Raw genomic sequence first — 144179 nt, 5'->3', positions numbered from 1 at the left:
CCGGCAACTTCCACTAACATTTATTGTTAACTACTGTTATGATTCACATGGACTATTACAAGGATGTTTCCTCTTTGCAACTTCCCCCTCTTCCCTTGCCAGTTTCAACACCATTGTCTGCATCGGTGCACAAGGCCAATGCAAGATCTACTCCCCTAAGTGGCCCCCTGCAGTCATCTGGGCGGTGGGTCAAAGGGGACCATTGGCCCAAAGCCAGAAACACTGCACTTTTTCTTCAAGGGAAGTGGACCAATTATTCCCCAGAAAAATTGTCTTCAAGCCACTCCAGGGGGCTTGCAATTTGTGTGTAAAAAAACCAAAAACGTTTTACTACTCATGTACTCAGAACAAACTTCACAGTTATAGGAACAAATATACTGTCTTTACCACGTTCTAGTATGGTTGTGCTGTCACTACTTTGCACTACTCCCGCTGACAGTTGCTTCTCAGTTTATATGTAAAGCAGCACTGAGGTAATACTGTTGGAAGCACAGGTTAGTTTTCTTTTTGGCGCATTCTAATATGTTGATTACCCTATGCAATTGCTGTTTTTATAAGTACAGAGCTTGTAGATCTATTTAATTTTTCTTTATAATTAACTTATGTGTTGCTCTTTAATCATGTTCAGGGTCTTTGCTGCACGCTACAACAATGTAAGACAACCCCTGAGCTTTTGGGCACTGTGTGTGCTCCCTGAGGTCCACGAACAGTTGCACAGTCCGCGGACCCTGTGGTTATCAGCATGGAACAGGGGGTTTAGTATGATGTATGTTACATCTATACAAATTTAGGGTATCCTGGTAAAAACCTATGAAATTCAGTGAAAACACTTTGTTAAAGGGACATTATGGTTAAGTTATGCTAATAAAAACCTATCAAATTCAGTGAAACAACTTTATTAAAGGGACGTTATGGTTCATTTGCGCTAATTAAAATCTATCAAATTCAGTGCAAAAACTTTGTTAAAGGGACATTATAGTTACTTTTCACTAATAAAATCTATCCATATTATGGTTACAAGTAAAATCGAAAACCCCCAGAAATTTGCCAGTTATGGTAAGCTAAGCAACCTTAACTCGCACCACCACCGTGCACCTCTAAAACTAACACCCATGACATCAAAGATGACATCACAAGTGTCATTGATGACATCACTGATGACATCACATGTCTGGTGCCTTCTTTGTTGTTCATTGACTTATCTAGGCCAGGTGGTTTTCATCACAGACAGTCAAAAACAGAAAATTCAAAAGGTACTGTACTTGCAGAACTTCCCTTCTCATATGTTCTTACAGTACTTTCCCTAGGGTTCAGTCACATCGTGTGATGCATATACATAGGGGAAGAAGCAGGCCTGAAAACACTATAATTTCTCTACATCAAGATAACCATTTAGGTTATGAACATTCTCTGATGATACTGCTTCTCTCTGGGTTATATTCCCTCTATAGCCACAAATGTGCATGCATTTTGATTTCTAAGTGTTAATATCTCATTGGCTCCCCCTTGTCTGTAAGACACGCCCTGAGCTACTTCTACATACGTAGTATACTGCTTATAGCCAAGAATATGGCAGCGGATTGGTCACTGAAACAGTGTATGTAAATGTTGAGGCTTTATCACTGGTTGGCAACCCCATCCAACCTTAGACTTTCAGCTTGTTTAGCAGCACAATGGGGAAAATGAAACCTTGGTGCTCAAGATGCATCAAATCATTCCTTGTTTTCACACCTAGTTCACTGTTTCACTGTATGTCATCAACCTGATCCTTAGCCAAGACCTTCTGTTTGTCATTGACCTCATAGTCTGCTCACTGTTCTGGAACATTTCAGGGACTATGAACAGACCACTATCTATATCTGAATAGCCCTTGTTTTCGACTTCTGTGTCACATTTTAAGAGAAAACAATTTTGTTGATTTAAGCTTCTTATTTAAGACTATTTGATTTTATTGAACAGGGTGCCATTATCCTTGATGGCCTCTTGAGATTTGCTCACTCCACCTCACATAGGCTTTTGCCCTCGTAATTGTTCTACACTTATCACTTGCAAATGTCCTTGTCTTTCGAAATCTTGGCAGAAATGTGTCTTATGCACATGGATGGTCATTCCACTCCCTTTGTGCCTGGCACCCATCTCTCGAAATAGCCTCCTTGATCCCAGACCAAGGTACTCCCTTATTCTGCACACAAAAACAGCTTCTTCACCAGTACTCCCATTTGCAATCCTAGGCTCGTCTATTGAGGTAAGAGGGCTGATTCTTAATGCAGGCCATCATCCATTTTCTTCCAATGGCCATCCTAAATGTTGTATATTAACCTCTTTTCAGCAAGCTTCTATGTACTTTTTCTGCCTTGACATTACTACATATTTACAGTTATTTGTCAGCACCTTATTTCAGCTTCTTATATTCACGATTACTTTGTCTTTAGGTACGTGTTTCTCATAGTGCTTTAGTTACATTGTCAGTTTTAAGTATTTTCATATTGTTTCAACATAGGTTCATACATCTTCTTTATGACATCATTCTGTCATCACCAGACTTTACTTAGAGTTCATCCTTATTACACATAACTGCATTGTTACATCTTTGTAGTGGGCATCTTTCCTGGTAGCATCCTTCTTCTGCCTCTATGTGAGGATATATTCTGAATGGCTACCTGAGAGTATATCATCTTTCATACACTTGAAGTGGTATAGGAATGTTGCATGGATTCATGCATGGGTTTCCAATTGTAGCTCTTACTGGCCGATACATGGAATTAATGTGCGCCAAAAATCTCTGCGCAAGCGTGCGAAAGCGTGCGAATCACAGCGCAAGTACGAAAATCGCAGCGCAAGCGTGCGAAAGCCGCGCACATCGATTCATGGAAGTCCGTGCGCGTATAAATCTTGGGATGTGCGCTAAAATCCTGCGTGGCACACGCGGGTGCACAAGTAATCAAACGGCATGTGCTACGCGTACAGCGAAAGCGCATAGTGCAGCGCACACAACAAAAGTGGGCATAACACGGGGCGTAACACGCAGAATGGGGAACAACGCGTCAAAATGTGGGAGTTACGGGGAAGTACAGGAGTTAAATGCACGGAACGCCCACACGGGTGCCTACAACACGTATTCATGGAATCGAAAAGGGGAAACGCGTGCGCCATGAAAGACGCGCTAATCCGGAAACACGTACGCAAGCAGAAAGCAGGTGTTTGCGGGCATGCGCAGCATAAAAGTGCGCGCAAACAACAAACAAGCTCAGATGCTATGATGAACATACCGTTCCTCGCAGCAGTGGTCGTGGGACACCACAGGAGGAGGAGGAGGATAGTCAGGCCCAGAATGTTTACACCCAGGACCAGCCTTTTGGGATGCCTGGTGACCAGGTGTATGGTAGGTACAGGTTTCCACCTCACATAATACTCGACCTGGTGAGTGAGTGGGAGGATGACCTCACATCACCCACCCTGTGCTCCCAAGCACTGAGCCCCTTGGAAAAGGTGCTCAATGTACTGCATTTCTTGGCCACTGGTTAATTTCAGCGGACAAGTGCCATAGTGGGGGGGGGTGTCACAGGCCACACAGTCACGCTGCCTACACCAGGTGTTGGCCATCATGACTGCACGCTCTTCAGTCAGCAGGCACATATACCTGCCCAGAACACTTGCAGAAAGGCAGGCTGCCGTCCAGGATTTTTACGGGGTGGCACACTTCCCTAAATTGCTAGGTGCCATTGATTGCACCCATGTGGCTCTACGTCCTCCCAGGGCAACTGAGCACATCTATAGAAAATGCAAGCACTGGCATTCCATCAACGTGAGGTAGTATGTGATGCCAAGGGAATCATCACCTCAGTATATGCCAACTATCCAGGGTCCACCCATGACAGTTTCATTTACAGAATGTCACCCCTAAACCGGGACCTAGAAGCTGTGCGGCTTGGCGATAAATGGCTGCTTGGTGAGCATGAATGCCTCTGCACATGCATGCATGTCAGATACTGAGTAATGTCACAACCCCACTAATGATACCCATCATCACCTCCCCAGGGGACAGTGCCTACCCTCTGAGCACCCACATGATGATGCCAATTCGGAACCCCACCACACCACCCAAGGTAAAATACAACACAGCCCATATTGCAACTCGGGGCATAGTGGAGCACACATTCGGAGTGCTCAAGTCACGCTTTCGCTCCCTTGACCGCTCTGGTGGGCAGCTGCTATACGCGCCCCCAGTAGTGTGCAGGATCATAGTGGCAGCATGTGTCCTGCACAACGTTGCAACCCGCCGGGGCCTGCCGGTGGACATGGTGGTGCCCCCAAATCCCCAACCACATGCACGGTCGCTGCGCATGGGAGGGGAAAGGGCATGTGGTGAGGCAGCCCATACGCAGCTGGTGGCTAATTTCTTCACCTAAAATCACACCCCTGTGGAGGGCACACAGCCCTGGCACATACCAGCTGACAATCAATGATGATGACATAAGGGACAGTCAACTGTCACAACCATACCAGCCTGAGATTGGTCACCTGGAAGTGTTACATTGTGTGCATCCCTACCTACCGAAAGACAACCAATACTGTGTCACAAAAAGACACACATTTATGCTGCATGAAGACTACCCCCTTGCAAAATACAACATGAAAACAGCGCCATGTCACCCAACCCCTCCCCATCTCCGCTACCCAACACACCATGGCATGTCATGCAATGTGAAAGCAAACAAAGGAATACACAACACATGACACAAGTGTCACAAAGTGCACTGTCCCAAATGGAAACAAGCCACAGACAATATGCTCCCAGTAATCAATAACAAACAGCGCACATGACCAAATACGTACCAGCAACACAATATAGCAACACAGGATGAAACATTGCCAAAAAATGACAGTACCAAATCAAAGTAGTGCAAGTCTTACAACCTGAATAAGCCAGCACATTGACCCCTTCCAACTGCAGAGTGTTGCTGTCGGGCAAATGTGTCATTGTACTGCATACAACATGAACTGCATCTGCAAAGGAGATGGCCTTGTGAAGACATGACTAAGGTACCCGTGAATAAGGAGGAAGACATGGATGCACAAGCACATATCAATACACCATGCAGTGTTCAATACAACAACAATCCCCAATAGGGATGTACACACAGTTTTGACTACAGACTGCCCACACAGCTCATGGGAGCCCAATGTCACTGTGTAAGTCACTGTCACTTGGTCACACCCTTTGCAAGCCCATGGAAAGGGAAGCAGGAGGGGTGTGTGTGTGTCAGGAACCCAAGCATCTAACCCAAAGACAGGACAAGCCTGCATGTGCCCAGCTGGAATACACAGTGGATGCCCACGGGAGCCACACAAGGCAACACACTGTAAAGAAATAAATAAAAATAAAATGGCCATGTGGGGGCCATGGGGGGAGGCCACCTAGGAGGTTCGAGGACAGGGTGCACACCAACACCCACCTGCGTGGATGTTGCAAAAAAAAAACCTCCATGGGCTCATGGTCTGCACGGCTATGCTATTGTGGGAGAACTGCTGCTGTTGCTCTCTTAACCCTCTGCTGCTGCATCAGTAGGTGGTGGTGCTATGGGAGGCAGCCCACGCAAAGCCCTAGTATGGTCCTCCATGGCAGCAAGCTTGCAGGTGTTGAAGGTCTGATTCTGGAGGATGATAGTGCGGATATCCCCATGAAGTACCTCACGGGTTGCCTGCATTTCTGCACGCATGGCCTTGCGTGATGCCGGATCTCCGCCTGAGTTGCCTGCAGCTCAGCTGAAAGCGAACGTGTGAGCTGCTCCAGCTGCTGTTCTGTCCTAAAATTTCGGGAAGCCTCAAGTTCACTTAGAGTCTGCCTGAGGAATTGGAGTTCTAACCTCAGGGCTTCCCTGTGGCCCTGTGACTCTACAGAAATGGCTTCCCGCAGAGTCTCCAGTGCCGCCCGTCGGTCCCTGTTGGACGCCAACATGTCTTCCCTGTGTGATTGGCAAATGGAGTCTGTTGCCTGCTGTTGTTGCTCCATCTGCCTTTCAGGGGGGAGAATGGAAGTGGCCACCCTCTCCATTGCCTGAGCCATCATTTCAACCGATGCTCCCTGTTGTGCTGCTATACTGTACTTGGAGTTTTCCCATACAGTATTGCCTGGTGGCGTACGGCCACCGCGCCGGCAGTCACCACACCTGTTTGGGGCAAGGCGATCTGCACCTTGCTGTGCCGGCACTGCCTGAGGCTGCAGGACTGCATTCCCCCTCTGATCTGCTGGCCCAGGATCAGTTGTTGTGGAGTGTGACCCTTCATCCGTAACCGCCAAAGGCGGACTTACCAACACTGACTTCCCCAAAGAGGGTTCTACCCCTGGTGCAGGTGGGTTGGACAGAACAGAATCCCTGCCAGATACACTCACCTGCGACAACACAAAAGTCTCATCATCCGATTCAGCACCTGAATTATAGAGGTCTGTGGAGGTGCAACCAGAGACACCCCTGGACAGTATTGTCTGCAGTAAGATTGGGTTTTCACCCACCACAGCACCACGTCCTCCACTGGTGCCCGGTCCTGCCTGAGATTCCTCCTGGGTCTGCACCATCTCCTCCACCTCAACAGCATCAAGTGCGCCATCATCTGCAAAAACATGAAAGACAACAAATGGAAACAGGCATGAGCACCATAGCACACACATAGGCCTGACAAGCCAGAGATCCAGTACATGAATTACACATGTCCCACATGACTATAACCCTGGCATGCATGCACTGTCAATGAGTTGGAAGGGGAGGCAAAAAGCAGACACTGAGGACACCAAGATGGAAAAGAAACACATTTGCAGCATGCTGGGTAGCACTGGCATCACACATTAGCCTCTGAGTGGCATGACCAATACACATACATGACACATGCCAGCACATAGATGCCATGTAGCAGAGCCATGGTACATTTCACAAGTACAGCCATATGTCAGTGAACGAGTACTGTCACCCATCCATGTGAGATGGACATGATGAGATGAAAAATGCAATGTCAAAATATGCATGTGCCACACACTGCAACACATCCAGTCTACAATTATAAAGTGATGGCATGCAGATGGATACATCAATGGTTGGTCACTTCAACATGACACGAAAAGACTATCATGTTCCACATACAAACAGGCCCCAAACATTTTCGTGAGCAGGCACTTACTCAATCAGCCTGAATGGTCTAATCATTCCCATAACACAGTAATAAATGTGGCCTAATGTGGGGTGTAATCAATGACAGAAGCATGTCACATATGTGGCATTAGGGCTGAAAAATGTATTTAAAAAGTGGGAGAATTGAAACAATCAGGCTGAATGAACACAGAAAAATTCAGAACAATGTTGTTGCAAGATGACAGTTCAAGGGCAACTGCAGTAATGTTGCGCTAATTGGCTACTGGGGTCAGAAGGGATACTGTCATACCCAAATCCAAGGCCGCTGAATGTTTTAGAGGAGGCACATGGATGACCCATACCACTCAGGACTACACACCCTCACCTGGCACTCAATCTGAACACGTCACCCATGTAACATACACATGGATAACACACACATGCATGGGCACTCACCGGACAATCCTTTGTAATCAGGTAGGTCTCCCACACCTTGGATCTGTTCCTCTGTGACGAAGGTTCCAGCAACAGAATCATGTTCAGTGAGTTGGTTGTCCTCTGGTGGAGACCCACCACCAGTCACCAGAGTAGAGGCATGATTGGAAGCCAGCTTGTTCTTTGCTCTGCGTTTCAGGTCATTCCACCACTTGTAGCAATCATCAGCTGTGCGCCTCACAAATCCAAGGGCACTAATGTGGTCCGCGATGGTCTGCCAGTGGGCCCTACGTTGACCAGGTGTGGTCTTGCACCCTGCAGTCACCAACATTTCGCGGCTATGTGCCGCCACATAGGCCACAAGTGCATCAAGTTCGGCGTCATTAAAGCTAGGCTTCCTTGATGTGCTGGAGTGTGTAGCCGTGTCTGGGGTCTCAGCCTGTAATGCCACAGCCCCCTTCTTCTTCTTCTTTAAAGGTGGTGCGGATCCTGAGTGTCTTACGCCGCTCTGGTCAGTAGGGGCAGAAGCGCAGGTGGACTGGGTAACAGAAGCCTGCAAAGGCACAATGACCATAGGTCTTGGTGCAGGCATTGGCTGCAGGGTGATGTGGCAGGGCCAACGTCGGTTTGATGACCTGGACCGACACTATCCCTGCTGGGAGACTCGGAGCTGGGGTGGATTGAGCTACAGCTGCCCCTGCAGCCTCCTCACCCTGGCTACTTGGGGCAGCAGATGACATTGCTGCCCCAGAACCACGTGGCCTGGTGACAGTAACTTTCACCGCCACACGTGGCTTAGACTTGCTGACCTGGAAGTCAGCCTGGGAGTCATCCTGTGCCTGTTCAGGTGCCAAAATGGGCCGGTCCAACAAGGGCTGAGCTGGGATGGTGTCAGCTACGTTTCCCACAAACATTGGGGGGGGCATGGGTGTCCCCGATTGGTCCTCCACACACAGGGCTCTAGGGGCACCCTGCAAATCCTGGCCACGCCCCCTACCGCGCCCACCATGCCCATCTTTTGGAGGTCGGCCACCTTTGCCTCCCTTACTGCTTGGTTGCCTTCCAACCATGGCACTGATGTTGTGCGTATGGGAGTTGTAGTAGACAATTGGTCTGGACAATTGGGGTGAAAGGGGTAGGGTACTAGATGGAATTCTTACCCTAGTGCTCTGGCAAGGCTGTATATGTCCCCTGGGGGAATATGACGGGTCACGCAAACACACAGGCACCCCAAAAACAAAAGCACATGTGCACGCAACCCCTGGTAGACTACGTGCGTGGGAAAATAAACCTGCACTACGCTGTGGCACCCAGAGACACAAAAATAAGCGAATGCGTGTTACACACAGCCTACAATGACCTCTGAAGGGGTACGCGACACACGGGGCAACCACAGTTGGGAAATACGTGCGCGACTCACCGTCTGCCTTGAAAAAGAACGTGAAAAAGATTTGCTTGTGCGCGTTGGCAACACCCCTGCCAAAAGAAGAAAAGAACGCAGTCTGAGGAAACAGAGAGTACGAACTGGAAACGTTGTGAAGTAATCGCTTTTGAACCGACAAGAAGTACAAGATACACCCGCTCGCTCTCCACAAAAAGCATGTACAAGGAAATAGCGTGATACTCGTACCTTTTAAGCCAGCCCACACATGAAACGTCACTTACGCGCTTACGTGCTAAGGCCCTTTCCTCCAATAGCACAGTGACGTGCAGTTTTCTCACGTGCTGATTCACTATACACCCGTGTTGTGGGCAACGCCTGCATGCGTAACGTCACTGACGCACTTACGTGCTAAGGGCCTTTCCTCGAATTACATGCTGACATGCAATTTGTTCACTTGCCAAATCACTCCGTATCAAGCTGGCCACGCGAATACACACGGAATACCACGCTACTGCCCAAAAGGCCATTTTCCTGCCCCCCAGAGCCCCAAGCACGCTCCCACCTGCCATCTGCTGCTGCCTGACTGCCTGCTGCCCACGTGCACTGCTATTTGCTGCCTGCACGTCAGCTATCTGCAGGGGTCCAGTTGCTGTGACCACCCCTGCTGGAACTGAAGACTCCCGACTGGGATACCATCGCTCCACAGCCCAGCCCCAGGACCCAGTTTCACACCCACACCTGCCTCTGGGGTTGCCATGTCGGGCACAACACCATCTGACACCACTGGCAACCCCCAGCCAGAGAGGCAGAGGGCCATCAGCTTCAGTGTCAGGGAAGTTGGTGTTCTGGTGGAGCAAGTCCTGGGGCAGTATGATGCCCTCTTTGAAAGTTTGCGCGCCGACAATGAAGGACGGACCAGGATCTGGATGGACATCATGACTGCCATCAACGAGGAGGGGGTGGCAGTCTGCAACATCAAACATGTCCGGAAGCGCTGGGAGGACTTCAGGTCCAGGACCCTCGACAAGGACCAGCACCTCTTGAAGGCAGGGATGCCAAGGGGCGCTGGGGCCACATGTCGGACCACCAAATGAGGGTCCTGGAACGCACATGCCCAGCGCTCCACGTCCAGGTCCTTGAGAGGCAGACCCGTCTGGAGTCGAGCGGTAAGTGTACATGCATACTGATTGGACTCTGTGCGTTTTGTGGTGTGCCTGTAGTGTGCAGGTTGCACATGTGTTTTTGTAGGGCCATGTATGGATGTGTATGTACAGGGGCATGAGGCTGACACATGTGAGTCCTCTTATTTGTTATACACATGGACTGTGTATGTGTTGGTAAGCATGCAGGCCAAGTGGTTCCAGCTGCATGTATCTGCACTGTGTACATGTGCATGTGTGTGTATTTGTCAAGTGTGCAACTGTGATGCAACATGGAAGCATGTGACACTGACATGTAGAAGGCTGAATGGCAGATGTGACATGGATGGCGATCTCATCTCTGCGACAGTTGGTGGTGATGTACACATGCATGTAAGTGTGGTGGCCTGTGTGCATGTGTTGTGCACTCCCCGTGTTTCATGTGACATCAGGCTCACCTTCGGCTGCTCGTGCTGTTGTTTGTGTATGGATGGTGCTGCCTGGTGCAATATTGCTGTTGAATTGCTCATGTGTGTGAGTTGAAATTACATGTGTGTTGGGGAGTGTGATGCCATGTCTGAGGTTTGACATTGACACTCATGTACAACTGTCATGTGTGTATCAGTCCATTGTCCAGTGCCCTGATGCCTGTGTTCTATCTCTCCCTGTCTGCAGCGTCAACTGATGAAGATGGCAGAGAGGGTGCTGTGGAGCAAAGCGGCAGGGATCGCAGCACCAGCCGGAGACGCAAGGCCCGGCTCCCCTCCCAGGTTGCCATCTTGTCGGGGAGTGAGGAGTCTGGTGCTGCGTCCTAGGCCGCAGCTGCCGAGGGTAGGTCCAAGAGGCGGAGGTTGGAGGTGGACTCCTCGGCAGCAGAAGGGGCAGCTGAGACCCCACAGGATCCGACGGAGGAAGATGGCACAGAGTCATCCAGGTTGGTGAGGGTTTGGTGGAGGAGGAGGCCGTGGAAGGGACACACATGGGGTCCGGAGGAGGGGATTCCACTGGTGCTAGTGGTGCAGTGCAGGGGCAGGGACAGGAGGCAGCACAGGCCACTGCGGAGGTGCCTGTGTGTAATCCTGTCCCCGATCCTGTGACTGCATCATCCCGCACCAGCAGGAATGCCTACGTCCAGACCTGTTTTCAGGGAGGGGATCCGCTTACAACTGGCCTTCCTCTCCCTGCAGCCGTGGCTATCCGGGACCGGGTTGAGCCTGTCCTGAGTGGGAGGGTGTTGCGTCAACGGGGCATGCGAGGTGACCTGCAGTGTTTTCGTGAAGACACTGCACGTCATCTCGAATGCCTCATTGACCGCATTGACCTACTGGGACTGGTCACCAGGGTTGCATTCCTCCGTATGCTGGACCTTGTTCCGACCCCTCCTCACCTGAACACCCTACGCGCCTTTCATCCTCCATGCCATCTTCCCACCCATGTATCACTTGGGTACCCTGTGGAGCTGCCTCTGACCCAGCGGCCAGGCTGGTGGGGGACACATCCCTGCCACAGTCGTGAGTCGGACGTCCAGCAGGGGTGGCCACCACAACAACTGCACCCCAGCCAGAGGAGGACGTACAGGCTGCAAGAGCAGGGGCACAGGCACAGGCACAGCAGCAGTAAACACAAGGTGAGAGCCATGATGGCTCGGGGCCATCAACATCGGAGGGGCAGGCATCTGCCAGAGGGCAGGAGGACCCAGGATTACAAGTGTCTTCCATGTGGCAGCGGTTGGGCCACGCCATAGATGCGGAGCGGCAGCGGGCGGAAGAGGCACGCGCTTACAATGGTCAGGGCGGAGAACTCCATGCGGAGGGCACTGAGGCGGGCTGAGTGCCTCGAGGCAATTTGCAGGGAGTTGGAGGTCAACATGTCATCGTCCCTGCGAACCCTCGGGAACCATGGAAGAGGACCGCCTCCAGGACATTGAGCAAGATTTTGATGATGCCCTTGCCCAGGAAATCGGGAAGTGAGACGTTGGACTAGCCCGCCGCCATTGTATATAGTTTGTAGTTTTAGGTTTCCTTTATCTTTTTCATTAATTTGTTGCGCTTGGACTATGCCACGCCTTTTTGTATATAGTTCTTTATTAGGTCGTTTTTTTGCTAAGTTTCATTTCATTCATTGGGCACATGGACCCTGGATTACTTCTTTGTACATAGTTGAACAGTGGATTTATCTAATATTATGGATCAATGGATTTTACTGTTTCAGTTTCCTTTGGATTTGATTTGTTGGCCGGAGACTTTGGACACATTTTCATTTCGATTAATTTGGATTCAGACTTCATGATTTTCTGTTTGTGTTTTGGACATGCTGCATTTCATCTTTTTTGATACATTTTTTTCATGTTTTCATTTCATTACATTATTTTTCTGTACAATACATTTTGTTTTATTACTTTGATGTGTGGTATTCTCTCATTGGTTTCATGCATGTCACGGTGTAGGTTTTCACAATCACCAGCATCCATTGTGGGTTTGTGACAGACATGTGTTGATGTACTTTCTTGCCATTTGGGTTGTATCATGTAATGGCCATTTCAATGTGGGGTGGATGGGATACTTGGTTGGGTCTTTGCACAGGGGTGGCGTGCGGTGGGATTTGGGAGGCCATGAGGCCCATGATTGTGGATCATGATGACGTGTTTGGGGGACATGAGTCGGGGCCTGCTGGCAGGTGCCCGTCAATGCTGGGTGGGTGTGCTGGGGGACATGAGTCGGGGCCTGCTGGCAGGTGCCCATCACTGCTGGGTGGGTGGGTTTGCTGGGGGACATGAGTCGGGGCCTGGCAGGTGCCGTCAATGCTGGGTGGGTGGGGGTGCTGGGGACATGAGTCGGGGCATGAGCCTCACTACTGGGTGGGTGGTGGTGCTGGGGGACATGAGTCAGGGCCTGCTGACAGGTGCCCTTCAATGCTGGGTGGGTGCGGGTGATGTGGGACATGAGTCGGGGCCTGGTGGCAGGTGCCCATCACTGCTGGATGGGTGGGGGTGCTGGGGGACATGAGTTGGGGCCTGAGCCTCACTGCTGGGTGGGTGGAAGTCCAGGGGGACATGAGTCGGGGCCTGCTGGCAGGTGCCCATCAATGCTGGGTGGGTGGTGGTGCTGGGGGACATGAGTCAGGGCCTGCGGGCAGGTGCCCGTCAATGCGGGTGGTTGGGGGTGCTGGGGGACATGAGTCCGGGCCTGAGCCTCACTGCTGGGTGGGTGGGGGTCCAGGGGGACATGAGTCAGGGCCTGCTGGCAGGTGCCCGTCAATGCTGGGTGGGTGTGGGTGCTGGAGACATGAGTCCGGGCCTGAGCCTCACTGCTGGGTGGGTGGGGGTGCTGGGGGACATGAGTCTGGGCCTGCTGGCAGGTGCCCATCACTGCTGGGTGGGTGGGGGTGCTGGGGGACATGAGCCGGGGCCTGCTGGCAGGTGCCCATCACTGCTGGGTGGGTGGGGATGCTGGGGGACATGAGTCTGGGCCTGAGCCTCACTGCTGGGTTGGTGGGGATCCAGGGGGACATGAGTCAGGGCCTGCTGGCAGGTGCCCATCAATACTGGGTGGGTGGGGGTGCTGGGGTACGAGTCGGGGCCTGCTGGCAGGTGCCCGTCAATGCTGGGTAGGTGGGGGTGCTGGGGGACATGAGTCTGGGCCTGAGCCTCACTGCTGGGTTGGTGGGGATCCAGGGGGACATGAGTCAGGGCCTGCTGGCAGGTGCCCATCAATGCTGGGTTGGTGGGGGTGCTGGGGTACATGAGTCGGGGCCTGAGCCTCACTGCTGGGTGGGTGGGGGTCCAGGGGGACATGAGTCAGGGCCTGCTGGCAGTTGCCCGTCAATTCTGGGTGGGTGGTGGTGCTGGGGGACATGAGTCGGGGCCTGCTGGCAGGTGCCGATCACTGCTGGGTGGGTGGTGGTGCTGTGGGACATGAGTCGGGGCCTGCTGGCAGGTGCCCGTCAATGTTGGGTGGGTGGGGGTCCAGGGGGACATGAGTCGGGGCCTGCTGGCAGGTGCCCATCACTGCTGGGTGGGTGGGGGGGCTGGGGGACATGAGTTGGTGATCACCAATGCAAGGTGACATGTGGGCTGGCTGGGGGGCATGCCCATGGTGGATGGGCTGCATGTGGAACATGATCAGGGGTGCAGGGTAGTCCCATGTGGTGTGGGCTGCCTGCAGGGACCGTGGAGGGGGTAGAGGGCACAACAGAATAAGGAAGTTTGCATATTAAAAAACTAAATGGAAGACTCAGGGACTTAAGATTTTTGATAGTGGTATCTCGATTTTGGAATTCTCTACCTGGTAAAATTAGTGATCTCACCTACTCTGCCCTGTTCTACAAACACTAAACACTTTTATTTTCCGCTGAAGAATCTGGTTAGTTGTTTCAGTTCTCACACACACACACACACACACACAAACACACACACATATCACCCCATTTAAAATCTCATGCCGAATACCGTTAATTCTGCATTTGTGTTTTCAGTTATTATTATTTAAAGCACAGACCTAGCTCATGAGCAGCAGAGCCCTGTATGGAGTGTCGGTAGCCAGGATTTGGATTGGCATCTTTTAACAGTAGGTCAGTAGTGTGAGTTGCGGTATGTGCCTATGTATGTGTGTCAATTTAAATTAATCCTTGGTCAGGTGCTGTTGAAAAAGCCATGTTTGGAGGGATATGCAATATTGGAGAACTGTGTGGGCATTCCAAGATGACAACAGGATCGAAATCCAGAGTGTGGTATGACAAGAGAAGGATTGTCTGTGGGCCCTATCTTTGTGGATGAGTTGCGATTCAAGCCGGTTGGTCTTTTTGTTGTGTGGGCAGTATGTGCTACCAGATATGTAGAGCTTAGCCACGAGGTACGCTGGTGTGATAATTGTGACTGCTCTGTAGATGATACATGCGGTCTTGAACAATATCCTGTCCTAGAGAGGAAGCCAATGTAGCTTGCATAGGACGGGGTGGTTTTATAACATTTCTGTGAACCCATAATAAGATGTGCTGCAGTGCGGTGGACTGTTTTTGGGGGATCCAAGTGAGCAGCTGGGAGCCCTGTCAGGAGAGCATTTCCCGCATCAATGTGCAAGACCATATGGGCATACACTACTTTCAAGGAATCCTGCGGCGGGATCAAGCGTTTGATTTGTCAAAGGGTGGAGATTCAGAGACAGGCGGTTTGGGCCTTCTTGGCTATGTGTTTCTATAAGGACAGGCTGCTGTCAATCGTGAAGCCTAAGGATTTTGGTGAGTTGTGGATCGAATCCTTCTAGGCGCATATCATTGAGCCATTTCTGAATAAGATGTTTTTTAGCAGGTGGGTCAATGAGTACAAATTCAGTCTTGGATGGGTTTAGTTTGAGTTAGGCAGTTGATATCCCTTTCTGGATGATGGCTAGGTAATCATGGCGAACAGTGATATCCAGTGACATATTTACTCTCATGTTCAGCTGACTATCGTTTGCATATTGGTGGATGTCTGTTTTGGCCTTTTTGAGGCAAGTGCCCAATGGGTCCATGTAAAGGTTAAGCAGGATTGGTGAGTGTATGGAACCTTGGGAAACTAAGCAGGACACCAGAAGTAATTTAGAATGCAACAAGTTAATCTGGATGGTGTGGTGTCTGCCTGAGAGTTAGGAGTTAAACCAAGTCAGAACAGTGCCAGAGAACCCTCTACTGTCGGTAGGAGGGTGAGAAGGATGCAGTGGTTGACGGTGTTGAATGCAGCCGAGAATCAAGGAGGGCAAGGAGGAATGAGTCACCCTTATTTATGATTGGGAGGGCTGCATAAACCACCTGGACGGTGGCTGACTTGATGCTTCACTTGTGGCAGAACTCTGACTAATAGTCATTGACAGGTTGAGTTGTTTGATTCTGGCAAGTAGTTTTGTAGCAACTTCCTTTCCAAGAATTGTACCAATAAACAGGAGGTTTGTAATGGACCAGTAAATGTCTATTTTTACGATAAAAATTGTGTTGATTCCATCACATTTTTCCTGAGTTGCTGGTACCTCAGTGTCGGGTGAGGGTTTGGTAAAATGTTTTACTACTTCAAAGATGGTTTTATTCCAGTTGGAGGCTGCCACAATTGTGGTGGAGTAGTAAGCATCTTTGGCCTCAGTAATCAGAATCCTATGGTTAGAGCGGAGAAATTGTAGGTTGGTTATGTGTTCTGGGTTACAGTATTTGCGCCACCATTTCCCCAGGCTCTGATTGAACTTTTGCCAGAGGCAAGCTTGGGGTTGTACCATGGGGCAGATGGTTTGGTCTTAACCTGGCTAGTTTTTAAGGGGGCATGAGTGTCGACCAGTTTCATGGCAGAGTTATTGAATAATTCTAGGAGGCCAAAGGCATTCCCTGTGGTGGGGAATTTTGCAAAGTTTGCTTCTAATTCATTGAGCAGGAAGGTTTTGAATCAGCAGCTTTGAGTGAGGGGGCATTTAGCCTGGTCTTTGTGGGCTGTAGTTGAGAGATAGACAATAGTGGGATATCAGCATGGTCAGATCAGTCGGGTGGAATAGAGTCTGCACAGGTGACGAGGGGGGGTGATTTGAAGATTAAGTTTAGGGTGTGAACTTGGATGTGCATGGAAGAAAGCACAATTTGCATAAGGTCCATGGAACTGGTCAGTGCAAAAGGCATGCTTTTAGTGTCGTTGTCAGCCTTTGACTTAGGAATTTAAAAATTGCAGATAAAGACATTATTAGAGTGTGCTAATTTGACAAAGGAGTGTACATTGGAAATATTGGCAATGAAAGAGTCACTCCTATTAGTTGGATTGGTAGATGAAGTTGAAGGTGATGGATTCCTTTATGCGATAAAGGGTTCTGGCGGGCATGTTATTCAAATGAGATTGCTTTGAGAGATGGGATGGTGGAGTAGAGCCAGCCACTCCTGTGGTTGAATGTCACTCCACCTCCTGCCCTTTCTGGCCAGTCAGGATGTTGGATGCAGTAATCTTAGCATAAGAGGAGGTTGGGGGAGTATGGGGAAAACCATGTTTCAGTGATGAAGAAGTCATTAAGATTTTTGTACAAGATGAGGTCAGCGATTTCTGCAGTGTGCGAGACTGCTGAGTGAGCATTGATCAATATGAGAGGTGTGTGCATGTGTTCTGTGGTTGTTTGATTGGGGAAAGGGTGATATTGATGAGGTTTGCTGGCATATCTTGCTAAGACTGCCCTGGGCACTTGGCCATTCGAACCCTAGTATGAGTGGGAATGGGCTGTGGAAGGAGGAGACACATGGTGGTGTCCTTTGGTGAGATGCAGTAGTAGCAACTGGTTTGTAGGTGAAATGCAGGATAGCAGAAATGCAAACAGTGCAATTTTGGATTGTGGGGAGTGAACATGTTTTCGTTGTTGCATCATATTCACTATGCAGAGACATTTTGCTGTTTCCAAATTAATGGGTCGACTTTAATATTTATGTTACATATCCAGTTGAAGCTGTTAATTGTGAGAGGTGTTTCAGTAAATAACATTAAGTCTTTTCTGGTAGAGTATTTGATATCTCCTTATGCTTTTACTTCAGAGCATAATTATCAAAAAAAGATTAAATAGCAGTAAGAGATGCTTTTGTCAATCAAAATCACTTTCTTTTTATAAAATCATGAGCATATTGATCATGTAAGTTAGTTCCATTGTAATATGTTTGCTTAATTCAAAAAAGGCTGGTAGAGCATTTTTGTCCATTTCACTAAAAACTGATATGTAGAAACTTGATAATTTGTTCATGCAGGTCAATTTTTGTGGTTCACTCTAAATACTGTATGAAGGACATGCATGGTTTAATTGAAGTATCAGTATCAGTCTTCTGCAGATAGGTACAGGTGGAGGAAGTTATACTACTATTAAAGAAGCAGGCTTTAGATGAGGGAAACCTTAAAAAGTACTTTGTTGAACAAGAGTTAGAAAATCAACCAGCATTTACTTAACAGTTAGAACATGAAGGTAGGATTTCGTTTAGGGAGAGTTTTTAATTAAGACTTAGTTGAGGGAGTGATAGAAACCTGGGAAACATGAGGGCATGTTTTTGTGATAACCACTTTCCATGTAGATATTAAGCACATATGCCATTTGTTCACAGACTGAGGAGAGAAAGATCACAAAAATGTTTGTAGGCAGATACACACAAGACATTACAAGTGCTAGCTATTATTCAGTGCAACATTTTATGTGACCAGACCAAATACTTATGAGCTCATGTTCCATAGGGGCGGAATGTTAATGGAAGGCATAAAACCCTTGAGTAAGGCTTTAACTCATTCGATTAATATCACACTAATTTTCCATCATTTGTATGACGGAAAGGGGGGCAGAACGCAACTTGCATGTCGGCAACCGTCACTTCTCAGCTATACAAATGCGCCAACATTTGTGCTGCCATGGATTTTCATGCCCGTGCAAATGCAGAAGATCCCTATGTGCAGGGCAAAAGGCAACGTACATACATGCATTGAGCATTCTGCCCTGCGCATTTGCACTTTGCCATGTAAATGATGAACATTTAAATCGAGGACCTGGCTATGCGCAAGTGAAAATGTTCCAGGACCCCGCCGTCAAATTACGAATAGGAGCATAATGAGTTTACGAAATGGTGAGTACAAAGTGTTGGAAATTTTTCTGTAAATGAAAAGGCTTAGAATATTTTTTACGCATAAACATGTTTGGGAAATATTTTATGCAAGAGGTTAATTCAGTGGATGTACATCAGTTTGTCATTTTTTTTGCTCAGCTCAAAGACTTTTTGTTTGTGTAGAAAAAACATTTGAAACAGTAGGAGAACAATGTAGCATCTGTAACTCAGCGTGACATATGTTTGTGGACATAAACTATATTTGTTGCTACTGAAGTTGTGAGTAAAAAGACTTAGAATTACATTTGTGAATTAAAAGACTTACAGTTATTTATGTGAATACAAAGTCTTTGATTTTCTTTTTAAAGCACAAGTCTCAAAAACTGTTTAGGCAAACTCGTGTATTCAGTATTTGTTAATGAGTTTTTTGTCATTTTGTGACCCTGCCAAATATTAATTTCTTGTGAAGTTGTGCATAGTCTTTCGAAATCTTTTTCACATGTAAAGTCTCAGTTTAAGTTTCTATATGAAACCATCTTTTTAAGTAAAAGAGTACAATCAGAGGCTTTAACTGAGTATGTCCTCTTTTTCACCAGTCCAAAAACCTTTTGGTTCATAGATAATTCCTAGACTTACTGCTAAGTGACAAATAGTGTGAGGTAATGTTCACGAAAAAGAAAGAAGTGTTCACAAAATATAAGTCAGGATGTTCAGCTCATTGGCCTGCCTTCCCCATGTTCTTAACATGGGACAAGGTGGTTCGTTCGAGCATAGCCCACTCTTGGGCTTCTTCAGCACGAGGGCACAGTTCCTTTTACAGGCATCAGGGCCTTTTGTGCCCAAGTCTCTTACATTCAAAGTCTCTTGATTCAGAGGGCCTTATGTACCAAATAAAATGAAAAAAGGTTCCTTTCCAAATATTCAAGTCAGGCGATTCACTCTTCACCATGGATCCCCCTCAGCTGGGCTCACATCCTTTTTTATACAATAGCCTCCCTCAGCCGGGCTCAGACCAATTTTAGTTTGCAAGCATCCATCAGTCGGGTTCACATTTGCCACATCAGTATCTTCTTGGCTGGCTAACGGTTCACCCCTGATCCCCCTCTTCTGGGCTCAGAACCCCTTTTATAGACTTAGTCTCCCTCAGCAGGCTCAGACAATGTCAGTTCATAGGGTATTGAATAATTTCGAATGTTCACAGGATTTAGCTTGACCCACTGCAGGACTACCTCAATTTCACAGTTCAATAATTATCACAAACTCAGTTGGATACCACACAGAGGGCCTCATTCTGAGGTGGGCCGTAAGGGGTTAACGCTATGGGTAAGGGTGCCAGTGCCGTTAACCTCTTACTGCCGCATTATGAGGTCCTTTAGCGGGTCCCACTAAGGGCGGCTGGTTTTACCAGCCGCCCTTAGTGGGAGCCGCTGAAGGACCAGCATGCTAACAACGGGGCCGTTATTAACGGGCCCGTTGTTAACATGGTCCACATTCCAATTGAGCCCTATGGGGGCTCGAATGGGAATGAGAATGGGTTCCCTGAATGGGGATATACCGGGTCCTCCAAGGTTGGAATGGTCCGGTAATTCCCCATTCAGTGATCCCGGACCCAGTATGCGGTAAGGGGGTAGCCATGGTGCTAATAGCTCCATGGCTACCTCCAACCTCGGAATGAGGGCCAGAGACCTTCAACGGAGCAGCCACGTGGCACTGGACCACTCTTTATCAGGTACCTATTTCGGTTTCATAAAGTTCAATCACATACGAGTCATCTTTCATCATACAATGTTGCCACTTGCAAACTTGACCGTAACACAGTCCATTCTGGTTTCCATCTCTAACTCACAGGCTTTGATGAATTCACTGGCGTTGCTTTGTTTTCGGAGCCAAGGACAGTACCACATCGGCAATTGCTTCTCCTCGCCTTGGCTATAAATGCAGGAGGGACCTGTGTACCCTCAACACACAGTGCACCATTCCTCATCTGCAATTCCTGGTCTTATGTTTCTTTTCCTCAAGGCCTCATGAAAGTTGCAGTTCTTCCCCAAAAAGATCAAGGTTATTTCCCTCCTTGCAGCCCTCTCTGGTCTCGCCGACTTGCTCCTCGGTTTAAACTGCCATCTCGGAATTGCAGCCTCCATGTGCGTTTTGCCTTGCTCAGAGTGTGCTTTCTTGCTCCGCCTTTTATCCCTGTGGGGAAGTGAGAAGGAAGTCAGTTATGTATAATTATCAGTAATTGCTTGACTCTGCCTGACCCTTGTGTTGGGACATGTCAGGTATACAGATCTGGTGTTAGTCTGTTGTCGCTCATGATAAACTGTCTATGAGAAAGTGTTTGTGTCGGTAAAGGGGGGTGGGTGGGCTTATTTGAGCTTCTAGGTATCCTACCTGGTAGTTTGGGGAAAAGGTGTTACTGGGAAGGGGATACTGCGTCTCACCCTTTGGTGTCCCACTTTCACTCCCTGAAGATATCAATCTAAGATCAAATCATTTAATTATTTGAATTTAATAGAACAAAACAATAATCAATACACTAATTTGTCAAATAGCAGCATTTATTTACACCAAGACAGTATAAACAATACCAACCACAACACAGTTTCAAAATATAATTAACAATTATTGTGTTCAAAAACAATACTGATATAGAAAAACATACATACAACCCAAGTGAATTGACACTCATTTGTGACACAAATAGAAAAGAATGTAACTATAACCCTATACACATCTTTGGATCAACAGCACTATACATTATTTCACAAGTCAACAACCCAATGACTTGATGTGAATAATACAAGTGGCTGAGCATGAACGTGAGATGGACATTATTTCATATTCCCATCTCCAGGCCACTATGGCTAAGCAACCAGTTTCAATGTTACATGCAAATGTATTCATGTTTTCATCAAAGAGAATAACAACTGAATGGAAGAGAAAGAAAAGGGCAATATATTTGTATCTACAGTAAACATAGGCCAGAAAGGAATGCTAGCCTGCAAATATAACCCAGAGAAAACATGCATTAATGATGTGTTCCCCAGATACCACATCCCTTCACCACCAGTGGATTCACACATGGGGTACTCCCAAGAACGTCTTCATCAGAAGAAAGAGGAATGGATGAAAACTTAGCACTAAAGGAAGAGCAAATTAAAGGGGGATTAAGATGTAAATGGATGAAAAAAGCAGTGGGAAAAATCAATCGGCTACATAATTCTGTCCTGAACTGCACTTTACAGCCGTAATGCAATGCCTCAATCCCCCGAAGAGCATTCAAAATTGAAAATTGGCATACCATAAATTTGCAAACATAGGTCATGAAGCTCTTTAGCCCTGCCATCATGATGCAGACCTAAAATGTACTCAAGCTGTTGTATAACTAAGCCAACTTAAAAAAAAAGTGTTCATCCATCTCTTTCCGAAGATTACACTTTTCTATCAAATTGGAAATACATCTCAGGAAAAGGTTCTAATTTTTCGAAAAAGAATTGGGTGACTTTTCGGATACTTTGTCTTTTTTAGAAAAGGGCAGCCGATGAGTTTGTAGCACATTTCAGGCAGGTACAGACCATTGGGACCGGCTTTTGCAGGAATTTCAAAATCGCTGATGAGCGTATCGAAGCCAGTTGACCAACGAAGATAATTGACCAATTAACCATTTTAAATGTATCTATATGTGGTATAAATACCAATTAATTGATAGTATTACAGCAAGGGCTATCTTTTGTGCCCATGAGGACTCCTAGTTCCATGCAATTGACTACAATTGACATGCAATTGTTAAACAATGTATTCATTTAATAAGGCTTAAACCCTATTTTTATAATAAAGACACAGAACATGATCATGATACCATGGGGTTACGAGTAAGATTCACCTTCACCCCTAATATTTCTGAAATGGCAACCGAGGAGACCCGTTTTGAGAAATTGGTTTTATGATATGATATGATATGATATGATATGGCATTTATAATGCGCCTATAAACAAGTGTTTCAAGGCGCGACAGATTTGGAACAAATCACTAATACACAATTAGTGTACAAAAGTGTATACTTCTGTGAGGTTCCACCTAATCTTAAGCTTAAGTAATTCTAGGCGATCAAATCTCTTTCCAAAGACCTTACAATCATCACTGAAGTTGCTGATTAAGGCAGTGGCATTGTGATTTTAGTTAAGATGGATTTCTAAATCTCTGGCCTGGTGGACAGAGTTTAGGATGCTGCCCTAGCTTATTGAACAGGGAGAACTCTGGGAGTTCAGCTAAATCAATTCAAGGTAGCTTGGAGAGTGGTCAAGGCTTAGTCTCAGGAGAGGTGAGTAGGGTCAGGGGTACACATTTAGTCCACACAATGAGCAATCAAGGATTACACTTGAACTGCAAGTATAACTAAATATATGTATTAATCAAACAATACTTATAATATAAAACATATATAGAGTAACGGTTAGTTAGTGCAGAATAATCAATTGCCCGCCACAATACCTGAAAGAGAAGGTCATTATTTGTTATAGCACCAACAGTCCATAGGAATAGTAACCCTAACTTGTAAAGTCCAAAACTAAGTTGAATGGGGCGCCCTGCCCAAAAGTTCACAAAGTTTCCAATAGATTTAGGAGTTGGGAAAAAGTTAGGGAACGGGTCCTGTGGATGTGAAGATTGTTCCAAAACATTATCCAAGGAGTTTACTGGTGAATACAATGTTTTTACAGCTTTGGAGGGCTTTTTCAACTGGTGTTTGCGAAGCCAATGTATGGTAAAACAAATCAACGTTCTTCACACTCTTTTAAATGGTGGAGTAAGGGGTACCAGTACATTTTTTTTACTACTCACCACCCATATTCTGATTTTACCCCAGACTATGCAGGTTGGCTTGGGGTTGCACGAGGTAGGTTTTCCCACCATTGGATCCAGTAGCAGATGCCCACGAGCTGCAAGTACAAGCACATTTCTGGTTGGATCCAGGAGCAGAATGCAACATTTCCAGTAGATAAATGAGGCAGGCATTGATTCAGGATTCTTTGGAACACTCTACAAGATGGGGATGGCCTTTTCCAGTGATTGTTATAATGCACCGTGACAGCAGGCATCACAGTTGTCACGGTCAAATAAAGTCTTCTATCTCAGGACCCCTTCATTTTGGGATAGCAAAATCTCACAGGAAGGCTACTTGCAGGACAAGTTAAAGAGCCCTGATGTTCCAAGTCAAAAACGGAATGGGGACTCTTCTACCACAGTAGCGCATACTGGAGTTGGTCAGCCCACCGGTTGGCCTAATGACACTACTAAAGACTCCAAACTGCAGGGCAATGAGAAGACGTCAATACTGGTTGTTCTCAAATATACCGATGTGTGAATTCATACATTCTTACAGGAATTTTAGTGAGGCAGAGGAAAGAAATAAGGAATTTGCTTTGATAACACAGCAATTTAAGGATAGGGGAATGCAGTAATATGTGTATTGACTAAGCCTAAGCAAAAGCCCTCACTAAAAATAGACCAGAGATGTTGTTCCCAGACCTAAATGACCAAATCACGGTCTATTAAAACAGTAACATTTAAAAAGCAATATAGTGAGAAAAATAAACGGATGCAAGGGCAGTTTGTGTGTGATCAAGCATAAGCAGCTTCTACCTTTTCTATAGAGAAAGGTTCTATGATCGTGATGGGGTATTCTTTAACATTGTATGTGGAACATTCTTTGTTTGCCATTCTAGAAAGGTCAAAATCTACCCTGACTACGCAAAGGTCATTGGCATATGAGATTATCATCTCCAAACCCCTGATCCATGGGGATAGGTGTAAGACAGTGAATCCTTGAATCCTGCCACCTTTTTAACAGATATGCCTACTACAGAGGACCTGACGGCGCATGACTGTGCAACACATGAGGGGGATGAGGATGACACCCCTAAAGCAAGGGATTGTGCATTGGCAGAAGGTGTTGTACTTTTCACTGATGGGTCATCCACAATTGGTCAGGAGTATGGGCAGAGACAGACAGGCGCAGCAGGTGGTACGACTTAAGGAAGGGGGTTCAAGATGGTGGTCATGAAATGGCTGCCCACGCATAATTCTGCATAGGCGGCAGAATGTGTGGTGCTCATCAAAGCACTGAGAGCGTCACAAGGACACCATGTCAAGATATATCCTGACTTGATGTACGTTACAAAGGTACACGCCAGTCTCTCACGTTGGAAGAGGAGGGGGTTCAGATGGCATATGGATCACCAGTTCAGAATGCAGTACTGTTGGAGATGCTGATAGAAGCGGTATGGCAGCCAACTGTTGTGACGGTCATCAAGTGCGCCACCCATACTCACGGGGCAGACAAAATCTCAAGGGGTATCGCAGCCGCCGACCCGGCAGCCATAATGTTAGTGTATCTGCCAAATGAAGTATCTCCTGAGTATGTTTTAACTATCCCACAGAAAACAACCATCCAGTGCCTTACGCAGAATTGCCCATCTCCCATATTATCAAATTAGAAGGAATGGCATCTGAGAGGGAAAAAGAGTTGTGGTTACGGAGAGGATGTAAGCAGTCTCTGACAGATCTGTTATGGAGGCAGGAGAGCTCTGGGAAGACAGTAATGCCCCAGGAGCTGCTAGCTATAGCATTTGAACAATTACACAACACTTCTCATAGTTTGAAACAACAAATAGCTGCAGAAATATAGGAGGATTGGTTTATACCAAACCACCAGGAAAGCATCACATAAATGGTCATACATTGCACTACATGTCAATTCTTTTTCTGGGAGCTCTCTCTCTCTCTCTCTCTCCCTCTTGTTTCTCCCGTTTCCTTTTTCTTCTTTTTTTTTCTTTTGGTACAGTGTACATCTTGCACATCTCTCCATTTTTTCGTTGTCTTGTGTGTCTGTGCTTCTGTTTCAGGAAAGAAGGGGATGGACGCAAATAATGTACATAGTTTGTTAAGTAGGGACCCGAGGCGGAGAGAAACGAATGAGAAATTGTAGAAATGTATTTATTATAGTGGGTCAGTAACTGCTGGAGTATTGTGTGTGATATTACTATACTGGGAATGTATTGGGGGAGGGTATTATAGGGGGAGGTCCTATAAAAAAGGGGAGTGGGGGAAATAGGATTGTATATTATCCAAATGCAACGATAAATATAAGTGTTGATAATACGAGTGGATTTACATATATTAGTACTAATGTGAACAATGATAATAACAGAAATGGATTTAATGATTCTAATATGCAGGCTACGTCTATGAAGAAGGAAGAAAATAGGTTGTTTATAACAAGTAGGGGACTGTCGAGCACTATGAAATGGTATAATGATATTTCTGACAGTACTGCTAAAGCGGCCATATTTGAGAATGCATATAGGGGAATGAAGAGAGGCGTATGACAACCGTATGATATGTATTAAGGGTTGGGTTTTGATGTGATTGAGGATATTCCTCATCCTGAGTTCACTAATTCATGGTACTCTGATATGAGTGTTGTGGGGAGAAATGCGGTGAATGGAAGCTGTTATTTGTATTCACTCATTCCGCACGTTTCAGGGGCTCCAAAGGTGTTAGTGCCAAAAGCACTCCCAATTATACAGGCACAATGCCTGGTTCATCTTGTGCTATGCAGAATAAAAGGGACGTTCCAGGCACACAGTGTGGAACTGTAAATGGTGGGTCCATATTGTGTGAAATGCACTGCAGGCCAAAGGAATATCAAGTGTGAGAAGTTACCGTATCTGATGGTGAAGGGGGAGAATATCTATAATAATTTGCAGGACAGCACACTACCTTGCTTGGCAGAAGGACTGGTAACATATAGCAAGGACAGGATAGAACAAATGGTCAACTTCTGTGCGCAAATATGGACAGAGCATATCACCAAACTGACGTGGATTGTAATGATGGAAAATAAGAAGAATATAGACTGTTTCCACAGCAAAGGTACAGTCTTTGTTGGCACAAACAAACATTGTAATACTACTCTCTTGATCACAGATATGAAGAAAGGAATGGTAGTCCTGATGGATAACTACTAGATCTGTGGCCAACAAGCTTACGTGCATCTCCCAGCGTCATGGAGGGGCTGTTGTTCGCTGGCCACATTGTAATCAGAACAATTAGTAATCCTAGAAAAACACCTAAAGTGGGGAGGCATGTCTACAGAGGAGCCAATCAGTTTACCCACAATGCAGAATGAAGATATGAGGTTGGTACTTACGCAAGAGCCCCACATCCGGCTAGAAAAAGGACAGGTCCAGCAACCACAGAGAATGAAAAGATTGAATTACATTTCTAAAGACTCTTCCACTGTGCTTGCTGAAATACCAGAAGAATATCATCTTTTCAGCTCAGCAGAAACCTTTTTCACAGCTTTACTCTTGCTGGAGGTGCAGGCTGCAGCCAATGCCAAATGGCTGCAAATAGTGTTGTGGAAACTGGATCAGCTCGCCAATGACACAGAGAATGGGTTCAACATGATCAAAGTCGAGTTACGAGCACTGAGACTTATGACAATGCAAAATCGATACATGCTCGACATGTTAACAGCAATGGAGGGTGGGTTTTGCAAAAAATGTTGCAATTCCTGTTGCACATTCTACCTCCATAAGATGGGGAAAATGCATCATTATCCCACATCATTGTTGCTGCCCGTGGCCTATGTGTCCATATGAAGAAGGAGGGAGGAATTCAGGACAGTTATTGGCTAACTATGACATGTGGCTGGGCCCCATCGTAGCTAGGAGCAATCGAGAAGATGTAAATTCCCATCATTGTGCTCATCCTGGTCATCTTCTGCACTTGCCAGCTGGTCCTTCTATGGGTTGCCACTGTGGTATCAATTGGGGTTCAAAAGCACCTTGCAAAACACAGAACATTGAAGTACAGACCGATGTCCCACAGGGTGGCCCGAAGTATTAAATGTTCCTCATCCCGTATGGAGATGAAGTTGATCCGCTATACCAATACTATCATTTCCCCAACCCCTGATGCAGAAAATTACACAGAGGTTTGGGTGGACATGGCAGGGGAGAGGGAATGCATTTACATGACTTGTTCACCTGAGGAGAATGCATGTAGGAGGAGTGTTTGCGATCAGTGTGCAGGGCGTAGGTACAAGTGCAGAGGAGTAAGCCATATGTAGATGTAGAAACTGGGGAGCGGGAGCATAGAACTATTCTACAATTCATTACAGTTGAAGTAATGAAAGGGGGGAATGTTGGGAAGGGGGCAGCCACCCTAGGCACTTTAAAGTAAGGCAAGATGAATTTTAAGCACTGTGATGAGCCAGGGGGGACAGTGAGAGGGACGCCTTGCAGTCAAGCAGGACCCCACGCTAATATAACCAATTATAGTGTAACCATATGGGGTTGCCCATGGCACAGGGTGGCATCGTGACTTTTCGTAGGTATTAAAAATCATAGGTTGAAGAGAAGGCTTGCACGGTAAATGCAGCATTGTAACAAGTCCTGAAATGTTCAAAGAGGATGGACAGGGTGTATTGTTGAACTGACAATCATGTGATTTGTATTGTAAGGTGCTGGGAGGGATACATTATAGTTCAAAATGCAGGCAGAGACCTTGGAAACAGACAGATGGGGCACAGGGAGTGAGTGAATGTGTTTGTGAAGGTTAGAGTGCCCTGGAACCTCCTGTTTGTCCATCATAAGGCCTGCCAAGTGCACAATATGAGTCATAAACAAGCTGTGTAGGGGAGTATAACTAATTTGTTTTCTGACCTACAGAAGAAGATTAGGCCTGCAGCACCCACGTGATGGAAGACAGACGGACTGTGCTGGGACCAACAAATTGCCATCCCATATGGATAAAGGCAGCACCTGTATAGGGACCATCCAATCAGCCGTGCTGGTTTTGAGTGTATGTTGTTGCATCACTATGATGCTACGTACCTTTGAAAGTTTCTGCTTGTACCTCTCTTTGGCTGAACGTTCTTAGCAGCAGAGTTATTCGCTGTTGCTCTCATCTGAGTGTGAGATTAAACTTGTCATCCTTACAAGATCGACTTGGGCCTTTCTTCCCTAGCAGGTTGTATTCTCTCTGGTGTGAGCATTCAGGGGCGTGCTTCAATACCATTGACAAACATTTTACTGTTGTTTAAGTATGTATATTCTGTGTCAGCATGATCAATTGTTTGAAAACGATGAAGAAAGCAGGTTTGCAAAGAGGTCTAACAAAACACACGCTCATAATGCATGAAAGCCCTTTCTACCAGGTCTGTGCAGGGGATCAGTGGCACGAAATGTTGCACAAATTATTTTTCCCAAATCATTAATAATTTCTTCCAAGTCAAAGGTATGATAGAGTCGAGTATGGCATGTGCTAGTGACTACAAATGTTTACAAAAAACAGGTTTCTCTTTCCCCATATAGAAAGAGTGAATTACAATTGTTTGGCATGGACGAATTCAGATACACAGTGTATTTATTTTACGAATAAGGCTCTTCTTTAAACAATATCTAACAAGCAGCATCAGGTTAGCTACTCAGGGAAATTCATGGTGTCTCCCGTAAAAGATGCTGGTGCATGCAATGGGAAAAGGGTATTTGAAGCAACCTCTGAAACGCAATCGAATTAAAAAAGAAATCAGCTACACCTCTACACAGAGCAGGACCAGCATCACCCTCACCACTTCCAAAACACTCCCAGCACAGTGACAATCACTAGGCTGTCTTTCTGTCACATGTCAGCACTGATGAACATAGCACACGTTTAAAGCAATCCATGTTTTCTCCTACTGAGGCTATTCAACTCCAATCAAAAACCCAGGACTCTGTCTGGAAGAGCTTTTTAAAAGGTGAGGTCAAGAGAATTTTAGATCAACTGCCCAAATGGCATCATCAAGAATGACAGCAGAGGAAATGTTAACGCTTATGTCAATGATAATGTGTAGCTGGCTATAGAAAATAAGCAGTCTGTATGTTGGCACTGTAAAATGCAGCAGTGACCATCACCAAGAAAATTAGTATCTGGTATGTCCTGCCACCTAGATCAACTCAAACTCTGAGTCCCAGGGCCCAATAGAAAATTCGAAACATTAATCAACCCAGATAGGAAACGACTGTACTGTAATATTCCTTCCCACAAAATGGTTGATGTGACAAACTAACTCATTCTATTTTTCTATCGTCCTCCATCCACCGAATTCCTTAACATGTACCCTTTTCAAATGATTGTACAACTTCAAAAAAAGAACAAACTGAAGTTGAGCATATGGGCCTGATTTAAAAAATCCATGTCCGTGGGGTTTTCATATTGAATGAAAGCTTTTGTAATTCAGCCTATGTGTGTTTTCCAGTATTTTCAGGAAGCTCAGATGCATTCTTCATAGAACGTAAATTCTAATGTTTTCGTCTAGAGCATATTATTTCATAACAATGTAATGTTTCATAACCATAATTCAATGCATCCTGTACCCTCACTGGGCTATACGTAGTGTAGATATGTGTAAATAGCTAATGTAACACACGAGAACATCATCCCATAAGAGCTAACGATGAACAGATGTACGATGGTCACAGTAAAACCTAATTTGTATGTCCCTTGATAAAGTGTGCTGTCTCCACACAAGGCAATTGTCAAGCCAGAAAGCAAAAAGGGAATACGAAATAATTCTTGGCACATACCAGTCCCCATACTGTATGTACCAGGCCATCTCATTATCAGAAAACCTGCTGCTACTATTTATCTATAAAAAAGAAAAAAAAAACTGAGAATAAAAGACATGGGGCAGAGAGCCAAACAGAGAGGTATGCAGAAGGAGACACCCACCTGAGTCATGTAAGCCCAACAGGAGCAATTTGGGATTGTGTGGGTTGTCCCAACAACCACCTACATCATACATGCTCATTAAACGCAAACAAAAGTCCTTAAATGAGTTTAGTTTCCCACAAACAAATATTTAGAAAGAACATGTCAAGCAATGGGGTAATTGTGCTTCATTCCCATCGCAACTGTATTTTGTAATCTTGTGAGAGGTATTTCACAAATATCTAAGTTTCTGATGTTGTATTGCCAAAATGACATTCTGGGTGCCATAAGAGCTATACAAAAAATAGAAAAAAAATAGTTTCATATAAAACTATGACGTGGATTTACTTTACTTTGGAAATTTAAATATTGTTCCTTTTACTAACTGAAAATACCTTTCTTGCGAAGCTCTTCCAGTGAGAAAATTTCCTTAGACTTTGACCAGGCATTGAACAGGAGATATGCACTGCTACTAATCAAGATGGCAGCTGTAGAAAATGCAAAGCGTGGATCAATCAGAAATAACTGCAGCTCCTTCCAATTCTGAATCACAATCCACCATTCTATGTTCATTCTCAAAAATAAAGAAACATTTTGTGAATTCAAATAGAGAGCATTCAATATTAGCTATCGGGTACAAACCAAATAATTTCCTAACGAATATGTTCATTTTATGTAGACATCTAAAAGAGGCAGAGCTGTTTTTTAATCCAAAATCGCATTAGAAAATCATTTAAAACTGAACAAATACACATACACATATAGTTAGAGAATTCACGAAGGGCGTGTAATAAATAGTATGTTAATCACTGTACAAACCAGTGACTGAAATCGCCATTCCAGTATAGATGCAACAAAGAATTCACGTTTTTTTCCTTCTATTTTTGGCCGAACAGTGGGACAAAAAAAGGGAGTACGTACACGTGGAGAGCGTTATGCAACACAAAGGGGGTAATTCATGGAATCAAGTGCCAGCCGTGTGCGCCAAAACCCATTTTGACGCACACAGTATTCATGGATATTACATCCATAACCAGCCGTGTTGCAGCGTAGCACAGCGACCCTGCAGCGGCGCCAGTTACGCCCCCAACCCTGCCCCATGCCACAAAAACATCCGCACAAATCCCCTACATGGCACAAAGGCCAGTGGACCAGCATACAGCCCGCCAACAACGAAAACGCGTTAATCACGCCACACAGCACACACGTGAGAACCCAATCGCGTGTAAAACACCACGGGAACCACCCGGAATATGCATACCCCTCTCGCGCCAGCGGAATCGCGTGCAAAACTCCCCACGCACCCCTCAGAATACACGTACCCCACTTACGCCATGCCAATTGCATGTAAAACTCCATGCGCAACCCTTGGAATACGCGTACCCCGCTTGCGCCAGGCCAATCTCATGTAAAACTCCCTGTGCAACCCTCAGAATACGCGTACCCCACTCGTGCCATGCCAATTGCGTGAAAAACTCCCTGTGCACCCCTTGGAATATGCATACCCCACTCGCGTCAGGCCAATCGCATGTAAAACTCCATGTGCACTCCTCGGAATATGCGTACCCCGCTCATGCCATGCTTAGGCAAAGGGCGGCTCCTTGGTTGCGGCTCCCGCTGTGTCTGCAGGTGTCCGCAGGGGACGCCAGGCACCAGTTTTCACCTTGTTTCTCCACCTACTCTCCCGGCCCACCCAACCTACAGCTGTTCACTTCATCTGCATGGTGTCTACACTTCACTGTGTTCTGCAACTTGTGGTTACAAGGGCTTTTCTCCCCTTGCAGGATTCTCAAACTTAGGTGGCCTCTCCACTGGGTACCTAAGACGCATTTACTGTGTTACTGTTGTTTCCTGAATTAAGGTAAACCAGGGCTTTTTCTCCCCTCATAGGATTCTCAAACTTAAGTGGCCTCTCCACTGGGTACCTAATATACGCACATACGCATTTACTGTTTTACTGTTGTTCTGAAATGAGGTAAACTAGGGCTTGCCGCTCACTTCCTGTCTGCTTGCTCTCGTCTGTCTCCCCCCACTCCCTCCTATTCCATGGTGCTCTCTATCTCGCCTATCTTCTCTAACTGCTTCTCCATTGACTATCCTGCTCTCCTCACTAAATCTGGTAGGAAAATGTTTAAAAAGGACATCCTGGTCTCCAACCCAGGACTCCCTATCGCTGACACCTACACCAGTGCCTCCTCCAAGGAAACTCTCACTGACATCCTCTTTTTCGTGCCTTCGTCTGACCTATGGACCCTTCATATGGTCTCTGTGCTCTCTCCTTTCTCCTCTTCTCCCATTAATGGTGGCACTCGTTGGGATGCCCTCTTGGCCCCCTTCCACTCCTCTAAGGCCATCATTAATGTCTACGCTAACGGGACTGTCTTGGTCCAAGACCCTCAGGCCAACCTTCACCTCTTTGATAGATGCTTCCCACACCTCATCAACTTCCTTTCCTCTCCTGCTGTCCCCCCTCCTCTGCCCTCAGCTACCTTGCCTCCACCCCCCCTCTCTGACCCCTCTCGTGCTCCTTCTTCACCTCGGCAGGGTGTACCTCTGATCTGTACCCCTCCCCGGAAGTCCTTCAAGGTTGGCAACCTTCTCCACGTTGCCACTCTTAACTCTCGCTCTGCCATCAAACATTCCTCTGATATCTATCGCCTTCTTGAGAAACTGGACCTTGGCGTCCTCGGTCTCACTGAGACATGGTTCACGGCCAGCTCTGTCATCAGCTTTGACACACTCCTTCCTGACGGTTACAAGATCCTCTCCGTGCCCAGGCCCTACCGTGCTGGGGGTGTGTGGCCCTCATCTTCTCTGAGTGGATTCCTGCCCGTGTCACTCCTACGCAGACCTACTCCTCTTTTGAATGCGTTGTCTGCCGACTCTCTCTCTCTCCTAGCCATTCTCTTACCGTGGCTACTATCTATTGGCCACCTGGTAAAATTTCCTCCTTCCTCTCCGAGTGGGCGGACCTCTCCTCCTCACTCCTATCCTCAACCACTCAACCATCTTTCTTGGAGACTTCAACATCCACCTTGATGCCTCCTGTCCCCCCTCTGGACTCTTTTGCGACCTCTGTGACTCTCTCTCACTCTCTATTCTCCCGTCTGGGCCGACTCATTCTGCAGGGCACACTCTTGATGCTCTGATCTCTTCTGACCTTTCCCTCTCTCCACTCCTCTCTCCTGGAGTGATCACTTTCTCCTATCCTCCCACCTCACCTTCCCTACCCCTCAGGCAAAGCCATCCTCATCACTGCCACCCTCCTTCTCGGTCATCCGACCCATGAAGCGCGTGTAAGTTGAGGCTTTCGCTGCCACCTTATCACCCCCTGCCCCTTCGGCTGACTCCCACCCTGACACAGCCCTCTCCATGCTCCACTCTGCTATATCTGATACTCTTGATATCCTTGCCCCTGTCATGAGAATACGCCTGAAGCCCAAAGCCAAATGTAACTCCTGGTATGACTCGGATCTCGTCACCCTAAAATGCAAGTGCAGGGTGGCAGAGAGGAAATGGCGTGCTTCATGTTCATCCTCTGACAAACTGGCCTGCCGCCTGCTCCAAAGAAAATACCGGCTCTCCGCTCTAACCAAGAAGAGAGCCCTTATCCAAGCCTGCATCTCTGCGACATCTAACAATTTGGCCAAACTCTTTAAAATCTGCAAGAAGCTGGCCAGCCCTGATGCAGTCTCTACCTCTCCTGTCCCTTCCCAGGCCCTCTGCATGGCACTGGCCTCTCACTTCATCTCTAAAACTCAAGACATCATGTCCTCACTCTCCTCCCATCACCTCCCTCCCTCTATTCCCTGCTCTTCCTCCGGCCCTTCCGCAGCCACCCCTCTTCCTTCCTTCTCTGCCTTTCCCCTTTTCTCCACTGACGAGGCTTCCAGATGAGTCCGATCTATGAAAGTCTCGTCAGCTCCTGCCCTGGCTGACTTTTGCAACCATTCCTTCGCCTCTGGAGTCTTTCCATTCTCCCTTAAGCACTCCCTTGTGCACCCTCTTCTCAAGAAACCCTCTTCTGACCCCTCCTGCCCGGCTAACTATTGCCCAATCTCTATCACTCGATTCCTGGGCAAGATCCTGGAGAAACTTGCCATCTCACAGCTTAATCACCATGCTGAATCTGTTGGTAGAAGCACAGAAACTGCTCTCCTGAACATCCGTGAGGACCTGCTCTCAAACCTTGACTCCAACATTCCGTGTGTTCTCATTTTGCTCAATCTCTCTTCTGCCTTTGACACTTGCTTTGTGTGCTCATTGCGGTCTTTCAGTCACCCTCACCCCTCTTGAGACTTAGTCTTGACCGCCGCCGTCGCTACTCTGATTGGTCTGGCTTGTCCAGAGGTTACCCTGTTCCAAGAAACTAGGCTGGCCTTCTGAGCCTCTGCCCCTCCAGGTCCGAGTTCAGAAATCCATCTTAACATGGGTGGCCTGTGGGGCATGTGCAGGGGTGATGGGCTGCCTGTGGGGCATGTGCAGGGGTAATGGGCTGCCTGCGGGGCATGGGGTTGGGTGATGGGCTGGCTGCAGGGCATGGTCAGGGGTGTGGGGGGCCTGTGGTGTGGGCTGCCTATGGGCGATGGGGAGGTGTGATGGGCTGCCTGCAGGGCATGTGCAGGGGTGATGGGCTGCCGGCGGGGCATGTGGAGGGGTGTAGGGTGGACCCATATGGTGTGGTCTGGCTGCAGGGGGTGCATGTGGCTCCTCACCACACTGCTGCATGAATCTGGGGGTACAGGAGTGAGAATTATACGTGATTCTGCTGGTGCGAACGGGGTACGTGTCTTCCAGGGTACGCGAGTGAGAATAAAACGCGATTACGCTTGCACAAGCGGGGTATGTGTATTCCAGGGTACGCGAGTGAGAATAACACGCGATTACGCTTGCGCAAGTGGGGTACATGTATTCCAAGGTACGAGTGAGAATAACACATAATTACGTTTGCGTGAGCGGGGTACCTGTATTCCGGGGTACGCGAGTGAGAATTACACGCAATTTGGCAGTGTGTGCCCTCCCGGATGTGCCCTCTCCCCTCCCCATGGCACACAGGCAGCCCACACCACTGGCCACGCCCCCACACACCTGACCATGCCCTGCAGCCAGCCCATCAACCCTGCACATACCCCACAGGTAGCCCACAAGGCACCATGCACTTGTGAGCCCCAACACAAGTCCCCCCACCAGTGACAGGGACCTGCCAGCAGGCCCAAACTCATGTCCCTCCACCCCACCCCCATTGGCAGCACCTGCCAGCAGGCACCCACTCATGTCCCCCCACCCCACCCCCATTGAAGGCAACTTGCCAGCAGGCACCCACTTATGTCCCCCCACCCCACCCCCATTGATGGCAACTTGCCAGCAGGCCCCGACTCATGTCCACCCACCCTACCCCCATTGACGGCAACCTGCCAGCAGGCACCCACTCATGTCCCCCCAAACACTGCATCATAACTATACAGACCCATGGACCTAATGCCAACCAAATTCCCACCCCGTTTCCCCCCAGTGCAAATACCCAACGATCCACTGCACCCACTCCCTATTAAATTACCCATACCATGAGAATCTGAAAATAACAAGCATGCCCATCAACAAATGTCCTACAGAGCCACACAGTGGCAACACATGACTGAGCCAATGCTCATGGAGACATGCACAAAAGAAATCATTGTAGACCACACCAATAATGAAGAATAATGAAATTAATTAAAAATAAAAACAAATTACAAAATGAAAACCACACATGCAAATGAAGAAATATTGATTGCCATATGAAAAAGAAAGTGTAATCCAAGGACAAATAAAAATACAAAACATGAAAAAATCAAAGTGGTCCATCCCCAAAGTCCATAGATAGGAATCTGAAGATGAAAAGCATAAAAAAAGATTACTCCATGTGAATATCAAAAAAAGAAAGTATGTACATGTCAGGAAAATTGAAAACGAATGTCTGAAGGGTCCATTATCCCAAAACCAAATGAAACCTACCAAAAACCCTACCTAAAATACAAATATATACAAAAAGTGGAGCAAAGTCCGCGGACTCCAAATCTTAATAAAAACCGAATGAAACCTAAACCTAAATAGCTATATACAAAGGCGGTGGGCTAGTTCAACAGCTCAGTCATTGATGTCCCAGGCCAGGGCATCATCGAACTCCATTTCGATGTTCCGGAGGCAGGCCTCTTCCCTGGCCTCGAGGTCTCGCAGGGATGCAGTCATGGCCTCCTCCAACTCCCTGCAAGTTGCCTCGAGGCACTCTGCCCGCCTCAATGCCCGATGCATGGAGTTCTCCGCAATGACCATTGTGAACCATACCCTCTATGCCTGCCGCTGCTCCGCATCTATTCGCTAGCCCAACCGCTGCCACATGAAGACACTCCCAATCCTGGGTCCTCCTGCCTGCCGGCCGATGCCTGCCCCTGGGATGTTGATGGCCCCGAGCCATGATCGTCCCACCCTGAGCCTGCTGCTGCCATGCACGTGCCCTGCCTGTTGATGCCTGCATGTCCTCCTTTTGCTGGGGTCCAGTTGGTGGGTTGGCCACCCCTGCTGGACCTCCGACTCCCGACTGTGGCAGCGATGTGTCCTCTATCAGCCTGGCCACTTGCTCAGGGGCAGCTCCACTGGGGGCCCAGGTGATACTTGGGTGGGAAGATGGCATGGGGGATGTTTGGCGCATAGGGGGTTCAGTTGAGGAGGGGGTCGCAAGAAGGTGAGGCATATGGATGAACCCAGTGATGACGACCTGTCCTAGTAGGTCCACGTGGCCAAAGAGGTATTCAAAATGATGTGCATTGTCCAGACGAGAACCCTGCACATCATCCCAAATACCACGTTGGTGCAACGCCACCCCAGCTAGGACAGGCTGAGTCCGGTCATGGATTGCAAAGTCTGCAGGGTGAGGAAGGCCATTTGTTTGCGCATCCCCTCCCTGGAAACAGGTCTTTACGGATGCATATCTGCTTGTGCTGGATGATGCAGTCACAGGATCGGGGACAGGATTACACACAGGAACCTCTGCGGCGGTCTGTGATGCCTCCTGTCCCTGCCCCTGGACTGCACCACTAGCACCAGTGGAATCCCCCCTTCAAGGCCCCGTGCATGGGGCTTCCATGGCCTACTCCTCAACCAAACCCCCACCAACCTGAATTACTCTGTGCCATCTTCCTCCGTAGGCCCCTGTGGGGGCTCAGCTGCCCCTACTGCTGCCTAGGAGTCAACCTCCAAAGTCCGCCTCTTGGACCTTCCCTCGGCAGCTGCGGCCATGGACGCGGCATCAGACTCCTCACTCCCAGAAGATATACTACCTGGCGGTGGGATCCCTGCCGCTGTGCTCGACAGCACCGTCTCCGCCCTCTTTATCAGTCGATGCTGCAGACAGGGAGAGACAGAACACAGGCATCAGGGCACTGTACAATGGTCTGATACACACATGACATTTGCACATGAGTGGCAATGTCAAATTTCACAGATGGCATCACACTCCCCAACACTCATATCATTTGAACCTACACACATGCACAAATTAACAGGAATCATGCAGCAGGCAGCAGCATCCATACACACACAACAGCATGAACATCCGAAGGTTAGCATGAGGTCACAAGCAACATGGGGAGTGACAAACACATGCACACACGCCACCAGACAGACATACATCTGTAAATCTCCAGCACCTGTCACAGTGCAACTATGTCACATCTGCCGATCGGGTTCCTACATATCTGTGTCACCTGCATCCATGGCGTATCCCAGTCACACACATGTCAAACACACACACGCACATGTGTGCCATGCACGTACATGAAGGTGAAACCAGCATCCATGTGTCACATCCCAACCATGGCATAGTACATACACAGAAATGCTAACATGTGTGCATCTCCACATGCAGTTGTGCATCATGCTTTGAACACATACACCATTGATGTGCATCACACATGACTGGACTCACATGCAGCACGGTCATTTCCCTGCACATACACATCCATACATGGGCCATTTCAGACATATGTCCAAGCTGCACACTCCTGGCACACCTCAACATGCACTGCGTCCAATGAGTATGCATGGACACTTACCACTCGACTCCAGACGGGTCTGCCTCTCGAGGACCTGGAGGTGAAGCGCTGGGCGAATGCATTCCAGCACCCTCATCTGGTTGGTGGTAAGGCAGACACGGCACCCCACTGCATCCGCTGCGTCCAAGAGGTGCAGGGCCTTCCTGAGGGTCCTGGACCTCAAGTCCTCTCAGCACTTATGGACGTGTTGTAGGTTGCGGGTTGCCACCCCATCCGCATTGATGGCAACCAGGATGTCAATCCAGATCCTCTTCCGTCTATCCTTGTTGGCGCGTGCTCGTCCGAAGAGGGCATCATAATGCACCAGGACTTGCTCCACCAGGATGCCAACTTCTCCTGCAGTGAATCTGGCAGCCCTCTGCCTCTCTGCCGGGGGGTCGCCAATGGTCCCAGATGGGTTTTGGCCCGACATGGCAACCCCCGAGGCAGGTGTGGGTGGGCAACTGGGTTCTGGTGCTGGGCTGTGGAGCGATGGAACTGCAGTCGGGAGTCTTCTGTTCCAGCAGGGTTGGTCGCAGCAACAGGACCCCTGCAGATGGCTGACGTGCAGGCACCAAATAGCAGGGCACGTGGCCAGCAGGCAGGCAAGCAGCAGCAGATGGCTCATGGGAGGCAGCTCGGGGCTCTTGGGGGCAAGAAAATGGCCTTCTGGGCAGGAGGGTGGTCTTCTGTGTGTTGTCATGTGCCAGCTTGATGCAGAGTGATTTGGCACGTGAAAAAACAGCCCATCAGCGTGTAAATCGAGGAAAGGGCATTAGCGCATAAGCGCTTAAGTGACGTGATGTGCGCAGGCGTTTCCCTCGGTAGGGTGAATAGTGATTCCGCACAGGCAAAAACAGCATGTCCACATGTTAATGCATGTAATTCGAGGAAAGGGCCTAAGCGTATAAGTGATGTGAAGCATGCAGGCATTTCCCTCTCCATGGGTTAAAGGTAAGCATGGCCCGGCAGTTCGCTGTACATGCTTTTCGTGGAGACTGATGCGTGTGTTGCTACTTCTTGTTGTTTCACACGCCATCACTTCACAGCGGATCGAAGACGTATCTCTTCTTTTGTTGGGGGTCTTGCCTATTCGTGTTTTTCATTCCCACACTAGTCAGTCAGTGAGTCGCGCATGCTATTTTTTCCACCGTGGGTCCCCTTGTGTATCGTTTTACCCATTTTTGAGGTTATAGTAGCCTGTGTGTCCCATGCCTATGTGTTTTTTGTGTCCATGGGTGCCACCGTGTACTGCGGGAGGTTAATTCCACACATGTGGCTACCAGGGTGCGTGCACGGTTTTACTGCAGTTTTGGGGTGCCTGAGCATTGCGTGACCTGTCATTTTCTCACCAGGGTCACATACAGCCTTGCAGGCACACAGGAGTGCTGGTTATATCTAGTACCCCACCCCCTTCACCCCAATTGCCCAGGAGAATAGTCAAGTACACCTCTAATTGGCACCACTACATCTGTGCCTTGGTTGGGAGGCCAAGAAAGGTGAGGGGTGCCTCAGCTGGGTGTCCTCCACGTGTTGGCCATGGTCAGGGACATGGCCGGGGGGACCATGGAGTAGCGGGAGTCCAGGTTGACTAGGGTGGCTGCAGAGGGGGAAGAGTCAGGGGTGTGCCACTTCGGCAGGATTTTCTGCCACATGGGGGATTATGACCACCTCATGGCTTAGCGCAGACGTTCCTATTGTATTGTTTTGTTTTTCGTTGTTTGCCTAAGCGCCCTGATGCCCACGGGCTATCGGCGCTATACAAAAAATAAATACATACATACATACATACATGTTGGTGCAGTCATGCCACCACCCCCTGCGGTTCCGAGAGATGCAGCTCTTGCATCTGACACTGGCGCCCATGTGACCCGACAGTCAGCTTCATCGACTGCCATGGATCCAACTGTAGTGGTAGCTGCAGGTGCAGCTGTGGCGACCACCACCTAGGCTCAGGGTCGGCCAGCGCATGATGCGTTGGCACCCGAGGATTCCCAGGCAGATTTTCAGGTCGTCAGGATACACAAGCAAACTGCACGCAGGGCTGCTCTGACGGAGGCACATGTCCCTGGGGCAGTATTGTCATCTGCTGCTTAGAGCAGCTTGGTTTTGGCAACTGCAAGGGCAGATGCAGCCAACACCACCCCGGCTGTGAGTCTGCCAGCCAGGACAGTCTCGGTCAATGACCTTGGCACAGTGGCTGTTGCTGCGCTGGGTCCAGTCAAGAGCACCCAGCAGCCACTGACGCAAGTCAGGATTTCCGTCCTAGTTCCACCTGCCACTCCCTCGGTCCAGTCCACCAGTGCCACAGCCCCTACTGATCAGGGCGGCATTTGCCAGTCAGGGTCCGGACCACTGCCCAAGAGGAGGAAGGTTGCTCCTTCACTAGAGGCTGGGACCCCAGACATGGCTCTGGCAAGCAGGAACTGAACTTCCTTGTGGGCTACGTGTCGGAACACGATCGTGATATGCTAGTGGGCCCAAATTGTCACACTACACCTGCCCGGCTTTGGGACCACTGGAAGCATGTTGCGGAGGGTGTTAGTGCATTCGGACATGAGGTGCGCACAGCTCAGGAGTGCAAAAAGTATTGGGATGACCTCCAACGCTGTGCTAAGCTAAAGCGTCCCTCCAAATATGCCATGACTCAGGTGACTGGCAGTGGGCCAGCACCTGAGGAGGAAGAACTCACTCTGCACGAGGTGATCGCTGCGGAGTTCATCCCGGCACAATTGGTCGAAGGAGTGGGAGAGATGCTGGATTTTGATTGCCCATCCGGTGAGTGTTGTTGCGTGTTTCTCAAGCCCATGTGTAGTTTGCGTGTGTGATGTGTTATGCTTGACTGCCACTACATGCTATGTGTACATGGTTCTCATGTGCGAGTCATGCAATGATTCACTAATGCGTGCCTGCTGTGCTGCATGCTGGACATGTAGAGCAGACGGGGACTGTCCTCATCACCACATTTGCATCCTACTCACATGCTAGTCGCCCAGCTGCCCCTCCGGTCCATTTTCCAGATCACTGGCCCTTCTGCATGTAGCCTGGGGTGTCTTTCTACTCAGCACTCAGACTATGTCATTGCATGACTGATGTGCATGTGTGTTCTGCCTGCATGCAGGTACTCCACGTAGGCATGCTCCCTTGCCCCTCCACCCCCCTGCACCACAATTTCACCATAGCACTGGTGGGTGACATGTTGGACTACTGCAATGGCCTATTCATCATTCCTGTGTACATGCACACTTCCCCCTGCCAACCTTCCCGACACATACTGTGGGGTACATCCTTTTTCCTTGATGCAGGGTGTCTCACTCGGACTGTGCAGATGGCAAATGCTCTGCAGGGACATCAGTGCCCCTTCATGCTCCATGTGCATTCCATGCATGCTCCTAAGTGTTTTTGGCAGGATGATCATTGTAGTACGTGTCCAGGATGACATACATTTAATGGCATTTGATCATCCATTCCATGCTCACTCTGACTCAGTCCTGCATCACGCCTATGTTTAGGGTGTCATAGTCTGTGTGGGGCACAGGCCTCCCCCTGTTGCAGGCCCCCTGACTCTGTTGAACTTGTGTAGTGACTTCTGCACAAATGGGTGTACTACAGGGGGTTCATCATGTGTCCTGCTTACTGTCCCATGTTCATCTGCTATGTAGTCACTTGACTCAGATGATGCAATTGACACTACTCAACACTGTCTACCAATACACAGTTTTCTGGTCAACCTCTCACTGCCATGCAATGCCTCCCTGCATTTTCACTAATGGGGGGGGGGGGTTGCCTTTAGCAATGCAACCCATTGCATGCACATTGCACGTGATGCCTGAACTTACCCTTACACTGCTTTCATGTTTATTGATTGACATCATAATGTACTTGTTGATGTAGATAGTCGGTAACATACACAAGTTCTGCACTGCAACAACCCACTTCTGAGGCATGTTACACAGTTCTACATGCCTACTCACTGCTGCAATGTCAAAGTGACCTGGCATGTATGGTCAGATTGTCATCCCTTCACTGTCATGAAAGGCACAGGCACAGGTGCATCCTGTGACACATGTACTCAGTATTGGAACGCCCTAGCTGGTGTTTAACAAAGTTGAATGGTCAATCTGCGGCTAGCCTGCCAATTGGGTTGTAATGACTGTGGAGCTGCCTGCACGTGTGTATGTGTACACTTTCACATACATCAAAGCAAGCTGTGATGAAGCTGCTTGCTTTGCTGTATAGGATGCTGTTCATATTCACCATACGGGTGCATATGAACACTGGTGTTTTTGAACACTTTCACATGTACATATTCAGGCAGCTTCAACGTTGTGTAGTGCAACATTGCAGCTACTCACTTATGTGTGTGTGAAAGTGTTTATTTACACATGTGTTCTCTGCAGCTTTTTTTGTTGAATGACTAATATGTAGTTGATTAACGTTAATGCTTCTGAGATTTCAGCATTGTGCCCATTATGTTCAACTGGCACAATCCTGAATGTGCACTGTCGTACAGTATGTGTATGCCCAGGCCCACATAGCTAATCTGGTGGGGCCTGGCGGTGATGATTTGACACACTGAATAGTGTTTTAGGGCACACTCAATGCACAATGTGCTCTATCAGGCCCTGAGGGGTGTTCTGGAGGCTTCATGGACTGGCAGCTCAGACCGTACTGGGTGTTATGGTCCCTCATGCCTGGTTGCAGGCCCTCACTTTGCTCGGGACATTCACTATGTCTGCATGGCCCATGACGCCCTGTGCGGGCCAAGCTGCAGATGGATGAAGCTATATTGGTGATGATGATTTAGTGATGCATGTGTACATGCATATTACGTGTGTCATGGTGTGTTTGGATTCACTTGCAGATGTTGCCATTTGGCTGTTCAGACATGCTTATGGTATGTGCTTTCTCTTTGTTGCCATATGTCATTTCTGCCAGTGACATGTGCCTGACAGAGGTGTGTGATGGAGGTGATATACTACATTCAGTACATGTGTAGGCTTCGCTATTTACCATTTCTGCTTTTGGGATGCGTTTGCATATCAATGCCACTGGATGCATGCCAGAATTTCAGTTGTGTGTGACATGCCTGCTTCATGTGTTGGCTGTCGATGTGATGTCTATGTGCCTGTGTGGGTTATGTGCTTCTGACATGTGTACTTATGTTTGTTTTTTTCACATTACAGATGATGACGCAATGGAGCCAAAGGATGGTGATGTCATTCCAGACACAGGGTTGCTATTACATCAGCAACCCGGCACAAGTGGGGGTCATGGGGTGGTAGACCACGAAACCCACTTGTGCTCCAGACCATCGTGTCCAGGGCTAGCAATCAGTCTAGCTCTGATGATGACTCTGAGCACAATGCTGTGTTGGATGCGCATCATGTCCATTCGTCGACGGTGAGTGATCCTGATGTGGATGATTTTCTTTCCACAACAGCTGTACTAAGGGGCCAGACAGTGTTGGAACCTCAGCCTGTGGTGGATCGGGACGCATGGTCACACTCCACACCAGTTGCTGATGTACCTGGGCCATCATGTCAATGGAGGGATGTAGTCCTGCAGCCACGGGTGGTGCTAATCTAGCAAGGACCATGGTTCCTTGGGCCCCATGTGTGTCATGTCCGACAATGCGGTGGCCGTGCGCCACCGGGGTACACTGAGTGGAAGCAATCCATGTATGCCAATTCAGAGCAACAGGGGGGCAGCTATTTATAAGATCGCTCAGAGCATGGAACATGTGGCCCAATCCATGCTCCCCCCCCTGATAGGCAGGTGCAGCTTCAGCAGTGGGCAGCGCAGTCCACAGCCCGCTCACTCAGGCTGGGCATGGCAGCCTCAGACAGGGCATGCCTTGTTGAAATGGTGTCTCTACATCAAGCACTTTCTGCTCACGCAGAGGCACACATGGAGGCCCTGAGGGATGACCATCAATCCCTCAGAGCTACACTGGGTGTGCTCAACATGTCCCAGAGGAAGCGGTTAGAGTAGAGGTTGGAGCAGCTTTAGAATACCATCTCGGCTGAGCTACGTGCATGCTGGGAGGTGCTCCAGATATCATACAAGGCCATGCAGGCAGAACTCTGTGTTACACATGCTACCTTGCAAGAGGAAGCATGCATATCACGTGAGGTGCTGCATGCTGAATTATGTGCCATCGCCACACAGGACAGAGCTTATCAGTCCCGCAGACTTGCTGCCATCGAGGGGCAAGCTGTGCATAGGCGTGGTCAGGGTACTGTGCCACCTCCAACTTCTGATTTCCATCCGGAGGGTGAGCAGGACAACAAATTATCTCCCACACAGGTCAGGCCGTGCAGGTGTTGAGCCATTGGAGTTTTTTATTATCTCAACATCATCGCATGTGGGTGTTGAGGTGCACCCTGTACCTCCCCCATCCTGGGTGCCCGCCACCCTCTGGGTTGTATGTGGCTATTCTTTATTTTATTATTATTATAATAATATTGTTGGTCTATTGTGCATTCATGTGACAGTGTGGTACTTTGAGGTTTTTGAAAGCATCCACTGTCTGTTCCAGCTGGGCCCATTCAAGCTTGCCTCACGTATGTGTTTGTGGATTGGTGTCCAGACACATATGCCACTCCTGCTTCCCCTTTCCATGGGCTTGGCAGGATTGTTCGGTGTGACAATTTGCACAAGGGCATTGGACTTCCGTCATGTCTGTGGCCTGTCTGCTGCTATACTACTTGTGTTTAGACCCCTAGTTATGGATGTTTTCTCCACAGCATGTCTGCAATCAATTTTGGTCAGTACATTTTTGAACTGTCCATGTATTGAAATTGATTGTGATGTATTTTCATTTCTTGCCTGTATACGTGCTTGATGTACTTCATGCTGTAGATGGTAGCCTGAACCAATTAGCTGTCAAAGTCATACTGATGGTGGGATGGGGCTGAGTGGTGACAATGTAAAGTTGGTACATGTTGCGTTCAGCCCCTGGGGATTTTGGCAAAGGAGGATGCATTAGGAATGTGTACCAAGAAGTACAACTCACGGTCCAGTCCTCACCTGAGATGTTCTCCTATACTACTACTCTGCTCCGTTCCATTTGGACGGCACGTTGTATCTGTCTTCCTTCTTGGACTTTGCTGCTGCCTGACGGAGCAGTTTTCCTACTGGACTACAGCTCTTTAACTTGTTTTTCACACTCTGGTGCCTTTAGTCCCTGTTTTTCTTCCTGCTACTGTCCTTGTTGCAGATCTGTCTGTCCGTCTCGCGGGCAGTTATTTCCACATACTCTTACACTGCCATGGTTTGCCTCAGTACACTTCTGTTCCACAGCATCTCTCTCTCGCTCCTCCTGTCTTTCATCTATTACATCCATACCTTTATGTTGGCTTTGGCCTTTTACCAATGCTATTAAACTGTTTTGGCTCTTAACTTGCTGTCAGCTGGTTCCGGCTATTTTGCATTCACTGTGCCTTTTCAGACATTCTATATATGAAACTGTCATGGGTAGACCCGGGATAGTTTGCATAGACAGAGGTGATGATTGCATGGGCATCGCATACAACCTGTACGTTGATGGAATGCCAGTGCTTGTGGTTGCGGTAAATGTTCTCAGTGGTCCTAGGTGGACGTAGGGCCACATGGGTACAATCTATGCCACCAAGCAATTTGGGGAAGTGTGCCACCCTGTAAAATTCCTGGACAATGGCCTGCCTTTCTGCGGGTGTTCTGGGCATGTATATGTGCCTGCAGACTGATGGGGAGCGCGCAGTCATGATTGCCAATGCCTGGTGTAGGCAGCGTGACTGCGTGGGCTGTGAGATACCCCCAACTATGGCAGTTGTCTGCTGAAATGTCCTAGTGGCCAAACAATGCAGGACATTGAGCACCTTTTCCAAGGGGTCAGTGCTTGGGAGCACAAGGTGGGTGATGTGAGGTCATCCTCCCACTCAGTGACCAGGTCTAGATTGATATGAGGTGGAAATCTATACCTGCCATAGACCTGGTCATCAGGCATCCCAAAAAGGTTGGTCCTGGGCAAAAAAATGTGGGCCCTGACTATTCTCCTCCTCCTGCGGTGTACCACGATCACTGCTGTGAGAAATGGGACATGCATCGTGGCTGTATATACCTGTTTGCTGTTTGTGTGCACTTTTATACTGCGCGGGAACGCTTCTGCCTGCCTTTGTGTGGCGGACGTGTATACACCTGTGCGTGTCTTTTGGTGTGCGCGGGTTTCCCCTATTCGATTCCATGAATACGTGTTGTTCGCGAGCGGGTGTGTGTTTCGTGTATTTTCCAGCATTACTTCCCCAGTTATGCCCTCATTTTCACGCGTTGTTCCCCATTCCGCTTGTTCCGCCCCCTTCTTGGTGTGTGAGCTGCATGTTGTGCGCCCGGGATGTTGCTGTGACGTGTGCGCCCGTGTGCACCACGTACGGCTTTGGCGCTGCTCCCTGGGAAAACACGTGCACAGACTTCCATAAATCGCATGCGTGCGGTGGATTTTTCACACTTGCACCACCAAATTCGGCGTGCAATTGTTCCATGAATCAGCCTCATTGTATCATGATAATCTCATAGTCAAAAGCGAAATCCACATTTCCGTTGGAAACCGATGTTCAAAATGTTAAAATAGTGATGTCATGGATTCAGTAGTAGAAGTGTACCAAAAAACGTAGTGGAGCTGTGACCCGGGCAATGGACGGAGTAGGCAGGAAGGGAGCAACGTGCAACACATTTTTCAAGGGTTGTAGCCATGACAGTCAAATGAGTTGAAACTGCTGTTGGGTGTTAAAGTGGAGAAGTGTGAAAAAGAAGTGGAAGTGTTAACAGTCAAAAATAAAAGTAGTGGAACTCCGCTCCCAACCGTTCCCGCACACTTCGACCACTGCATGGATTCCTTTGGCAACGCCCATATAATATGCTAAACTACTTCGGGCACATGCTGATATAATTAAAATGTGACATGTTCTAATGTTACTGTACATATGTGACATGCTTTCCTCATACAGATTAAATTGCAAATGCACCAGTGCATAGTTTCTAGAAAAGGCTTCTGTTAGTCGATTATTCCTAACTAATTAAAGAATATGTTTCACACGTTAGCCTAAAGTAATGTCTATCTTCCAAAGGCCATATATTTTTCTTTGTTGCCTTTGGAAATTAGCGAAATTCATGGTTATGTCTCTTAATTCCTGGTGCAGTGCACCAGAACATTAATTGTTTTAGACTGAAAATAAAAGCAGAATACATTTATAGCATAGATAGTAATGCATCTTTAAATAAATATGAACAATGGCATCCCTTTGCCAACTATTAAATATAGTATCTATATTTGGTGTTTTTCTCCAGGTTCATACTTAAAGAACGTGTTCACCTTGAATTTTAAATCAAAATTAATATTAATTGATGTTAAACACATGTTTTATTTGTAAAAGAATACTGATTTTCTAAAGATTAAATCACTTCAATAAAATTGGAAAAAGGTTTAAACATAATGCCAGCATGATGTCTTTTTAACAAAATGAAAAGCACGTTTCAGAACTTTAATTAGCACGGACAGCATATTGCCGTTGCATTTATAAAGATCCCAATTAGCATGCTAATATTTTGAGCAATTCATAGATATACAATCAAGCGAGCAGCGTGATTATGCTTAAACCAATTAAAATGTGTACATGTTTATAAGTTAGTGCCTTGGCAAACTCATTTATTGTTTGCATACTCCAGTAAAGATAATTGCATGTCAAAGAAAATATATGGAAACTTACCTTTATCATATTGTTACAAGACAGTGGGCCTAATTTACAAAAGGTTTTGTGTGGTGCAAAGTGACATTGCGCCTTGTAAGTACACTTGGCGCTGTGCACAATAATATTTTCGACTCACAGATCGGACTTTGCGCTGGCTGTTCTCACTTTGCTCTGTAAAAGCACACTCTGCGGTACACAGTGGGCAACGGTCGGGAAGGGCTAGCGCAAAGAATTAAATAAGGGGCAAAACATGCACAATCCCTTTTCAAGGCAGAAAATAAGGAAGAACATGGGAGTGTTGAGGGAGGCACCATGCAAACAACAAAAAGGCCCTTTCAAACACTAAGGAACCACTATTTACAGAAACGACTGTGCAATGGCCTGGAGTCCCAAGGAGAATGCAAATCTTGTGATCTCACCACCACCCGTTATACTGCACAAAGCACAAAGCGCAATGAAAGCTCACGCATAAACACACAATGCAACCCCAACGAACATAGATTGTCACAATGTCGGATCCTGCATTGCTATCAGTGATACTATTATATGGCACGAGACAGAAGGATGCCCTGAATTTTACATCCACAAAAAACATTATTTGGGTTGCCAGAAGAGGAGGTGCATGGAATATACTGCTTCCCTCCTCATTTCATCCTGGACCTTGTCAGGGAGAATTACCTGGTATCACCCACCATGTGCTCACAGGCTGTGCCACCCCTTGTCAAAATGCTATCAGCCCTAAGCTTCCTGGCCACAGGATCATTCCAACAAACCACAGCCTTTGTGGAGGTTTATCACAGCCCACTGCCTCCACCAGGTCTTGCACTGCATCCTTTCACTTGTGCATAGGCATATTCACATGTCGCACACACAACAGGCAAGGCAGGGAGTTTGCCATGGATTATATGCATTTGCACACTTTTCCAAGGTACTGGGAGCCATATACTGCACCCTGGTAGCACTGCAACCCCCCTGCGACACTGAGCACATATACCAAAACAGGAAACATTGGCATTTCATTAATGTGCAGGTGATCTTTGATGCCAAGGGACACATTATACATGTCAATGCCATTTACCCTTATGTTCGCATGTCAGCTACATCTTCTGCCATTTCCCTATATACCAGGCTCTTGCATTGGGAACCTTGGGATACACCTGGCTGGTGGGTATCAACTATCACGCACACACAAGTAGTCACATGATGCCCAGAAACACAAGAAATTACAATACATGCAATTAACAACCATTTACTCCTTTTCAGGGGACAGTGCCTACCCGCTGTCAACATTCCTGTTAACACCCATCAGGAATCTAGCTACCCCAGGTGAGGCGCACTACAACGCAGCAAACATAGCCAATAGGGGAAGAGTGCACTACATATTTGGAGGGCTAACATCAGGGTTTCCCTTCCTTGACCACTCAGGTGGGGTATTGCTTTATGCACTCCCATAGTATGCAAAATCATTGTGGCATGTTGTGTCCTTCATAACATTGCCACACGTTGTGGTATAGTAGCAGAGGAACAGGAGGCCGTCCACCCTCAACCACAGGCACAACCCATTCCCTTGGCAGGCTAACAAGCACAGGGACAGAACTCATACAACCAAGTAGCCCAAACCAACTTCACATGAATAGCAACCCATGTGGAGCACACACAGTCAACCCACATCCCTGATGGCCTCTAATGATGCAGTTGGGTGAATGCAGCTTGTCCATAACAAAACCTTGAGAATGTGTCTCATGGACTGCCAAAATGTGTGTACCCCACAAACCCAAAGGTACAATGCCACCCCATTGACATCCATCATGTGGAGTGCACATACCACCGCCATAGTCATTTCAAATTGAATAAAACGTTACCATGTTACAGGCCCAAAATGCAGACATGGCTGCCATCGTAACAATGTACCCCTCTGTAGCATTGATACAGATCCTGCCAACCTCCACTCCCCACTGACCAAAATGAAAGGAATGGTGATGCCAGCACCTGGCACCATGTGCCCATACCATGTGAACCCCTGAGTGGCAGGCATCAAGTGCAAACAAGGGCTCACCTGACCACCATCATGATGATATGTCCATCCACACCATTGCTGCAGCTCCTGCCCACTTCCACTGCCCACTCATATGAACATGCCCATGCAATGAGGAAAATCAACAATGGCTCACTCACCCCCCACGCCACATGCATGTCTCTGATACCCATAACATGCGCCCTGTCCAATCATCACGATGCACTCCATGAATATCAGGGAGCAAACTAGCCAACAAAAGCTACACAAACTGATCTAAAAGGTTATGGCAGCACACACCACACCATCAACAGCCCTTATAAAAATGAGGACACATCAGTAACGTTTCAAATAAAAAAATGATATGGACATTCTGGCCCAACAACCTGCACATCACCTGCAATGCACTGCATACTACACACATCACCCACATGCCAAATCAACCATCCACCAATGTGGATTGTGACAGCCAGGTGTTTTACATGACCATGCAACATGGATAGTGGATATCCTGTGTGATACCCTTGTATTAAATGCAAGAGGACAATAGGTCCCATGTTGTAATGATGAATGTATATGACTCTTTGTTAGTATAATTCTGCTTCTCTCTATGAAGACAAATGTGTTTTTTAGTGCACTGGACAAAAAGGAAGTGCCAAGAGCAGATATCTGCATTGCTCCTGAAAAAAGGGAGTTGTAAATGCAGCTAATCCCACCGTTTTTTTCACCCGTAATCTATTCTTGTTAGCTGGATAAATAACAGGGATGCATAAAAAGCCATGAAGACGCCATCACTAGAGGTTGATGCACTGCAGCATGGGTTCAGTTCCTGTTCCAGTGGCAAGAAACTGGAGAGGCTGGCATTAAGCAAGATATAATGGACCAAAACAAAATTGTCCTTTTCTGGGGGAGATGTCATGGACCTGCTGCAGCTGTCTACATTTTAAAATAAAACATCCCTGCAATTACTCTGACCTATGACACATCCTTCCCTTCAATTCCCCACCTAACAACAAATTGTTGGGTTACTTACCAAATAAACAAAACAGAAAGATGGCTGGAAGCTTTCAAATCATTCATAACCACTGGCACGCTCAGTGTAACCCTTCAGACCATTCTTTTTCTGGTTGAACTTGTGTTGGTCATTTGCTGTCCATAGTCTGTGGCTAGACACTTGGCATCGACTGGAGCAAATGGCTGCGAACTCTCAATGTGGTTAATAACCACTGAACAGGTTATCATGCCTTGTTCTTTCAAGAGAGGGGCGCCTGCTACCTTTTTTGTATTTTTGAAAGGAACTTGGGGTTGGTCACCCTAGGTTACCTGGGGGCAACCAACGTGGACTCCCTGCTCACTGTGCTTAGAGAGGCTCAGATTCACCTCACTGATGATGCCCAACAAGGCTGAAACACGTGTATGGGGTTGCTGATGGTACTCTTGTTCAGAGAGGAATTGCCATAGCATTTCGGTGCTGGACTGCCCTTGTGGGCGGGACAAAGACTGATATGCAAATGGATATTTCCCATCTGTGAAGGTACAGTGAGCAAAAAGCAATGGCTTTGAACTCTCAATGTGGTTAATAACCACTGAACAGGTTATCATGCCTTGTTCTTTCGAGAGAGGGGCGCCTGCTACCTTTTTTGTATTTTTGAAAGGAACTTGGGGTTGGTCACCCTAGGTTACCTGGGGGCAACCAACGTGGACTCCCTGCTCACTGTGCTTAGAGATGCTCAGCTTCACCTCACCGATGATGCCTAACAAGGCTGAAACACGTGTATGGGGTTGCTGATGATACTCTTGTTCAGAGAGGAATTGCCATAGCATTTCGGTGCTGGACTTCCCTTTTGGCGGTACAAAGACTGATATGCAAATGGATATTTCCCATCTGTGAAGGTACAGTGAGCAAAAAGCAATGGCTGCGAACTCTCAATGTGGTTAATAACCACTGAACAGGTTATCATGCCTTGTTCTTTCGAGAGAGGGGCGCCTGCTACCTTTTTTGTACTTTTCTGGGGGAGATGTCATGGACCTGCTGCAGCTGTCTACATTTTAAAATAAAACCCTGCAATTACTCTGACCTATGACACATCCTTCCCCTCAATTCCCCACCAAACAACAAATTGTTGGGTTACTTACCAAATAAACAAAACAGAAAGATGGCTGGAAGCTTTCAAATCATTCATAACCACTGGCACACTCAGTGTAACCCTTCAGACCATTCTTTTTCTGGTTGAACTTGTGTTGGTCATGTCCATAGTCTGTGGCTAGACACTTGGCATCGACTGGAGGCCTGTGCTTTAGGGTTTAAGCCTCTTCGAGATGATCTATCTGTTTACAGTTTATCCAGAGTGATGTACAATAGTCCAGGTTGTTGTGTTGGACATCTGTTTACACTCACAGTAATTTGGTAATATGGGCCTATTCACACTGATATTAACGCTACATATGGTGATCCATTCTTGTATGAAATGTACATCATATTACCATATTGTAACCATATGTTTCTTAGTGTACTGAGGAACAATGCGATGTGATTTGAAAGGTCATGTGCCATCACTTCCCGTGATATCACTTGGGGGCGGGGTCAAATGACATCACTTTTTGTGATGCCATCAGAGGTCAAGGGTCATGTGATGTCACTTCCACTGCCCCTGGCATTTTGGTCAAATAACGTCCTTGTACACCTTATGGTCGAATGGAATACAGTACACCCTGGACAAGGACACAAATAATGAATACACTACACCTTGGACAGGGGTAACAAAACAAGAAAATAAGTACAAAAACATGTCCACCATGAGGAGAAGGAATGTTAAAAAAGTTATCAGTTTGAAATAAATACATGCTCCCTCCATGGAATCATGTTCATGAGGGTGCACGAATAATGGGTGGTGTTGCAAAGAAGAGTGCAAAGAAGAGTGGTGTGTGTGCGGACAGGGCTAATGGCATCACCAGTGTGAATTAACAGGGCCCCCAATCCCCTGTGCTATGATGTACTTAGACCATGCAATGCCAAAGCCTGGTCCTAATGGCTAATAACTCCCCAATAACTACACATTCATTGTTATGGATGTCGCGAGTAGCCAGAGTCATCATGCATGGTGACTCTTGATGTTTCCAACTCCATGTTGAGAGAACATCTCTAGGAATCCATTTCTTGGCAGAGGTTGTCCCTTTGGCAAACATTTCATGATACAGAGATTGCTTCAAGGAATCTGTGTCTTGACAGCTGGGTTCCATTGAGACTATCATCTGGGATTCTATGTCTTCATGGAGGGATTCCCTTTGTGACATCTCCACATGCAGTATTTCATTCAAGGTTTCCATCTCCTGCTGCTGGCGGTCCCTTGAGACCAACAACTGGTCATGGTATTAAGACCAAATAGGAAATCAATTTGGCATAAAGCATTTACTTTTTTTCCCTGACTGGTTTGGGGTAAATCTATCCAGCAGTTTATTCGACAGGCACATCAGGGTTTCTTAAAAGCTGTATTCATATCAGTCTTGGTGCTTTGCAGCAGAGAGGCTGAGAGGCTTTTAAAAAATTCAATCTGCCTTTGTTTGCTCAATGCAAGTGTTTCCCATCATATTACCAGGAAAAGCCACAAATGAAAGAACTCAAAAAGCTATTTAGAGGAAAATGGATGCCAACAAACTTTGGAATGAACTCCCCCATGACCTTACCAAGTCTAATACTGTTCTTGTCTTCAGAAAGAGACTCACAACTTCTATGTAGTCACTCCTATGGGAATACTGATGGTTTTGAACCACAGCACTTAGATGGCCTGACTGTAGATGTTATATAAATACCAATAGCTTTAGTAATCAGGTTGGGAATGGGAAAGAAGACACCATGTGAAGTTGGGGATTTAGGGGTGGGTTGGGGAGCCAGTTACAGGTAAAACATTGGGCCTCATTATAAGTTTGCCGGTCCGGTAGTAACGGACCGGAAAACTACGAGTTCTGCTCCCGTGTGCCTTTTCGCCCGCCATCTCTGAACTGGCGGACATACCGGCACCCGTGAGCAGAGCATGTGGGATGCAACGGCACCATTGACAAATGGTGCCATGCATCTGGCTTCCCCATTCCCATTGAGCTCTATGGGGATCAAATGGGAATGGGGAACAATACTTTACGGTGCCCGCGAATGGACAATTACCGGGTCCGGCAATGCCATAATGACCAATGGCCATTCGTGGGTGCCGGGAAAAAAACGCCAGTAACATAATGAGGCCCATTATCTGTTTATCAAGGGAAGATCGCAGGAATCTCACGAGATTACAAGAGAAACGCAGTAAGACATGCTCAGAAAAATGTGGGTCACACGATGAGAATTAGGGACTAATCAGAGAGGGTTAGGAAGGGAAAATGCAATTGAGTGCATTGAAGTGACCTAGAAAAATGAAGGGGGGCACATGTTGAGTGCCTGTGAGGACACGGAAAACATTTCAATGGTGAGCAATGTTTCACATTATAGTGAAAATCGGTAAACTGCAGGAATTTCTGTCATTGGAAATGATTACTGTTTAATTATTGCAGGAATAAGGAGTTAGAAAGAAAAGGTTTCACATCTGCTTGGCCTACATCTACTGGGCAGTGGGCAATGGGCAATGTATCATATGTGATCACATCCTTGTGGTCATAGATTGCGCAACAAGGGGTGCATAGTTAATGTGGATTTGGTTGAAATGTGAATGCTGAATATATATGTTTATATATATATATTCACTGACAAAAAAACCTTGTTAAATTGAAGTTATGGTTAAGTTGCACTAGTAAAAATCTATGCAAGTCAATGAACAAACGTTGTTACCGGGACGTTATGGTTACAGGTAAAACCGAAAAACCCCAGAAATGTGCAAGTTATGGTCATCTAAGCAACTATAACTTGTGCTACGCCTGTGCACTGCAAGGACTAACACTAATGACATCAAAGATGAAATCACAAATGTAAGTCATGACATGACTGATGACATCACATGTTTGGCTCCTTATTTTTTTGTTCAGTGACATATGTACAGCGGGAGCTTGTCTTCACTGGGATTGAGGAACTAAAAGTGGGAAAGGTCCTATATTTGTTGATCTTACCCTTCTCATATGTTCTGACACTACGTTCCTTAGGGTTGAGTCACATCATAAGATACATATACATAGGGGAAGAAGCAAGCCTGAAACACAGCGATCAGTTCTGTGCATGAACATAAGCGGTGAGGGTATGAACACTTTCTGGTGGTACTCCTACTTTTTTCTTGACTTTCTCTATGTATGTTCATGTTTGTGTACGTTGTGGTGTCTTTATGTGTTGTGTATAGTAGTACAGTAATGTAGTAAGAGGGGCATTTGTAGGTACTTATTGCATGTGTCACACGACAGAAAGGTCTCAAATGAAAGCATTCAAGTCAATGAACAAACGTTGTTACCGGGACGTTATGGTTACAGGTAAAACCGAAAAACCCCAGAAATGTGCAAGTTATGGTCATCTAAGCAACTATAACTTGTGCTACGCCTGTGCACTGCAAGGACTAACACTAATGACATCAAAGATGAAATCACAAATGTAAGTCATGACATGACTGATGACATCACATGTTTGGCTCCTTATTTTTTTGTTCAGTGACATATGTACACCGGGAGCTTGTCTTCACTGGGATTGAGGAACTAAAAGTGGGAAAGGTCCTATATTTGTTGATCTTACCCTTCTCATATGTTCTGACACTACGTTCCTTAGGGTTGAGTCACATCATAAGATACATATACATAGGGGAAGAAGCAAGCCTGAAACACAGCGATCAGTTCTGTGCATGAACATAAGCGGTGAGGGTATGAACACTTTCTGGTGGTACTCCTACTTTTTTCTTGACTTTCTCTATGTATGTTCATGTTTGTGTACGTTGTGGTGTCTTTATGTGTTGTGTATAGTAGTACAGTAATGTAGTAAGAGGGGCATTTGTAGGTACTTATTGCATGTGTCACACGACAGAAAGGTCTCAAATGAAAGCATTCAACATTGTACGATCCAACATCCAAAGATTTTGATTATTACATCTGTATGCTGCATGCTGTATACAATTGCAACATTTCCACATGACTGGGCGCATGTACTGGAAAGAACTCTGTAATGAATTGTTGTTTATAGCAATGCATTCCTTAAAGAAATATGTATCTCATGATAGTTCTTCCAATGACGTCTGATAGTTTTCTGCCAACATTACAATGACAACCCCTTGTGGAGGGTGTTTATGAAAACTATGTATACATGTGATGTCATCAGTCATGTCATGAATTACATTTGAGATGTCATCTTTGACGTCATGCGGTGCACAGGGTAGCGTGAGTTATGGTTGCTTAGCTGACCATAACTTGCAAACTTCTGGGGTTTTTCAGTTTTACCTGTAACCATAATGTCCTTGTAACAATGTTTGTCCATTGAATTGCATAGGTTTTTACTAGTGCAATTTATCCATAACGTCTATTTAGCTAAGTTTTTTGTCAGTGAATTTCATTGGTTTTTAGCAGGATACCCTTAGTTTGTAAACAGAACTGTGCAACATAGTGCAACTGCTGGCACCATTTTAATGCGAACAGCAGTTGCAGATTATGAGTCTGGCATCCAACCTGCTGAGGAAGGCAGGTGCCCTCTTACATAGTGGTACCAATCACCAAAAGCAAAGAACATAGACAAACAGCTTCATATGCAAGAATTTCCAGGGAAAATAGACTAGGTTTGCAAATTGTGTATTTATGAAGCAAACGGGACAAAGGCATAGGGAGTGCACCATAACGGAATGCATAAACAACAGAAGTGATGTCTGCCTTGACCAATCTTACTGCACTGCTACTGCAAAGGGGAACAAAGAACGAACGGCAAGAGTAATGACTGGAAAGTGCGAAGACCTGAACGTCACTACAATGCACCCTAAACTTCGTCCAATAATTGCAGAGGTGCTGCAGTATGCAATAGTACAGAAGCAATACATGTCTTTTTGTAACGCTGCAATGGCAACCACCTTATAGTGGCATGATGAAAATTTCCCTCATTACGCAATGTCTTTCTATAGTAACCTCATTGGTACGCACAGTGCGGTGAACCGTACATTATGTAATATGTATTGCTTCATGTACACCAAACACAATCTCTCTTTGGTGAGAGAACATTTTCGAAAGGAAAGCAAGGCAGTACAACCAGCAACACTTCCACAGCAGCATTCGAACATAGGAAAGGAAAGAAACTCAGTGCATAGGGAAATGGAATGCGTGGAAGTCAACGTGGAGAAATTGGTGAACAATTGTGCTCCTTTAAAGGTTGTGCACAAGGATATATTTTGGACAAAACGTAACAGCACTGTCACACCTGCACGTGTACTCCTTCCCCATGTCGGAGCCCGCCATTCCCTCAAAAACCATTTCATGGGAGACGTTATGATAATACATCGATCTCATCCTCCTCTCACAACCAAGTTGTGCAAATCCCCATTTCCGCACAATAAGTATCCACTTCTGCTACCCCTTCCCTTTCCAAATGGAGTGTATGTATGTGTACATGTAAACAGTGATAATAAGAATGTGGCTGAGTGTTTGTATGGTATTCTTTTTTGCCTGAAATGGAGTTTTGCTTCAGTGGCACACAGTCCTTGTTGCAATGGCCTCAAGTAAGAAAAAGTGGATGTCCTATGGACACCAAAGCTGTCCGGCCTATCCACAATGACAATGGAGGCATCCGTATGCCGCCAGCAGGCTCCGCGTGTCTGCATGTTGTCCACCACCTATCAATGTGTGTGGGAGCAGACGTTTCTGCATAGTGCACGTACACGCATGTGTATCTGTTCCTCTATGTCCTGGTAAAATCGCCACTGAAATCGCCGCTGCGCAGCATTTGTGAAGGAACGTTAATTGAGTCGGGGCATCCACCCACGCCCTAAAGGTAGCTATACACATAAACATCCCACCTGCTGTACCCTATAAATAGCAAGCGTCTCCCAAAATGGTTGGCGCACGAGTGGCACACTTTTAGTCAGTAGAGAAGACACAACGGCGTGCATAGGACACCCATGCATGTGCGCATAACACATTTCAGCCAAAACACGTCCAGTGGACAGCAGTCCCAAAGGAGAAAATTGGGGATGTCACCATGTGACCACACACACAAGGCACGTGGGCCCTTATTTCGGGGACAGGAGCCGGTCCTCAAACAGCGGCAAAGTGCAGGGTTGAGTAATGCACAGAGTGTTTTTCGGAAAGTACACACTTATAAACACACCACAATGTGCCGTTGCACATGTATGTATGTTTTAGAAAAATGTATAGGCCTGCTTTACGGGTGAAAGTTGTCCACAGCAAACCTGCAAAAGGGCACACCGCAGAGGTACTGTGAAATCTGTTTACAGCTTTTCAGACAGAGTAGCAGGCCACATAGGTTTGCCCTGTAAGTAATTGTACACCAAATCTGCTGTGCTACAGTGCGTCTTCAACTAATAGCAACTATGTCAGTCTGGCTGGGTATGCACAGTAATGGAGAAAATTATGAACAGGACTTGCTGTGACCCACGCCTGCAACTGCGGTAGTCCCCATTGTTCCAACCTCATGGGTTGCTAGCGGCAAAGGGGAGTATGCGCACATGCGTTTCCCAAGGACGGCGAGGGCTGTTTCCCAATGAAGCAGAAACATTGCTTCTTACACTTTTTAGTGTGTTCTCTGCAGCATGCCGTCATTGCATAATGTTAAAAAGTTCCACACCCTTACACCAATGACATTGAAGAGCTCTCCATGTAACAGTATCAGTTCTGTACAACAGTCCTCTGCATACACACCACGCCCAGAAACATTGTTGCGCAATCCCTGTGGCTCCACAGTCCCATTTCCATGGCTACCATCCTGAAAATCCCTGAATGTGGCTTTTGTGCTGCATGGGAGCATGGGGGAATAACTTGCAACCAGGGTAGGGGGAGTTTGTTATAAGGGGCAGCTCTGAAAAGAGCTTTTTTTTAGATGCTTCTAGAGAAGCACCTTTTTTTGACTTAGTACTTGATTTTGTGTTTTCTTGTGCAGACATTGTTACAGTAAACTCTTCACCGCATCTTGTAGACGGGTAAACAAAACAACATTAACAATGGGCGAGAAAGAAATGCCATTTGCTTGGAAAAATTCTGCATTTCCACAACTAATTAGGTCATTGTTGCAGAAGAACATCCCAGCAGCAGTCAAAAAAGTATACATGCTTCTGTTGATGAGACACCTTCCTGACTCTGGCTAGGAAGAACTTCCAGGAACAATGTCCCATACTCTTCGTGGTGTAATGGATGAGAAAAGCACCTTTGCAGTGCGAAAAAGCCCCTTCACTAGATTTAGCAACCTCTTCAGTCGACAGAACAAGCCTAAACAAGACACATAACCCATATGCATGCTGCTGTAGTGGATGACGATAACATTGGCTCTAGCAAAAGTGGCCAGGTCTTTGCAAAGTGCATGCATATCGGCGAAACTGCGCTCATAGACACCGTTCCACAATGAGATCACTCCTTCCAACCTGAAATCGTCATCAAAGTTTCTTTCCAGGGCATACTTGTGCAGATCTAGTAGAAAGGCATCAACTATATGCAAGCCAATGTGTTTCACCATGTCAGCCAGCCTCACTACGCAGAATGTAATGTACAGCGGTTTGACCGCCCTTTCTTGTGAACCATACCCACAGTACCTGATTGGATAATCCTGAAAGTCCCATGTACACTGGCCAGCAAGGTAAGAAGCATAGATTGTGCCACGTGTGGTACCCAAAGTACCACGAGGGCTGCACCCCAGTAAAGTAGGAGCAGTCCTTCACCACTTTCCCCTACCTTTTGTCCAGCACAACCTCATTGGGTATCTGTAAATGGGAACACGATTCAATCCAAGACGTTACCCTCTAACACTGTCAGTTCAGCACAACACTTCATAGGTACCGTTACAAATTCAGCCTGCTAGTTAGCGGTCACTGGACAGCACGTCCAGTAGAAAGTTCAGTAAAAGATTGCAAGATTTATGCATCCACATTCATCCACTTGCGCACCCATAACCACAAAAAGGAGGTACATATACTTTTTCTGCACTATGTGTATGACTGTGTTATAAGTGCCTCTGCGCACTGTTTCTGCCACTGAGCGGCCATTACGTTCTTTAAAAGCATACTGTTTTTTTTCCCATCCCCTACCATGAATTGGCACTTCTGTGATATGTGCTTGCAACATTCTCATTTAGCCATTTCATACAGTGTACTATCGAAACAGGAACTCTCTGCTTTCCTTCCGACAATGTTACAAAATGTTTTCCCCACTAACCCACCTCCTAGGTAAATCGTAAAAAAATGCCATCAATAGCAGCATTGAATGTATGGTACCAAGCCAAAGGAACTTTCCAAAAGATCACTGTCTGCACAGCTGTACTTCTGTCTATGTCGCACTATTGCAACAGGCTCTTTTTAAATCTGCCCCCTTCTACTCTCCGCCCTCTGGAACGCATCCAGAAGAGGAGTGCACGACTTGGGACGGTATCTCTCCTGCACTGAAATGTCGCCTATAGCTCCTGGTGGCTGGGAGGAATACAGTGAGAAGAATCTGCATTATGCAGAAGGCCTTCTGGCCCCTGGGACCTCAATACCTTCAACTGTAACTCCCTATATATTTGTGTGCCCAAGCTCTTCCCTCATCCTCCTCCAACTCCCTCAGGGTCAGGCGCTTCTGCAAAAAACAATTGGTGGTAGTTGTGCTTTTTCGCCTGCGGCCTCCATCTGCAACAGCCTCCCTGGCTCCCTGATGCTTGAGGGGAAAAATCGCTGGGTCTGGAAGCACATCAAAGCCTTTCTCTTAGTGTCTGCTGTTTCTGCTCCTCTCCCCGGGTAACTGCCTGACGTAAACTGATTCTGTACTACTTATCTGGCGACTCTGTGATGTTGGGCATATGTCATCTCCCCCCGCCAGGCGAACCCCTGCACTGGCTTTCTAGCAAACCCTGCACTGAGAACTGTTTTATATATGCCTAACAGTGCATCCAGCAGCTGTTGTGTGCACTTATCTGTGCACTTGGCACAATTGGCCCTTATTTTTACTTATTGTCATTTGTTCTTCTTCCTATGTACTGTACCTTCCCCTCCCTCCACCCATGGACTTGGGCAATCTTAGTCACACCTGGTCTAGTAGGTTTGTTGTCTTTGTCTCCCATCTGTTTCCCCTCCCTTGCCTCATTGCACTTTGGTGGACGTGTGTGTAGGCACATTATGAATGCCATAGCATACAATTGCAAATCATATGATATCATACACACAATGCATTCACAACAGTAGGATGCCTGCCACTTACCGTGTACACTGCAAAGTTGTTTTTTGTTTTCCACAGTACCCCACTTACTGCACACTTTTCAAAAAATATTGCGCACATAATGCACAGCTTGCATGTTAATAACTGCAAATAAATACATACAGTTCATGCATACACCCAGGATGCCTGCCCCTTAACGTGCACACTTCCACCATATCCTTCTGCACTTCTTTGTGCAAACAGACCTTCTGGCACAGTGTTTGCGTACACACCAGACCCACCAACCTCATAGAGCAGTGTCTTTTGCTAAAAAATGTCCTTACCATGGTTCCCATCCAGAAAATGGCTGGATGTGGCATGTGGAAGCATGAAAGTACAGCATAATCCGCTGAGTTTTCATGCTAGGGAGGGAGGGGTGGTAGGGAGGGATTGGGGGTCAATGTAAAACAGAGTAGGGGTTTGGGTCTGTAGTGCTGTCTCAGAAAACAAAAGTTTTTATTTTATTTTTTTGTCCTGTTTTTGTTATGTAACTGCTTGCTTCCATTTTTTTCAATCTCTTTTGATTACTTTCTTTTTGCATTGTACCGAGAGAGTCACGGTTTGCTCTGCAGTACTTTAAGACGAGATAGCTGCACGTCGTGATGGATGGGGGTGCAGGGTCTCTTACTCCAACACCAATCAATAAGAACAACTCAATGGGCCTCATCACGACCCAGGCGGTAAGTTACCGCCTGGGTCGTACCTTTACCACCATGGCGTAAACTACGTTTACGCCATGGTGGTTGGCGGACTTACCGCCCCATTCCGAGGTCGGCGGGGCGGTAAGTCCCCAATCCCCATTTACCCTTCCCCATTCCCATTTTTGCCCCATAGGGCATAATGGGAGTGGGGAAGGCGTTAATTACGCCACCGTAAATTACGGTGGCGTAATTAACAACATGGTCCCTTAGCGCCATTGATTTTAACACCTGCTAAAAGCAGGTGTTAAATCCGCCATGGCGCTAAGGGACCTCGGAATCAGGCGGTAAGGGTCGGCGCTGTTTACGCTGCCATAAACCCCTTACCGCCTGGGTCGTAATGAGGCCCAATGGTTTGGCAAAGGGGAGTCCTTTTAATGACAAGTAAAAACAATGGGGAAACATGGAAATCAACAGCAGTGCAATAGCCTGTCTCGCTTCAACTCCCTCGAACTTCATGCAAAACATAACTTTTATGCTCAAAACGTGTCATAATCTGATGTGTAACACTCAAAGGTTAGCATGCAATTTTATTGGTTGGGGAAAGGTAACTTTAATATAGGTGCTATATCTGTATATGGTAACAGAGTGAGAGGATTGGGTAAATACTGTCAGGTGGGCATCTAAGCCCTTCCTTCATAAATGACTACTGTAAACGCCACTAAAAGTACGACATCTCATTGGTTCTACTAACTAACGGACCCTAGAATATTTGATCCATCAACCCCATGCATAACTCTCCACTTTGGCTAGCAGCACACAGAATGGTAAACCAGATGCAGGACGTCCCTTAGCTCCCCTGCATTCCTTCAATCAATCATCACTTTATGGGCTATGTGTCAATTGGTTCACTGTGGTTGGCCCCGAATCTGTATCTTCTGTCTGGAAAAGTTTTGATATCTCTGTCTGGGCACGTGCCAGGTGTAGGTGTGAAACAGTGCCTCCTTTCGCTCGGCTGGTCAGGGGCTCGTACACCATGGATTTGCCTAGTTTTTCTCCATTTGTGCATTTGAATTTCGTTTCACCCTGCCACCTGCATTTGCTTTTTTATCTCGATTCTTCAGAGGATATTCTGTTCTTAGCTTCAATTAAAAGTAGCTACTGTCTACTGCTTCTATCTATGTGACCTTGGCTTCCCTGGCACGAGCTGCCTCTGCCGAGTTTCGATTCAGCCTTTTTCCTCTTGATGCTAGAATATGAAACTTCTTGCATTTGGCCTATAATAAGCTGGGTTGGTTCTGCTTTCTATGCAAAGTGGACCCACACATATACTATTGTGCTTTGTTTTGAGGTAGATTATGTACAATGGCACTTGCCGCTCTATTCTTCTACTTAGCATAGCAAGCCACACTGTTGTTACGCTCACCTGGCTCCCACAGGGGGGTCGATCTGAACTGGACAGCTGCGGTCTCCACCAATGTGACGCGTAGTGCCGAGATAATTGACTGGACTTGCCCACCTAGCTTTGTTTGCGTGGCCCGTAGGAATATTCTTCTGCAAATTGAGAAAGGGAATTAACCACCCGTGGAGTTGAGCGTTAAACCCCCCACTCCCGCTGTTCTCCCCACTGATCACCTTTGATGTCCCCTCTTATAGTCTCACCTGATGGTTTGGAAAGATGAGCTCTCCATCCTGCATTGAGCGCAGGGGCGCGTAGATAACCAGTTGCTTAACTGGCTTGAAGGAATTGGTGAGTTCCAGAACAATATTGACTCTGAGATTCCCGGCAAGACGCCGTAAGTATGTAGTTCGTAAGAGTTCAAATGTCTGACTTTCACTCTTGTCCAATTCCTTGCAGGTTGCAGCTTTACCCTAGCGAAGAGTTCCTTGTGGCAACCGGTAATATTCAGGTAAGGGTTTGTATTATCCAACACAGTTCGATAAAATAATGTTAATATGTAACCTGTTGCTTTCTCCCTTATTCAGGTGCTGAGAGAAAGTATGAAGTCTCAGGGAATAATGCCTCCGGCTGTAAAATCAGGTAGGTCTATTGTGGTGAGGAGGTTTCCCCGTGTTTGTCCCTTCGTTTCACCTTGCTGTCCTTTTGTTTGCCCATAGGGGCCGGGGTTCGGCGAGGATGCAGTGTAAGCTACGCCGTCCCGTGAAGAGGAATAGTACCCCCGGTGGTAAAATCAGGTAAGTCTATGGGGGGTAACTAATATTGCCTCTGTGTATTCCCTTGGCTCACCTTGCTTTTCTTGTCTTCCCCTTAGGTGCCAGAGTGCGGCGGGAACATGCAGAAGGATGCGGTGGAATGTGAAGATGCTGCGAAGGGCGGTGAGTTCAGCGCGGCGCTGCAGCAGGCGAGGCGTCGCGCATAAAATAACTTCTTTCTTCCAGCTTTAAGGCGCGATGGTTTAGAATTCAGGTAAGGATCAAAGGTATTGCTCTTGTTCTAACCTTTTCTCCTTCTTTCTCCCTTTTTCTAGGAGCTCCAGACTCGAGGTGGGCGTGCAGAAGACTGGATGCAGACTTGCAGGCACGGTGAGCGTTACACTGCTGGATGCAGAATAACGCTAAGCATGTGCTGCTCTGCATGTGCTGCTCTTCGGGCGTGGTTTAAATAGCCTCCAATGTAGTCCCAGGTAAGTATTCCTCCCCAGCCCCACCAGAGTAAAAAATATTCCCTAGGTAAAGTAGTCCCTTCCAAGCCTCTTGGCTTGGAGCTCTTGCAGCATGGTCTGCATCAGGTGAATTTGCTGCATGGTCTGCATCAGGTAAGTTTTAATTTATGAGCTTGGCACCTATGGCACCAGGACTGACTCTCCATAAGAGCCTGGCGCCATAGGTGCCAGCACTGCACCCAAATAGCCCCTAGCAGGGGTTGTTGGGCTTGCTTAGAATAACTGGATGCCTGCTTCCAGGGTTGCTGGACTTGGTCTGGGTCCCCGGGGGTAGGCATCATGACAGCACTCGCCCACAAGGCCCCCCCTAAAGTCGTTCTTCCCTGTGGTTTCGGTTTGTCTGGGAAATTTCAGTGGAATTTCTTCACCAATCGGGGTCCATGAACGTGGTCACTAGGTTCCCATGACCTTTCCTGTGGTCCGTAACCTTTCCAGTCGATTAAATAAAAAAGTTTTGACTTTATCAGCTTGGAATCCAGGATGTTCTTAACTTCAAATTCGGGTTCCCCGTCTACAAGGATGGGGTCTGGTGGCTTGGTTAGTCTTGTCCCTGGTTGCACTGGCTTCAAAAGTGACACATGAAAGACGGGGTGAATTCGCATATTAGCAGGTAAATCCAACTTGACAGCCACCGGGTTGATAATGGCCTCAATAGAGTAAGGTCCCAAATATCTGGGGTTAAAGGTCCGTGTTCCCTTTAAAGGTATATGTTTTGTGGCTAACCATACTTGTCCCCTATCTGGTATTGTGGAGTATCACTTCTTTGCCGATCAGCATCTTTCTTGTATTTTTCTTTCGCCTTTTTTAAATGTGCAGTTGCTTCCTTAAAGGCTTGTGTAATTGTAGCGTGCAGATGGTCCACTGTGGGCATTTCTAAGTGTTGGGTGATTCAAGGTCTGAGGTTCGAGGATGGTGCCCATATAAGGTACAAAAGGGGCTTTGCCCAGTTCCAGAATGTACTGAATTATTGTATGCATATTCGGCGATCCAAAGTATGTCTTTCCAATTACTCTCAGTCTGATGTAACATACAACGCAGGTATTGTTCGAGAGTCTGGTTGGTCCTCTCCGTTTGACCATCGGTTTGGGGGTGGTGACTGGTCGAGAACCTCACATCGATTTGCGCCAATTGACAACATTTTTTCCAAAAATGTGAAATGAATTGACTGCCCCGGTCAGAAACCAATATGGACGGAAATCCGTGTATGCGGACAATGTTTTCGAGGAACTCCTTGGCTAGGATGGAAGCTGAAGGTAATCCCTTTAAAGGAATAAAGTGGGCCATCTTGGAAAAAAGATCCTAGAATGGTGTTAAATCCATTGCATGGGGGTAGATCAGTAATAAAGTCTGACGATAAGGTGTGCCATGGTGTAGGTGGAATGTCTAAAGGTTGTAAGAGTCCAGCTGGTTTTTTCTATTGACTTTTGATTTGGGCGCAAATGCCACAAGACATCACAAATGATTTAATATCCTTTCGCCAGGTGGGTCACCAGAATTGTCTCTTAATCTTAGCTTCAGTTTTTGCAATACCTGGGTGCCCCTCCATTAGGGTATCATGATAACAGGAAATGACTAGCTTGTGTAGTTCCTTATGTGGCAGAAATAGCCGCCCTTGGTAATAAGGCAGGTCATTGGTGACAGAGTAGTACGGGCCTTTCTTTACCCAGTCCTGCAGGGTTGTAGGATCAAAGAGTTGCTGGATCTTTACCTGAATGTCCTCTAGTGTCTGTAGAGTAGTCATGCCAAGTATCCTTTGTTCGGAAATTATAGGTACTGGTTCTGGGTTCCCTTCTGCCTCTCCCATCCCTATTCGGGATAAGGCGTCTGCTTTACCATTCTTACAACCTGGTTGATAGGTTATCACGAAATCAAACTCGGCAAAGAACAATGCCCATCAGAGTTGGCGTGACGATTGGGCCTTGGCTGTCTTTAAATACTGTAAGTTCCGGTGACCGGTGATCACAGTAATGGTATGCCTGGCACCGAGAAGATAGTGCTGCCAAGCCATGAAGGCGGTTTTAATGACTAATAACTCCTTGTCGGTAACCGCATAGTTTAACTCGGGTGCCGAGAACTTTCTGGACCAAAATGCTACTGGGTGAAGCTGGCCAGTTTCAGGGTCCTTTTGAGACAGAACAGCTCCCATGGCTAGACTGGATGCATCAGCTTCCACTATGTATGGAAGTTCAGGGCGCGGGTGCTTTAATACAGGTGCAGACGTGATTTTCGCTTTCAGCTCTTGGAAGGCATTTTCAGCTTCTTCAGTCCACATAAAGCGTTTATTTTTCGCAAGAGTGCTGTGATGGGATGTACAACATGTGAAAAATCCAGGTGGAATCTGCGGTAGAAATTGGCAAAGCCGAGCATGCTTTGTACTCCTTTAACTGAACTTGGGAAGGTGTGTCCACCTTTCGTGAGTCCATTCGGACTCCTCTTGGTGTCAGGATAAACCCAAGGAATTCAACTTCTGTGGCATGAAAAACGCATTTTTTCCAGTTTTGCATATAGTTTGTGCTAGTGCAATTTCTCAAGGACTGCTCGGAAGTGCTTCACATCGTCAGATTCTGAAGAGGAGTATACTAGAATATCATTGATATATACGACAACACAAACATCAATAAGTTCACAAAGGACATAGTTCATGAAGTATTGGAAGGCTGCTGGTGCATTGCACAACCTGAAAGGCATCACCTGGTATTCGAATAACCCATACTTAGTGTGAAAAGCAGCCTTCCATTCGTTGTCCTCTTGTACACGTACCAGATGGTATCCCCCCCGGAGATCTAAGTCAGTGTATATGCAAGCATCCTTCACTTGGTCTAGTAGTTCAGGGATCAGAGGCAATGGGTATCGGTTCTTAACAGTTATCTGGTTCAATGCGCGGTAGTCTATGCACTGTCTGAGGTCACCTTCCTTATTGGGCACAAAGAACAAAGCTGAAGATGCAGGGGACTTGGATGGGCGAATGAAGTCATTAGCAAGGTACTTGTCTAAGTATTGTCGTAGGTGAAGGTTCTCCGGTTCCGTAAGGGCGTAGATCCTGCTACAAGGGGGTTGTGCACCGGGTATGAGATCGATTTGACAATCGTACGATCTGTGAGGTGGTAAGGTGTTTGCCTGTTCTTTTTGGAAGACATCCTGGAATTCTTGGTATTCTGGAGGTAGTTGCACAACTGCTGTGGTTACTGTGGCCAGGCCTGCGTTCAGATTTTTCTTTGGGTAACAGGTTTGTGCACAATCCGGGAAGGTTATTCTCTTCTCTCACCAATCAACACAAGGATTATGTGTTAAAACCAAGGTATTCCCAGTATTATTTGGAACTGTGGGGCTTTGATTAGATAAAACACAATAGTCTCTCGATGCCCATCCTGACCCAATAGTGTCATCTCTGCGGTGGAATGAGTTACAGGCCCAGAGGCAATTTCAGTTCCATCGACTGTGGTGATGACATCTGAGGTGGTTTTTCGGCAGAGAGGTAGATTCATCCTGGAAGCCAATTCGTAGTCCACATAGTTTCCTATGGCCCCGCTATCAATGTATGCCCTTACTGCGTGCATACGCGATGGCTGCTTTGGATCTACGAGGACCCTGGGTATGATGAAATGTGAGGTCTGAGTATCCTTCTTCAAGCTCGGCAAGCGGACCTCTACACTTGTTGGGTGTGGTTGTTTCCCGAGTCTGACACCATATGGCTTTTATCAGCAGCTACTACCACCTTCTTGGGCGGTTTAATAGGGCAATCCCATAGAAAATGCCCAGAAGTTCCACAATATAGACACAATTGCATTTGCCGTCTCCTTTCTCTTTCCTTCTGGGTTAAGGGTCCTTTAACCCCTCCGATTTGCATGGGTTCTGAAGCATCTGCTCCTTTTGTTATTAGCGTGGGTTTTGACCAACACCCGATTCTCAAACTTGGCTCGATCAGCCTTTCTGTTCTGAAGTCTGTGATCTAACTGGACCACTAAGTCTATATATTCAGCGCAGTCTTGAGGTGGTTTCATGACTTGAGCCAAGACATCCTTGAGTTCACCTCGAAGCCCTCGATGAAATAACGTGATTCGTTTTACCTCAGGCCATCCAGTTTCCACTATCAACCTATTAAAGGTTGTGATGTAGGATAGAAGGTCCTGGTTACCCTGTCGTAGGGACAAAAGTTCGTTATCCAGGGCCTGTCCTTGGGAGTGCCGGGCAAATAGTCTTTCCATGCTCATTTGAAAGCCCTGAAAATCCCGAAGAATTGGGTTATCTTGAGTAACTAGTGGAATTGACCAATCAGCTGCACTGCCGCAGAGATATGAGATATGAGATATGAGATATGGGAAGGCTCCAGGTCTGCATAAAAAGTGCAAGCAGCATTGGTTCATAAACACGGCAAACCTTTTGGGATCTCCAGCAAAGGATTCGGGCGGAGCTAATGGAATATTTCCTGGTAGGTTTATTTGCACAGGGTTATTCGATGACACAGGAGCTGGATTTCCCCCGGGACCTGGTAGGGGTGCTTGTCCAGCCTGGCTTTGCAGTAGTTGCCTAGCAAGGTCATCAGTTCGCTCCTTTGACAAAATCAGTTCTCTCCTAAGGGCATTGGTTTCTTGACAGGCCGAATGCACTTCAGCCGCAAGTTCCCCTAGTAATTGGGCCAATTGGCCAGTTTCTGAGGTATCCATAACGCCCGGGTGGGAATTTGTGGGTAGGCTTCGTGTTCTGTTACGCTCACCTGGCTCCCACAGGGGTGTCGATCTGAAGGGGACAGCTGCGGTCTCCACCAATGTGACGCGTAGTGCCGAGATGACGGACTGGACTGGCCCACGTAGCTTCGTTTGCTTGGCCCGTAGGAATATTCTTCTGCAAATGGAGAAAGGGAATTAACCACCCGTGGAGTTGAGCGTTAACCCCCCCCACTCCCACTGTTCTCCCCACTGATCACCTTTGATGTCCCCTCTTATAGTCTCACCTGATGGTTTGGAAAGATGAGCTCTCCATCCTGCATTGAGCGCAGGGGCGCGTAGATAACCAGTTGCTTAACTGGCTTGAAGGAATTGGTGAGTTCGAGAACAATATTGACTCTGAGATTCCCGGCAAGACGCCGTAAGTATGTAGTTCGTAAGAGTTCAAATGTCTGACTTTCACTCTTGTCCGATTCCTTACAGGTTGCAGCTTGACCCTAGCGAAGAGTTCCCCGTGGCAACCGGGAATATTCAGGTAAGGGTTTGTATTATCCAACACAGTTCGATAAAATAATGTTAATATGTAACCCGTTGCTTTCTCCCTTATTCAGGTGCTGAGAGAAAGTATGAAGTCTCTGGGAATAATGCCTTCGGCGTTAAAATCAGGTAAGTCTATTGTGGTGAGGAGGTTTTCCACCTGTATGTCCCTTCGTTTCACCTTGCTGTCCTTTTGTTTCCCCTTAGGGGCCGGGGTTAGGCGAGGATGCAGTGGAAGCTGCGCCGACCCGTGAAGAGGAATAGTACCCCTGGTGGTAAAATTAAGTAAGTATATGGGGGGTAACTAATATTGCCTCTGTGTATTCCCTTGGCTCACCTTGCTGTTCTTGTCTTCCCCTTAGGTGCCAGAGTGCGGCGGGAACATGCAGAAGGATGCGGTGGAATGTGAAGATTCTGCAAAGGCCAGTGAGTTCAGCGTGGCGCTGCAGCAGGCGAGGCATCGCACATAAAATAACTTCTTTCTTCCAGCTTGAAGGCGCGATGGTTCGGGAATTCAGGTAAGGATCAATGGTATTGCTCTTGTTTTAACCTTTTCTCCTTCTTTCTCCCTTTTTCTAGGAGTTCCAGACTCGAGGCGGGCGTGGCAGAAGACTGGATGCAGACTTGCAGGCATGGTGAGCGTTACGCTGCTGGATGCAGAATAACGCGAAGCGTGTGCTGCTCTTTGGGCGTGGTTTAAATAGCCCTCCAAAGTAGTCCCAGGTAAGTATTCCTCCCCAACTCCGCCCGAGTAAAAAATAGTCCCTGGGTAAAGTAGTCCCTTCCAAGCCTCTTTTGGCTTGGAGCTCTTACAGCATGGTCTGCATCAGGTGAGTTTGCAGCATGGTCTGCATCAGGTACGTTTTAATTTATGAGCCTGGCGCTTATGGCGCCAGAACTGACTCTCAATATGAACCTGGCGCCATAGGCGCCAGCACTGCACCCAAATAGCACCTAGCAGGGGTTGTTGGGCTTATTTAGAATAACTTGATGCCTGCTTCCGGGGTTGCTGGACTTGGTCTGGGTCCCCGGCGGTAGGCATCATGACACTGTTTTCTTTAGCTTCTTGCAGTTCCAAGCATATGTACAGGCGTTAGCTGGTTGAATATCTTCATCATGCTTTCAGTTTAAGCTCTCTCGTATTTCACAATGTTCTTTTCTTTTAGTTTCACGATATCTTTATTCCTGCCATTTCGTCTCTTTGTGTCATCCTTGGGTCGTCATGTCTTCTATCTGTACGTTAGTCCGGGTCCTCGTGACGTCACCATTCGCACTCCATTAAGGAGTTTCTGGTTTCTTCCTGTACAGTACTTAAACAATCTTCATTTCGTTTCATTTCCTGGTAGGGATTTCTCAATGGGTACCTTACTGCCATGGTTGTCTTGTTATTGGTACTTCAATAGGTATTGTTCTTCTGATAGGTACTGGGCAGAGCCCTACTGCAGCTCTCTGCTGGTTCATTTGCTCATCATACATCACATATTTCGGTGTGAATGTTCCTGGACTGAAGCGCAGGCTATATTTGGGAACTCCTCTACAGCTTCTCCTCCTCACATTTGTACGGACTGAACGTCAACGCTTCTCTTACAGTTCTACAGTATTGTCTGCAACACTGCGTGCAGATTGTCAAACAAAACAGCATTGCCAATGGAGGTAAAAAAATGCCATTTCCTTGGAAACACTGCAAATCTTGCTTGTTAATGCTGTCATAGTCGGTGCAGAACATCCCAGCACTGCACATAAAGTCACACAGGCTTCTGTTTATGAAACACCTCCCGACCTCTGGCTGTTGGCAAATCACACCAGCATGGTCCCATGCACCTCTTGGTGGTACGGAGGAGAAAATCACCTTGGCAGTGGGAAAAATCTGCATCAATGCTGTCATGAACTTCTTGAGGTGACGGAGCAAACATGAGCATGACATGTACCCCAAATGTAGTGCTCCATAATGCACAACCACAACATTGACATTGCCAACAGAGCCCACACATGTACAAAGGTGAACCATGGCACCGAAACCGCACTCATACACTGTGCCCCAAAAAACCTCGAATCCTTTCAATTGAAAGTTAGTATCAAAACCTCTTTCCACAGCATACCTGTGCATCTTGCACAAAGGTATCTGCGATGATGAGCACTCTGCGTGTGTCCATCTCTGTCAAACTCCCTGAATCGAGGTTTTGGGAAATATATCACCACCCTTCCCTGTGACCCACACCCTCGTCAACTGATTGGATAATCTCCACAGTTCCATTTGCAAAGGCACCATGCTCAAAAGGGCAGATTGTAGCATGTGAGCCTTCCCAGCTAAGTGAGGGCCACAACCCAGTGAAGCACAGGCACTCTTTATTCTGTTTCCACTATTGTATATGCAACACTCCAGCATGAGCTAGTATGCAATAATCACACATGCATGTAGCATTCACATCCAAGACCTCCGCATCAAAAACTATCATTTCTGCACTGCACTGCAGACGTACCTTTACACACTCACAGTACAGGCCTTGTGTCATGTGAAATCACCTCCAGGTAACAGCTCTCCAAACCGATGCTCGCTTTCAGCGTCCACATTCACCCAGAGCGGCACCCAGCACCAAGAACTGCAGGTAGCCATAGCTTTTTTCCTCCCAGTTCTCCTCCAACTCCAATGATAACATACTTCAAAGTGCAGTACAGTAGTTAGTAATCTGTGCAATGAACACTACTCAAGCACATACAGTATGCAGTTGAACCCAATGCACTGGTACACACACTTTCTCGCCCCAGCACTGAGTGGACACACTGCAGAACTGTTCACTCAATATGCTCCTGCCATGCACTGGAAAATGTACCATGTGCGAACACTGAGCACTCCCATGCAATTAAACAATGCATGCACAACTCACAAACCACACACGAAATGCAACAATCTGAGGAGTAAGTGCAAGCAACTCACATAGCTGTTTGTGTAAGGCTTCCAGCCATGTATCCAAGAAGCTAGGCCCTCACCACACACAGCACCCCCTAGTGCACCCCACTTTGTACTCCTCATGTCATGTGTAATGCATTCCCCATCTGCAATTGTGCCTGCCACTTTTCACCCTGGCCACATCTTTGCATGCATAGCTCCATGGCATTGGGCTGGCTGTGCTGGAAGGTATGTGCCTAGCTCCGTACATTGTCCATATTGCAACTTTCTGATGCTGATGACTTCCTTTCATGGGGCAATGTGGTCAAACATTTTCTCAAGCAAGGGTCTTATAAGGGCCTAACCATTGCAAACGGAAATGGTGACATGTTTCTCCCTATTGTGCAACAGGGACAATGGTGAACACCATATGCGAATGTACGTATAGCAGCTCACTTCTGTTGTTCTACCAAGTGTACAATGTCCTCTGCAGCAATTGCGTGCTGCTCATCATCTTCAAATGCATGCAGAGTGACAACTGCATCACTGCATTATGTTGTGGTGGCTGTGATAAAGGTCTAGGTTGTTGGGTGCATGGCCTATGGCTTTCAGCCATGCACCCAACAGTCAAGGCCTTGGGCACACTCACCACAACATAACAGAGCTATGCAGGCGACCATGTAGTCATGTGCCAGAAATCACAATAACAACATACGCACCAGCACTTCCAAACAACCGCCGCACCATAAAGATGGGAGGCAAGGTCACGTGTTCCACTGACCGTAATGCAGAAACATATTGTTGTGTTTGGCACTGCTACCCACTTCCAATCACAAAGCATTATAAGCATGTCAAAAAAAACAAGACAATCTTCACAACATTGGGCCTGCTCCCAACACTCCAGTGCATGCATAGAACCAATAGTACATAGTGCACTGCAACACTTACTAATCTGCGCAATCCACACTACGCAAGCACATATATGAACCGGTTGCACCGTGACCTTTTCCATATGTACACTATTCCGTTAGTGCACACACTGCACGAGTGGTCACTGCAGCATCTCCACCCTTACACCAACAACTGTTGTTCTACCAATCACTACACCCACACAACCAACATTGTGAGCACTGCAGCCGAACTACACACAAAAAGCAAGAATGTGGCACCTACTTTCAACCAGTGGACATACCTTTTAAACCAGTGGACATACTTTTCTGTGCTGGTGCTGCTGCCATGTATTGATGGGGCTACGGACTTACCTCGCACAGCACACCATAGTACACACTATGTTTAAATCTTCATGTCCCGTGGAATGCACTCCCCTTCTGCAAATGTGCCTGCCACCACTCATCACAGAAAGACATTGCAGCTGCAGCTGGCATGCCATAATGAAGGCTGCCTGCAATGACCACACAAGATTGTTGCCTGTTGAGGTATCCGTGCATTGGCGGAGCATGCACAGATAGCGCTGGCACACCACTGTCTTCTTCTAATGAGATATATCACATGAAGCACTTCTCACTCCCGCACCCTTTCCATCCCTTCTTCCCACCTCCAGATACCATACATTATGTTTTTCAGCCCCTTTGAACACCACATTGTCCTCCAATACAACATGCCGCCGTCATGGAACACTTTTGACACACATCCTTTCACCGCACACTGCGTTGCAATCAACATTTTGACTGCGCAGCGAACAGGGAAATGAGACACCGGAGCAAAGGCAGATATGACTAATTTTACTATGCACACTGCTACATAGAAGAGGCCCAGCTATGCACACAATGGCCTTACATCCTTGCCACACACACCACAACACTATCCTCTGATACACCATGGCAGCGTTTCCCAAACCCTTTGACGCACAGCACGCTTCCCTCCAGCAAACCATTGGCTGCGTCCAAAGTTCGCCGAAAGCACGGCGTACTGCAGGCCAATGAGACTACGGTCCGTGGAGCGAACAGGGAAATCGGTCAGTGGAGTGGCCCCAGATATCACACATTTTTTGGGACGTAAATTTCAGCTCTTTCCAAAAAAAGTACTGGTCCGATTTCCACCAAACACACAAAAGTACACTTTCTGACACAAGCCCCTGCTCCTGCCGCAAATTTGGTAAAAATCTGTCCAGTCGTTCATCCTGTAGCCGTGCGCAAAGTTTTTCCCCATTCAGCGGAAAAAATAATAATTTTTGGGACCCCCTATAACTTTGCGTCCCCTGCACGAAACCTCACCCAACTTGGCAAAAAAATTCTGAGCGAGCAGTGTACTTTTTTGGTGAAGATTTCTCCAGGGGGAGTGAAGTTATAAGCCGTCCACAAAAGTGCTCTTCCTATGGGTTTAGCAACTTAACCATAACTACACAACCGCTACCACGGGCTATGTAACATTCAAGGAAAAAATTCAGTTGCAGGGATATTAAGGTGAGCAATACATTTAAACAAAACCTTTGAAATTCAAGGAAAAAAAACTTTAGTGCGGGGATGTTAAGGTGAGAACTTAACGCACCACCTATTTAATTCTGATAAAGCCACCTAACTTCACACCCCCTGTTGCGCAGCCTATCACCACAATGATGAAATCACAGATCACATCACTGATGACATCACTAATTACATTACAACAGTAACTGGCATTAAGCATGACCTTCAGCAAAGTGTATAGGTTGCCACCTACCACCTCGATCGTAATGTTACGGGTTTTGAACATCACACTCAAATTAGAAAGATTTGGTGCAGGCAGGATGGACTGAGGTTGGGTGTTACTTTGTGGAAAATAGTTGATAATCGAATTGAAAGTCTGTGGCACAGATGATAAATACTGATGTGTTGATCTTGTTCCATGTGCTTTAACCGCATGTTTCACATGAGCCTTCCTATAGGATTCATCCACCTCATCCCAATGAAAACAGACAAGATGTTGAATTAACGTGGATGTCCCCAAGCTTTGCAATGGGTTTTGTGAAGGACCCCTATGCAAAACATTACTGCATAAATTACACATAACCTCCTCAATCTCCTTTTTGCTGTGTTGGTCCTTTATGCAGAAATCTTGCCAACTGTCAGCTATATTTTTTTGTGCACATTGCTTCTTCTGTGCCAGTAAAACTGATTCACCCACACCACCTCATCATCACTGCTGGTTGTAGTCATATTGAAATGTAGGACCGTGGAGGAAAAATAAAAACTGTAAAAATGCACAACACAAAAAGTACTGTGGGACTTAATATCATATAACTCTTTAAAAAAAACATATAACAAGCTAAAATAACAAAAAGTGACGCACAAGACAAAGGACAAAGGTATAGGAAGTAGAAAGTTTAATAGGGAATGGATAATTCAAGGTTCTGTTTTTAAAAGCACCTGAAGGCTCACAATGATGTTCACCCACCAAGAGACGAAAAGCAATAACAGAAAACATGAAAAAGGTGTTTGGGAGAGGATTATAACCACGGTTATACGATACAGCCAACCAGAGTGGGGTTTTATACACATGGGTGCACCCAAGGGCAAGGACGTGGTTGCACCTACATTACTGGCCAATCACATCGCCCATGAAGAGTCGCACTTGCACGTGGCAGTAGCTGCGCCAATGGAAGGCCTAATTCATTTGAAAGTTACATTGATGCGGATATGCATTTTTGTGCAAGTTTTTTAGCAACCAATCGCATTATGGGCTGTGGTACCGTAGTGTATTCACGCAAGCATGTCCAATGCCATTTGATGAAATCCATGCGTGCAAAATGACCCAATAGAACATTGAGCTTCTTCAACGTGGCTACAAATCTTTGCGAATCAAGCACCAGCCAATCATATCAAACACTGCCACTCTGTGCATACATGTGACTTCTATCCGCCTTAACGAACGGTCTAATCACACGGTGCAATGTATTAATGCAGCTAGGCCCATGGCGTTTGATGAAATTATCCAATATAACGTCCAGCTCCTTCAACGTGTCTACAGATCTTTGTGCCTCATGCTCCAGCCAATCAAATCATGCATTGTGACCCCACACCTGCAAGTGATTCTTATCAGTGTCAACAAACGATCCAATCACACGTTGCGATAGATTAACGTGGCTATCCCCATGCCCATGCTTTATGAGGACATCTGCGCAAGCAAAACTGTCCAATCAGCATGTGTAGCCAGGAATAATCACCCCACCCACAAAAAAATAGTTTATATTGATCATTGCTATCAGTGCTTGTTAGCGAAAGGTTATCCAAGTAACTGAAAGGACTTTTACCACTTTAACCCATTAATGATTTTTCCTTTTTACCCACTTTTCACCTAATCTTCTTTACCCTTGATTTGTGATTTGTTCAGTTTGTCTATTTTTTGTGTTGCTTTTTTTTCTTTTTCTTTTTTGTGGCATTGTCTTTTGAGTGTTGTCATTTTTGTTGTTTTACATTTCCCTTCGCAGTTGGACATTCCATCATGTCCAACCATGATAGCAGCAGCAGAGATGACGATGTCACCAGGATCTCCATTCTGTCACTCGCCCAGGAAGAAAGCAACTGGAATGAAGACCATCACAGACAGTTGCCAATACTTCAAGGTGAAAGAACACTGTTCTAAAAAAGAGGCAGAGGACATACTATACACATTGTTCAAGAAAACACTAAGACGAGACTCTTCTAATGTTCCATCACAAAGCGTGGGAAAATCAATCATGATAAATAATTTGGTGTGAGTTCACTGGGATGATGTGGATGATGCATATCGGAAATCACACGGCACCACTAAATAAATATGCACGGAAATCAGCACCACCTCCAGAACCTGCATCCACCAGTTGGACATGACCGACTCTGAATGAAGCCTCAACTTCTGCAGCAGTGTCAACTACACTTAGGACAATTTTACCGGCTCCCAAGTGATATCTCAGTGATGAGAATCCTGTGTGAACGATGCCATGAATGAGTAACAACAGGATGTGCCACATTTAAGGACAAACTTGGTTTTGCATCAGCACATTCTATATAGAATTGCCCACTTTGTCAATAGTTTGTGCACCTATAAAGGCATTTTACTACAGTGAAGATATGTTACAATACTGTACACATATTAATGATGACAAATTTGCAGATTAATTTATACAACCTTAACCGGGAAACCAAGACATATTACCTGACTGCGTCTTCAGTTTTACAAATGAATAAATGAAGACATGCCAATATTGCAACATTAGTTTGAGTATACATCTTTTTAAAGTATAGTCATATCAATATTTCAAATAATAGGTAGACAATAACAACTTGTGTGTGAGTAAACATATTAACAATTAGCAAAAGTTACACTAATAACCTAACAAATATCATTTCCATACTTCTTGTCAAATCTGTGTGTGTCCTTTTTTTGGCCACATACTCACATGAGAAGTTAATAATGACATTTAAAAATGTACACATCATATTTGACATGTTTAAAAACGGGGACTTGGTATTTAAACTTCTTTTTGCACACATAGTTGTGTGCAGTGTTGAATAGTTTTTTTTATGAAATCAAACTTAATTGTTAAGTATATAAATTATATCTCCATTGCCATTACACTATTTCTTTTTTTTGTTTGGTATGCATCCTTTTTTGCCAACCTTCACAATAAGAAGCTCTACAGTTCTACATGGCCAATTTCTATAGACATGATGGAGTACGCCTAACCGATGAAGGAAATATGGTGTTCTTTCATAACATCAAAACAGTACTCCAAATGTGCTAAAACACTGAGGGGTCGATTCATGGAATTAATATGCGCCGAAATTTCCCGCGCAGAGGTGCCAAAACGTGCGATTCGCAGTAAAAGTGCAAAAATCGCAGTGCAAGTGCGAAAATCGCAGGGAAACCAGCGCACATCGATTCATGGAAGTCCGTGCGCGAGAAAAACATTGGATGTGCGCTGAAAAAGTGCACAGCGCACGCCGGCGCACAGGTCATCCAACAGCATGCGCCACGGCCACTGCGAAATCGCACATAGCACGGCGCACACCACAAAAGTAGGCGGAACACGGGGCGTAACACTCGGAATGGGGAACAACGCATGAAAATATGGGTGTCACGGGGGGAGTACAGGAGGCAAGTGCGCGGAACGCCCACACGCTCGCCTACAACCTGTATTCATGGAATCGAATAGGGCAAACCAGCACACGGTGAAAGACGCGCACAGGGCCAAACAAGTACGCCACAAGAAAGCAGGCGGTAGTGTCCCTGGGCCTGAAATAAATGTGCACCAAAATGTGCGCTAACAAAAAGCACCCATATACAGCCTTGATGAATGGACCATAGAGTGGCCCTCTAGGACAAATGAGGTGCAAAGGGGTACCGACAAACACGGACACCCGCTATGTGAAAAATAGCGTGTGCGTGTGTTTCTGGGTGCGCGGGAAGTTCCAAACGCGATTGGCCTGGGTACATGTACTTCGGGGTGCGCGGGAAGTTCCACACGGAATTAGCCTGGGTACGTGTACTTCGGGGTGCACGGGAAGTTCCACACGCGATTAGCCTGGGTACGTGTGTTTCAGGGTGCGGGGGAAGTTCCACACACGATTGGCCTGGGTATGTGTACTTTGGGATTCACAGGAAGTTCCACACGCGATTGGCCTGGGTACGTGTACTTCAGGTGCGCGGGAAGTTCCACACGCGATTGGCCTGGGTACGTGTATTCCGAGGTGTGCGGGAAGATTCACACGCGATTTCAGCAGGGTACGTGTATTTCGGTGGTGCCGGGGAATGCTACACGTGATTTGGCCGTGTGGGTCCTCCCAGGTGTTCCCTCTACACCCTCCACGGCCCCTGCAGGCAGCCCACACCACAGGGGACTACCCTGCACCCCTGCTCATGTCCCACAGGCAACCCATCCACCATGGCCATGCCCCCCAGCCAACCCACATGTCACCTTGCACTACTGATCACCAACACATGTCTCCCAGCACCCCCGTCCCCCAGCACTGTGGGGCACCCTCCACCAGCCCCCCACACATTTCACCCAGCAACCCCACCCCCCAGCAGTGCAGGGGCACCCTCCACCAGGCCCACACACATTTCACCCAGCAACCCCACCCCCCAGCAGTGCAGGGGCACCCTCCACCAGGCCCACACACATGTCTCCCAGCACCCCCACCCCCAGCAGTGCAGAGCACCCTCCACCAGGCAGCCACTCATGTCCAACTCATGTCCCCCTGCACCCCCACCCACCAGCATCCAGGGGCACCCTCCACCAGGCCCCCACTCATGTCTCCCACCACCCCCACCCCCCAGCAGTGCAGGGGCACCCTCCACCAGGCCCCCACACATGTCTCCCAGCACCCCCACCCCCAGCAGTTCAGGGCACCCTCCACCAGGCCCCCACTCATGTCCAACTCATGTGTCCCATCACCCCCACCCACCAGCAGTGCAGGGGCAGCCTCCACCAAGCCCCCACTCATGTCTCCCACCACCCCCACCCCCCAGCATCCAGGGGCACCCTCCACCAAGCCCCCACTCATGTCTCCCACCACCCCCAGCCCCCAGAATCCAGGGGCACCCTCCACCAGGCCCCCACTCGTGTCTCCCACCACCCCCACCACCCAGCAGTGCAGGGCACCCTCCACCAGGCCCCCACTCATGTCCAACTCATGTCTCCCTGCACCCCCACCCCCCAGCATCCAGGGGCACCCTCCAAAAGGCCCCCACTCATGTCTCCCACCACCCCCACCCCCCAGCATCCAGGGGCACCCTCCACCAGGCCCCCACTCATGTCCCCCTGCACCCCACCCCCCAGCAGTGCAGGGCACCCTCCACCAGGCCCCCACTCATGTCTCCCATCACCCCCACCCCCCAGCAATGCAGGGCACCCTCCACCAGGCCCCCACTCATGTCCCCCTGCACCCCCACCCCCAGCATCCAGGGGCACCCTCCACCAGGCCCCCACTCATGTCTCCCTGCACCCCAACCCCCAGCAGTGCAGGGCAGCCTCCACCAGGCCCCCACGCATGTCTCCCACCACCCCCACCCCCCAGCATCCAGGGGCACCTTCCACCAGGCCCCCACACATGTCTCCCAGCACCCCCACACCCCAGCAGTTCAGGGCACCCTCCACCAGGTCCCCACTCATGTCCAGCTCATGTCTCCCTGCACCCCCACCCCCCTGCATCCAGGGGCACCCTCCACCAGGCCCCCACTCATGTCTCCCACCACCCCCACACCGCAGCATCCAGGGGCACCCTCCACCAGGCCCCCACTCATGTCCCCCTGCACCACCACCCCCAGCAGTGCAGGGCACCCTCCACCAGGCCCCCACTCATGTCTCCCACCACCCCACCCCCCAGCAGTGCAGGGCACCCTCCACCAGGCCCTCACTCATGTCCAACTCATGTCTCCATGCACCCCACCCCCCAGCATCCAGGGGCACCCTCCACCAGGCCCCCACTCATGTCTCCCACCACCCCCACACCCCAGCATCCAGGGGCACCCTCCACCAGGCCCCCACTCATGTCCCCCTGCACCCCCACCCCCCAGCAGTGCAGGGCACCCTCCACCAGGCCCCCACTCATGTCTCCCATCACCCCCAACCCCCAGCAGTGCAGGGACAGCCTCCACCAGGCCCCCACTCTTGTCTCCCATCACCCACACCCCCCAGCAGTGCAGGGGCAGCCTCCACCAGGCCCCCACTCACGTCTCCCACCACCCCCACCCCCCAGCAGTGCAGGGGCAGCCTCCACCAGGCCCCCACTCATGTCTCCCATCACTCCCACCCCCCAGTAGTGCAGGGGCAGCCTCCACCAGGCCCCCACTCATGTCTCCCACCACCCCCACCCCCCAGCATCCAGGGGCACCCTCCACCAGGCCCCCACTCATGTCCCCCTGCACCCCCACCCACAAGCATCCAAGGGCACCCTCCACCAGGCCCCCACTCATGTCCCCCTGCACCCCCAGCAGTCCAGGACAGCCTCCACCAGGCCCCCACACATGTCTCCCAGCACCCCCACCCCCCGGCATCCAGGGGCACCCTCCACCAGGCCCCCACACATGTCTCCCAGCACCCCCACCCCCCAGAAGTGCATGGCACCCTCCACCAGGCCCCCACTCATGTCCAACTCATGTCCCCCTGCACCCCCACCCACCAGCATCCAGGGGCACCCTCCACCAGGCCCCCACTCATGTCTCCCACCACCCCCACCCCCCAGCAGTGCAGGGGCACCCTCCACCAGGCCCCCACACATGTCCCCCTGCACCCGCACCCCCCAGCAGTGCAGGGGCACCCTCCACCAGGCCCCCACTCATGTCTCCCTGCACCCCAACCCCCAGCAGTGCAGGGGCACCCTCCACCAGGCCCCCACTCATGTCTCCCTGCACCCCCAACCCCCAGCAGTACAGGGCAGCCTCCACCAGGCCCCCACTCATGTCTCCCACCACCCCGAGCTCCCAGCATCCAGGGGCACCCTCCACCAGGCCCCCACTCATGTCTCCCACCACCCCCACCCCCCAGCAGTGCAGGGCACCCTCCACCAGGCCCCCACTCATGTCCAACTCATATCTCCCTGCACCCCCAACCCCCAGCATCCAGGGGCACCCTCCACCAGGCCCCCACTCATGTCTCCCACCGCCCCCACCCCCCAGCATCCAGGGGCGCCCTCCACCAGGCCCCCACTCATGTGTTAGGCGTAAACCTGTGCAGTTCCCTCTGGGACCACTGCAAAAGATTTAGGACTACAGGCGTTTGGTGGTGAACCCACTTGGTAGCAGTCTGTACCACACAGATTCACTTGGTAGCTGTGGCTGAGCAGTCAGACTTCCCCCAAGAAGAGTTGAGCAGTATGTGGAGTATACAAAATAGGGCAATTCTTCACAGCAAGACAAGCAAACACGCAATGAGGCTTAGTGTAAAGATATTAAGGTATTTATTTATAACAAAACATCTATGAAAAACACTATGGCACTATCACGGCAAACAAATCAAACACAATTACTCTACGAAGAAGAAAAACGATCAATCCCCCTAACAATATTTCGACAAGTCTAGGTTCTACTGGTACCACTTATTTTCAGACAGAGGTGTATACCTCAACCTAGATGACACTCGAACATTAGTTAGGACGGGAGAGAAAAAGATAGGCAGGTTATGAAATCAACACAGTTCAATCCTTCGCGGATAAAATGCAAGGCAAGAAGGCAAGAATCACAATAGATCATAAAGTTCAGAGGCCAGGCCCACTCGGAGAGAGGCAATGCGATATGACCCAAAAAGTCTCTAGTGGAGATGCATTCAAGTCTTTGTAGCAAATTGTTATCGGCAGATTGAACCAGTTCAGAACAATAAACGAGAAAAGCTTGGAGGCGACCCAACGGAACGAAGAGGATTAAGACACCTCACTCGAACCGATCGCAAGGGAAGCCAGGCGGACACGGTACCTTGTTATGGAGGGCAGCTCCGGCGGGGGCAGTTGTTCCTGGTGGATGCACGTCGGGTCTTTGCCAAGAGTAGAGATGATCTTGTCGTCGAAGAAAAGTGAAGTCCGGTGCACCACCAGGGAAGAGACCAGCCGCGGAGTGCTCCGTCACAAGGCACCACCTTTTGGTTGTGGTACAGGGGTAGTGGCTATCCGGTTGCCGAGGTGCTCTGCACGGGCAATTCGACCACTGCGTCCTGAGGCGAATAAAAAGCAAAGGGGACTGGTTGTTCCCACCAGCCAGGGGAAGAGACTCTCCGGCAGGGAGATCTCCTCTGTCGTCGGGAAGTGGTGAGTCGGTTCCGCAAGGCTCCACCGGAGGTGTCGTCGTGCAGGTCGGCTTAGCGTTACCCTCGTCGGATTCTTAGGTCCTGTGGCGACTTCTGAAGATCCAGTCCCAAAAGCCCTGCTTTTATGCAGAAAACCCCCATTCATTCAGCCTAGCTGTCAATCAACACATGCTAAGAGGTGAGCGGGAAGGCTCACCACTTGGGCCAATCACTCCAGAGTGTGACCGGAGTTGGCAAGGCAACTCGGTCCAGGGTGCCTAAACCCCCTCCCACACCCCTGTGGTAACCCAGACAGAATGGCACCACTTTGGAGGGTCTCTGTACAGAGCCCGCCAAAAGTGGAACAAAGGGCTCGACCTTTGGTTTAGGAGTCACAGAGACAAACACAGACGCCATTTAAAAACCGAGTTCTGACAGAAAATACCATCCGATAAACTTATTTAAGATAAGTAGACCGGTGGTACGTTAGAGATTAACGAGAAAAAGGGTCAATCTCCAACAATGGGACGAATCCCATAGGGTTATGTTCGGGGTCGAACATAACGAGTAGTTTCCACTGCCACCAGCCAAAACTCGACGAGGGGGGACGGGACAGTCCCCCCTCGAGTAACAGATCCAGGAGTAATCGAATTACCCCTACTAGTGCGTCCACAATAAGATGGTTTGTACTAGTTCTGTTAGTAAATTTAGGTCTAGTAAAGCCAATGGTGACTTTACCTGCCCGGGGAGACAGTAGTCAGTCCCCGGGTATGGAGTCTATGGTGGAGGTCCGCTAGGATGCCCCAGTGCTACGGCACGTAGGGTGTGGTGTAACACACATAGCAAAACATATGAGACCCAATGGAGTAAAAGACCCCATAGCCCATAGAACACATTGACATTAAAAGGAATTACACACATTCATGTCCAAGAGTGGGAGGAAAAGAGTCTCACTCTTGGCAGGATGGAAAAAAACAAACTCCAGAAATCCAGCACAGCTGCTGGGGGACTCACTAGGTTAGGAAATTCAGCCTAAACAGAGAATTCTCCCTAACACTCGCCCCCCCAGACTAAGGGACAGGAGGATTTAATCCACTCCTGGATGAATCTCATACCTCTAGTCGAAGACATACATCCTAGAGAGACCATCAGCATTTTGGTGGTGACATCCTGACTTGTGCTCAATGGTGAAATCAAACCCTTGCAGGCAGATCGACCATCTCAATAGTTTTGGGTTTTCCACTTTCATTTGCATTAACCATCTCAAGGGTTGGTGGTCAGTCTGAATGACAAAAGTAGAACCATACAAGTACGGCCTAAACTTCTTCAGAGCCCACACGATAGCAAAGCACTCTCTTTCGATTGTTGCCCACCTTGTTTCAGGATCCTTAAGCTTGCGGCTGATGAAGCAAACGGGGTGCTCCCTACCTTTTCCATCCAGTTGACTGAGTACGGCACCTATTCCTACATTTGAAGCATCTGTCTGCACAATGAAGTGTTGGCGGTAATCAGGAGCTCTGAGTACTGGGGCTTGGCAAAGAGCCTTTTTCAGGTTTTCAAAAGCCTGATTGCACTCCTCGTTCCATTTAACCTTTTTCAGAAATTTGGGCGAGGAGATGACATTCAGTGGAGAAGCTATGGTCCCATAGTTCTCTATGAAATTCCTGTAATACCCAGTGAGGGCTAGGAAGGCTCTCACCTGGGTTTGAGTAGTCGGTGTTGTCCAATTTTGCACAGCTTCAATTTTACTGAGCAAAGGCCTTATTTCTCCTCCGCCTACATCATGCCCAAGATAGACTACCTTACTCTGTCCAATTTGGCATTTGCTTGCCTTTATGGTCAGATTGGCTCGTCCAAGAGCCTGCAAAACATCTCTCAGGTGGGTTACATGTTCTTCCCAGGAATTGCTGAACACTGCAATGTCATCCAAGTATGCCATGCAGAAGTCCTCCATCCCATTCAGAACCTGGTTTACCATCCGTTGAAATGTAGCAGGTGCATTCTTCAATCCGAAAGGCATTACCTTGAACTGGTATAAGCCAACGGGGGTAGAAAATGCAGTTTTCTCCTTGGCATGGTCTGTCAGGGCTATTTGCCAATAGCCTGACGTCAAGTCAAATGTGCTGAGGAACTTGGCGGCGCCAAGTTTATCCACCAACTCATCTGTTCTTGGCAAAGGGAGGGCAACAGTCTTGGTGACTGCATTAAGAGCTCTAAAATCCACGCAGAATCTAAGTTCTTTAGATCCGGCCTTTGGTACTAACACAACTGGGCTAGACCATGGACTAGTAGAGGGCTCTAATACCCCGAGATCGAGCATCTTGCTGACCTCACCTTTGATGTGGGTTTGTACGTTTTCTGACATGCAGTATCCCCTGCTTTTGACTGGCAGACAGTCACCAGTGAGTATGTCGTGCTGGCCCCAAGGGGTCAAGCCTGGTGAAAGCGAGAACAGAGAGGCAAACTGATTCAACATGGATTTGCACTCGTCTTGTTGCTCGGGTGTCAGATTGGAGGAGAGATTTACTCCTTCAATTTTTTCATCTAAAGGCAAGCCTCTGAGGAGATCCGGAAGAGCTTCACTCTCTTCTTCTTCCTCGGATGATGCTAGAAGCAACGCTCCTACATCAGGTCGTGAGACATACGCTTTAAGTCGGTTGGTGTGAAAGACTGTCGGAGCCTCCTTGGGATTGCCCAAGTCCACCAGATAGTTAACCTCTCCGAGTTTACCCACAACTCGGAAGGGTCCCATCCACTTATCTTGCAAGGCCCTCTGCCTTGTTGGGATCATAACGAGAACAAGCTGGTCTTGAGCGAACTCAACCATGTTAGCCTTTTGATTGTGCCAGTGCTTGACCAATGCTTGTCCAGCTTTCAAGTTATCACTTGCTTCCGTCATCATGTGTGACATTCTCCTCCAGAGACCTATCATGTAGTCAGTCACTCTGACTGGCTTGGGGGAAGGAGCACTCTCCAACCCCTCCTTAATCAGGGCCAACAGACCTCTGACGGGATGACCATAGAGTAGTTCGAAGGGAGAGTAACCTACGCCCTCCTGAGGGACTTCTCTATAAGCAAAGAGAAGGCATGGCAGTAGAAGATCCCACTTACGCTTAAGGGGTTCCTCTAAAGCACCTATCATGCTCTTCATGGTTCGGTTGAACCGTTCTACCAACCCATTGGTTTGTGGGTGGTAAGCTGTTGAGAACTTGTAAGTAACTCCACAGGTTTTCCACATGGCTTTCATGTAGTGGGACATAAAGTTTGACCCCCTGTCAGTGATTACTTCCTTAGGAAACCCGACCCTAGTAAAAATACCAAGGAGGGCCTTAGCCACAGTCGGAGCTGTGACAGTCTGCATAAGAATTGCCTCAGGATACCTAGTAGCATGGTCTACTACAACAAGTATAAACCTGTTGCCTGAGGAGGTTGGAGGATCAAGGGGACCAACAATGTCAATCCCTACTCTCTCAAATGGGACTCCCCCAACTGGGAGAGGCACTAACAGTGCCACATTCTTGGAGCCAACCTTACCAGAGGTCTGGCAGGTGTGGCAGCTCCTGCAGTGTTTTTCTACTTCGGCCCCCATCTTTGGCCAATAGAAATAGAGAGAGCCTTTCCTTAGTCTTCTTGAAACTCAAGTGACCAGCCAAAGGAATCTCGTGGGCTAACTGCAAGAACTGTGGTCTGTTCCCTTGGGGTACTACAAGTCGTTTGTAGTCTCCAGGTGCAGACTCGGTCGGTTCACTGTAGAAGAGGCCATCTTCCCAGTGTAACCTGTATTTCCCAGGCTCTTGCCCTAAAGCCTGAACTTCTGCCTGGTGGCGAAGACCTTCCAGAGTTGGACATTCTCTCTGTCCCTTACTGAAGTCTGCCCTGCTGGGTCCACCTTCTGCCAGTAAAGATTGCAGCTCAGGGTGGTCAACAGGATCCAGATCTCCAATGAGTTCCTGGCCTTCCATTAGCTCTTCCTAGGAGTCTAATTCTACCACACAGGGTTGTACCTTCCTCTCAGCCTCGGCTGGAGGTGGAGTTACGGGTGTAACTTTGGACAACCGCGGGGAAGTCTGTGTTGGCTGCACTGGAATGCTGGCTGCTGGTTCCGGGATAGAAGTCTTAGGTTTCCCTTTCGCTTCTGATTTCTTGGAGACAGCGGCCGACAATTCCAGTGGAGCAGGAGTGATATCTTTCTTCATCATCTCCTGTAGAGTTCCGCGCATGGTCCTCTCTCTTGCAGGTCTGGTTAGCTCCTGTAACCGTTTACTAGGAGGTCTGGGAGTATGCGATACAACTCCAAGAGTTTTTAAATCGTTACCCAACAGTACGCGTCCTGGTACCTCACTCTGTATGCTGACAGGTACCTTCACAGTCATGTCGTTACACTGGATGAGAACTGGTAATTGGGGAAGCATCTGCACAGGCCCTCCAGCTAACTTGGTGAGGCGTTTGGGTGCCTTAGCAACATCCTCAGCCTGAAAAAACGATTTATCCACCACAGTTATGCTGGCCCCAGTGTCCCTAATGGCAGGAGTCTCCTGGCCATTCACCTGGACACTGTCCTTATAATACTCTTTATTATTATCGGGGATAGAATTATAGACATCTAAATTCTGTTGTTCCCACAACCCCAGAGATACTAAAGAAACGCTGGCTGAGACTCCAATGGGTTCGTCAGCTAGCAGTAGAAAGTTTCCACTTGCCATTTGGACTTCCTCCTCTGGAGCGAAGGCTAAGGAGACAAGCTGGACCCCTGAAGGTTTACCCTTACATCTGGGATCTCCTTTCACGTGGTCAGTCGAGCAACAAACAAAGCATTTACCGAATGCTTTCTGGAATGGTGACTTGTTCTGACCTCCTTCCGGTTTGGCACCAGAAGACACACTATTCTGCGGTGGTTTTCCCTGTGGCTTACCCTTCTGGTTTTGTTTGGGACCCTCCTTGGAATGTGAGTTATTAGAATTCTCTTTTGAGTCTTTTTTAGGCTGTTTTCCCTCATCCTTTTTCTGAGTTGCCCCAGAATCCTTATGAGTAGCCCTGTTGGCAACCCACAAGTCAGCAGCCTTAGCTAGCTCCCTGGAATCCAATTCCTTTGAATCAGTCAAGTGCTGTCTGAGCTCAGGAGAACAGGCATCATAAATAGACTCCAACATAAAAAGATTCCTCAAACCCTCATAAGTGTTCACTTTGTAACCCTTAATCCATCCCTCTAAGTTTTTCAACCTTTCACTCACCCAGGTAGCCCAAGGGGTGCCATCATGCTTTTTGAGGGTTCTAAACCTCTTAAGATACTGGGAAGGGGTCTTCCCGAATCTAGCTATTAAAGCTAATTTTCACACTTTCGTAATCCGTCTTATCCGCCTCCCCCAACTCCATTACCACATCAGTCGCAACAGGAGGGAGCCTAGAGAACAACCAGGGAAGCAAAGCATTCCCGGTGATGTCGATTGTGTTTGAGTAATCGAATTACCCCTACTAGTGCGTCCACAATAAGATGGTTTGAACTAGTTCTGTTAGTAAATTTAGGTCTAGTAAAGCCAATGGTGACTTTACATGCCTGAGGAGACAGTAGTCAGTCCCCGGATATGGAGTCTATGGTGGAGGTCCGCTAGGACGCCCCAGTGCTACGGCACGTAGGGTGCGGTGTAACACACATAGCAAAACATATGAGACCCAATGGAGTAAAAGACCCCCTAGCCCATAGAACACATTGGGCCTCATTAGGACCCTGGCGGAAAGGGATTTACGCCGGCGTAGAGCATGGCATACCTTTCCGCCTGACCACGAGTTCCCGTAGCGCCATGGTGATATTTTACGCCTGCTTTTTGCAGGCGGAAAAATCCATGGCGCTACGGGACTTGTTGTTAATTACGCCACCGTAATTTACGGTGGCGTAATTAACGCCTTCCCCACTCCCATTATGCCCTATGGGGCAAGAATGGGAATGGGGAAGGGCAAAATGGGGATTGGGGACTTACCGCCCCGCCAAGGTCGGGATGGGGCGGTAAGTCCGCCAACCACCATGGCGGAATTGGCAGCTTAGCGCCATGGACCATGGTGCAAATTGCACCATGGTTCTCTGCCAGGGTCGTAATGAGGCCCTTTGACATTAAAAGGAATTACACACATTCATTCCAAGAGTGGGAGGAAAAGAGTCTCACTCTTGGCAGGATGGAAAAAAACAAACTCCAGAAATCCAGCAAAGCTGCTGGGGAACCCACTAGGTTAGGAAATTGAGCCTAAACAGAGAATTCTCCCTAACACTCCTGCACCCCCACCCCCCAGCCGTGCAGGGCACCCTCCACCAGGCCCCCACTCATGTCTCCCATCACCCCACCCCCCAAGCAGTGCAGGGCACCCTCCACCAGGCCCCCACTCATGTCTCCTTGCACCCCAACCCCCAGCAGTGCAGGGGAGCCTCCACCAGGCCCCCACTCATGTCTCCCACCACCCCCACCCCCCAGCATCCAGGGGCACCCTCCACCAGGCCCCCACTCATGTCCCCCTGCGCCCCCACCTCCCAGCAGTGCAGGGCATCCTCCACCAGGCCCCCACTCATCTCTCCCATCACCCCCACCCCCAGCAGTGCAGGGCACCCTCCACCAGGCCCCCACTCATGTCCCCATGCGCCCCCACCCCCCAGCAGTGCAGGGGCACCCAACACCAGGCCCCCACTCATGTCTCCCTGCACCCCAACCCCCAGCAGTGCAGGGCAGCCTCCACCAGGCCCCCAACCATGTCTCCCACCACTCCCACTCCCCAGCATCCAGGGGCACCCTCCACCAGGCCCCGACCCATATCTCCCACCACCACCAGCCCCCAGCATCCAGGGGCACCCTCCACCAGGCCCCCACACATGTCTCCCAGCACCCCCACCCCCAGCAGTGCAGGGCACCCTCCACCAGGCCCCCACTCATGTCCAACTCATGTCTCCCTGCACCCCCACCCCCCAGCATCCAGGGGCACCCTCCACCAGGCCCCCACTCATGTCTCCCACCACCCCCACCCCCCAGCATCCAGGGGCACCCTCCACCAGGCCCCCACTCATGTCCCCCTGCACCCCCACCTCCCTGCAGTGCAGGGCACCCTCCACCAGGCCCCCACTCATGTCTCCCATCACCCCCAACCCCCAGCAGTGCATGGGCAGCCTCCACCAGGCCCCCACTCATGTCTCCCATCACCCCCACCCCCTAGCAGTGCAGGGGCAGCCTTCACCAGGCCCCCACTCATATCTTGCACCACCCCCACCCCCCAGCAGTGCAGGGCACCCTCCACCAGGCCCCCACTCATGTCCAACTCATGTCTCCCTGCACCCCCACCCCCCAGCATCCAGGGGCACCCTCCACCAGGCCCCCACTCATGTCCCCCTGCACCCCCACCCCCCAGCAGTGCAGGGCACCCTCCACCAGGCCCCCACTCATGTCTCCCATCACCCCCAACCCCAGCAGTGCAGGGGCAGCCTCCACCAGGCCCCCACTCATGTCTCCCATCACCCCCACCCCCCAGCAGTGCAGGGGCAGCCTCCACCAGGCCCCCACTCATGTCTCCCACCACCCCCACCCCCCAGCAGTGCAGGGGCAGCCTCCACCAGGCCCCCACTCATGTCTCCCATCACCCCCACCCCCCAGCAGTGCAGGGGCAGCCTCCACCAGGCCCCCACTCATGTCTCCCACCACCCCCAGCCCCCAGCATCCAGGGGCACCCTCCACCAGGCCCCCACACATGTCCCCCTGCACCCCCACCCCCAGCAGTGCAGAGCACCCTCCACCAGGCCCCCACTCATGTCCCCCTGCACCCCCACCCACAAGCATCCAGGGGCACCCTCCACCAGGACCCCACTCATGTCCCCCTGCACCCCTAACCCCCAGCAGTGCAGGACACCCTCCAGCAGGCCCCCACACATGTCTCCCAGCACCCCCAACCCCCAGCATCCAGGGGCACCCTCCACCAGGCCCCCACTCATGTCCAACTCATGTCTCCCTGCACCCCCAACCCCCAGCATCCAGGGGCACCCTCCACCCGGCCCCCACTCATGTCTCCCACCACCCCCACCCCCCAGCAGTGCAGGGGCACCCTCCACCAGGTCCCCACACATGTCTTCCTGCACCCCCACCCCCCAGCAGTGCAGGGGCACCCTCCACCAGGCCCCCACTCATGTCTCCCTGCACCCCAACCCCCAGCAGTGCAGGGCACCCTCCACCAGGCCCCCACTCATGTCTCCCTGCACCCCCCAACCCCCAGCAGTGCAGGACAGCCTCCACCAGGCCCCCACTCATGTCTCCTACCACCCCCACCCACCAGCATCCAGGGGCACCCTCCACAATGCCCCCACTCATGTCTCCCACCACCCCCAGCCCCCAGCATCCAGGGGCACCCTCCACCAGGCCCCCACTCATGTCCAACTCATGTCTCCCTGCACCCCCAACCCCCAGCATCCAGGGGCACCCTCCACCAGGCCCCCTCTCATGTCTCCCACCACCCCCACCCCCCAGCATCCAGGGGCACCCTCCACCAGGCCCCCACACATGTCTCCCAGCACCCCCACCCCCCAGCAGTGCAGGGCACCCTCCACCAGGCCCCCACTCATGTCCAACTCATGTCCCCCTGCACCCCCACCCACCAGCATCCAGGGGCACCCTCCACCAGGCCCCCACACATGCCCCCCTGCACCCCCACCCCCCAGCAGTGCAGGGCACCCTCCACCAGGCCCCCACTCATGTCCCCCTGCACCCCCATCCCCCAGCAGTGCAGGGCACCCTCCACCAGGCCCCCACTCATGTCTCCCATCACCCCCAACCCCCAGCAGTGCGATTTGCCTGGGTACGTGTATTCCTGGGGTGCGCGGGTAGTGTCCCATGCGATACCATCAGGGTAAGTGTATTATGGGTCCGGGTGAACTTCCACACGCGATACCAGCAGGCTACGTGTATTACGAGGTTTGCGGGAAGTTCCACACGCGATTGCCCTAGGTACGTGTATTTCAGGGTGCGTGTGAAGTTTCACATGCGATTTTGCAGGGTACGTGTATTTCGGTGTGCGCGTGAACTTCCAAACGCGACTGGGCCTGTGAGAGTGGGGTACGTGTATTCCAGGGGTGGGCGGGAATATTTACTCACGACTGGGCCTGGGAGAGCGTGTTACGTGTATTCCTGGGGTGGGCGGGAAGATTCACACGGTCGCCTACAGCGCGCCAAAAAATAAATGGTCTAATCCTGAAACACGTACGCCAGCATGAAGCAGGCGTACGTCGACCCGCGCAGCATAAAAGTGAGCGCAAGCAACAAACAAGCTCAGACGCCAGGATGAAAATACCGTTCCTAGCAGCAGTGGCCATGGGTTACCAAAGGAGGAGGAGGAGGATAGTGCGGGCTCGAATTTTCACTCCCAGAACCAGCCTTTTTGGGATGCCTGATGACCAGGTGTATGGGAGGTACAGGTTTCCACCACACATAATACTGGACCTGGTCAGTGAGTGGGAGGATGACCTCACATCACCCACCCTGTGCTCCCAAGCACTCAGCCCCCTGGAGAAGGTCCTCAATGTACTGCACTTCTTGGCCACAGGATCATTTCAGCGGACAAGTGCCATAGTGGGTGGGGTGTCACAGGCCATGCAGTCACGCTGCCTACACCAGGTCTTGAACATCATCACTGCACGCCCTTCAGTCCGCAGGCACATATACCTGCCCAGGACACCTGCAGAAAGGCAGGCTGCCACCCTGGATTTCTACGGTGTGGCACTATTCCCCAAAGTGCTAGGTGCGTCCCCCCAGGGCATCTGAGGGCATCTATAGGAACCGCAAGCACTGGCATTCCATCAACGTGCAGGTAGTATGTAATGCCAAGGGAATCATCACCTCAGTATATGCCAACTATCCAGGGTCCACCCACGACAGCTTCATTTACCGAATGTCTACCCTAAACCGGGACCTCGAAGCTGGGCGGCATGGCGATACATGGCTGCTTGGTGAGTATGAATGCCACTGCACATGCATGCATGTCAGATGCAGAGTTATGTCACTACCCCACTAATGATACCCATCACCTCCTCACCAGGGGACAGTGCCTACCCTCTGAGCACCCACATGATGATGCCAATTCGGAACCCCATCACACCTCCCGAGGTAAGATGCAACACAGCCCATATTGCAACCCGGGGCATAGTGGAGCGCACATTTGGAGTGCTCAAGTCACACTTTCGCTCCCTTGACCGTTCTGGAGGGCAGCTGTTATATGCGCCCCCAGTAGTGTGCAGGATCATAGTGGCAGCATGTGTCCTGCACAATGTTGCAACACACCGGGGCCTGGCTGTGGACATGGTGGTGCCCGCACATCCCCAACCACATGCACGCCCGCTGCGAATGGGAGGGGAAAAGGCACGGGTGAGGCAGCCCGTACGCAGCTGGTGGCTAATTATAGAAATCACACCGCTGTGGAGTCCACACAGCCCTGGCACATACCATCTGATAAGCAATGATGACCCATCCTGACAATTATGACGAACAAAGGGACAGTCAACTGCCAGAACCATAGCAGCCTGAGATTGTTCATGTGGAAGTGTCACAATGTGTGCATCCCTACCTACACAAACACCACCAATGCAGTGTCATCAAAAGACACACTTCCATGCTGCAGAAATGAATACCCACTTGCAAAGTACTACATGAGAACAGTGCCATGTCACCCAACCCCTCCCCGGCACGGCCAAACAACACACCATGGCATGTCATGCAATGTGAGAGCAAACAAATTAATCCCCACAACATGCCCCAAGTGTCACCAACTACAGTGTCCCTAATGGAAACATGGCCACACATGAAATGCTCACAGTAATGCAACACACATTACCAAATACTTACCAAGAATACCAATCACCTACACAACCTCCAACCTACCTTAAACATGACATTACAGACTTAAAAAATTGGTAGCCTCACTACCTGAGGATGCCAGCACTTCGAACACTTCCAAGTATACAGTGTTAGCGCCACGCAAGAGTGTAGGTGCACTGCTTACAACATGGACTCCAGTTCCAAGGTGGACCGCCTTGTGAAGACATGAGAAATGGACCTGCAAATTAGGAGGATGAGATGGATGCAGAGGCACATATCAATACACCATGCAGTGTACAATACAACAACAATATGCACTATGAATGTATACACAGTATTGACTACAGACTGCCCACACATCGAATGGGAGTCTAACGTCACCATGTACGTCGATGTCACTTGGGCACACCCTTTGCAAGCCCATGGAAACGGGAAGCAGGAGGGGTGTGTGTCACACAAACCCAAGTATCTGAACCAAATTCATGACAAGCCTGCATGTGCCCAGCCACAATACAGTGTATGCCCACGGGAGCCACACAAGGCGACACACTGTCCAAAACCCCCCCCCCCAAAAAATAAAATAATAAAATTTAAAAAATGGCAATTAATGGGCCCGGGGGGGTGGGGGAGGCCACCCAGGAGGTCCGAGGATAGGGTGCACACCAAAACCCACCTGTGTGGATCTTGCGAAAAAAAAACACCTCCATGGGTTTATGGCCTACACGGCTACCCTATTGTGAGAGAATCACTGCTGATGCTCTCCTCACAGTCTGCAGCTGCATCAGGAGGTGGTGGCACTATGGGAGGCAGCCCTTGCAAAGCCCTAGTCTGTTCCTCCATGGCAGCAAGCATGCAGGTGTGGTAGGTCTCGTTCTGGAGGATCATTGTGCGTAGGTCCCCATGCAACAACTCACAGGATGCCCGGACCTCCGCCCGAGTTGCCTGCTTCTCAGCTGAGAGCGTACGTGTGAGACGCTCCAGCTGCTGTTCTGTCCTTCTGTTTGTTGAAGCCTCAAGCTCAACAAGAGTCGTCCTGAGGTGAAGGAGTTCCACCCTCAGGGCTTTCCTCTTGCCCTGGGACTCTATGGAAATGGCTTCCCGCAGAGGCGCCAGTGCCGCCCGCCTGTCCCTGTCGGACACCAACAAGTCCTCCCTGTGTGACTGGCAGATGGAGTCTGTTGCCTGCTGTAGTCGCTCCATCAGCCTTTCAGGGGGGACAAAGGAAGTGGCCACCCTATCCATGGCCTGAGCCATCATCTCTGATGATGCTGCCTGTTGGGTTGCCATACCGTATATGGATTGCTCCCATGCGGTATTGCCAGGTGGCGGACGGCCACCACGTCGGCGGGCACCACACCTGTCTGGAGCAAGGTGAACTGCGCCTTGCTGTGCCGGCACTGCCTGAGGCTGCAGGACTGCATTCCCCCTCTGATCTGCTGGCCCAGGAACAGGATCAGATGTTGAGGAGTGTGACCCTGCATCCGTTACCACCAAAGGCGTACCTGCCAACACTGACATCCCCATTGAGGGTTCTAACCCTGGTGCAGGTGGGTCGGACAGAACAGAATCCCTCCCAGGAACACTCACCTGCGATGGCACATAGGTCTCATCATCCGAATCGACACCTGAATACAGCTCGGGGGAGGTGCAGCCAGAGACACCCCTTGAGAGCACGACCTGCAGCAGTTGTGGATTCTCACCCACCACCACACCACGTCCCTCACTGGTGGTCGGTCGGGCCTGAGACCCCTCCTGGGTCTGCACCATCTCCACAACCCCAGCAATATCAAGTGCGTCATCCCCTGCAAAGACATAAAAGAAAACAAATGGAAACAGGCATTAGCACTATGGCACACAATTAGGGCTGAGAAGCTACAGAAACAGTACTTGATTGACACATGTCCCACATGACTAAAACCCTCCCATGCATGCACCATCACTGCGTGTGAAGGGTAGGCAGATGGCACACATTGATGACACCAAGATGGAAGATGAACACATTTGCTGCATGCTGCCTAGCAGTGGCATCACACATTGGCCAGTGATTGGCAGGTCAAATACACATGCCATCAAACAGATGGCATGTACCCTAGCCATAAAGTGAAGAGGGAGAGGAGGGCACCAATTGTTCATTCAGTCCGGTTTGCTCATGAAATTGATTTTTTCATTGAAATGGTTCAAATGTTTATCCTGGAGCTGCCAGTCCAAAATGGTCCTATAGCACAGGGACATGTCTAAACAAATCATGTCCAGGAAACAAAGCCAGTCCACTGTACCATAGCCATGTCAGACATGTGACAATAGGACTGAGAAATGCCGAGTAAAAGTGGTGGTATGCAAACAATCTGCTTGAATAAACAGAGGAAAATAAGCAACAATGTTCTGGCAAGATGACACTTCAAGGGCAACTGGCGTGGTGTTGGGCTGGATGTCTAATGTTGGCAGAAGGGATACTGCTATACCCAAATGCTGGTGCGCAGAATGTATTGGATGAGGCACATGGGTGACCCAAACCACTCAGGCACACACACCCTTACCTGGCACCCAAACAGAAGCCCTCCCACACACACCATGCACATGGATGACACACACATGCATTGTGCACTCACCGGACAATGCCTCGTAATCTGCCAGTTCTACCACGCCTTGGATCTGTTCCTCCGTGACATAGGTCCCAGCAACCTGCTCATGTGGAGTGAGTTCTATGTCCTCTGCTGGAGGCCCACCTCTAGTCAATACAGTTGCGGCATGACTTGAGGCCAGCTTATTCTTTGCCCTGCGCTTCAGGTAATTCCAGCGCTTGTAGCATTCAGTAGCTGTGCGCCTCACGATTCCAAGGGCACTTATGATGTCCGCGATGGTCTGCCAGTGTGCCTGACGTTGTGCAGGTGTGGTCTTGGATCCTGCAACAATCACCATTTCGCGGTCATTTGCGGACACATACTCTACAAGTGCATTCAGTTTGGCCTCATTGAAGCTGGGCTTCCTTGATGGGCCGGACTGTGTAGCCGTGTCTGGGGCATCAGCCTCTATTAGACGAGCACTCTTCCTCTTCTGCTTGGAAGGTGGTGGGGATCCTGAGTGTCCTACGCCGCTCTGGACACTAGGGGCAGGAGCCCAGGTGGACTCTGTACTAGGAGTGTGGGATTGCACACTCAGCATGGGAGTTGGTGCAGGCATTAGCTCAAGTGTGATGGTGTCAGGGGGAATATCAACAGGATGGACATGGACCGACACTGTCCCGGCTGGGTGTGTGAGAGGTGGGGTGGATGGAGCCGCAGCTGCCCCTGCAGCCTCCCCAGCCTGCCTGCTCGGGGAAGCAGATGACCTAGCTGCCCCTGATCCACGTGGCCTAATGACACCAACGTGCACCGGCGCACGTGGCCTAGACCTGCTGACCTGGAAGTCAGTCATCGAGTCACCCTGTGCCAGGTCTGGTTCCACAGTGGGCTGGTCTAACAAGGGCTGAGCATGGATGTTGTCAGCCACGTTACCCTCAACCAGGGGAGGGCATGCGTGTCCCTGACTGCTCCTCCACACATGGGGGGCTAGGGGCACCTTGCAAGTCATGGCCACGTCCCCTACCGGATCCACCACGGCCACCACTTGGGGCTCGGCCACCTTTGCCACCCTTACGGCTTGTTCGCCTCCCAGCCATGGCACTGATTTTATTGTGCATATGGGAGTCAATGTGAACTATTGTCCTGGGCAATTGGGGGTCAAAGGGTTTGGGTACCAGATGGTAATTGTACCCTAGTGCTCTAGCAAGGCTGTATGTCACCCCTGGGGAAAGATGACGGGTCACGCAATGCACAGGCACCCCAAAAAAGGGACGTAAGGTGCACGCAACCCCTCCTAGACCACGTGTGTGGAAAAATAAACCTACACTACGCTGTGGCACCCAGAAACACAAGCATGAACGTATGCGTGTCACACGCAGCCTAGAATGACCTCTGAAGGGGTATGCGACACACGGGACAAGCACTACGGGTTAAATACGTGCGCGACTCACCGTCTTCCAGGAATAAAAGCGTGAGAAATATGCGCGTGTGCGCGTTGGCAACACCCCCGCCAAAAGAAGAATTGTACGCTGTCTGAGGAGACAGGACAACAGTAGAAGGGAACGCTGTTTGAGGAAACAGGCCCAGGAAAAAGAGGAAAAGAGAAAAATCTGTCAGAGGTAACAGGGAGTACGGACTTGAAACGCTATGAAGTAAATTGCGTGTGAACCGAAAAGAAGTACAGATTTCACCCACTCGCTCTCCACGAAAAGCACGTACAAGGAAATGGCGTTCTACACGTACCTTTTATGCACACGTCACAGACGCGCATACGCGATGAGGCCATTTCCACCAATTACACGCTTTGACACTCGGACGTGTATCTTTTTTTGTACACGCGCCATTCTCTACGGCCATGCGCGTGACGTCATAGCTGCGCATGGGGGCCTTTGGGCCAATGAAATCGCGTATGCGTGCAGACTCGCTTACGTGCTAAGGGCCTTTCCTCGAATTACACGCAGACGTGCAAGATTTTCACCTGCCAAATCACTCCGTATCAAGCTGGCCACGCGTAAGCACACGGAAGACCATGCTCCTGCCCAGAAAGCCAATTTACTGCCCCCCAGAGCCCCGAGCACGCTCCCACCTGCCATCTGCTGCTGCCTGACTGTCTGCTGCCCACGTGCCCTGCCATTTGCTGCCTGCACATCAGCCAGGGGCGCTGTTGCTGTGACCACCCCTGCTGGAACCGAAGACTCCCGACTGGGATTCCATCGCTCCACAGCCCAACCCCAGGACCCAGTTGCCCACCCACTCCTGCCTCTGGGGTTGTCATGTCGGGCACTGCAACATCTGGCACCACTGACAACCCCCGGCCAGAGAGGCACCAGCTTCAGTGACAGGGAAGTTGGTGTCCTGGTGGAGCAAGTCCTGGGGCAGTATGATGCCCTCTTCGGAAGTGTGCGCGCCGACAAGGAAGGATGGACTTGGATCTGGACGGACATCGTGACTGCCATCTACGCGGAGGGGGTGGCAGTCCGTGGCTTCCAACATGTCAAGAAGCGCTGGGAGGACTTCAGGTCCAGGACCCTGAACAAGGCCCGGCGCCTCTTGAAGGCAGCGGATGCTAAGGGGCTCCGGGGCCACTTGTCGGAAGATCAGATGAGGGTCCTGGAACGCATATCCCCAGCGCTCCATGTCCAGGTCCTTGAGAGGCAGACCCGTCTGGAGTCGAGCGGTAAGTGTACATGCATCATGATTGTAAGCTGTGCGTGCGGTGATGTGCCAGTAGTGTGCCGGTTGCACATCTGTTTGTATGGGGCCGAGTATGGGTGGGGGTGTACAGGGCCGTGAGGCTAACACATGCGAGGGCTGTCATGTGTGAGACATGGATGGTGCTTGTGTGTGTAGGCTTGCATGCCAAATGCAGTTGTGTGGGCACACATGTTTGGATGAATGTGTATGTAAGTAGACATGTTTGTGATGTCATGCATGTATGTTGTTTTCAGCTGCATGTATCAGCACTGTGTACATGTGCATGTGTGTGTATTTGACAAGGGTGCAACAGTGAGGCAACATGGATGCATGTGACAGCGGGATGTGGAAGCCTGATTGGCAGATGTGACATGGATGCCCATCTGAACACTGCAACAGTTGGCTGAGGTGTACACACGCATGCAAGTGTGGTCGTGTGCGTGCATGTGTAGTGCACGCCCTGTGTTGCATGTGTTGTCTGGCTCACCTTAGCCTGGTCATGCTGTTGTATGTGTATGGATGGTGCTGGCAGTTGTGATGTGGCTGTGGTATGGCTCATGTGTGCAAGTTAAAATGACATGTGTGTTGCCAATTGTGATGCCATGTCTGAGGTTTGCCAATGCCACTCATGTGAAACTGTCATGTGTGTATGTGTCCATTGTACAGTGCCCTGATGCCTGTGTTTTATTTCTCCCTGACTGCAGCGTCAACTGATGAAGAGGGCGGAGAAGGTGCTGTGGAGCAGAGCGGCGGGGATTGCACCGCCAGCCCGAGACGCAAGGCCCGGCTCCCCTCCCAGGTTGTGATCTCGTCGGGGAGTGAGGAGTCCGGTGCCGCGTCCCAGGCCGCAGCTCCCGGGGGGAGGTCCAAGAGGCGGAGGTCGGAGTTGGACTCCTCGGCAGCAGAAGGGGCAGCTGGGACCCCACAGGGCCCAACGGGGGAAGATGGCACAGAGTCATACAGGTTGGTGGGGGGTTTGGTGGAGGAGGAGGCTGTGCAAGCAACAGAGAAGGGGTCTGGAGGTGGGGATTCCACTGGTGCTAGTGGTGCAGTGCAGGACCAGGGACAGGAGGCAGCACAGGTCGCCGCGGAGGTGCCTGTGTGCAATCCTGTCCCTGATCCTGTCACTGCATCATCTTGCACCAGCAGGGATGCATACGTCCAGACCAGTTTTCAGGCAGGGGATGAGCTCACGACAACTGGCCTTCCTCTGCCTGCGGACGTGGCTATCCGGGTCCGGGTTGAGCCTGTCCTGACTGGTGTGGCGTTGCTTCAACGGGCCATGCGAGGTGACCTACAGTCTTTTCATGAGGAGACTGCACGTCATCTCGAATGGCCATTTGACCGCGTCGGCCTACTGGGATAGGTCACCCAGGCCGGATTCCTCCATTTGATGGGGCTTGCTACGACCCCCTCCTCAACTGAACCCCCTATGCGCCAGTCATCCTCCGTGCCATCTTCCCACCCATCAGTCACCTGGGTGCCCTGTGGAGCTGCCTCTGACGGTGCGGCCAGGCTGGTGGAGGAGGCATCCCTGCCACAGTCGGGAGTCGGACGTCCAGCAGGGGTGGCCACATCAACAACTGCACCCCAGCCAGCGGAGGATGTGCAGGCAGCAGGAGGCAGTGCACGGGCAGAAGCACAGCAACAGCAGCAACGTGGTGGGAGCCATGATGGCTCGGGGCCTTCGACATCGGAGGGGCAGGCATCGGCCGGAGGGCGGGAGGACCCAGGACGGGAAGTGTCTTCCGTGTGGCAGCGGTTGGGCCACGCCATAGATGCGGAGCGGCAGCGGGCGGTAGAGGCACGGCTCAAGAGAACTCCATGAGGAGGGCCCTGAGGCGGGCCGAGTGCCTCGAGGCAATCCGCAGGGAGTTTGGGGTGAACATGTGGACGGCCCTGCGGACCCTCGGGGCCATGGAGGAGGACCACCTCCGGGACATTGAGCAGGAGTTCGATGATGCCCTTGCCCGGAACATCCCAAAGTGAGTCGTCCGATTAGCCCGCTGCCCTTGTAAATAGTTCTATAGTTAGTGTTAGGTTTCCTTTGGTTTTGCTTTTTTTTGGGACCTTTTGGACAATGGGCCACATTTTTGTATATAGTTTTTTTTTTTTAGGTAGTGTTATTAGATAGGTTTCATTTCTTCGGTTGGGATCATGGACCCTGGATTGTTTATCTGTATATAGTTGACTTTTGGATTTTCATTTTTTTTTTATGATTTCTCCATGGAGCAATGGTTTTCGATTTTAATTTTCCATTGGATTTACTTTTGTGGACTGTGACTTTGGACACCTTTCCTTTGGATTATGATTTGTGGTTTTGCATTATTTCACGGACCTGCTGGTTTATTTATTTTTAAATTTCCATTATTGTTTGTTTATTTTTGATTCAATTTATGTTGCTTTTAATACATATTTTTTCTTCAAACTTCAATGTGTAGTATCATCTAATTGGTTTCATGCATATCATGATATGGGTTTTGACATTCACTGACACCCATTGGGTGTATATGAGGGACATGTGTTCATTTCCAAACTTGCAATTGGGGTTCTATCATGTTTTTGCCATTTCTAAGTGGGTGGATGCAATACTCAGGTGGGTGTTTGGCATTTGGAGGCTGACCATAAGGGCCAGGGATCTAGATTGTGGTGACATGTTAGCTGGGGGACATGAGTGGGGGCCTGGTGGAGGCTGCCTTGCACTGCTTGGGGGTGGGGGTGGTGGGAGATATGAGTGGGGGCCTGGTGGAGGCTGCCCTGCACTGCTGGGGGGTTGGGGTGATGGGAGACATGAGTGCGGGCCTGGTGGAGTCTGCCCCTAGATGTTGGGGGGTGGGGGTGCAGGGAGACATGAGTTGGACATGAGTGGTGGCCTGGTGGAGGGTGCCCTGCACTGCTGGGGGGTGGGGGTGGTGGGAGACATGAGTGGGGGCCTGGTGGAGGGTGCCCCTGGATGCTGGGAGGTGGGGGTGCAGGGAGACATGAGTTGGACATGAGTGGGGGCCTGGTGGAGGGTGCCCTGCACTGCTGGGGGTTGGGGGTGCAGGGAGACATGAGTGGGGGCCTGGTGGAGGCTTTCCCTGGATGCTGGGGTGTGGGGGTGCAGGGAGACATGAGTTGGACATGAGTGGGGGCCTGGTGGAGGGTGCCCTGCACTGCTGGGGGGTGGGGGTGGTGGGAGACATGAGTGGGGGCCTGGTGGAGGCTTCCCCTGGATGCTGGGGGTGGGGGCCTGGCGGAGGCTGGCCTGCACTGCTGGGGGGTGGGGGTGATGGGAGACATGAGTGGGGGCCTGGTGGAGGCTGCCCCTGGATGCTGGGGGGTGGGGGTGCAGGGAGACATGAGTTGGACATGAGTGGGGGCCTGGTGGAGGGTGCCCTGCACTGCTGGGGTTTGGGGGTACAGGGAGACATGATTGGGGGCCTGATGGAGGCTGCCCCTGGATGCTGGGGCGTGGGGGTGCAGGGAGACATGAATTGGACATGAGTGGGGGCCTGGTGGAGGGTGCCCTGCACTGCTGGGGGGTGGGGGTGGTGGGAGACATGGGTCGGGGCCTGGTGGAGGCTGCCCCTGGATGCTGGGGGGTGGGGGTGGTGGGAAACATGAGTGGGGGCCTGGTGGAGGCTGCCCTGCACTGCTGGGGGTTGGGGGTGCAGAGAGACATGAGTGGGGCCTGGTGGAGGCTGCCCCTGCACTGCTGGGGGGTGGGGGTGGTGGGAGACATGAGTGGGGGCCTGGTGGAGGCTGCCCCTGGATGCTGGGGGGTGGGGGTGCTGGGGGACATGAGTGGGGCCTGGTGGAGGCTGCCCCTGCACTGCTGGGGGGTGGGGGTGGTGGGAGACATGAGTGGGGGCCTGGTGGAGGCTGTCCCTGGATGCTGGGGGGTGGGGGTGCTGGGGGACATGAGTGGGGGCCTGGTGGAGGCTGCCCTGCACTGCTGGGGGTGGGGGTGATGGGAGACATGAGTGGGGGCCTGGTGGAGGCTGCCCTGGATGCTGGGGGGTGGGGGGCAGGGAGACATGAGTTGGACATGAGTGGGGGCCTGGTGGAGGCTGCCCTGCACTGCTGGGGGTTGGGGGTGCAGGGAGACATGTGTGGGGGCCTGGTGGAGGGTGCCCTGCACTGCTAGGGGGTGGGGGTGGTGGGAGACATGAGTGGGGGCCTGGTGGATGGTGCCCCTGGATGCTGGGGGGTGGGGGTGCAGGGAGACATGAGTTGGACATGAGTGGGGGCCTGGTGGAGGGTGCCCTGCACTGCTGGGGGTTGGGGGTGCAGGGAGACATGAGTGGGGGCCTGGTGGAGGCTGCGCGTGGATGCTGGGGTGTGGGGGTGCAGGGAGACATGAGTTGGACATGAGTGGGGGCCTGGTGGAGGGTGCCCTGCACTGCTGGGGGGTGGGGGTGGTGGGAGACATGAGTGGGGGCCTGGTGGAGGGTGCCCCTGGATGCTGGGGGTGGTGGTGGTGGGAGACATGAGTGGGGGCCTGGTGGAGGCTGCCCTGCACTGCTGGGGGTTAGGGATGCAGGGAGACATGAGTGCGGGCCTGGTGGAGGCTGCCCCTGCACTGCTGGGGGGTGGGGGTGGTGGGAGACATGAGTGGGGGCTTGGTGGAGGCTGCCCCTGGATGCTGGGGGGTGGGGGTGCTGGGGGACATGAGTGGGGGCCTGGTGGAGGCTGGCCTGCACTGCTGGGGGGTGGGGGTGATGGGAGACATGAGTGGGGGCCTGGTGGAGGCTGCCCCTGGATGCTGGGGGGTGGGGGTGCAGGGAGACATTAATTGGACATGAGTGGGGGCCTGGTGGAGGGTGCCCTGCACTGCTGGGGTTTGGGGGTACAGGGAGATATGATTGGGGGCCTGGTGGAGGCTACCCCTGGATGCTGGTGGGTGGGGGTGCAGGGAGACATGAGTTGGACATGAGTGGGGGCCTGGTGGAGGGTGCCCTGCACTGCTGGGGGGTGGGGGTGGTGGGAGACATGAGTGGGGGCCTGGTGGAGGCTGCCCCTGGATGCTGGGGGGTGGGGGTGGTGGGAGATATGAGTGGGGGCCTGGTGGAGGCTGTCCTGCACTGCTGGGGGTCGGGGTGCAGGGAGACATGAGTGGGGCCTGGTGGAGGCTGCCCTGCACTGCGGGGGGGTGGGGGTGGTGGGAGACATGAGTGGGGGCCTGGTGGAGGCTGCCCCTGGATGCTGGGGGTGGGGGTGCAGGGAGACATGAGTTGGACATGATTGGGGGCCTGGTGGAGGCTGCCCTGCACTGCTGGGGGTTGGGGGTGCAGGGAGACATGAGTGGGGGCCTGGTGGAGGCTGCCCCTGGATGCTGGTGGGTGGGGGTGCAGGGAGACATGAGTTGGACATGAGTGGGGGCCTGGTGGAGGGTGCCCTGCACTGCTGGGGGGTGGGGGTGATGGGAGACATGAGTGGGGGCCTGGTGGAGGCTGCCCCTGGATGCTGGGGGGTGGGGGTGCAGGGAGAAATTAGTTGGACATGAGTGGGGGCCTGGTGGAGGGTGCCCTGCACTGCTGGGGTTTGGGGGTACAGGGAGATATGATTGGGGGCCTGGTGGAGGCTGCCCCTGGATGCTGGGGGTGGGGGTGCAGGGAGACATGAGTTGGACATGAGTGGGGGCCTGGTGGAGGGTGCCCTGCACTGCTGGGGGGTGGGGGTGGTGGGAGACATGAGTGGGGGCCTGGTGGAGGCTGCCCCTGGATGCTGAGGGGTGGGGGTGGTGGGAGACATGAGTGGGGGCCTGGTGGAGGCTGCCCTGCACTGCTGGGGGTCGGGGGTGCAGGGAGACATGAGTGGGGCCTGGTGGAGGCTGCCCTGCACTGCTGGGGGTGGGGGTGGTGGGAGACATGAGTGGGGGCCTGGTGGAGGCTGCCCTGGATGCTGGGGGGTGGGGGTGGTGGGAGACATGAGTGGGGGCTTGGTGGAGGGTGCCCTGCACTGCTAGGGGGTGGGGGTGGTGGGAGACATGAGTGGGGGCCTGGTGGAGGGTGCCCCTGGATGCTGGGGGGTGGGGGTGCAGGGAGACATGGGTTGGACATGAGTGGGGGCCTGGTAAAGGGTGCCCTGCACTGCTGGGGGTTGGGGGTGCAGGGAGACATGAGTGGGGGCCTGGTGGAGGCTGCCCGTGGATGCTGGGGTGTGGGGGTGCAGGGAGACATGAGTTGGACATGAGTGGGGGCCTGGTGGAGGGTGCCCTGCACTGCTGGGGGGTGGGGTGGTGGGAGACATGAGTGGGGGCCTGGTGGAGGGTGCCCCTGGATGCTGGGGGTGGTGGTGGTGGGAGACATGAGTGGGGGCCTGGTGGAGGCTGCCCTGCACTGCTGGGGGTTGGGGATGCAGGGAGACATGAGTGCGGGCCTGGTGGAGGCTGCCCCTGCACTGCTGGGGGGTGGGAGTGGTGGGAGACATGAGTGGGGGCCTGGTGGAGGCTGCCCCTGGATGCTGGGGCTGGGGGTGCTGGGGGACATGAGTGGGGGCCTGGTGGAGGCTGGCCTGCACTGCTGGGGGGTGGGGGTGATGGGAGACATGAGTGGGGGCCTGGTGGAGGCTGCCCCTGGATGCTGGGGGGTGGGGGTGCAGGGAGACATTAGTTGGACATGAGTGGGGGCCTGGTGGAGGGTGCCCTGCACTGCTGGGGTTTGGGGGTACAGGGAGATATGATTGGGGGCCTGGTGGAGGCTACCCCTGGATGCTGGGGGGTGGGGGTGCAGGGAGACATGAGTTGGACATGAGTGGGGGCCTGGTGGAGGGTGCCCTGCACTGCTGGGGGGTGGGGGTGGTGGGAGACATGAGTGGGGGCCTGGTGGAGGCTGCCCCTGGATGCTGGGGGGTGGGGGTGGTGGGAGATATGAGTGGGGGCCTGGTGGAGGCTGTCCTGCACTGTTGGGGGTCGGGGGTGCACGGAGACATGAGTGGGGCCTGGTGGAGGCTGCCCTGCACTGCTGGGGGGTGGGGTGGTGGGAGACATGAGTGGGGGCCTGGTGGAGGCTGCCCCTGGATGCTGGGGGTGGGGGTGCAGGGAGACATGAGTTGGACATGATTGGGGGCCTGGTGGAGGCTGCCCTGCACTGCTGGGGGTTGGGGGTGCAGGGAGACATGAGTGGGGGCCTGGTGGAGGCTGCCCCTGGATGCTGGTGGGTGGGGGTGCAGGGAGACATGAGTTGGACATGAGTGGGGGCCTGGCGGAGGGTGCCCTGCACTGCTGGGGGGTGGGGGTGATGGGAGACATGAGTGGGGGCCTGGTGGAGGCTGCCCCTGGATGCTGGGGGGTGGGGGTGCAGGGAGAAATTAGTTGGACATGAGTGGGGGCCTGGTGGAGGGTGCCCTGCACTGCTGGGGTTTGGGGGTAGAGGGAGATATGATTGGGGGCCTGGTGGAGGCTACCCCTGGATGCTGGTGGGTGGGGGTGCAGGGAGACATGAGTTGGACATGAGTGGGGGCCTGGTGGAGGGTGCCCTGCACTGCTGGGGGGTGGGGGTGGTGGGAAACATGAGTGGGGGCCTGGTGGAGGCTGCCCCTGGATGCTGGGGGGTGGGGGTGGTGGGAGATATGAGTGGGGCCTGGTGGAGGCTGTCCTGCACTGCTGGGGGTCGGGGTGCAGGGAGACATGAGTGGGGCCTGGTGGAGGCTGCCCTGCACTGCGGGGGGGTGGGGGTGGTGGGAGACATGAGTGGGGGCCTGGTGGAGGCTGCCCCTGGATGCTGGGGGTGGGGGTGCAGGGAGACATGAGTTGGACATGATTGGGGGCCTGGTGGAGGCTGCCCTGCACTGCTGGGGGTTGGGGGTGCAGGGAGACATGAGTGGGGGCCTGGTGGAGGCTGCCCCTGGATGCTGGTGGGTGGGGGTGCAGGGAGACATGAGTTGGACATGAGTGGGGGCCTGGTGGAGGGTGCCCTGCACTGCTGGGGGGTGGGGGTGATGGGAGACATGAGTGGGGGCCTGGTGGAGGCTGCCCCTGGATGCTGGGGGGTGGGGGTGCAGGGAGAAATTAGTTGGACATGAGTGGGGGCCTGGTGGAGGGTGCCCTGCACTGCTGGGGTTTGGGGGTACAGGGAGATATGATTGGGGGCCTGGTGGAGGCTGCCCCTGGATGCTGGGGGTGGGGGTGCAGGGAGACATGAGTTGGACATGAGTGGGGGCCTGGTGGAGGGTGCCCTGCACTGCTGGGGGGTGGGGGTGGTGGGAGACATGAGTGGGGGCCTGGTGGAGGCTGCCCCTGGATGCTGAGGGGTGGGGGTGGTGGGAGACATGAGTGGGGGCCTGGTGGAGGCTGCCCTGCACTGCTGGGGGTCGGGGGTGCAGGGAGACATGAGTGGGGCCTGGTGGAGGCTGCCCTGCACTGCTGGGGGTGGGGGTGGTGGGAGACATGAGTGGGGGCCTGGTGGAGGCTGCCCTGGATGCTGGGGGGTGGGGGTGGTGGGAGACATGAGTGGGGGCTTGGTGGAGGGTGCCCTGCACTGCTAGGGGGTGGGGGTGGTGGGAGACATGAGTGGGGGCCTGGTGGAGGGTGCCCCTGGATGCTGGGGGGTGGGGGTGCAGGGAGACATGGGTTGGACATGAGTGGGGGCCTGGTAAAGGGTGCCCTGCACTGCTGGGGGTTGGGGGTGCAGGGAGACATGAGTGGGGGCCTGGTGGAGGCTGCCCGTGGATGCTGGGGTGTGGGGGTGCAGGGAGACATGAGTTGGACATGAGTGGGGGCCTGGTGGAGGGTGCCCTGCACTGCTGGGGGGTGGGGTGGTGGGAGACATGAGTGGGGGCCTGGTGGAGGGTGCCCCTGGATGCTGGGGGTGGTGGTGGTGGGAGACATGAGTGGGGACCTGGTGGAGGCTGCCCTGCACTGCTGGGGGTTGGGGATGCAGGGAGACATGAGTGCGGGCCTGGTGGAGGCTGCCCCTGCACTGCTGGGGGGTGGGGGTGGTGGGAGACATGAGTGGGGGCCTGGTGGAGGCTGCCCCTGGATGCTGGGGGGTGGGGGTGCTGGGGGACATGAGTGGGGGCCTGGTGGAGGCTGGCCTGCACTGCTGGGGGGTGGGGGTGATGGGAGACATGAGTGGGGGCCTGGTGGAGGCTGCCCCTGGATGCTGGGGGGTGGGGGTGCAGGGAGACATTAGTTGGACATGAGTGGGGGCCTGGTGGAGGGTGCCCTGCACTGCTGGGGTTTGGGGGTACAGGGAGATATGATTGGGGGCCTGGTGGAGGCTACCCCTGGATGCTGGGGGGTGGGGGTGCAGGGAGACATGAGTTGGACATGAGTGGGGGCCTGGTGGAGGGTGCCCTGCACTGCTGGGGGGTGGGGGTGGTGGGAGACATGAGTGGGGGCCTGGTGGAGGCTGCCCCTGGATGCTGGGGGGTGGGGGTGGTGGGAGATATGAGTGGGGGCCTGGTGGAGGCTGTCCTGCACTGTTGGGGGTCGGGGGTGCACGGAGACATGAGTGGGGCCTGGTGGAGGCTGCCCTGCACTGCTGGGGGGTGGGGTGGTGGGAGACATGAGTGGGGGCCTGGTGGAGGCTGCCCCTGGATGCTGGGGGTGGGGGTGCAGGGAGACATGAGTTGGACATGATTGGGGGCCTGGTGGAGGCTGCCCTGCACTGCTGGGGGTTGGGGGTGCAGGGAGACATGAGTGGGGGCCTGGTGGAGGCTGCCCCTGGATGCTGGTGGGTGGGGGTGCAGGGAGACATGAGTTGGACATGAGTGGGGGCCTGGCGGAGGGTGCCCTGCACTGCTGGGGGGTGGGGGTGATGGGAGACATGAGTGGGGGCCTGGTGGAGGCTGCCCCTGGATGCTGGGGGGTGGGGGTGCAGGGAGAAATTAGTTGGACATGAGTGGGGGCCTGGTGGAGGGTGCCCTGCACTGCTGGGGTTTGGGGGTAGAGGGAGATATGATTGGGGGCCTGGTGGAGGCTGCCCCTGGATGCTGGGGGGTGGGGGTGCAGGGAGACATGAGTTGGACATGAGTGGGGGCCTGGTGGAGGGTGCCCTGCACTGCTGGGGGGTGGGGGTGGTGGGAGACATGAGTGGGGGCCTGGTGGAGGCTGCCCCTGGATGCTGGGGGGTGGGGGTGGTGGGAGACATGAGTGGGGGCCTGGTGGAGGCTGCCCTGCACTGCTGGGGGTCGGGGGTGCAGGGAGACATGAGTTGGACATGATTGGGGGCCTGGTGGAGGCTGCCCTGCACTGCTGGGGGTTGGGGGTGCAGGGAGACATGAGTGGGGGCCTGGTGGAGGCTGCCCCTGGATGCTGGTGGGTGGGGGTGCAGGGAGACATGAGTTGGACATGAGTGGGGGCCTGGCGGAGGGTGCCCTGCACTGCTGGGGTTTGGGGGTAGAGGGAGATATGATTGGGGGCCTGGTGGAGGCTACCCCTGGATGCTGGTGGGTGGGGGTGCAGGGAGACATGAGTTGGACATGAGTGGGGGCCTGGTGGAGGGTGCCCTGCACTGCTGGGGGGTGGGGGTGGTGGGAGACATGAGTGGGGGCCTGGTGGAGGCTGCCCCTGGATGCTGGGGGGTGGGGGTGGTGGGAGATATGAGTGGGGGCCTGGTGGAGGCTGTCCTGCACTGCTGGGGGTCGGGGTGCAGGGAGACATGAGTGGGGGCCTGGTGGAGGCTGCCCCTGGATGCTGGGGGTGGGGGTGCAGGGAGACATGAGTTGGACATGATTGGGGGCCTGGTGGAGGCTGCCCTGCACTGCTGGGGGTTGGGGGTGCAGGGAGACATGAGTGGGGGCCTGGTGGAGGCTGCCCCTGGATGCTGGTGGGTGGGGGTGCAGGGAGACATGAGTTGGACATGAGTGGGGGCCTGGTATAGGGTGCCCTGCACTGCTGGGGGGTGGGGGTGATGGGAGACATGAGTGGGGGCCTGGTGGAGGCTGCCCCTGGATGCTGGGGGGTGGGGTGCAGGGAGAAATTAGTTGGACATGAGTGGGGGCCTGGTGGAGGGTGCCCTGCACTGCTGGGGTTTGGGGGTACAGGGAGATATGATTGGGGGCCTGGTGGAGGCTGCCCCTGGATGCTGGGGGTGGGGGTGCAGGGAGACATGAGTTGGACATGAGTGGGGGCCTGGTGGAGGGTGCCCTGCACTGCTGGGGGGTGGGGGTGGTGGGAGACATGAGTGGGGGCCTGGTGGAGGCTGCCCCTGGATGCTGAGGGGTGGGGGTGGTGGGAGACATGAGTGGGGGCCTGGTGGAGGCTGCCCTGCACTGCTGGGGGTCGGGGGTGCAGGGAGACATGAGTGGGGCCTGGTGGAGGCTGCCCTGCACTGCTGGGGGTGGGGGTGGTGGGAGACATGAGTGGGGGCCTGGTGGAGGCTGCCCTGGATGCTGGGGGGTGGGGGTGGTGGGAGACATGAGTGGGGGCTTGGTGGAGGGTGCCCTGCACTGCTAGGGGGTGGGGGTGGTGGGAGACATGAGTGGGGGCCTGGTGGAGGGTGCCCCTGGATGCTGGGGGGGTGGGGGTGCAGGGAGACATGGGTTGGACATGAGTGGGGGCCTGGTAAAGGGTGCCCTGCACTGCTGGGGGTTGGGGGTGCAGGGAGACATGAGTGGGGGCCTGGTGGAGGCTGCCCGTGGATGCTGGGGTGTGGGGGTGCAGGGAGACATGAGTTGGACATGAGTGGGGGCCTGGTGGAGGGTGCCCTGCACTGCTGGGGGGTGGGGTGGTGGGAGACATGAGTGGGGGCCTGGTGGAGGGTGCCCCTGGATGCTGGGGGTGGTGGTGGTGGGAGACATGAGTGGGGGCCTGGTGGAGGCTGCCCTGCACTGCTGGGGGTTGGGGATGCAGGGAGACATGAGTGCGGGCCTGGTGGAGGCTGCCCCTGCACTGCTGGGGGGTGGGGGTGGTGGGAGACATGAGTGGGGGCCTGGTGGAGGCTGCCCCTGGATGCTGGGGGGTGGGGGTGCTGGGGGACATGAGTGGGGGCCTGGTGGAGGCTGGCCTGCACTGCTGGGGGGTGGGGGTGATGGGAGACATGAGTGGGGGCCTGGTGGAGGCTGCCCCTGGATGCTGGGGGGTGGGGGTGCAGGGAGACATTAGTTGGACATGAGTGGGGGCCTGGTGGAGGGTGCCCTGCACTGCTGGGGTTTGGGGGTACAGGGAGATATGATTGGGGGCCTGGTGGAGGCTACCCCTGGATGCTGGGGGGTGGGGGTGCAGGGAGACATGAGTTGGACATGAGTGGGGGCCTGGTGGAGGGTGCCCTGCACTGCTGGGGGGTGGGGGTGGTGGGAGACATGAGTGGGGGCCTGGTGGAGGCTGCCCCTGGATGCTGGGGGGTGGGGGTGGTGGGAGATATGAGTGGGGGCCTGGTGGAGGCTGTCCTGCACTGTTGGGGGTCGGGGGTGCACGGAGACATGAGTGGGGCCTGGTGGAGGCTGCCCTGCACTGCTGGGGGGTGGGGTGGTGGGAGACATGAGTGGGTGCCTGGTGGAGGCTGCCCCTGGATGCTGGGGGTGGGGGTGCAGGGAGACATGAGTTGGACATGATTGGGGGCCTGGTGGAGGCTGCGCTGCACTGCTGGGGGTTGGGGGTGCAGGGAGACATGAGTGGGGGCCTGGTGGAGGCTGCCCCTGGATGCTGGTGGGTGGGGGTGCAGGGAGACATGAGTTGGACATGAGTGGGGGCCTGGCGGAGGTTGCCCTGCACTGCTGGGGGGTGGGGGTGATGGGAGACATGAGTGGAGGCCTGGTGGAGGCTGCCCCTGGATGCTGGGGGGTGGGGGTGCAGGGAGAAATTAGTTGGACATGAGTGGGGGCCTGGTGGAGGGTGCCCTGCACTGCTGGGGTTTGGGGGTAGAGGGAGATATGATATGGGGCCTGGTGGAGGCTGCCCCTGGATGCTGGGGGGTGGGGGTGCAGGGAGACATGAGTTGGACATGAGTGGGGGCCTGGTGGAGGGTGCCCTGCACTGCTGGGGGGTGGGGGTGGTGGGAGACATGAGTGGGGGCCTGGTGGAGGCTGCCCCTGGATGCTGGGGGGTGGGGGTGGTGGGAGACATGAGTGGGGGCCTGGTGGAGGCTGCCCTGCACTGCTGGGGGTCGGGGGTGCAGGGAGACATGAGTGGGGCCTGGTGGAGGCTGCCCTGCACTGCTGGGGGGTGGGGGTGGTGGGAGACATGAGTGGGGGCCTGGTGGAGGCTGCCCCTGGATGCTGGGGGGTGGGGGTGCAGGGAGACATGAGTTGGACATGATTGGGGGCCTGGTGGAGGGTGCCCTGCACTGCTGGGGGTTGAGGGTGCAGGGAGACATGAGTGGGGGCCTGGTGGAGGCTGCCTCTGGATGCTGGGGGGTGGGGGTGCAGGGAGACATGAGTTGGACATGAGTGGGGGCCTGGTGGAGGGTGCCCTGCACTGCTGAGGGGTGGAGGTGGTGGGAGACATGAGTGGGGGCCTGGTGGAGGGTGCCCCTGGATGCTGGGGGGTGGTGGGGGACATGAGTGGGGGCCTGGTGGAGGCTGGCCTGCACTGCTGGGGGTTGGGGGTGCAGGGAGACATGAGTGGGGCCTGGTGGAGGCTGCCCCTGCACTGCTGGGGGGTGTGGGTGGTGGGAGACATGAGTGGGGGCCTGGTGGAGGCTGCCCCTGGATGCTGGGGGGTGGGGGTGCTGGGGGACATGAGTGGGGGCCTGGTGGAGGCTGCCCTGCACTGCTGGGGGGTGGGGGTGATGGGAGACATGAGTGGGGGCCTGGTGGAGGCCGCCCCTGGATGCTGGGGGGTGGGGGTGCAGGGAGACATGAGTTGGACATGAGTGGGGGCCTGGTGGAGGCTGCCCTGCACTGCTGGGGGTTGGGGGTGCAGGGAGACATGAGTGGGGGCCTGGTGGAGACTGCCCCTGGATGCTGGTGGGTGGGGGTGCAGGGAGACATGAGTTGGACATGAGTGGGGGCCTGGTGGAGGGTGCCCTGCACTGCTGGGGGGTGGGGGTGGTGGGAGACATGAGTGGGGGCCTGGCGGAGGGTGCCCCTGGATGCTGGGGGGTGGGGGTGGTGGGAGACATGAGTGGGGGCCTGGTGGAGGCTGCCCTGCACTGCTGGGGGTTGGGGGTGCAGGGAGACATGAGTAGGGGCCTGGTGGAGGCTGCCCCTGCACTGCTGGGGGGTGGGGGTGGTGGGAGACATGAGTGGGTGCCTGGTGGAGGCTGCCCCTGGATGCTGGGGAGTGGGGGTGCTGGGGGACATGAGTGGGGGCCTGGTGGAGGCTGCCCTGCACTGCTGGGGGGTGGGGGTGATGGGAGACATGAGTGGGGGCCTGGTGGAGGCTGCCACTGGATGCTGGCGGGTGGGGGTGCAGGGAGACATGAGTTGGACATGAGTGGGGGCCTGGTGGAGGCTGCCCTGCACTGCTGGGGGTTGGGGGTGCAGGGAGACATGAGTGGGGGGCTGGTGGAGGCTGCCCCTGCACTGCTGGGGGGTGGGGTGGTGGGAGACATGAGTGGGGGCCTGGTGGAGGCTGCCCTGCACTGCTGGGGGTTGGTGGTGCAGGGAGACATGAGTGGGGGCCTGGCGGAGGCTGTACCTGCACTGCTGGGGGTTGAGGGTGATGGGAGACATGAGTGGGGGCCTGGTGGAGACTGCCCCTGGATGCTGGGGGGTGGGGGTGCAGGGAGACATGAGTTGGACATGAGTGGGGGCCTGGTGGAGGGTGCCTGCACTGCTGGGGGGTGGGGGTGGTGGGAGACATGAGTGGGGCCTGGCGGAGGGTGCCCCTGGATGCTGGGGGGTGGGGGTGGTGGGAGACATGAGTGGGGGCCTGGTGGAGGCTGGCCTGCACTGCTGGGGGGTGGGGGTGATGGGAGACATGAGTGGGGGCCTGGTGGAGGCTGCCCCTGGATGCTGGGGGGTGGGGGTGCAGGGAGAAATTAGTTGGACATGGGTGGGGGCCTGGTGGAGGGTGCCCTGCACTGCTGGGGTTTGGGGGTACAGGGAGATATGATTGGGGGCCTGGTGGAGGCTGCCCCTGGATGCTGGGGGGTGGGGGTGCAGGGAGACATGAGTGGGGGCCTGGTGGAGGCTGCCCCTGGATGCTGGGGGGTGGGGGTGGTGGGAGACATGAGTGGGGGCCTGGTGGAGGCTGCCCTGCACTGCTGGGGGTCGGGGGTGGTGGGAGACATGAGTGGGGGCCTGGTGGAGGCTGCCCCTGGATGCTGGGGGGTGGGGGTGGTGGGAGACATGAGTGGGGGCCTGGTGGAGGCTGCCCTGCACTGCTGGGGGTCGGGGGTGCAGGGAGACATGAGTGGGGCCTGGTGGAGGCTGCCCTGCACTGCTGGGGGGTGGGGGTGGTGGGAGACATGAGTGGGGGCCTGGTGGAGGCTGCCCCTGGATGCTGGGGGGTGGGGGTGCAGGGAGACATGAGTTGGACATGATTGGGGGCCTGGTGGAGGGTGCCCTGCACTGCTGGGGGTTGGGGGTGCAGGGAGACATGAGTGGGGGCCTGGTGGAGGCTGCCCTGGATGCTGGGGGGTGGGGGGCAGGGAGACATGAGTTGGACATGCGTGGGGGCCTGGTGGAGGCTGCCCTGCACTGCTGGGGGTTGGGGGTGCAGGGAGACATGAGTGGGGGCCTGGTGGAGGGTGCCCTGCACTGCTAGGGGGTGGGGGTGGTGGGAGACATGAGTGGGGGCCTGGTGGATGGTGCCCCTGGATGCTGGGGGGTGGGGGTGCAGGGAGACATGAGTTGGACATGAGTGGGGGCCTGGTGGAGTGTGCCCTGCACTGCTGGGGGTTGGGGGTGCAGGGAGACATGAGTGGGGGCCTGGTGGAGGCTGCCCGTGGATGCTGGGGTGTGGGGGTGCAGGGAGACATGAGTTGGACATGAGTGGGGGCCTGGTGGAGGGTGCCCTGCACTGCTGGGGGGTGGGGGTGGTGGGAGACATGAGTGGGGGCCTGGTGGAGGGTGCCCCTGGTGCTGGGGGTGGTGGTGGTGGGAGACATGAGTGGGGGCCTGGTGGAGGCTGCCCTGCACTGCTGGGGGTTAGGGATGCAGGGAGACATGAGTGCGGGCCTGGTGGAGGCTGCCCCTGCACTGCTGGGGGGTGGGGGTGGTGGGAGACATGAGTGGGGGCCTGGTGGAGGCTGCCCCTGGATGCTGGGGGGTGGGGGTGCTGGGGGACATGAGTGGGGGCCTGGTGGAGGCTGGCCTGCACTGCTGGGGGGTGGGGGTGATGGGAGACATGAGTGGGGGCCTGGTGGAGGCTGCCCCTGGATGCTGGGGGGTGGGGGTGCAGGGAGACATTAGTTGGACATGAGTGGGGGCCTGGTGGAGGGTGCCCTGCACTGCTGGGGTTTGGGGGTACAGGGAGATATGATTGGGGGCCTGGTGGAGGCTACCCCTGGATGCTGGTGGGTGGGGGTGCAGGGAGACATGAGTTGGACATGAGTGGGGGCCTGGTGGAGGGTGCCCTGCACTGCTGGGGGGTGGGGGTGGTGGGAGACATGAGTGGGGGCCTGGTGGAGGCTGCCCCTGGATGCTGGGGGGTGGGGGTGGTGGGAGATATGAGTGGGGGCCTGGTGGAGGCTGTCCTGCACTGCTGGGGGTCGGGGGTGCAGGGAGACATGAGTGGGGCCTGGTGGAGGCTGCCCTGCACTGCGGGGGGGGGGTGGGGGTGGTGGGAGACATGAGCGGGGGCCTGGTGGAGGCTGCCCCTGGATGCTGGGGGTGGGGGTGCAGGGAGACATGAGTTGGACATGATTGGGGGCCTGGTGGAGGCTGCCCTGCACTGCTGGGGGTTGGGGGTGCAGGGAGACATGAGTGGGGGCCTGGTGGAGGCTGCCCCTGGATGCTGGTGGGTGGGGGTGCAGGGAGACATGAGTTGGACATGAGTGGGGGCCTGGTGGAGGGTGCCCTGCACTGCTGGGGGGTGGGGGTGATGGGAGACATGAGTGGGGGCCTGGTGGAGGCTGCCCCTGGATGCTGGGGGGTGGGGTTGCAGGGAGAAATTAGTTGGACATGAGTGGGGGCCTGGTGGAGGGTGCCCTGCACTGCTGGGGTTTGGGGGTACAGGGAGATATGATTGGGGGCCTGGTGGAGGCTGCCCCTGGATGCTGGGGGTGGGGGTGCAGGGAGACATGAGTTGGACATGAGTGGGGGCCTGGTGGAGGGTGCCCTGCACTGCTGGGGGGTGGGGGTGGTGGGAGACATGAGTGGGGGCCTGGTGGAGGCTGCCCCTGGATGCTGAGGGGTGGGGGTGGTGGGAGACATGAGTGGGGGCCTGGTGGAGGCTGCCCTGCACTGCTGGGGGTTGGGGGTGCAGGGAGACATGAGTGGGGCCTGGTGGAGGCTGCCCTGCACTGCTGGGGGTGGGGGTGGTGGGAGACATGAGTGGGGGCCTGGTGGAGGCTGCCCTGGATGCTGGGGGGTGGGGGTGGTGGGAGACATGAGTGGGGGCTTGGTGGAGGGTGCCCTGCACTGCTAGGGGGTGGGGGTGGTGGGAGACATGAGTGGGGGCCTGGTGGAGGGTGCCCCTGGATGCTGGGGGGTGGGGGTGCAGGGAGACATGGGTTGGACATGAGTGGGGGCCTGGTAAAGGGTGCCCTGCACTGCTGGGGGTTGGGGGTGCAGGGAGACATGAGTGGGGGCCTGGTGGAGGCTGCCCGTGGATGCTGGGGTGTGGGGGTGCAGGGAGACATGAGTTGGACATGAGTGGGGGCCTGGTGGAGGGTGCCCTGCACTGCTGGGGGGTGGGGTGGTGGGAGACATGAGTGGGGGCCTGGTGGAGGGTGCCCCTGGATGCTGGGGGTGGTGGTGGTGGTAGACATGAGTGGGGGCCTGGTGGAGGCTGCCCTGCACTGCTGGGGGTTGGGGATGCAGGGAGACATGAGTGCGGGCCTGGTGGAGGCTGCCCCTGCACTGCTGGGGGGTGGGGGTGGTGGGAGACATGAGTGGGGGCCTGGTGGAGGCTGCCCCTGGATGCTGGGGGGTGGGGGTGCTGGGGGACATGAGTGGGGGCCTGGTGGAGGCTGGCCTGCACTGCTGGGGGGTGGGGGTGATGGGAGACATGAGTGGGGGCCTGGTGGAGGCTGCCCCTGGATGCTGGGGGGTGGGGGTGCAGGGAGACATTAGTTGGACATGAGTGGGGGCCTGGTGGAGGGTGCCCTGCACTGCTGGGGTTTGGGGGTACAGGGAGATATGATTGGGGGCCTGGTGGAGGCTACCCCTGGATGCTGGGGGGTGGGGGTGCAGGGAGACATGAGTTGGACATGAGTGGGGGCCTGGTGGAGGGTGCCCTGCACTGCTGGGGGGTGGGGGTGGTGGGAGACATGAGTGGGGGCCTGGTGGAGGCTGCCCCTGGATGCTGGGGGGTGGGGGTGGTGGGAGATATGAGTGGGGGCCTGGTGGAGGCTGTCCTGCACTGTTGGGGGTCGGGGGTGCATGGAGACATGAGTGGGGCCTGGTGGAGGCTGCCCTGCACTGCTGGGGGGTGGGGTGGTGGGAGACATGAGTGGGGGCCTGGTGGAGGCTGCCCCTGGATGCTGGGGGTGGGGGTGCAGGGAGACATGAGTTGGACATGATTGGGGGCCTGGTGGAGGCTGCCCTGCACTGCTGGGGGTTGGGGGTGCAGGGAGACATGAGTGGGGGCCTGGTGGAGGCTGCCCCTGGATGCTGGTGGGTGGGGGTGCAGGGAGACATGAGTTGGACATGAGTGGGGGCCTGGTGGAGGGTGCCCTGCACTGCTGGGGGGTGGGGGTGGTGGGAGACATGAGTGGGGGCCTGGTGGAGGCTGCCCCTGGATGCTGGGGGGTGGGGGTGCAGGGAGAAATTAGTTGGACATGAGTGGGGGCCTGGTGGAGGGTGCCCTGCACTGCTGGGGTTTGGGGGTACAGGGAGATATGATTGGGGGCCTGGCGGAGGCTGCCCCTGGATGCTGGGGGGTGGGGGTGCAGGGAGACATGAGTTGGACATGAGTGGGGGCCTGGTGGAGGGTGCCCTGCACTGCTGGGGGGTGGGGGTGGTGGGAGACATGAGTGGGGGCCTGGTGGAGGCTGCCCCTGGATGCTGGGGGGTGGGGGTGGTGGGAGACATGAGTGGGGGCCTGGTGGAGGCTGCCCTGCACTGCTGGGGGTCGGGGGTGCAGGGAGACATGAGTGGGGCCTGGTGGAGGCTGCCCTGCACTGCTGGGGGGTGGGGGTGGTGGGAGACATGAGTGGGGGCCTGGTGGAGGCCGCCCCTGGATGCTGGGGGGTGGGGGTGCAGGGAGACATGAGTTGGACATGAGTGGGGGCCTGGTGGAGGCTGCCCTGCACTGCTGGGGGTTGGGGGTGCAGGGAGACATGAGTGGGGGCCTGGTGGAGACTGCCCCTGGATGCTGGTGGGTGGGGGTGCAGGGAGACATGAGTTGGACATGAGTGGGGGCCTGGTGGAGGGTGCCCTGCACTGCTGGGGGGTGGGGGTGGTGGGAGACATGAGTGGGGGCCTGGCGGAGGGTGCCCCTGGATGCTGGGGGGTGGGGGTGGTGGGAGACATGAGTGGGGGCCTGGTGGAGGCTGCCCTGCACTGCTGGGGGTTGGGGGTGCAGGGAGACATGAGTAGGGGCCTGGTGGAGGCTGCCCCTGCACTGCTGGGGGGTGGGGGTGGTGGGAGACATGAGTGGGGGCCTGGTGGAGGCTGCCCCTGGATGCTGGGGAGTGGGGGTGCTGGGGGACATGAGTGGGGGCCTGGTGGAGGCTGCCCTGCACTGCTGGGGGGTGGGGGTGATGGGAGACATGAGTGGGGGCCTGGTGGAGGCTGCCACTGGATGCTGGCGGGTGGGGGTGCAGGGAGACATGAGTTGGACATGAGTGGGGGCCTGGTGGAGGCTGCCCTGCACTGCTGGGGGTTGGGGGTGCAGGGAGACATGAGTGGGGGGCTGGTGGAGGCTGCCCCTGCACTGCTGGGGGGTGGGGGTGGTGGGAGACATGAGTGGGGGCCTGGTGGAGGCTGCCCTGCACTGCTGGGGGTTGGTGGTGCAGGGAGACATGAGTGGGGGCCTGGCGGAGGCTGTACCTGCACTGCTGGGGGTTGAGGGTGATGGGAGACATGAGTGGGGGCCTGGTGGAGACTGCCCCTGGATGCTGGGGGGTGGGGGTGCAGGGAGACATGAGTTGGACATGAGTGGGGGCCTGGTGGAGGGTGCCTGCACTGCTGGGGGGTGGGGGTGGTGGGAGACATGAGTGGGGCCTGGCGGAGGGTGCCCCTGGATGCTGGGGGGTGGGGGTGGTGGGAGACATGAGTGGGGGCCTGGTGGAGGCTGCCCTGCACTGCTGGGGGTTGGGGGTGCAGGGAGACATGAGTGGGGGCCTGGTGGAGGCTGCCCCTGCACTGCTGGGGGGTGGGGGTGGTGGGAGACATGAGTGGGGGCCTGGTGGAGGCTGCCCCTGGATGCTGGGGAGTGGGGGTGCTGGGGGACATGAGTGGGGGCCTGGTGGAGGCTGCCCTGCACTGCTGGGGGTGGGGGTCATGGGAGACATGAGTGGGGGCCTGGTTGTAACGCTCACCTGATTCTCGCAGAGGCGCCGGTCTTGACTGGGCGACTACCGTATCTTCAAAGGTGATGTGCAGCACCTGGTTGGCTCTTTGGGCTGGACCTCTGTGCCCTGTATGCCTGACGTGCAGAGTAAGATGTCTGCAGATAGAAAATACGGGGTTAATGAACTGGGGTTATTGGGGTGTCCCTATCTCTTTCCTCTTCTCCTCTCCTATAGACCCCCACAGGTTAACGCTCTCACCTTAGGTAAGTGAATGCCGAGCTCTCCATCTGCCTCGGGGCAGGGTGCTGTAACCAGTTTCTTCACCGGATAGGTAGCGCAGGCCTCTTGACTTCAGAGGACTGCTGTCCGTCGTTTACTGCACGAACGGTAAGTTTCGAGTAACTCAAATGTCTTTAAAGTCTTTAATAATGATGTCTCTTGTTTTGCAGGGTTCCGGCGATGGCGGATGACGGGCTGAAGTACCTTGAAGATGGAGCCCGTGTGATGAATAGAAGCGCCTGGAAGCACGTAAGTAAGCGCTTGTTGCCAGCTTCACAATGCGCTCTAACTGTCTTTTTATTTTGCAGGTACAAGTTCGGAGCGGCTGCAGGGTGCCGGGATACCCACTGGGTTAGATGTGGAAAGGAGTAATGGCACATGAGTATTAAAGTTCCCCAATGTCTTTAAACGCACCTTGTTTTGTCTTTCAGATGCGGGATGCAGCGCCGACAGCCTCCGGAGCGTGCGAAGAGTTGGTAAGCTTTTGTCTTTCAGATGCCGGAATGCAGTGTGAAGACCTCCGGAGCGCACGAAGAGTAGGTAAGCCTTTGCCTTTCAGATGCCGGAATGCTAACCTGTTCTTTCTTGTCTTTATAGGTGTTGCTGAAGACTGGATTCAGGATGGTAAGCCTTTTTCCTTAGGCCCAGGATCAGATGCAGAAGACACGATGAGCGTTCTGCTGCAGAGGATGCAGAATAACGCAAAGCAAGATTCATCCACCGGGTGTGGTTTAAATAGCCTCCTGTAGTGCTTAGGTGTCTCCTTCCACAGCCACGCCTAAGTAAGAAAAGAGTTCCTGGTAAGAAAAGAGTTCCTGCCTTCCAGAAGAGTTCCAGTGTTCTGATTCTAGGGAGTGGCTCCAGCCCCACCCAACAGGAAAAGTAGTTCCAAACAGAAGAGGATCAGAGGCTCAACTGACAGGCAAGTAAGCAGCATGGTCTGCTGCAGGTAAGTCCACCCAAGCATTATGAGCCCGGCGCTTCCAGCGCTGGGACTGGGCATATTTATGAGCCTGGTGCCACTGGCGCCAGGACTGGGTCCAAAAGGTCCCCATTGGGACTGGTTGGCACTCGGAACCTGGGTTATGGATCTGCTTCCAAGGGAGTTGGGAAAACCCTGACCTTTTGGAAGCAGAGATCATGACACTGGTGGAGGCTGCCACTGGATGCTGGCGGGTGGGGGTGCAGGGAGACATGAGTTGGACATGAGTGGGGGCCTGGTGGAGGCTGCCCTGCACTGCTGGGGGTTGGGGGTGCAGGGAGACATGAGTGGGGGCCTGGTGGAGGCTGCCCCTGCACTGCTGGGGGGTGGGGGTGGTGGGAGACATGAGTGGGGGCCTGGTGGAGGCTGCCCTGCACTGCTGGGGGTTGGTGGTGCAGGGAGACATGAGTGGGGGCCTGGTGGAGGCTGTACCTGCACTGCTGGGGGTGAGGGTGATGGGAGACATGAGTGGGGGCCTGGGCGAGGCTGCCCCTGGATGCTGGGGGGTGGGGGTGATGGGAGACATGAGTGGGGGCCTGGTGGAGGCTGCCCCTGAACTGCTGGGGGGTGGGGGTGATGGGAGACATGAGTGGGGGCCTGGTGGAGGGTGCCCCTGGATGCTGAGTGGTGGGGGTGCAGGGAGACATGAGTTGGACATGAGTGGGGGCCTGGTGGAGGGTGCCCCTGGGGGCTGGGGGTGCAGGGTGACATGCGTTGGTGGGCAGTAGTGCAAGGTGACATGTGGGTTCGCTGGGGGGCATGGGCATGGTGGATGGGCTGCCTGCGGGACATGTGCAGATTAAGCCCCTGTGGTGTGGGCCGCCTGCAGGGGCCGTGGAGGGTGTAGAGGGAACACCTGGGAGGATCCACACGTGCAATTCACGTGTGGTGCTTCTCGCGCACCCCTGGAATACACGTACCCTGATGCAATCACGTGTGATACTTCCTGCGCACCCCTGAAATACACATACCCTGCTGCTTTTGCGTGTGATACTTCCCGCGCACCCCTGGAATACACGTACCCTGCTGCTTTTGTGTGTGATACTTCCTGCGCTCCCCTGGAATACACATACCCTGATGGAATCGCATGTGATACTTCCTGCGCACCCCTGAAATACACGTACCATGCTGCTTTTGTGTGTGATACTTCTTGCGCACCCCTGAAATACACGTACCCTGCTGCTTTTGCGTGTGATACTTCCTGCGCACCCCTATAATACACGTACCCTGCTGCTTTTGCGTGTGATACTTCCCGCGCACCCCTGGAATACACGTACCCTGATGGAATCGCATGTGATACTTCCTGCGCACCCCTGAAATACATGTACCCTGCTGCTTTTGCGTGTGATACTTCCTGCGCACCCCTGGAATACACGTACCCTGATGGAATCGCATGTGAAACTTCCCGCAAACCACTGAAATACACGTTCCCCACTTGGCGTTTGCTGTTTGGCAGCCCTGTGAACTGGTCCAGGGTTAGCGCAGCCCTTTGCGATGATTTGGGAATTTTGAAGGCTTTTCCTTGCGCCAGGGCATTCTTGGGGGCGTAACTGGCGCTGCTGCAGGGTCGCTGCGCCACTCTGCGTCACGGCTGGTTTCGGAGGCTAAAATCCATGAATACGCTGTGCGATGAAAAGGATTTTTTCGCACGCGGCTGGCGCAGTGTATCGCACGGGGACACTGTGCGCCAGCCGCGTGCACCACTTTTGTGCGAATTTTTATGAATTACCCTGTCAGTGTATACAAAAATAGTGTACCTGACTCACCTTAACTATAGGGCTGCTATCGGTCGCCACCCTATAGTTAAAGTGAGTCGAACTCGCACAGGAACCCCTAAAAATTCTATCATTAATAATTTTTGTTTTGAGTAGCAGATTTGACAGAAATTAAAAAAAATATTAAGGACTTGCAGGTTCCCCCAGACTGCAAAGTTTTGTAAAGATGTGTTAAAAAATAAAAAAGATATTAAGAAGAGGAAACATTTATTTTTCTCCCAAAAGTGTGGCCCATGTTGGGGAGAAGCAAGCGCCTTTGGCTAGCACCTTCCTGCACCCCTCAAGCGCTTTACAAATGAGGCAAAACTCCGAAGCACTATAGCACCGAGAAAGCTTTTTTCATGCAAAAATAGACACACAGAGGCATGGCCAGTCACTAGTCACTAAATAAAGATAGTTAGCATTGAAATATAATGTGAAAACAATTATTTAGATAGATATATATTTGTAAAACTGTTAAATTGTAGCTAGCTTTGCTGAAAGCACACAGTGATTTCAGGCTGTTCTTAATATAGACTACAGGCAGGCTGGTAGAGAGCACGAGGCAACTCAGCAGCGTTCCTGTCAATCACAAGCCAATGGAGACTAAAAAAGATTCAGCACGAAGAAGAGTACTAGGAAAACAAGGGTTTTTTTAATGAGAAATACTGGACCAGATAATATATAGGTTTATGGAGTTAAGTGCGGAGATAATGACGGGAAGATATGTTTATGTATGAATGTTTATAACGCAGTAAATTATGCTAAACAAAAGTGACAAAGTATTTCTGCATATGCAGCATAATGTTATGTAGCTTGTCCCAAAGGAACCTGGCCATGCAACACTGGAGACTCTGCAGCACCCCTTACATGGCAAGAAGGACAATTTTGGAGGAGCTCTGCTTGTATCCAGTGACCAAGTCAAGAGTATTTAAGCCCCAGGCCCAGCACCAGACTTCAGGACTTGGGAGCCAGTCACAGAGGACAGAATGCTGGTTGGAAATGGCAGAGTTGTCTGCCATTTCCCACAATTCTCATGATCTGTAAAGATTAAAGTTTCGGTATCACTTGCAAGAAAGACTCAGGGCTTTTAATTCCCTAGAGGGGTACATTTACTCTGGCTTATGGTGATTATGGGTCCCCTGTATTTAAGTGGCACCCCTGTAAATTGGGGTTCGCTTTCAGTGGTGACGACCCAACATGATTCTTAGTTTCTTGCCCCTGTGCTTTGCAAAGCCTCAGGCTGGTCAGCCAGGTCCAACTGTAGTGATCAGACTCCTAACTCAAAAAACCCATGTATCCTGAGCGACTTTAGTAGAAGCCATTTCAAAAGAAATCCTTTCTGCTCACTGGAGCAGGGCGTGGCTCCAGAACGACACGCATGGGGACTTTGTAACAGAGGGAAAGTCAAGTGAACAATGCCCACGTGAGTATACTCTTGCAGGTGATAACAAAATGGGAACATGTATTTTGTCATATGAAAGATATTATGGGGATGTGGAAGATATTATGGTGATGTACAAGGTCAATGGAATAAGGACTCTGTGATGTATTATGGCATAGGAGTTTTTGGTGATGTAGTATTGGTGATGAAGTATAAAGTAGGACTTTTGGTGATAAGGCATAAGAGTGGATAGGTTAGATTGGATTTCAGGTGATGTGTTGAGGAGTAGATTGGATAAAAAGTGGGCCATGTATTGAAATGGTTCCGTATTTCAGTTTTTCTACTTTTTATAATGGAAAGGGAAGGAAAGGAATCCCCAGCTTATAAGGACTGGGAGGTAAGGGATCCTCAGCCGCTATAAACAGGTTGAGAAGGTAGTACCACACATTATTCTTCTTATGACGATAAAAGCAATAAGTGGTATTTTTTAATTATTTATCGTGATATTAGTCAAAATGTAGACTTTTTACACAAAATTACACTCTGCAGATAATAACATTTTACAAACCAGCATAAAAAGAAGTATCAAGAATGGAAAAAGAGGAGGAAAGAAAAACAAAATAAACAATAGTAACAGAAAACATTATGTAAAAATATAAAAATTACTAACTCCAACTAAGCAATGACATTTCTTTCCTTAAAATAAAATTTAGAAGTAATCCTAAAACATCAGGAAAGAGAAGAATAAAACAAATATTCAAAAGAAAAAGGAAAAAACAATAATGTGGCTCAATTCCGCCTTATCCAAAACAAGTGTAAATACATAAATATCCGAGATCCTATGAGAACTAGAAAAAACGAAATCACATTCCCAATTACTTTCCATTCTTTTAAAATACAAGTTACTTCATGAATAAGAACATGTTCATGGCCCTGCGACAGTCTTTGCCAAAACAGTTTCGAGTTCAAAGTTTTCGGGTCATGAACAAATCTTTGAAATTTTTACAGTCTGAGGGGTCACGTCTCCAGACATTGTGTCAATAAATGGATGACAGTTTGCTTTACACCATCTTCACAAGTGTCACAAACATTAGAGAGAAAGGCTATTGGATCTCTAATATGCTGTAGTTCCAAAGAAATAACCAAATTTAACCTAAATCTCAAGAATTCAGATATGGCCCTTGGGTTTGATGATTTCTTCAGATATGCCGGAAGAGAGCGAATAGGTTTGTCAATTTGTGTCCAAGGCACTGAAAGTTTGGAACCTCACATTTTAGCTATTGTTCTAATCCAGTCCATATGTTTAGCAGATTATTTTACCTTTAATGGATTCTGGATTAGGATCTCAATTGAAGTGTTTGCCTCTTCTAATAGGTTATTACAATAGGATCTCAAGCTATTTAAGAAGAGGTTATCATTCACTTTCATCCTATGTGCAACTTCCACATATAGAGACACTTTCTGAGGTATCAAAATCAACCTATATAAACTCAGCCATTTTCATTCCATTGTTGACAGCAATGAGCCAAGGGCCAGTTGTATCGTACACATGAGATTGGTATAGAGTTTGGTAGAACTAATACATTTTTCCATATCTGGCCTTCTATCTTATCCCAGTTAACATCGAAAGCCTATGAGTAGCATTCTAAACCATAAGTAATGGATGAAAGGACCTTCCCCACAAAATATTTAATCTTGGAACCAGGGAAAATCTACAGTGCTTAGAGTACACTCTCTTCATTTGTGCACCCAACGTTCTTTGTTTAGGCTCAATGATTGTTAGGAGATGCGACATGGGGGGATAAGATGGATAAGACAGAATCTGACAACCCAGATAAGTTACTTCTTTGTCTGTAGGAATAATTTAGTGTTCAAATTCCATACATAGTGCTTAGTTATTCTATGAGGATGTTTGAAAATAACATTTTTTGACTTGTTTGGATGTATAGACAAGTCATTCAAAGAGGCATATTCGGCTAGGGCTGTAAGTAACTGCTGTAAACTGACTTGTGTGTGATCCATCACCACAATATCGTCGGCATAAGCCAGCCAAGAGGTTTTCCCTGTACAAATATTAGCAGCCACCAGACCCTTCTCCAACAACCATTGAGACAGATCCGTCATAAACAAAATAAACATGAAAGGAGCCAGCAGACAACCCTGGTGGACCCCTCTCTCTATTTTAATAGCGCTGGATAGAAAACCAGATTTCATAAGTCTTACTCTGAGTACAGAACCTTGGTGCAAGTAGATAAGAATATTTAAAAGGCCGCCTGGTAAGCCCCAGTTTTTTAGTTTGCACCATAGTTTATTACTATTTATGGTGTCAAAAGACTGGGAGAGGTCAACCCAGGCAGCAAAAAGTGGAGTACCAGCTTTTACCAGTGGAGATGAAGTAATACAACTAAGAATCAATATATTCAAAGATGTCGATAAACCTCTCCTAAAGCCTTTCTGTTGCCTAAGGACTCTGCCCAATTTTCCAATTCCACCAGAACTAGCCCACTGAAGATGGTATTACGTAGTGGCTCAGTATTAAGGAATGAGCCTGGATTTTAGTCCATATTTTTATATTTTCTCTTGCTGTCTTTTGTGGTAAAAAAGGAAGGAAGGTAGATGAGTCGCGTGTGTGGGAAATCAAAGTGAAGAAAGTGTAAAAGGGGGTGGGGAAAAAGTTGGTTGATCTGTATTTTTGAAGCACATGCAGCATAGCAGTAGGGTTTAAGTGAAGCATTAGGGACGCGCGCAACATTATGGAGAAATAAACTCCAATAAAACACATGCATAGGGTTCTGCCACTGTATTGTGACAGAATAAATAAAAAAAATGATAGTAGAGACAAAGGAAGGGGGGGACATCCTGCTCCTGGCCAGAGCAGGACTCCCACAACAGAAACATGCTAGAAAAAATGTCCATCTTCGTAGCAGCAAAATATGATTGGAACAAGTCACAAAAAAGAGGGGAGATTCTAGATCTCTGAAAATTAGTTGAGGATATGGGAGATCATGATGGTGAAAAAGAGATCCAATCTAAGGGGATATACCCTGGAACGCCTAAACCTGCAGTAGGGTATAAAAACCCAGTCTATAAGCCTCCAGAGGTAGAGAAAGTGTCAACAGGATTAGCATGATTAGCAACTAGGAGGGGGGCTCAAGAGCTTTTGCACCTCCATATATCCCATCCACAATCTCTAATATGCCCATAGCATTAGTGTACCCAGAGGGTCCACAAGCAGACATTGACAATGAGCTAAGAGCATTGCAGGAAAGGTTAGTCAGGTTACAAGAACCTGAAGAAGTATCACCAGAAATAAGGGTACTGGTGCAGAAATAGGGGATTGGAATTCAGGAGATTTTTTGTTGAGGTTAAACCCTGGAGCAATAAGAAATGTTTGTGTTGAAAAAGATGATGGGCAGAGTGTATGGACAGTCCTGGGACAAGAAGTAGAACAAGCAAGGGGTAATGGAGGGGAAGATCAAGGTGGTAGAAATAGTGAAGAGGCAGGGCAAGAAGGAGATCAAGGAGAGGAGGCAGTGAGAAAACCGTCCCTGCCACAAGAGACATTGGGGAGAGACATCCCAGGAAATAGACCAGTTTTAATCATGGAAGTTCAAGATCAGAAAAATACTAAAGGGGTAGAAAACAAAAAAGATGTGCAGATACCTCTAATACATAAAGAAGTAGGGATAACGCATGATGTGCCATGGCCTCAAAAGGACAAAAATAATTTGACTAAAGCTCTCCCCCAGCTTATAGACAGAGATAGTAAATTGATCTATGAATTTGAAAAACAAACAGCAGGGGTAACCTTAGCAGTAGGAGACTTATGAGATTTTAAGAGTTTACTGGTCACCATAGTTGGGGACCAGGCTGGGGACATATGGGCAAGGGCTGGGGTAAGTCTTGCAGATAATGAACATAATGGCACAGCCTTTGATGAGGTAAGGGGCAAGAGTATGGGCTGCCGTACCAAGGATGTACACAGATACCCCTGACTTACATTCTTTAATGCAGTGCACAATGGGTGATGATGAGGACCCAGTTAGGTTTATTCCTAAGTTACAGAAAATGTGGAGAGTTAGGACAGTACCCTTTTTCTATTTTATTGTAAAGAGGGGTCTACCAAAAGAGGTCCAGAAGGCACTAGATAAAATTGTGGGAAGTGAAGCCAAAGGGTGGGCAGAGATGCAAAGTATAATAGTCCACAATTGAACGAGAATCAAGTTGCGGGACATGGGGACAGCTCAGAAGCGGCAAATGGATGAAGCAAAACTAGTGGAAAAGAAACTAAATATGGTTGTTATTCAAGCACCAGTTAAGGCACTGGCTCAGGGGGAAAGGAAAGGAGACACTCAACAAATTGGGAATGACACAATTGCAGCTCTATGGGGTGTAGGAGGACAGGGACAATGGGGTGAGGGGGGACAGTACCCCAACCCACAGGGGCAGTATGTAGGAGCACCGAGGGGAAAAGGAGGATTTCGAGGAGCACAAGCAAGAAGCTTTGGGAGGAAAGGGCCTCGGGGAGGAGGATTGGGAACATCACAGTGCTGGTTTGCAGGAAATGGGGGCATTTTGCAAGGGACTGCAGCAACAGGCCTGGGATGAGATTTAATTATGGGCCATCACCTTCAGGGCAGGGGTTGCAAGGGCCTCAAGGAAGGAGACAACAGCAATTAGATGAGGGGGTCATAATCAGTTCCCTTATGGGGCTTTGAGGTAAGGGCAACAACTACAGCAGGGTGAGGGAACACAGTTTAACAGAATGGCAGGCAGAACAGGCAGCCCATTTCAAGGAGCTACAATGACAGGGGCAACCAGGACAAATACATATTCTGATTAGGACAGCCCACAGAAAGCACTTGCATGTCCAATACTATTGATAACCGGACACCCTGAAGAGGAGCCCTTGTTGTAAGAGGAAATAGGAAGCAGGCAATTTATATTTATGGTAGAATCAGGTGCAGCCAAATCATGAATCATGGGGCGGAACTTTCCATTATCAGGTAAAAAACTCTTTACATGCAGGGATTCTCTGGGGCTAGTTCCACAGTTCCATAGACTGAGGAGCTGGATATAAAAGTGGGAGGGGAGGTAGTACGAGCCCTTGTTATAGTCAGAGAGTTCCCCTGTGAACTTGTTGGGTAGGGATCTGCTCAGTACAATAAATATAACTGTATTATTCACAGATAAAGCGGTAGTGTTTTCCACTCCAGGGATGTGTGTAACTCAAGCATTGGTAAAAATCAATGAAATAGCAAGGGAGTCAGTAGTACATGGGGCTCCTGTGGTCCCAGATGCATGTTTTTCGTTATGATATTTTTCGTTATGATATTAAAGTATTAGTAAATGAAGTGCCAACAATTGTGACAAAGTGTTGGCAAGTGTTAGGGAGAATTCTCCAGAATGGCTAATTTCCCTTACCTACTGAGTGCCTCAGCAGATTTGCTGGATTTCTAGGATTTATTTGTTTCACCTGGACAGAGTGTGAGCCTGTTTTTCCCCACTCTTGCATGTGTTTTGCTGTGTGTGTTTAACATTTTTGTGTTCATAGATTGTGGAGCCTTACCTACTCCATAGGCATCATCTTTTTACTGTGTGTTACACAGTTCCTTCTGTGCAGTGACATAGGGTTGTCTTTTTCAGACTTCCCACTTTAAGCTCCATTTTCTTGGACTGACTACTGTCTCCCAGAACATGAAAAGTTGCCATTGACTTTATTAGTCTTTTTAAATCCACAGACCCAGTACAAACTATCTTACATAGAGTTCTGGAAAGGGTGGTTCATAGTTATCCCTTTGTGTCTGTTTCTCATGGAACAATATTTTGTTCCCTTTTCATTAAGATTTAGCTGGTGGCAGTGGTATCTACCCTATTTTTCCTACTGCGGATTATTTAAATAGCCTTGGTGCTCTTTTAGGCTATCTTAGTAGCCTCGAACTTAAACCCGCTAGACTACATTTACTTTTATTTAGATCCGGCTGGATTTATTCGCCATTTCTTTTTGTAAAAGTCTTTCTCGTGTTTTACTCTGCGCGCAAACCAGGTTTGGTTCCTTTGTCCATGACCTTTGGTGGGCTTCTGCACAGAAGCCCTCTTTAGGCGCCTGAATGTCTGAGGAGGATAGGATGTGAGGGTGGGGTTTGAGACTCCCTGCACAGGGTCTCCTTGGAGACCCATGTCGCACTCTGTGTGATTGGCTGTGGTGACTGTCCCGCCCGGACCAACCACTTCCCCAAACTGCAAGCCAGGCCTCTCTCCTCTGGTCGAATTTGCTGTGCAGAGCTATAGTGGACCGGATAGCCAGGAGGACCGGACCCTGCTTGGGTTTTAAGGAGCACACCTTTTATTCATTGCCTTGCTCTGCTGCTGGTTTCTTCCCTGAGCAGTGCCGGTCGCTCCAGTCTTCCTACTTCATGTCAGTCCAACAGTCGCTTCAGGAACTGTGAGCCTGCAGGACCTGTTACAAATGTCTGCCTCAGCTACAGCCTTCTTCTCCATTTAAGGTACTGTTCAAATCTGGTCATTCGTTCCATCCGACCACGGTAAAAGTGCTTGAAATCTTTTGCCAATCCAAGGGCTTGTCCTTCTCTATTCTTTAAAGTAACTTTTCGTCCGACCTACTTCGTTCTGAACTCTTGGCAAAGACTTAACCACAAACTACTCTGAACTGTGAAATCCTCTGCAAAGACTTTGGTCCATTTTCCAACTCAAGTTGCCACCGGAGATGGTGGCAGGGACAATATTGTCATTAGATTTGCAAGGACTAGTAGTGTCAGAAAAAGAGTAGTCCTAATTGGAACAGACCAGGACGGGTGTGAGTGGCGCACAAAATATTATGCATAGCCCGACAGTACAATTAAAGGAAACGACCGATAAGGAGTTATTTGAAGACAGTCAGCAAAATGGAAAGATTATTTTGGGAATCTGCATCCCCTATGATATCATGTTGCAGTATAGGGAGGTAAAGTACCCCCTGATGGCAGTGGTAACTCAGATGTTTTTGTTTTTTTTAGGAGGGTATGCGATATGTGCCAGCACATTTATGGACTGTTAATCCACATGATGATGGGTTACTGAGAGATGTGACCCCTGTACAAATTACATTGAAGTAAGCTGCTTAGCACAATCATCCAGTATGTGGATGATAGGATGGTATGTAGTGAAAATGAACATGAGTGCAGGAGGGATTGTGTCGCATTATTGAAATTGCTGGCTCACAAGGGGTACAAGGCAGATAGAAAGCCACTACAATACTGCCAGCAGGAGGGACTATACTTGGGACAACTCATTTTTGTAATGGGGAAAAATATAATCAGATAGGGTGGCGGCAGTACGCACTGCCCCTAGGCTCAGTACCGTGAAGGAAATGTAGCAGTTTGTAGGGCTTATATAATTTTTGTAGGGCATGGATCCTAGACTATGCAGTCTACGCATGGCCACTGTTACAAAATCTCATGGAAGGACAGATGACTTAAAAGTACATTTTAATGGACTGACAAAATGACTAGACAATTTGAGGATTCAAGCTATTTGCACGGCCCCTATTTTACCAACTCCAGATTATTTACAGAGTTTTATTTATTTTCCCACTTTGATGAACGGCTCATGCATTGACGGAAGGAGACATATTATATGTTGATGTGTCAGAAATAATTGACCAGGGGATGGGACGGAAGCACACAGGGGAGGTAGTGGAGTGTGGTAAAGGTGGGGGAGAAATAGTGACCACCCCTGTAGAAAGACCTTAGTTCCTTACACAGCATTGTCCATATTACAACTGGACCAATTTAGCTGAGGAACTGATCAGTCCAAAGTTTAAAGGCCCATATGAGGTGGTGTTCTGTACTCTTCTTGCCGTCTGTATGAAGGAGTTAGATATTGGGTGCATCTCTCGGATGTGCGAAGAGCATCTGAGACTAGGCAAAGTTTAGTAGGGCATAGCCAAAGCAGAGACATTTTTTAATATCCATGCCAGGGTGGTGCGCAGTGGCACACGTCTGATTTTTTTTCATTTTTCTTTCTTTTTTCATTTTTTAATTTTTTCATTTTTTTGAAGGTCTGGAACCCGGTCAACCCTGGTGGAAAAAGGGTCTCTTTTTCTCCCTCTCCCCCCTCTCTCTCTCTCTCTCTCACACTCCCTCTATCCCTCCTAATCCCTCCTAATCCCTCCCTCTCTCCCTCTCTCTCCCTCTCTCTCCCTCTGTCTCCTTCTCTCTCCGTCTCTCTCCTTTTCTCTCCTTCTCTCTCCTCCTCTCTCCTTTTCTGTCCTTCTCTCTCCTTCTCCCTCCTCTCTCACTTCTCTCCCTTCTCTCTCTCCCTTCTCGCTCTCCCTTCTCTCTCTCTTCTCTCTCACTCTTCTCGCTCCCTCTTCTCTATCCCTCTTCTCTCTCCCTCTTCTCTCACTCTCTCTCTTTCTTTTTCTCTTTCCTGATATCCTTTTTTCTCCTCTCCAGGAATAAGCAAAGATGGCTGACCGACCTCTCTGTCATGTAGGGATTAGATTAAGACAAAAGTAATTTGTTCTAGGAACTATGTATTATATAAAGTAGTATGGTGTTTTGTCTGACACTGGTTGTTGTTGTTGGAGTGGATGAAGGGATGTTTGTTATATGAGGTGGCCATATAAAGGGGGGGTGGACAGATGGAAAAAAAAATATTAATATGTCTATTAAAAGAGAAATACAAAATGGGCCTCATTATGAGTGTGGCGGAAAGGCAACAATGGCGCCGGTACTGCTACCGGCGCCGTTGTTACCTCTCCACCACACTACGAGTTCTTCTTGTGGGTGCCGGACTGCACGCCTGGTCTGACTAGGTGTGCATACCGACACCCGCAAGCAGAACTCATGATTGCACCGGCACCGTTACTAACGGTGCCGGTGCAACCATGCACCCGTCCCCCATTCTGCCCTATAGAGCAGAATGGCGTTTGGGAGGACAGCCATAACGGCACCCGTGAATGGGCAATTACTGGGTCTGTCAAACTTGGGATGACCCGGTTATTCGTGGGTGCCGGAAAAAAAAACAACTCCGACGGCAGCCGTGCCCTTAATAAGGGCACGGCTACCGCCAGAGTTGTAGTGAGGGCCAATGTCTCACTTTTTGACAGCCACCCCTACAAGTTTTCTTAGACAAATGAAACAGGAAGTAAAAATGACGTATGATTTACAAGGTGTTGGGTTTTGACACTATTTCTGACGTCCAGAATGTAGAAACATTGAATAGCTGGTACTCTGATATGCACATTTCGGGAAGGAATATAATCAAAGAAAACCTTTACATGTGTGCACTTATCCTGCACCCATCAGTGGCGCCTAAGGTTTTTAGTTCCACATCCAGTCCCAATTACAGAGGCACAATGCTGGGTACATCTTGCACTACGCGGGATAAGGGGCACATTCCAGGCACATAGTGTGCAGTTGAGGAGCATTGATCCAGAACCAGCGTTATGCAATGGCAACACGAAATACTGCTATTGTCTACGAGGACCATATTTTTTCTTGGGAGGTGACTCAAATGACAATGACAAATGGCAGGGCACCACAGTGATGTGCCTGGCAGATGGGCTGATCAAGTAAAGTGGAGAAGCAATATCCCAAACAGAGACTATGTGTGCGCAAATATGGTCCCTACACATCACATGGCTGACACAGATTGCAACAATGAAGAAACCAATGCGAATAGATAGGGCCAAACATTTTGAACTTTGTTTTAGCAATAAAGGAACAGTTCCTGGTGGCGCAAACACACAGTGTAACCACACTCTTGTGATCCCTGGTATGATGAAAGGTACAGCAGCAGTGATGGATTACTACTGAGTTTGTGGCCGACAAGCCTACCTGCAACTCCTACCATCTTGGAGGGGCAAGTGTTCACTGGCCATCCTGCACTCAGTGCTAGTAGTAATCCTGGATGAACACCTGAATGAAGAAGAAATGCCTGTTGAGGTGCCAAAAGTCACACTAGCACCTAAATAAGCAGAAAGAAGCTTGCAGATCACACACGAATTTGGCATGCTGCCAGAAAAAGGACAATTGCAACAGTGGGGAAGAAAGAAGAGAGTGTTCCGTACTGCTCAGAGGAATACCTGACAAGTATTGACTTTTTTGCTCTGCAGAGACTTTCTTTTTCATCTTTTTTGGCTCCTGGGGTACAAGCAGCTGCTGCATTTTTCTACCCCCAGAGGATGCTGAAAATGGGTCACTATCCCACGTCATCAAGGCGGTGCACAATCTAGGTGTTCAAATGAAGAAAGAAGGTGGAGTTCAGAACACAAATTGGCTATCGCTTGCCTTTGATTGGCTCCTGTCATGGCTGGGGGAAGAAGTAAAAATACAGGTTCCTGTGATCCTGTTCTTCTTGGTTCTCTTCTTCACGTGCCAATAGGGTCTCAGATGATGTGTTCCTATGGTCCCTAATAGTGCAAAGATGATGGTATCGATTGGGGGATCTAAAACACCTTGCAATACAATAAACAGCGAAACTCAAACTAATATTTCTGGGGTTGTAGAATTGTCGGGTGGGGATGAGTTTGTTACTGTAGAAGTAACAAAAGGGGGGAATAGTGGGGAGGAGCTAGCACCTTTGGCTAGCGCCTTCATACACCCCTCAAGCGCTAAACAAATGAGGCAAGACTTCTAAGCACTATAACAGTGAGAAAGTTTTTTTCATGCAAAAATAATCACACAGAGGCGTGGCCAGTCACTAAATATAGTTAGGATTGAAATATAATGTGGAAACAATTATTTAGATGGATATATATTTTTAAACTGTTAAATTGTAGCTACCTTTGCTGAAAGCACAAAGTGATTTCAGGCTGTGCTTAATATAAACTGCAGGCAGGCTGATAGAGAGCACGATGTAACTCAGTAGCTGTTCATGTCAATCACAAGCCAATGGAGACTAAAAATATTCAGCATGACAAAGAGTACTAGGAAAACAAGGTTTTTTATGAGAAATACTGGACTAGATAATATATAATTTTATGGAGCTAAGTGTTGAGAGAATGGTGGGAAGATGTGTTAATGTATGAAGGTTCTTAACATAGTAAATTATGCTAAACAAAAGCAACAAAGTATTCCTGCATATGCAGCATAATGTTATGTAGCTTGTCCCAAAGGAACCTGGCCATGCAACAGCGGAGACTCTGCAGCATCCCTTGGATGGCAAGAAGCACCATTTTGGAGGATCTCTGCTGGTATCCAGTGACCAGGTCAAGAGTATTAAAGCCCAAGGGCCAGCACCAGTCGTCAGGACTTGGGAGTCAGCCACGGAGGACAGAATGCTGGTTGGAAATGGCAGAGTCCTCTGCCATTTCCCCCAATCCTCAAGATCTGTAAAGATTAAAGTTTTGGTATCACTTGCAAGATAGACTCACGGCTTTTAATTCCTTAGAGGGGTGCATTTACTCTGGCTTATGGTGATAATGGGTCCCCTGTATTTAAGGGCCGCCCCATTAAGTTGGGTTCACTTTCACCCACATCCTATTCCTTTTTCCAAAGACAAACAAGGTCAATTGTTGCTAAAGCACCAAGTCTAAACCATTGGATGGATTTGAACTAGGTCCGAAACAACTTAGGCATGAAGCGTTGATTCGCAATCCATGCATGGTTTGAGGTGTTCCTTTCAGTAGCTATTTAAATATTTGACGGAGAAGGGGGTGCTCCCTTCTCAAAAATACATTGCTATATCTCTGGGATCTACCCAAAACCAGGGGTTTTTAAAAATAAAATGACCGTCATCTTGTTTTTCTCTCAATACGAGAGATATTTGAGGTTATAGATGAGGATATGGGAAAATGAAACACAGGAAAAATGCCATTTGCAGGTCATAAACCATGCAATGCCATTGGGCTAGAAGTGAGGGGTGTGCTTGCTAGAGGGCATCAAGTGAAGTTTGGGAGTTGGAGGAGGTCTAGCAACTGAGTTTGCAACACAAAGCTATCTGTAGCCTCTGATTCTCGACATCTGAAATCAAATTGTGTCACAGAAACAGCGTGTGTTGTGGGGGGAAAGGGAAAGGCAGGGGAGGTGAGGAGGACATCTGGAGAGCGGGGGAGCTGGCACAGATGAATAGGGGAATTGGCGAGGACCTGGGGGCAGGAAACAATGTTTTTCTTCCATATTCAGGGCTATAAAAGTCTATGAATAGCAAAGGGTATGTGTAGTTCAGCACCCGCGGTAACAGGTATTTTTTTAAGACACAACTATAGTGACGTTGGGGTGTCCAGTCACACGATTGCTATCCTGGTCTCCCATCCATGCAGTAACCAGGACAGACCCTGCTTAGCTTCAAAGTGAGGAAGGGGCCAGTCTCCTCATGCCGTGTTGACCAATAAATGTGACACTTATTATTTTTTTATTTTATTAATGTGTTATAGTTCACAAGGAACTTTTCACATAAAGAACACAGTAAACATCAAGATCAGAGCAAGATATACATAAAAATAAAACAACATATTAATACATCAGTTTGGCATCAACTTAAGCTCTGCTTAACACCACTTTAATTTCAACTAAATTACAGCATAGTAAAAGACAAACACCAATATACCAATTCATATAAACAGCTTAGTACTGGATAATAGACTTCCCCTTAATTATATCTGAGTGTCTAGTCCTCACATAACGTTCCTACCGGTAGTGCTAGGTCTTTTTTCATAAAACATATAGCAACCAGAGACCATCTAAAAGATTTATCCATAAAAATGCGTTGCCATAACCAGCCTGGGTGTACCTCCTTAAAATCCTTTCAAAAATGGAAAAAATTAGTCTGCCATTGTGTCCTCAATGCTGGGCAATTAACCATCAGATGTTGTATAGTTTACAGAATCTACAACACCTTAAGTTTTGGCATACGCCGCCTCGTGCCCCCAAAATGTCATTGGTAGGAAACAAATTCAGGCGAAAGCATAAACATTGGGCACGCCAATATTTCCCTGGGCATTTCTTCAAGTAGTATGGCAAAGTATTACAGGGTCTAACACATAGCAACAGCCCCGAGAATAGATGATATGTCCTCATGCGGTCGCTCGTGTCAATCCAGTTAGTCTCCCAGACTCTCTTTTTTACTTTCAGTGGATACGTTAATAGATACTCCACTGAGGAGTCAATCGTACTTAATATTTCAAGGCACTGTCGATGACTTAGAGTCTAACCCACACTTTAGCCTCACCCAGCATGATCCCTCTTCCGCCAGGTAGATCTTTAGTAAAAAGTTTACATTTTTACATTTAACCAAGATTTTCAGCAAAACCAGACACAATTCATATATTAAAATCAGAAATGGCACACTGGATGGTAACTTTAAAATGCTCCTCCAAAACAATGCTTCAAGCTTAGACCATTGCCCCTTAAGAGCAAATAGTTTTGTCTGGGCACCATATGTCAACACAGGAACCACCTTTTTACAATAAAACTCTCTTACAGGTATTATTGAGAAATGCCCGAATTTTTTATTTAAATAAACTGCCTGTGAGGCCAATGCTTTAATCTTTTGTTTCTTTACAGCGAACCGCCGCACTCTGATTTCTTTGGGAAAATTGAAAAACCTAAGTATACAAAATAGTCTACTTTCTATAAGGGTTTCCCACCAATGGACTACTTAACCTTTCCTGGACCCTTTTGAACAATAAGAATTTTCAATTTTGAAACACTGATCGTTAGGTTGTTTTTTTTGGTGTTATCCTTCAAGGTGCTCAACTGACGCTGCAACCCGATGGGTGTATTGTCCATTAAAATCAGGTTGTCAGCATATAGTAGGTACTTAATCATGTTAGTGTTTACTTTTGGGGGGAAAAATGTAGTATCCAAAAAGGCTTCACCTAAATCCGACAAGAAAAGCATAAATACAAATGGGGCCAGTAGGCAGCCTTGCTTCAGGCCTCTTGCCGACTTAATCAGGGCAGATAATCTGCCCTATCTATCCAAACAAACACACATAGTGGTATCTTGTTTAGTGCAATCAGGATCACCAGTAGGGCAGGAGGACAACCCGACTTCTCCAATTTGGCTCATAACTTGTTCGGCAGGACTGTGTTGAAGGCCACCAAGAAATCTATAAAGGTGTCATAAAGCGGTCTGTTGTTTTTAATTTCCCCCTTCTTCAGCAGTTCCAGCACAAAACCATTAATCATGGTCCCAACCCCCCCCCAACAAAACACTGTTTGGAATAAATCCATCCTACCATTCTTTTTTGCTCAGTTCTGCAAGTGTAGTCCTGTAAAAATCTTGGCTGTGCAACCCAACAGGGAATTCGGCCTGTAGTTGGAAGGGTTTAGGCGTGAGCCCTTTTTGAATATTGGGACTATAATTGCTGTTAACCAAGACTTTGGCACAAATTTCTCCCTTACTCTAGTCCTAAACATACAGTCTAGGACACCTACCCAAATTTCCAGATTGCTTTTAAGAACATATATCGCCATTCCATCTAGCACTGGAGCCATAGATTTTTACTCCTGTAAATTAAGTTGAACCAGATCTTCTGAGTTCCATATTAGCACCAACTCAGTCTTTCTTTTCATACTCCTGATCCACTCTTTTCATACTCCTGATCCACTCCAGCTAAATATCACCATCTGATTTGTAAATCTCAGTAAAATGGACCTTCCACATTTCTTCTGATATCGGGTTTATTTGGGACCCTGTTTGTACCTTATGATTGTCTTTAAGTAAATTCCAGAAGTCATGGGTGTTTTTACTTGCCATGACCTCCAGAATTTTACAGGTGCCCCTCAGTATCATCTGGTGGCAGTATTGTCATAACCAAACCCTATAAATCGTGCGATTCCTATCTATCATATCTTCTTGGCCAGTCACTTCAAGTGCAAGGTATAGTTCTGTTTTTTAAGCAATGTAACCTGGTGAAATGTTTGCCTATGTATAATTTTGCCCGGTTTCCTTTTATGCAGGCAGTTGTAAATCTGCTCCCAAATACCTTGAACAACTTGTACGTCAAACCCTGCCTCAAAGTAGCTGTTAAATTCCCAAGAGTCCAGGATACTGTTGAAGGCCAACATTTTGTGTTTATTCCAACTTGTTTTGTTTCCCCCCACGTTTACATCTAAATCAAAGGCATAGTCTCCGAGGTACTGCTTGCATGATGGAACTGTCCATACCATTCTAAGCAGGAGATGGTCACTCGCTGATGTTTCCACCATCGATAACAACTCTATCTCGGAGTAAATATCCTCTGAAACATAGATGTAATCCAAGATATTTCTTTGGGCACCCCTCTCCCAAGTATGGTGTGGCACTTCATCTCATTTGAAGTTCCTGTTTAAGATTAGTAAACCCCATTCTTCCATAAGTTTCCCCAGGCCCGCCCCCTTCCCAAACTTATCTTTCCGGGCCTGGAGGAGCTTTTACCAGCCGGCCACTCCAAGCACCTATTGTTCAGATCTTTGCATATTATACTGGAATTTAGACCTTGACCAACCCAACAGAGCAACATCTCTTCAACTGATTCCAACAAGTCTTGTTGGCTGATTTTTGCATGCATTGTTCCAGTAGATGTTAATTAACAGGGTATCAGATCTACCCTGGAAGCTTTCTTTGTTCCAAACAAGCTTGATTCCCTGTACGTAGGGATTCGGATTGGCAAAGCTCTCTACCTTAACCCAAATCTTTTTTGATACCCCTGTCAGCAATCCTGCTGCCGGGCACCCCCTACCACCTCTAATAGCCGGTGTAAGAACCACAAGGTACCCGTCAATGAAAGGTTCCCCTATCAACCAGCACTCTTGTAATAAGAATACGTTTGTGTTTAAGAGGTCCACACTGCTGGACTGAAATAAATGGGAAAATCCCCTACAATTCCAAGACATCAAAGCAAGGTTCATACACACACCAACATCAGGCCCTCTTCTTAATGCTCCACCTGACCTTGCTTTTAAGGTGGCCACCACCCAGGACCAATCTTATTCCCTTGCCAGGTGACTTAAACCATCCATCCTCACTGGGAATTCTCTTCCATTTGAGCCTTCCCCTAAGGTTCTTTTTTTAAATTTTACATTTTTCAGTATGGGTGCCACATACATGGGCTCAGCCCCATGCTCCCTAGTTGCCATATGAGGACCCCACTCCAAATTGGTAGTTTGTAGAGGTCATAGCCCCAGGCTCTAATCACATCCACTTCAGCCAACACCTGATTTCCAACCATACTAGAAGTGAAATGGAGTATCACCTTATCCAAGTTAAAACAATTCCAGATTCCACTTGGGTAATATCCCTTGAAGATAGGCCTACCAATGCCTGTGATTTCCACAAGATAGCCAGCACCTTGGAGCGATTTCAAACAGCCTGCTCTTGGTCCAAAGGCAGTTTCTGCAGGACCACTTTGTGTGTCATCTCCCTCCTGATTTAAAGGATAGTTCCGGGACTTTTTTTTTATTGTCCCTACGGTTCGGCCATGTGTTTTTAAGCATAAATCGGTAGATCGTAGAAAACTTTCCTATGGACCTTACCGGACTTTTCGTCCATTAACGCACTCGAAATCAGCCGCCATTTTGTGATAATCCTATCATTTCCCCCCATCGACCTGGCTCACCTGCGTTTGTGGCACTAAATCAAATCCCCCGCCCCTGAAACAGACTTTATCAAAACATTCATATTCCCCACCTCTTTCCGTGACGTGACTGTGCTGCGTAGGCAAACGCGCCCAGGCGTCTTCTACGCGACTCCACACAGAACCCGGAAACCAAAACAGATCAGCTCACAACACAGCGCGCCACAATTCGGAATATGAAACTGTACTTTTAAATCAAACCGCAAGATTGTAAATTTGGTAAAGTACATTTATTGGACATCAAATGTTTAGAGAATATTCAGCGATTTGCATTTTTATTTGCTCACGTTCCAAAAAGTTCGTTTTGAGGCACGCGATGTTCCTTTGCTGTACACAGGGTCTTAGATCATCTCACAATACAGAGCCACAATTCGGAATATGAAACTGTGGTTTAAAAGCAAACGGCAAGATTGTACATTTGGCAAAGTACATTTATTGGACATCAAATGTTTATAGAATATTCAGAGATTTGCATTTTTATTTGCTCTCGATCCAAAATAGTTCGTCTTGAGGCAAGCGATGTTCGTGTGCAGTACACAGGGTGTTGGTTTACGATAAAATAAGCTCTTCAGTCGCACTGATCATCGCATGGCTGTTCCAACAACGAGGCACTAGGCCACCACAATGTTATGTATGTTGCATCTAGCCATTAGTTCCGCGTAAGGGCATACTTGTACTTGGCGATCGTCCCAGAAAATGGTCAGGGTGGTAACGTTGTTCACGCGGAGAAGCAACTGGCGGCTGTAAAAGCCATCCACCGGTGTCTGGTACTCGTGACACAGACAATAATGAAGGATGTACCTGTTTTAAAAACATAAAAAATGAAATTAGTCTCACCATCAGATCTTTATTAAAATTATTCATTTTATATATTAGGTCGGGAAATTATTTCATAGCTAGGACAGTGCAAGGATACTGAGACAGTCCCCCAGTGCAGGGGTTGACAGGGAGGCAGTGCAGGTGGAGAGTGGAAGGGCCCAGGACCGAGGTCGCAGACAGTGGACCAGTTGTAGCAGGGGAGAGAGAAAGCAGAAGCAAAGAGGAAGGTTTTGAGGTGCTTCCGTAAAAGGAGATGGTTCTCCTCAAGATAGTGCGCGGTACAAAACAATATGCCACATAGAACGAACAAGTACAACTTAACCCGTCTTTGAAGCTAATGTATAGTAATTAAATTGCGGTATAAACTCATCTAAAGAGTTACTTACATTATATTTGCATTTTCCATTGTGTCTGTGCGTAGGGCAGCCCCGAAATACCACTCCTTCTATGCCGACGTTATTTCTTCTAATGAACGAACATTAAATGGCTTTCGTTTCTGAAATTATATTCATTATTGTTTACGTTATTGCACCACACCCCCAAAAAGAAGTCTTTCGGGATGGTCCCGGCCTGTCAAGGTCAAATAACAATAGAACCTTATACTGAGTCGTGGGCCATTCCGGCACCCGAGCAAAAAATCAAAGCAGCTGACCTTCACTTTGAACGAGCACACATTCCTAGTTAGCTACATTGAGTGTAAGGCCATCTCACAGGACTTGAAATTTACACTCCATCTTTGCATTTTGTGTGCGTGTATTTGCAGCCCCAGAGAACCATAAATACGGAGACATTCTATATTTTTTGAAAAATGATTTATATTACCGTTTGGTTTAATTCAATGCGCAAATGAACAAGGTTGGAGAGACACATTGCATGTACACTGAGCAATCACTTTTATTTACACAATACATAGCTACACATATTCAATGGGCCTGCGACATGAGGAGACTCGAGAGCAAAGTCACAGGTGACACCCGGGTGGTTCGCACTACTGCACGGTGAAGGGAGGGGCAAGGGTGGAGAGACACATTGCATGTACACTGATCAATCACTTTTATTTACACATTACATAGATACACATATTCAATGGGACTGCGACATGAGGAGACTCGAGAGAACAGACAATCAAATTACAATCATTTAAACCGTGATGTGTATTTCTCAATGAGCTCTGCTTTAGGTAGACATGGAACAGAGGCAATGTTGGGTGGCAATGCAGTTGTCCCCTGCACAGGTTCGTTAACAACTCCATGTATGTGCCTATCTAGGACATCAAAAATAAGTCTCTCAATAAACTCATATTGCATATCCTGAAACACTGGTTTGATCATCCATTGTTTACTTCTTTTAGTGAAGGCCTTATTGTAGCAAAGCGTCCCTAAAGTTCCGGTCGGCCTACTTTGTTGACGGCCAACATTATGGTTATGTGACAAGACCGCTAGAAGAGTCCGATTTATCATGCCCTCCATGCCAAAATGCAATCGTTTTGGCCTGTACTTTGGGCACATATTGTGGAACACCTCCAAATCTCCTGTGTGGCAGAATTCCGTGAGTCCCCTCAAATCTCTTGTTATAGTTTTATCAAATACAATCTTTTCAATGGCTTTGTGAGTGGGTGATGAAGGAATCAACCACTTCTTCTTCCGTGCCTCCTCTGTGGACAAATGCCCATGTTCACAATTGTTGAAATGTTGGTTTTTGGTCCAGCGGTGAACGTTGCTACAGTGTAGCATTACTGACCGCCATTTTTCCAGTAGAATTTCCAACGACCCTCCACATGTTTTTGAGCTCCACCAAAGATGGTTGCTGATTGACTTGGACCACTGTGAAATACCTTGCATATCTTTTTTTTTTCCTGCAGCCGACATTTTTTTATTGATTGTTTTTGCAAGATGCCACACGTCAAATTGGTGATTTATATTTTTGTACTCTTCTCTCATTGTCTTGGCAATTGAAACGTGTCTGTCCGTGGCTATCAGGTCGATCACCATTCCCCGCGATTGTAGTTCTTGCAATGATGCTACAAAGCCAACTTTCTCCATGGCCACTGAGGATGTACTTTGTGACACCTGCACGACCACCGAACTCACAATTTTCTTACTTTCCATGTCCTGAAAGTGGTAGGTGCAGTACTTGGCTGAAAATCCTGGGCTGTCGCACTGTCCATCACCGGCTAGCCTGAACCGTTTGCCCGCGAATGTACTATCAATAGACATTTTTTCCATTCTCCAAGCTTCG

This window comes from Ambystoma mexicanum, chromosome 7q (assembly GCF_040938575.1).
Source record: "Ambystoma mexicanum isolate Mex_15411 chromosome 7q, UKY_AmexF1_1, whole genome shotgun sequence".
Lineage (NCBI taxonomy): Eukaryota > Metazoa > Chordata > Amphibia > Caudata > Ambystomatidae > Ambystoma > Ambystoma mexicanum.
This window is presented reverse-complemented; position numbering follows the sequence as displayed.